This window comes from Pelecanus crispus, chromosome 2, assembly GCF_030463565.1.
Source record: "Pelecanus crispus isolate bPelCri1 chromosome 2, bPelCri1.pri, whole genome shotgun sequence".
Taxonomy (NCBI): Eukaryota; Metazoa; Chordata; class Aves; order Pelecaniformes; family Pelecanidae; genus Pelecanus; species Pelecanus crispus.
This window is the reverse complement of record NC_134644.1, coordinates 133,996,553-134,140,731: the sequence shown is the minus strand read 5'-3', so window position 1 is coordinate 134,140,731 and position 144,179 is coordinate 133,996,553. Positions and strand designations below refer to the sequence as shown.

General features: G+C 42.4%; 1 protein-coding gene across 2 annotated transcripts; it reads right to left on the bottom strand.

The window, feature by feature from the left end:
- Positions 1 to 43,712: 43,712 nt before the first annotated feature.
- CHD7 (chromodomain helicase DNA binding protein 7) lies at positions 43,713 to 134,426 on the bottom strand. Of its 2 annotated transcripts, XM_075706580.1 has the most exons (37): positions 132,744 to 134,426; positions 102,348 to 102,769; positions 93,442 to 93,580; positions 89,407 to 89,544; positions 88,290 to 88,355; positions 83,251 to 83,306; positions 81,689 to 81,803; positions 80,239 to 80,322; positions 79,163 to 79,300; positions 78,945 to 79,066; positions 78,219 to 78,462; positions 72,312 to 72,488; positions 70,669 to 70,812; positions 68,060 to 68,315; positions 63,225 to 63,435; positions 62,510 to 62,705; positions 62,116 to 62,283; positions 61,289 to 61,468; positions 60,896 to 61,006; positions 60,606 to 60,811; positions 59,454 to 59,653; positions 58,694 to 58,853; positions 55,532 to 55,621; positions 54,875 to 54,978; positions 53,372 to 53,501; positions 53,019 to 53,091; positions 52,748 to 52,802; positions 51,794 to 52,022; positions 51,419 to 51,627; positions 50,602 to 51,279; positions 50,027 to 50,187; positions 48,133 to 48,360; positions 47,445 to 47,888; positions 46,631 to 46,852; positions 46,064 to 46,204; positions 45,462 to 45,566; positions 43,713 to 44,666 (listed from the first exon to the last, which is right to left on the bottom strand). In XM_075706580.1, the coding sequence occupies exons 1-37, from the start codon at positions 134,424 to 134,426 to the stop codon at positions 43,713 to 43,715; spliced, it is 9,039 nt and encodes a 3,012-aa protein (XP_075562695.1). The 2 variants fall into 2 exon arrangements, with proteins under 2 accessions (XP_075562695.1, XP_075562697.1); XM_075706582.1 differs by lacking the exons at positions 46,631 to 46,852; positions 47,445 to 47,888; positions 48,133 to 48,360; ... (27 more) ...; positions 89,407 to 89,544; positions 93,442 to 93,580 and having other exon boundaries at positions 46,064 to 46,171; positions 102,719 to 102,769.
- Between the last annotated feature and the right edge of the window lie 9,753 nt (positions 134,427 to 144,179).

Sequence of the window (144,179 nt, the reverse complement as noted above, 5' to 3'; positions counted from 1 at the left end):
GGCGCAGCTTCCCCTCCGATGGCTTGAATACAGGCGCCGTAAGGAAGGCAGGGCATTAATTACGGCAGGAGCCGATGGAGAACCAGCAGGAAAAGAGTTAAGAGAGCCAGGGCTTGTTGCTATCCAGGAACCCGGGCTACCTCACCTCCCAGGATAACCATCAGCCAGCCCTTTCTCAAGCGCTTTTTTGGCAGGCTGCGTTGTCAGAAAACCACCTGTTACTTGGGAGAGATTCAAATGCATAATGAATTAAAAAAGCATATTGTGTGTTACTATCTAACCCCCAGACAGATGTGTTATTTAAGTGTGGTTCTGATCTGTGCTGTTAATTTTAAACAACATATGATCAAAGATCATGTCTGGCTTTGTGCTTTGCTTCCTTTCAGGTTCTGGCTTGTGTGTCCATGCCAGACAGTTGTGGTTTCTGTCATATGGCAGGAAAAGCTTATTTTACATGCTGCCTAAATTTGTATTTTATAGCACATTAAAACAGCCCATCAGAATTAAGTTATCGCATTGTTTATAATGGTAAGTGAATCGCAGCTGTGGAGAAAAGGGCACCACACGAAGGGATTTTTAAGCGCACCTACTCCCTACGCTAAGGACTTTCAGCCATTTTAAAGACAGCAGCAGGCTGAAGCGCAGACTGAAATATATAAACCACATCACCGCTCCTGTGGGAAGGCTGGAAAACTGTGGGAAATGGCAGTCCTGCCAACCAATCAGTCCAAAAGCACCAGCCGGGTCCTCGGCAGACAGGGAGACACGCTTAACAGATCATGAGATTTTTTTTGAAATAATACAGTTGGGGTTCTTTTTATTTGCTCCCTGGCCTGAGCCTTCAAGCTTTGCTGCCCAGCTAGAATAGCTAGACATCTGCCCTGACCGAATAGGTGAGTAAATAAACAGACCAAAAAAAAAGGAAGAGCAGCCCCTTGTGATCGCTCGGCTCTGGGAGGTGAGGCTTTAGCTCAGGCAATATGTATTTAAAGACGTCGGGTAAAGTTGCAGGAGCCCTGGCACACTCAGAATGGTAGAGGGGCAAATCTTCGCTTGATGTATGCCTAACCATGCTGCCTTCCAAAAAACCCACACAATTTAGGGCAGATGTAAAGCACGGCCAAAAAGTCACTCTCGCTGATTCAGTGTGCGGAATCCGTGTTTCACCCCTGTAGCATTTGAGGATACAGAGAGAATCTCAAGTTCAGACTTTCCAGCCAAATCTGTGAAGCCCATGTGGGAGTGGGATTCATCATAAGAGAACTGAAAGGGAGAGAACCGGCTGAACATTTGCAGCCACGGAGCCGGACTCAGCCCTCGTCTGCACCACGGCAAACGCAACGCCGCCGCCGTGGCGAGCGCAGGGGCGCGAGCAGAGCCGCCGCTGCCGGTCGCCCACCTCCGAGACGCGTCGGGGCTCCAGCCCTCCTTTCCCTAACAGCCTTCTGCCAGGCTGCGGGCAGCTGCCAGGCTTTGACCACCCTCCTGGGGACGTAATAATCCTCTGACTAAACAAATGAGTTACTCAGCCCATTTACAGGAATCAGTCATCTCTTCCGCCCAGGTGTGCGGGAGGGCTGCTCTGACTCAGGGCCAAGGGCGGTCTGCCCCTGCTGTACCCCGCCCAGTGATTTTGACCCAGGTCCCCTTCCCAGCCTTTTTTCAGCCACTGAGAAACCGTTCTCTGCTTGTTGCAGCGTGTCAGCTCTGCGCACTCCAGGCCCGGAGGAGGTTCGCCGGTCCCCTGACACCGATGTGCTCCCAACCCAGCACGGAGCAGAGCCATGAGCCAGGCTGGCCACCGGCTGCCACTGTCCCTGTGAGACACAGGCCAGCCCCGGATCACAGCCATCGCAGGAAGAAATAAAGGGAAAAGCCACAAACTCTCCCCCTCCGAGGCTGTACTGCGACACGCCACGGTGGCTCTCGCCCAGCCAGGCTCCAGCTGCAGTGCTGCCACTCTCCAGCCATTTGGCAGAGGTACCAGCCCTCCTCCCTACGGGGGGAAAAAGCAATGCCCTTAAAAACTCTCCGTGGAGGGGACCCAGACAGGAGATACCTGCGATATATCTGCGAAGGCTATCCCCACCTCGGGGAGCCGGGCTGAAATGCCGTGTGAAGGCTCGGAGGTGAAGCAGCGAGCACAGGTTAAAGGGATTGCACTGTGCTGCTTTAACATGAAATACGTCGTGCTCCGGGGCTGCTACTGTTAGAAGACCTGAAAACACCCTCACCCGCGTATGCAGTACTGAACAGGAGAGCATGAGGGGGAAGAGGGGATTGTCTGAGAGAAGAGACTAGAGCTGAGGAGAGGATTTTAAAGAGCACAAACTCATTTCATATGGCTGAGTGCTGGCAACACTAGGGGAAATTCAATGGATTATGTTGCACCAGAGGTCAGAATATAATTGTCCCTTCTGGCCTTTAAAACCTGTGAATGTATAGAGGAACCTTGAAATGACCAGATTCCTCAGGAATTTGATTCCTGGGGTTTATTTATTTATTTTCTTACCAGCTGCCAGACACAGCATGCTCCTAGACAAATAAGGAGGTGGTAGCTATGGTGGTGAGTATATCAGCAGGGCTAATCTCTTGCGGAGCTTCCTGGTAGAATTTCTATCTCCCTCAGAGGAGACAAGGTTAAGGGATATAAGACAGTTCAAAACATAAGAAACGCAGGGCTATTTTAGAAGCGAATAGATGCTAGGGAAAACAAGGGAGAACTAAGCAACTTAGTGCGCGAGTATTCTCCTAGTAGATTTTTTTTTAAACAGCACTTTCCCAACCCCCACATTAAATAGCTCTCTGTTGTCCTTGCAAAGGGCCAAAGAGCTAAAGATAGCTCCACTAATTGCTACTTCCCTTTGTCCCTTAGCTCTAGAGATTCCCATCTTCTATATTATTACTTCATCATTTTAATTGTGCAAGAAGCTTTTATGCATCACAGTATTAATTAGAATAAAATAATAATAATGCAAAATATAAAAAGAAACAGTTATTAGTATCTAGGTAGCATCGTTTTTAGAGCAGGTACTTTGCAAAAGAGTATTAGCCAACACTTCTGTCTGCACGTACTCGTGATGGGCGGCCTCATTCTGCAAAGCGGGGACCCATCCTGTGACCTGCACTCGCACCAAGGGGCTGTATCCGGCAAGCACGTCGCTGTCTCCTGAGACATGCACTAAAGAAAGTAGACAAAAGTAAGTAACAGGGGGCTGTTCCAGCCCTGAAACAGCCTAGAAAGAGAAAGGCTAGAAAGTTAAAGGTGACATACGGCCGCTGCCACCTTCTCTGCCCCCCTGAAGGTACAGGACGCAGCCTACTCTATAACTGATATCCAAATGGGGAAGCAACTTGGAAATATCTGACCCTCCAATACTAGGGACAGAGATTCAAGCAGACCAAATTACCAGTGTCACTCATTTGCACCTTTCAACTTAATGATACCTTACAGGGAAGGAAAATTCAAATTAAAAATTGAAGCCATTAATATATCTTTGAAAATGGTAAGGGAACAAGATTAAGACCAATAGAAGGCCCCTAACCTTGGCATACTTCTGACTTGTACCCTTTAAATCATTGTAATACCTTGTTCAAATTCAAATATAAATAAGATTTTTTAATGAGGGCGTTAGTGCTCCTGCCGCATCAAAAGCCATATTACATTTTACAATTCCTAGAGCTGAGAATACTCATTCCCAAAACAGAAGGCCTCCTCGCCAGATGATCGTAACACAGATGACAAAATAACATTACATTGAAAAATACATCTGTAGAAAGTGGAATACAAAGGCAGAAGAAGAACTTTTCTCCTACACATTTTGGTAGGGTTCAAGGAGCTCACAAGGTAAGTAGGATGCATTTTTCAGCTTTCTAGCAGAGATAACAGTATATTGCAGAATAACCACATCCTCCCCCTTCGGTTGCTTCTCCCTTCCCGGCAACTAGTTGCAACTCACATATATGTGACAAGCAATAGCCAAGGACGTGCAGCAGGAAGGAACTATTCCCAAACAACTAACCGCATCTTTAAATTTCTTTTTTCCCCCCTCCGTTCTGCCTGCCTGTCTCTGTGAATGCCTGTTTCCCTGGAAGGAAGGGGGAGACCCAAACAGACCCTGAAGCAATCCCAAATTTCCTTGGTAGGGGAAAAAAAAATCCCTATTCTCTAGAGATTCGGTGAATCACTTTCCACCACTCTGACATGTCAAATACTCCAGTGATTCACCAGTCATGGAGCTCTGATTCACCTGCAGTAAACAGGGCTGATTGCTTCCCAGAAGCACGGTGGTTTGCATCGCTCTTTAAAGGCTCCACTTCCACCTCGCAGCCCTGCGCTCCTCGCCTCTCTGCCACACACCGCTGCCGCTGCCCGCCTGCCACAGCAGCAGCCACGGCACCAACAAGGAGCAAAAAGCCCAGGCTACCCCGTTGCAGTCCGAGGGGCCGAGAGGGAAGGCAGTCTCGGGTAAATGAACAGCGAGAGAAGTTAGGGGGGCTTGTGAATCTTCCCTCATCCCTGTTTAAGCATGAAAAAGGGAAGGACAGAAAGGAAGGGACAGGAGGCTTTTAGTATTTATTTGTGACTCTCATTGGTTTCATCTCCCTGCCAGCGCAGGACGCGGCTTCTCCAAGAGGGAGCACCAGAAATAGAACTGACATTACATCTAATGAGCTTTTTGGTGGCATATTCATTAAGCTTGTAGAAAGGGTAAAGAAACGCAGGAAGCTTAGTTTTGGAAAGCCTCCAACTGGACCCCTTTGACTCATTAAAGGAGGGAGTAAAATGAACCGTGCCCCAGGGCAATCGTAAAAGGATAAGCAGGAAAGCAGGAAAGGGTCAATTCATTAAGGACTGGGGGACCCCGGCCGTCCCGACGGATGGGGCTGGGGCCATGGGATGGCCAGGGCGTGCTGGAGCCCAGCGGCAGGGATGCCCGCTCGCCCTTGGGGTGCTGGTGGAGCCATCAGTGCTTTGCTCCGGCCGAGCCCCAAAAGGCAGCAGGGACCTCCCCGGCTGCAGTGAGGGGATCTCGGAAGACCCTCGCTTTATCCCGGGAGGTGCTGCTTGCTCCCCACAATTGCCATGAGTTCCCCGTCCACCACTACCAGCGTTCCCATCTCGGTCTCCAGCTTGGACTGGCCTTCCTCCCTGCCGAGGGGAGGGGGAAGGGGGGAAAAGTCAGGCAGCCCCTCCTGAGCCATGCAGGGGCAGGGGGAGGGGAGGGGGAGGCAAACTCATTTGAGCAGCTTCGCGGGGGGCCCCAGATTTGCTCAAACCAGTCGCGCCAGCTGCAGCCCAGCCATGATGAGAAAGGAGGGGAGACGGTGTGGCAACGGCTTCCACGACCCCAGGGAGGAGGAGGAGAAGAAGAGGAGGAGGAGGAGGAGGAGGAGGAGGAGGAGGAGGATGCCCAGGCTGCTAAACTGACACCAGGCGAAAGTTGGCCACGTTTTCCCCCAGCCATGGAGGAATAGCGCAGGCAAGTCAGATGTGACCATGCTACAGGAGCCAGGAGAAAATAAAAACAAGTGACAGCTGACTCTTGAGGACTTTTGCAGGGGGTGGAGGGGGGGAGAGAGGGCGAGGTGGGAGGGAGAGACCTACAAATACTGGGGGAAGGGCAGAGCGCAGCCCAGGAGCCTTCTGCAGCGGCAGATGGAGAGGGAAGCTACCGCTGATTCCTGCAGAGTCAGGGAAGGAGAGAGACAGCATCGCACCGAGGTGATCACATGAATAGGGAATGAAGGCGCAGAACAAAGAAGGGCATTTGGGGAGAGGGAGTGGGAGCCCCCGGGTGGGACCCCCAGAGCCGGGGCATCCCAGCGCGGTACCCCGGGGTGCTGCGGCGGTGGGCAAGGCTGCATGGGAGCTGGGGCACAGCCAGCCGAGGCCGCTGGAGGACAGGGTCAGCACAAGCAGGAGGGACGGAGGTGACATTTGTGCAGTTACTAAGGGGTGAGGCTCAGTAAGACCCCACGGAAGAGGTAATTCCTCAGACCAGGACCTGAGCACGTGGTGGGAAGGAAAATCTAAATTCCCTTGCTCCAGGCTCGGGGGCTTGCTGTAACCTGCCGTGGGATGAAGCCACGGAGGCTGTGAATAGCGCTGCCTGCCTTTCCGCCTGTCCTGAGGTCCCCGACGTGCCGGCGATGATTGTTATGACAGTCATTCTCCCTGTGATTGGCACCTCCCGGTTAGATCAAGGTCACTGTTAGAACACATCTTTTCATTAAAATGGCCGAGAGCCTGTCAATGACCACAGGCCACGGCTAATTAAGGGAGGACCCAATGCCCCCGCGCGGGTGGGTATCGGGGCCAACACCGAGACACCCACCCCAAGGGGAGCTGGTGAAGCAATCCTGCCCCCAGCACCCTTGCGCACAGGGAGGACATAGCCGCTCCCGGCATGCCGGGCCACCCACCACCCTCGCTGCTGTCACACCAGAGCAACAGCGTCACCTCCTCTCACACAGCTCATGGGAGAAGCACAATAGCATCCCGGGCACCTGGGGACAGCCCTTGTATCCAGCCACCTCCTGGGCCCTCGAAACGGGAGGGACAGATGACAAGAGGCTCCTCACAACATGGTCAGGTGCACATTGGAGGGACGAGGACCCGTAAGCGGGCTTTAGATTTGCAGAACATCTTTTTACAAAAATGTCTAAATACAACATTAGTTGCAGTAACTAGCTCCTGGGACAGTATGGGGTTCGCATTGTGCAGGACTTAGCAAACATGCCGAGGTCTTCTTAGGAAAGGACACCATGGGAATGGGTCCACACTACGTATATAAATTAGCAGCTTAAACCCCGACACAGGTGTGATGCTATTACACTGACCAAAGAATTTTTTGGTGTCAAACACTGAGGTGAAGTCACGCACTGCCAGGGACCCCTATAAATACTAGTGTCTCCTCTTTTACACCTTTTGGATAACATCTGCCCATGGTCTTGGTTTGGCTAAATAGTATATGAATAAAAGTCAGTTTCTTCCTCAAATTAAAACAGAAATAAGTCTTTCTTGAAAATAAAGGAAGACGGTGTTATTCTAAAGGCTACTCGTGTCTTTCAGTCCTGTGTTACAGCACTGTTGCCCAAATCCTTTCCTAAGGCTTTCTTATCTAATTTCCTACCATTGGATGACAGAGCATGAGTTCCTCGTCATATGAAATGGGCCTCTGGGCTGCCTCCAGACCACCACAAATGCCATCCATTTACTTTTGCCATCCAGCTACAATCTCCTGGTCACACTACCTTGTGTTCTCATGTGGCCAAACTCTTCCCAGTTCAACACCATTTGCACCTTACGGAGAGGTTGTGCTAATGTCAAGAGTGCTACGCAAGCCTCCTGCAACATCATTCAGCTCGCTCGACGATGCGCTCTCCCCTGTTCTGGCAAAACATTTCCACTTTTTTCCAGCTCAGAATGAAAAGACATTTGGAAATCTTGACTTCTTTTGCAGTGTTCAGCTGTGTCTCCCTTGTTTTGTGTCCATGTAGGCCCGGCCCAGCTTTGCACCTAGAGATAAGAGAGAACCCGTTCCTGGCGTTTGGTAACACAAATGCAGGGGACATCACGCGTTTCTGTCCCAGTGAACATGGCAAAGAAATTTGACTCCCTAAAATGTCTTCTGATATACCAGACACCTTCAATGACTTCCCAGCAGAAGAGGAGAAGGAAGCTTGATCCCCCCACCCAATTTGTTCTCAGGCTAAACAAATGCTTTTCTGCCTCTGCATCAGTTTGTCCTAGTTACGGTGGTTTATAACTTACATATCAGGCCCTACACCTGAAAATAGTTGTGTAGAATATCCAGTGCAACTGGAGCCTGGCCTTAGCAGACATTGCTTGGCACAAGGCAATTAAATAATGAGAATAACGACGTTTAGTTTTGTCTGTGTTTGTGGGCAAACAGCAAAAGACATAGCAGGGACTTACTGTCTCACACACGAGACATGCTTTCCATAGCAACTTTTTTAAAGTGTGCTTTAAAGAATTTTTTTTTTCAGAATTGCTGTGAAAAGAGGTAAGCTATGTGTAATGTAGTCGGCATTTCACTCTGATCTGTAACCGACTAATCCAGGCCAGGACTTCGGGAAACCCATTACAGTGACACTAGGCACCCACTGTGAGAGTCAGTCTGGGAGCTAGACAGCTAGGAAAAACCACAGCTTTGGTCTGTGTCCAGCAGCCTAAATAAAAAGTTTCCTTTGCATGCTTTGCATTCATCACAAAAGACCACTAGCTATCTCTTTTATATAGTAAATATGCACCGTCACAGAAACGTATCACACTAAAGTCACACTGGTGAAAGCTTGAGCACAGGACATTAAAAATGAGGTATTGTAATTATGTTATCTCAGATGAATTCCTCCTTTTTATCACTTGCGGTGTTCACGCAAAAATGTCAATCCCAAGCATACGAAAAGCATGTGTTTCTTTCTCCCCACCCCAGTAAAACATCATACAGCTGGCTTTAAAAATAGTGATTTAAGTGTAAATAGATACGTTTCTGTATATAGGTGCATGTATGGAATTGTGATTGTTTCTTTATTTTATATTTTCCATTTGCACTTTGATGATGCTCAACATGCTTTTCACAAATGCGAGGGTGCTAAAACTGTGATTTTTCTGTTATTCACAGGACTCCAGAGGCTCGGGCTTAAGTAAAGTATCAAATATTATGAGATCACAATGAACTGTAAGAACTGCCAACACTATTAACATCTTACAAGCCAAATGATACACACCAGGCCAGAAAAAAAAGCAACCTGAAAACACAACTCACCTGCGATACCTCTGTGTTAATATTGCTAGGAATTTAGCAGCTGCACCTCCTGACTTCAGTATTAACAGTGCTTTTCTAATAGCTTCCTATGCACTCAGTCTTCGTGGTGCTGTTTAAAAAAGAGAGAGAGAGAAAGAGAGAAAATTGAGCACTGAAGTTCAGCATTCTCAGAGGGGAATACGGTGGGGAGTAGCGAGTTTCGAGCAGTGCTAATTCCCATGCTGCTAATTGGACAGAGGCCATTTCCTGCACGCTAAAGTCAAACAGGACAGGAGCATATGGGCTTTCAGAGAGAGAGTTGGGCCTTTGCAATGGAAAAGAAAACACACATTTAAAAAAAAGCACCCTAGAATCCCCGCAGAATATTGGTGATTGCAGAGAAATTACAGATGAATTACAAACTTAAAAGCTATATGCACAGATGCTGCTCCTATTGCTTCTGGGAGAACTGCACCTTTGAAAAGATGGTGCTTGTTCCCTGGGGATATGCCATTTTCAGTGCCCAATATTCTCTCTTGGCCCTACCGTTAAAATAGGATAGGATTTTATTTGTTTTCTTTATTAATTTTTAATTATTTTTTACTTTATCTGCGATTCATATAGGTTTCGATGGCAGGATGAGATCCTTCTTTGGCAAGCTTTTCTGAGAGCAGCCGGTGTAAGGAGGGTTGCATGCTCCGTAATGTCACAGAGGGGACACACCTGCCCTACAAGGCTGAAAGTCTTAGCGGTCCGTATCAGCCAGCCACAGAGTGTCTTCTTCAGCTGCTTCATATTCAACCAAGCAAAACATTTATTGTCAAAGGGAACCATATCAGGACAAGTTTCAGACACCACCTGCTCTTCTTTAAACATGTTAACTTCAAGCACAAAAGACTCACATGCCTTGCAAAATAAATTTGGGACAGGCATAGGGAGGTCATGCTTCAGGGATGTGACCAAGCAGGGATTCTAGGGGTGAGAAGGATGCTCTTGGAGGAGATGCTGATGACCCAACTTCCCTGTATCTTCCTGTGAAGAAACTGGTGTAGGGCAGGGTCAAAACCAGGGCACTGACAGAGCACCGTTCTGATCCAACGTGGCAAGGATGATGATGGTCCAAAAGAGTCAATTTTCTTCTATTAGCTGCTAATCAAAGGTGTCTCTTTTACTTTGTTTGACAGTTTGTTCTCCCTAGAGCAATCTCTCCTACACAACGCCCTGCCAAAAACGGATACGCGGAAGGTGCTGCGCAGGGACCGAACGTGGAAAATTTCCGCTGCCAGAGCGGGTGGTTCATAAGGTCAACAGGGGCACAATGGCTCTCGCGACGGAGCCGGTCACGACGGGCAACACAAGCAGCAGCATCCTCCTTAGAGGAGCGGACCTTCTGCATCCAGCTTCTGCCCACAGACCCCAGCAGCCGGCCGACCGCCTGGCTTTGCCGCTGCTCGGGCTCCCTCGGTGGCCGTCACACCTGCTCTGCCCACCCTCGGAAAGCTGCCAGAGGAGAAAGCAGACAAAGGAAGAGCAGCACAGCTGGAGCCGCTGGAAGCTGCACGCTACCCGGGATTGTTTTTGCGCTCGCCCAACGCCCCTCTTCCGTAGGAAGCGCTTTTTCCTGTCGCCCTGTGAGTTCGGCTCTTCAAGCTCTCTTGTGTTTCTCGCTTGCCATCATTTTTAAGGCATTACTGCAGAATTCCTTTGGGTTTTTTAGTATTATTATCGCTGTTTCTGGCTGGTTTAGCCGCCGCAGACCGTACATCTTCATTGCTGGCTATGCCCACGAAACGCAAACACATGGCCTGCCTTGGTGCCCCCACTTGTTTGAATGTCCCAGGACAGATGAGCCCTCCCAGGGCACATGGACACCAGAGCAGCAGAGAAGGGGTTAATACAGGGTTTAATACCAAGAGGCCACACAGCAAAGCCCAAGTTAGGGCCAGCTGCACCCCTCCCCCTGGCCTCCATCCTGCTGCAGGAGCCCTGGCAGTGCTGCATCACTCAAGTGCTGCTTTCCCCACTGAGCTCCTGCCCCACTTGTGTGATGTAAAGCAATCCTTTTGTTTCCTCTTTAAGACATTAGCCTCAGGGGCCATTACAGGGAAGAAAGGTAGCTGGGGCTCTTTTATCTGAAGGAATCCATTAGGAGGGGGGGGTCCTTTCCTTCCTCCCTGCCCAGGGAGCAGCTCCTGCCTTTGCAGTGCTCCAGGGACATCTGGCTGCTCCATGGCCACCTCCTCCCTGCCTCAGGGACATCTTCTCCCTGCTCCAGGGCCACCTCCTCCCTCCTCCAGAGACATCTCCTCCCTGCTCCACGGCCATCTCCTCCCTGCTCCACGGCCACCTCCTCACTGCTTCAGGGCCACCACCTCACTGCTCCATGGCTGCCTCCTGGCTGCTCATGGCCATTTCCTCACCCCACTCAAAAAATGGGGCAAATGCAGCGTCACCACACAGAAACCATGAGTCTTCAGCCCCCCAAGTGAAGTGAAAAGGAGGACATGCGTTTTTAAATCCACCTCAGTGTAAGACACTAGCTTTCTTTTTGCTGACATTTTGGGTGAGTGAGGGATGTTTAGTGCTCTGGCATGTCTTGGTGGCTACAGAAAGCAGAAACTCATTCTTTTTTTGTTTATTCTTGCACTGAAAGCAGCAGTTCCTGTGCATTTGCAAGACTCCAGGGCCTGAGGCTTTAAATAATAACCCCAGATATTATAAGACTCTTAATAAACTTGAAACCACTGAAATAATAATAAAGAAATGAAAAAATGATGACAGCGATACTAATGGGGCGGGGGGGGGGGAGCGAGGAGGGGGCTCTTTTTGAGCATACCCTTTGCACTTTCCTAAATCATGAATCACAGAACAAACGTTTGCTCCGTACAGTGCATGCCACCAAGACCAACAAGGACCTATCTTAGGCTAATATAAATTGCCCAAGTTCCAGTAAGCCATTAACAGCAGATATGAGCCTGCCCTGCTTACGCTCCAACCTCACCGGAGACCAAGCAGCCGTGGTCAGCCCAGAGCCAAACCAAGCAAGCCAGCCCAACTCAAGGGCAGGGTGTATTTACCCAGGCTTGGTGTTAACTGCTAACACCATTATGTGGCTTTACCGCAGATAGGAGCTGGCTTGCACATCAGTGATTCAGAAGACAAGCAGGGTGAGGACACCAAAATAATCCTAGCTAAATACAGCGTTCAGCACAAAAGATGCAGATCAGGGTAGAAAAGGTGCCAGCATGCCTTGTTCCTGTTTGTCATGAGGGATACGATGCTTTTGAAAGCCCTACTCAGCACCTGCTGGCATCGGTGCATGGGGAAGCACCTCTGAAAGCCTCCCCCACAGATACAGCCATGATGGGCACCACTGAGCAGCCTAAAATAGAAGTAATAAATGACAGCAGCTGCCGGGGCCACGGTGGGAGCGTGCGTGTGAGAGGAAATACATGTAAGCACACAGGCAGGGCTGGTGCAAGGGGGAGCATTACCATGTCTCCTTGTCAAAACCATCAGGGAGAGAGAGTGGGGGATGGCCTTTCCCAGCCCTGCCCTGCCCTGCCTTGCCTCACCTTGCCTCACCTTGCCTCACCTTGCCTCACCTTGCCTGGTATGGTGACTCCAGGGCTGACGGGGGGCACGGATGGTGAAGGAAGGAAGGAGGAGTGGGCTCCCCTCTCCCATGCAATTGCTCTATGAAACGTGGGGTCTTGAGGAAAGGTGCAGGGGACACACAATCACCCCTCTCTTCAAAATGCAGTGGTCATGCGCACCCTAAAGCCACGTGCTCAAACACCAAAATATTTCAAGTTCACACGATCTGGCAGGAGGAGGGAAAAAATAAATGGAGGAGGACTGCTGCCGGGGAGCATGCACGGGAAGGCCAGCATCCCCGCCACCTGCTCTGCCGGGTCTCCCTCTGCTCTCTCATAAACCTCCTCCCCACTCGCCATATGTCACGCACACCCTCCCCGAACCCAGCGACACAATTACGCCAGGCCTCGGCGCGGCCAGGGGACAACATCACTTTCCCGGCAGTCCTGTGCCGTCGTGGGTGCCTGAGGAGCTAACTGACCCCCAGCTACTTCAGTCACAGCCGACAGAGAACAGGAGCGGGGACGAGTCCGGCTGCTAGAGGCAGGGATGGACGGACGGACAGACAGACAGACGGACACACAAAGGTAGCAGGAATGGCACTGGTATGAAAATATTTAAATGTGTATGATACTGCAGCAGCTCCCCCCTTTGCTGTGATGATTCTACTTCAGCATAGACTAGTGCCATAAAAATGGGTGAAGTAGTTTGGTGCCACTGGTAGGATGGCACGCAAGCACCAGCCTAAGTAGTCCCTCAGGTAGGGCTCAGGCACCAAGATCCACACCTAGGGTCTGGTGTCCCACAGAATAAACGCATCAGCAAAGTGTCTACACCACTCTGGGCAAATTTACACCAGGAGAGGATCCTACAGTGGGTATACACTTTGTATTAGGGTCTTGGGATGAGGGAGAAGGTGCAGGAAGGGGGAGATGGGCTGCTCGCGCACACCCTACCTGCAGCAACAGCCTCACGGGAAGCAAGCGTGCAAAACCACGGGACAGACCCTGAGTGTGTCCGGTGATGCCTGCAAAGATGTGTTAAAAGCAGCTTGGTTTCCAAGCCCTGGCATACTCCTGAGGATTTGCTGCAAGGAAGGAAAGCAACCAGCAAGCCCGTAGCTGCCCATTAGCAAGACCTCAGGGCTACACGCTTCTCACAGCTGTGCCGCCTGCCCCTCAGCATTTCGGGGGACCATGGCTGAGCTTGACACCACCTTCGCAGTGCCATTAAGTGGGGGTCTGACGGCACGGCATGGACGCGCCAGCTGGCTCCCGGGGAGCTACATCTGGTGTTGGGTGTAGCATAGGTGTCTTGCTTATCCCAGGCTGATGTTCCCAGCAGAGCTGGGGAGCAAGCAGGGGTTTATCGCCTCCAGTCAGCGAGGACAGCTGCTCAGGCCCGCCCAGGGCAGCTCTGCACAGCATCGTCCTCGGCCACGTAGGTATGTGCTCCTTGATCCGTGCAAGTCAGGCTGATAAGAGCCGGGGAGAACTGCAAGGGATTACATTTTGCATCCAGTTGATACAAATAAAACAGGCCATCTTTAGGTGTACTGCAAACAAGGCTCATCTTTCTCTACCTGGAGAGTTACCGCAAACACTGAGAAACTGTCCTAACAAAGAGCTCCTACGAGACGGTGGAGGGACATGATGGAAACCCCACCGTTTGAGAAGTGATTGACTGGACAAAACATTGAAAATATGACGGCTCTGAAGCTGCCAGAAAAATACATCAGAGCTGATTTCATCTATGACAAGTGTATTATGTACTTATGGATGGATCTATACAAAACCCCACATCTGACCCAGGGTCACAGGCATAAAACAGTGGGAGTCACTGTAAACACACTTATAATTATTTGGGAATTTCTTCCTTTTCTTCCATTCATTAAAGAAAATTTTTTTGTTTCTCCTTCCACTTCTTTACTCACAAAGAACTTGAACCACAGCCTATCAAGGTTTGCAGGACTTTGCTGGATCAAGGTTTGTACCACTTACTGGCAGGAACCAGCTCTGCCAAGATGTGGAGAAAATACAACCCTTATCCTTCTTCTATACCTCATTGGTGTGCAAACAATAAACACCACTAACAGTGATGTTTCTGACAGTCCTTGTAGCCCCACGGGCAGGACTTAGGCTGGGTGCCTGTTACACATTGCCGTCCCGGTCCTGTTGCTTCATGTTATGAACCCTTGGTCTTGGGAAGCTGCACCAGGCATTTTTGCTGAGCACTACTCTGTGCAGGGGTGATACAACTTGAAGAGGATGCTGTGCAAAGAGCTAGAGGAATTTTTTGACTGCTCCCTGTCCCAGTTAAAAGCAGTTCCTGGGATAGGGGCCAGCCATGCTGGGAAAAAGGACTCACGCAGCCCAGTTAGCCTCGCTGGTGGACTGGCACACATTTGTGACTAGAAAATAACTAATGCTCAGAATTTGTTTAACCCAGTGTGTTTTAACCTGCTTGGGTGTCAGTTCTAGGTTGTGGCCATGGATCCTCTCAACCCTCATGAGAACATCACTCTCTTTCTGCAGGAAAAGTGGTGCCCTCGGGAGCAAGTGCCTTGGGCTGAGGGGACCTGCGAGGGGCAGGTGGGCTCCCCCCAGCCCTCCCTTGGCCCATTGACCCTCGCGCTCACCGAGGCCGGAGGGTTGTTGCTCAGCCCAATCTCTGGGCACCGCGGCGGCTGGGGCTGGACCACCTTCACCCAGACTTCATGTCATTCATTTCCTCTCCGCTGGGAAATGGCTCTCTGAGGCCCCGGACATCTGCTGCTGCTTACCCAGGCTGCGATGCTGCTATCAGAGCTGGCACCGGTTCAAGAAGGGACTACAATATTTTATTGTGCCACTGCTGTTTTGCTGAACCCTGCCCCAGAGGCGAGGAGGATGGGCGAATAGGGAAGAGGTAGGTGGACCTGGTCCTCCACATCTCTGTGGTGCGGGGGGCTCCCACCCCAGCGGGTGTTGCAGCCGGAGCGCTGGTCTCCAGCAAGAAGGGCACTTTGCTTACCCTTGACAAGTGGCTGCATGAGGAGAACACATCACTATGGAGGGGGAGAGGAAGTTTTCCTTGGTTTGGCTGGGGAGGGCTGGAGGCAGGAGTGGGAAGAAACCCTCCCAACAGGTGGGAAGGTAGGCAGGGGAGGGAGAAGATAGGAAAACCAGGAAAGTTCAAGCAGGAAGGCAACATCAGCAGGCAAGCAACGTAAAGGAGGGCACCTGTTGAAAGAGCTCCAGGAAAGTTCCCAGTTATTCAGGGAGTCATAGAATCATAGAATCATAGAATCATTTAGGTTGGAAAAGACCTTTAAGATCATCCAGTCCAACCATTAACCTACACTACCAAGTCTACTCTAAGCCAATCAAGGGTAGACTAGACTAAACCATGTCCCCAAGTGCCACATCTACCCATTTTTTGAACACTTCCAGGGATGGTGACTCCACCACCTCTCTGGGCAGCCTGTTCCAATGCTTGACCACCCTTTCCGTAAAGAAATTTTTCCTAATTTCCAACCTAAACCTCCCCTGGCGCAGCTTAAGCCCAAGAATGTGTTGAGTCAAAGTGTATTACGAAATAAATCTGGTGGGCAGAGAGGGAGTTGCCGGCATCTATCTTGCCCTCAGAAATACTTTGGATAGTGTCTCACAGCAATTGCCCTGAAATGCCAAGAAACTCACTGCAAATTGCCGTATGAGCCCCAGGACAGGAGTACCCTCAGCCAGGAGTGATTTATCAACGTGCGGACAGTGAATGGTCCTAACAGGAGCCACAGACTCTCTCTAATTCAAGGGGGGAGATTTTTCCCAACAGGGGACGGGCCCCCCCCCAAGCCACCCCACAGCAGGCCACTGCAGCCAGGTTGGTCTGCAGCCTCCCATCCCTCACTTGCTCTCCTTCGGGACCAAGTCCTCAGCTTTTGTGGGTGTTTCTTCAGCCCTGACAAGATAAAACCCATGATGTACATGAGACGGGGCTGTGAAACCAATTGCTGGGAGCAAAGCAGCTGCATCCATGAGAAGCAGGAAGGCTGGGGCTGTAACAGCTCATCCCACAAACGCCACAGCAAACACCACACCAAAGGATCGGGGTCTCCATTAGACGGTTTCCCAAGGATTTACAGCTCAGCCATAAAACTGTGCGCTGGGCTGAAAGTCAGCAGCGTGAGAGCAAAGTTGTGGTGTTATTGTTCATCTGCAGATTTGCCTTAGATGTTTCTCAGCCCTCACCCTGCTAAAGAAGAGTACGCGTGCTCTCAGCGGGGCTGATTATGTTTGAGCACTGCACAGCCAAAAAATCCATGCATGCGAGGAGAGGTGGAGAAGGATCTGGTATAGGATCAGTGTTACCGAGCCTTTATGTGCTCCCAGGATTGCTCCGCGCTGAAAGAAAGCAATAAATAACAGTGACTGATGGCGGTAGCAGCGTGCCCTGCTGCAGAGGGCTCTGTGGGAGGAGGCCAGCAGGATTCGCAGGGAGCAGGCTTCTGTGGGCAGGACGGCGGTTTGGGGTGCCTGGGTGGTGCCCACCTCCACGCTCTGCAGGCAGGCACTACCGCCTGCCACGACGGCAAATTAATGCCTCCCTTCCCCTCCTTCCCTGTTTCCCACCCGCCCCTCGCACCACCTCGGTGGCCGCCGGGGTGGGGGCCCGGGGGGCACAGGGGTGGTGCGGGGACGCAGGTGCCCATCACCTGCTGCCAGTGCCAGCTGGGGGAGAGGAGGATGGGGCGAGCAGCCTCATCCCCCTCATCCCCTTCCCCTGCCTGCCTGTGGGAGGGCTGGAGGCAAGCATTTCTAAAAACCACAGCCATCTGTAAGGCGAATCAGGTGGAGTCCTTGAAATTGCTTGAAATCTTGGGTTTTTTTTAAAAAAAAAAAAATAAAAGGAAAGTGAGCTGCGCAGCGGTCCAGGTGGGAAGCAGCAGGAGGGCAGCCGCGGGGTCAGTAAACGGCAGTGGCAGGAGATGGACCGACCTGCCGAGGCCGTGCGGTGGACAGCACCGCAGCATTTCGTACCCTCTGCCACCCCCCTGCAGCTGCAGGGCCCCCACCTCCCCGAAAGCTGCCTCACTTCAGCCGATGCCCGTCCGAAGGCACCGGCACGGGGGCAAGCAGGGCTTCCTGTCACTGTGAGCCGTGGCAGGTTTTGAAACGAAAACCTTGCCGCTGCTCCCCTGGCCCCCCACTTCTCCCTTTCCAACTTCAGGCTCCTTTTTCTTTCGGATGCAAACCCGTGCTGAAATCGAGTTAAGGGAGGCCTGGGCTTGTCCTTTTAAACAGATGAAGTGGGGGGTATTGCGGGGCAGAGGTTGCTATAATTGGATCACTTACTGTGTGACTAATCACAGCCGCCGGTAACCACAGTGACTGCGGTTTTAACCTTACTTGGCCATTTGCAAACCACCCGGCTGACCCAGCCATCTGCAGCAGGGCAGGCGGCTGCGGTGCGGGGCTGGCGGCGTGCAGCCCTGCACCCCTCACCGACCAGCCCACGGCTGGGGTGGGGGGTGATGGGACCTCGGAGCGGGTCCTTTCCCTGCCTCTGTGCGGGTGGCCTGCCAAACGGGTGTGGGGAGGTTGGGAGCGTGGCCACAGAGCAGGCAGGACCAGTGGCTTGTGGCAGGGACGGGCTTCAGCCAAAAATCCGGCTCCAGATCCAAAATTGGGGGAGGTTGGGAGCATGGCCACAGAGCAAGCAGGACCAGTGGCTTGTGGCAGGGACGGGCTTCAGCCAAAAATCCGGCTCCAGATCCAAAATTGGGGGGTTCTGCAGATGCGTGGTTCAGGCTTGGCCCACTGGACAAACCCACGTAGCTCTGCATCTCCGTGTCTGGATGTGACTGAGGGCACCCACGCTCGCTGCCGAGGTGGCATCCGACCGCCTGCATCTTGCCCTGGTGCATCTATTTCTGGCAAGGGAGCGGTGGCTAGATTATGGACGATAGAGCACATTAAGTTTTGATTCCTATTTATTTGAGTAAGAACGATCCTTAAAAGCCATTATTAACCTCCTTACCTTTAATCAGCCAATTGCTGGGAGTCCTGGTAGCCCTGCTTTTACCGGGTGACCCGGTGAACCTGAATGTGGTTCAGGGGCAGCAGCGCGTGGGCTGCCGTTGCCGCTCATCAGGAAGCTGAGATACGGCGCGGTGTGTGTCAGAGCGTTCTCCTTTCTCTGTGATAAATTCAGGGCAGCGAGCTGAGGCTGGGGAACCCCCACCTGCCCCATGCAAACACGGCTGCCCCGGGAGAGACGGGCGGCCGCTGCCGCTCTCGCTCATTTTGAGCCCGGCGTTCAATTTCTCGAAACGAGGACAGAAGGAAGCAACAAATGGGAAGGAAACGGGCCTGCTTGTGAAATCCAAAACCGGATCGGTAAGAAAAACATCATAAATTATGGATCCCCTGGAGCCGCCGGCAGCCTGTCATTGTGCATGATCTGTCTCCATTGTACTTTTCAGTGTGGGTGAAACTGTTGTAAACTAACACAGGGCAAGCTTTTTCTGCCGAGGATCACCGCCCGCTGCTGGAAGAGCCCTCTGCCTTCCAGCACAAACAGCCCATTGCGAACCAAATGTTTCGTGTAACCGATAGCGGCCCCAGCGGATAGGCAAGCCCTTGAAGAGGGTGAAGGGGAATGAGGGTTTCAGCTGATCCTGCTCGCTGGAGCTTAGCACCGGTGGACGCGCCAGCTGCAAGGACGGGGACGGGCAGCCTTGGCCAGCACAAGGGTGCCCATTGTTCCCCAGTACGCTGCTGGAAAAGACAACCGGATTAGGGTAGCTGAGCGGCAGCGCTGCGGCGCGGGACACCCGCGCTGGGGAGCCGAGGGGGCTGCTCCCGGCCCTCAGCCCCCCGGTCCCAGGGGCTGTGCTGGGGGCGGCCGGCGAGCACCCACGGCGTGTGGGAGGGGGATTTTTCGGCCCCCCGGCTGCACCAGCCTGCCTCGGATGCCAGATGCAGGCGGGCAGGGGGAGGAGGGGAGCGGGAGCAGGAGCAGAGAACGAACTCAAGGTCAAACGGTGAGGGGAGGGGGAGGAAGAGGAGGTGGCGGGGAGGGGAGGAAGGGTGTCCCCCACGCAGGCGGAGAATCGCTCTTTATCCACCCTCCTTCCCCGCTTCCCACACGCCAACCACAGAGGCAGCCTCTCATCGGGATATTTATGAACACAAGCACAAATGGGAGGCTGAGGGGAGGCAAAAAAGAAAAAAAAAAAAACCCCACCACCAACCACCCAACCCTATTTTGCTCATTCTCTTTCTTCAAGAGCAGATGTGCTGTGGCCTGCAAACCGAGAAGGACACTCCCTTGCTGTTAGCTAATTTAGGCTGACATGCTAGGTTTTTGCGGTTCGAAAGGAGAAGTTTAGTAATCAGCCGCTAACATTAACCAAAACACCTCTCGCACAACCGCCCGCACCGGGCTCGGGCGTCCTTCGACGTTACAGGCAAGAAGAATAAAAATTGTTTTTTTTCTTTTGCAGGGTCAAAAAAAAAGGCCAAAGGCTCAGCAAGAGCGAGGAGCCAGATAGTGCCGTGGTGCCTGGCTGCGGCAGCCCCGGCAAGCCCCCGGCCGCAGGAGCCAAGCGAGCAGCCTGCTTTCACCGGAGCCCAAAAAGTAAATGAACAGCAGCGGCGGCGAGGAAAAAGCTGTCACATCGCCCGGGTGCTCGCCAAACGCACGCTGCCCCCGTGGATTTGAAGAAATAAGTCTTTCTAGCAGGTTTATATCATTTTAAGGGGTCTTGTTTCTCCTTTTAAACCATTCTCCTGCTTATTTTCTCTGTTTCTGGCCACGGTTCAGCAGCTCATCAGAAGGTGGGCTAGTCCCTCATTGCAGATTCAAACGCGCTTCTGTGCCAAATTGACCTGCTGTTATCCCCCCTTTCAGCTACTGTAACCAACACCGCACAAACAATGAATTATGAGATTAGAGTTACAGAAAAATGGCCTCATTCTGCAGATGTTGTGTCTGGAACTGGCTGCTGCTCGGCCTCGTGTTTGTTGTGTCATCTTCCTTGCTCCCCCTCCTCCTCATCCTCACAGCCCCACCTTCGCCGGGCGGCGATGGGTGCCAGGGACCCTGTTATGCGAAGGGTTAATTAGCAGCTTCCAACCCTGCGCGCCCCCCCCCCAGAAAAAAAGGGAAGGAAAAAGAGGGGAAATGGGTGAGAGAGGAAAAACAGCATTGATAAAAGAATGGCCATTGTATAGACAGAAAAGCAAATCATTGATCCGGAATAAAAAAAGCCATAGCAGAATTATTTTAAAATACATTGGAGTTTCATGTGGGAGCTGCGCGGCGGAGACAGCGCGATGCTGCAGAGGCCAGAGAGGGCACGCAGTTTCTTTGTTGTGTGTGCGCTGGGAGAGGCAGCGGGGGGGGGGGGGGGTTGCGTGTGTGTGTGAGTGTGCACACACGTGTGAGTGTGTGCACACACGTGTGCTGGAGCCAGCACGGCGCCGTCAGCTGCTCGGTGCCACAGCAGCTGGTACCTGTGGACTGAAAACCCCTGCGTGCACCGTGGCAGCATCAGGATGCAGCACTGCAGCCTCTAAAATACATTTGCTAACTGAAGAGCATCAGGGTGTTGCGTTTTTTTTTTTTCCACAGTGGATCCAAATTTTCAGGTTAAAAAAAATGGTGCTTTAAAGCAGTTTTGGGGGACGAGAAAATGTAATAAAATCAAACCAACCCCTGAAACTCTTGATGCTGCTGAGAGTTTTGCTGTTGACTTCAGCTGGGTAAGGAATTTGCCCAGGAAGCCGGTGACTGATGTAGATCGAGCCTGGCGGATACACCTCATCATTCTTCTCCTTCCCGCTATGCACGGTTTACACAGCTCAATAATTACATCTTATGTGCAATTTTTAATGCACATTAGAGAGCAATGAATGGAAATAAAGGCTTTCTGCATGCTGAAGGGCCAAGGCTGTGCTCTTGGTTAGTGGTGGGACAGGTTTTTTTTCAAGGGAATAATTAATTTGGAAAAACAATGCAACTGTAGGTCAGTTGAAACTATTTGCCAAGTTCATCATGTTTTTGGTGAACAGTTCTGACAATTATACTCCAGTGTTTCATTTGGGGTTTTCAAATGAAAGCATCTACAATTTTCAAAATGAAAATACTCAATTTGTATTTTAAAATGATGTTTCACTTTGGAAATTATTTATGTGTAAGGACTTTAAAAGGTAAACCAAAATGAAATGGTCTTCTTTGGAGTGAATTAATCTTTAATTATTTCTCATGTTGCTAAGCATTTTTTTCCAGTTCACTGAAACCTTTTTGTTGTTGTTGTTGTTGAATTTATGTAAGAGGAAGAGCTGGGTGTCCCTGGCCTGCCTGGCTCTCTCCCCCGGCACGGAAGGAGGTGTAATTGCTGGGGAAGGTAATTGCCCACGCGGTGACAATAACTCTCTGTTCATCGGGATGTGGCCAGGGATCCCTGTGAAACCACAGGTCAGGTGCCCTGGAAGTGGGATGAGTGCAGTGCTGGCCAGGAGAGGGAGGAGGGCCACCAAACCTCTGCTCGCTACCCAGCCTGGGAGTCCCAGCCCCCATGGGAGCCCGCCTCTGCCTCTCCAGGAAGAGCCTGGAGGTCATCTGGTACCAGAAAGCCGGGAGTTTCTGCATCCAAGAGCAGATGGCTCCTTGCCCCGAAGTGGGGCAGTCCCATGCCCTCCAAGGAAGACGCAAGTGTCTCTCTGAATTGCCTCCGGTTGCTTCCATCCTCTCGCTGCCCCCCCTGGGCACCCGCGCCGGTGCGCTGCGGTGCTGCCGTGTGCCTTTTTAGTAACTGGGACTGCCGTGACACTCCAGAGAACGAGAAAGCACAAGGCAGGAACAGGAAGGCGGCTGTGAGAAGAAACCCCACGGAGATGCTGCATCTGCTCCATCTTTTTCTTTTTTGCTAGTATTTTAATCTCTCAGCTAAAATGAACAGCAAGTTGCAGAATTTGGCTTGATCTTTTGTGTTTTCTGCAAATTTTCAACCTACCATCACATTCTATTGTGCTTCAGGCAATGTGTACTTTTTCTACGCTTTGCTTGACACCAGGCTGTGCCGGCAGGAGCAATAGGTAGGCTCCAACACACTAAAAATACTTAGCGTTCCTCGAGGAGAAACACACTTTTCTGAGATGCTGCAGTCCTGTTAGACACCAGGTTCAAGCTCCTTTTCTCCCTGTGTCTCTGGTCTCAACTCCTCAACAGCATCAGTTCCCTTTCCACCCTATGCTTTTCCCCATTGTTTTACTTCCATTTTTTTAAGGCAATCTCATATTGACATTCTTATCCCAGTGCCATGCCGGTAAGGCAGGTTATAAACATCAGTTTCCCTATCAGCAAATTCAACTAATAATATGACAAAGCAATGCTTGGCAAACACCAGTTAATAAGACCAAACAGTGACACAAAAGGACCTAAGACTCCAGCAGCCTGCGCTCCTTACCCTCTCTCCTTTGGCTGTATTCACAGCAAGTGTCTTCTCCCGTGCTATTGAGGGGTGTTGCAGCCTCCAGTCCACTTGCCCTGGACATTTCTATGGAGTTTACGCTTATGTATTTTGGTGGAGTTCATCATGCTCGGAGATACTCCATGGGAAGAAGATGGGGGAAAAAAAATTAGAAAGGTGCTCAGGAGCCGAATATGCACATAGCCGTATGCTAGCTACTCCCCAGCCTATTAATCCAGTCTTACCATGCCTATACAGAAAGAATTACTTCAGTTTCCTTAAAATTTGGATTGTTCCACAGAGATCTGTGAGGTTGTGCTATGGCTGAACAAAATCTGTTTGGTTTTGTTTGAAATATTCTGGTCAAATGGTTGCATTTGGTTAAATCCCTCCAGAAGAATCAAAAAGGAGATTGGCTTTGTGGTTGCATTTCTGCCTTTTCCCCCCACCCCTTCAAACAACAAGAAGTCACTCATGAGGAAAGCTTGAAAGCTTGAGCAAGGAAACCTAGAATTAATTTGAGAAAGTTACGGGGAACAAGAAAAAGCTCTAGTAATGGAAATTGCATTAACTTGAGTGCTCAAATCTGCTATTATTGCAGTCCCAGTGTTAAGAAGCCACCATTTGATGCTACGATGCTCTCATCAGTGGGTATTGACCCACTGATGGGTTGGGGGGGTCACTCCTAGCAAGGGGACAGTTGTGGTAGTGCGTGTTTTGGCTGGACGGTGCCAGGTCTGCCATGCCATCACCTCAACCCCATCGGCTTCACACTGTAGCCATCTCAGGAGGGTGTATGTTTTCCTTCATGCTGGTGATACATGAGCATCTAGGTACCTGACAGCATCCATTGCTTGATTTTAAACTCTTTTTTTTTTTTTTTTTTATCTGCATTTGAGTCACAGCTTTAACCTTTGCAGCAGCCTCTTTTTTAACCCTTTTCAGAATCACCCCATGGCTCACGCATGACATCTCTGCTATTTGGTTTTCTTTCTCACTGTTGCTACCCATATGCATTTTAATCTCTCACTGCTCATATTGTCCTTATATAGATGCCGCATCAAACTCCTCCCCATCAACTACAGCAGTGAACACCTGTTCTCACATCATTAACTTTATGTGCTTAAATTCTTCACGAATATCACTCCCGGCCTATAGCACTGCTGCGTGTTGAACCCTGATGGATAATCTATGAAATCTGCAAAATAGCTTCAAGGATGTAATACGGAGGATTCTCCACCCCACCCAGATTTACTTGCTGGTTCCCAACTGTCCCATCTGAATTGTAATATATATGCTTGTCTGTTCGGGAATAGGTTTATTAAGGATCTGGGGTTAAAAAAAGCCCAGTTTACCCATCCATTATTCTTCCAGCTCAACTGGTGGTAAATCAACAGCCTTAATGAAGTGTTGCATTTTCCAAATGAACAAAAACCACTTCAGGACTCCTGGAGGACAGCACAAGTATCTTTCTACAGCTCTGTACAGCCAGCACCAACTTCACCCCCTTCAACCCTTCCAATTTTTTTTTTTTTTTTACTCGGATGGCAATTTGCACAGGAGCACCCTGATGCACAGCCTGGTGCTTGCTGTCCCTCATCCAACATATCTGCTTCCCGTCAGTAGCAGTATCGCAGCGGATCCCGGGGCCAGCCCCCATCCCTCCCTCTTCTTTTCTGAGCCATCCCCAGGAGGTGCCGCGTGGGCTCTCCCCACATGACGGGGAGCAGCTGCACTCCTGCTCTGCCCCCCCTCGCTCCCCCCGTGTTGCAGCTGCAGCCCGTCCTGGCTACAAAGGACGAGGAGCTAACTTTTTGTGGCATATGCTGTTACAGTCGGCTTTGCTGCATCTTTTGTCTGGATTTGTTGTCTTCGAAATAGCTGAAGCCCCTTTGCTTTCTCAGCATTCACTGAGCCTGAGCATTCAGCCGACCGATGCATTAGTATTTTGTCTTCGTAAGCACTCATGGCCGCTATGAATGTGGTCAAGAGTCAGGCCTGGGACATCACGGCACCCTCTTCCCTTCTCTCACAGCGTGGACAAACTGATGCTTCGTGCTCAGAGAGCTGCCCTTGGCCAGCTGCCTACTTGCCTGTGGGGGCATCCCATCCCAATCCATCCCATCCCATCCCATCCCATCCCATCCCCAGGTCATCACTTGGGTCTCGCACCTTTGCCTTTGCCGCACCAGGGTCCCTGTTCAGCCCTACAGAACCAGACGACAATTAGTGACCTGAGACCCTTCCCTTCCCAGCGTGTCCCTAAGGTTTGCCTTCGTGGTGTCGCAAAGGTGCCCAGATTAGCAACAGCAAACCCTGCTCCTCTCCTTCTCCTGTCTGTGCTGCTCCCTGAAAGGTTTAGGAAGACTTATTCAGGAATTATTTAAGAATGACAGACACACCTTCTTCACAGCCCGGTGTGCAAGGAGGTTTCCCTATGACATTTACCTTTAGAAACAGGGGTTATGATGGCAGCCCTCTGGTGCATTCAGCAACGTTTGTGCTTATGGTGGGTTTGGGCATTTGGGTGTCACGGCACTCACAAGGTGCCTTGAAAGTGGCACGCCGCCCGGGCTGGGCACATGGGGGGTTTTGGAAAGCTTCCACAGCCATAAAACTCACTGTGACTTCTGGTGACAGTATCTGAAAATATGATCCCAAACCTTTCTATGCTCTCAAGTATTTTTTAGAGCACATAGAAAAATATTCTCTTTTTCTAAACTTACGCAGTATTCAAAATGCAACTATCGCTTTTCTCAAATCTCTCTCTAAAACCCAAGCGGGTGGGAGGGCTTCCTTACATCCACAGGCAAACGTGGCTCATGTGTAGGAAAAGAGAGACTTTACAAAATAACACCGAAACACCTCATGTGGTGTTGTCACATATGAGAATACAAACACAGCTTTCGTGCAAAACTATTTTATGCCAGGGAGTCTGGAAGTAGCTGGTGTAGAGAAATGAGTTTCAGAGGCAGTTAAGTATGTGCATATTAGGTGAGAAGTCTTATGCTCAGGAGAGCCTTACAGTGCTGCGTTGCACACGTTAGCAGCTGCAGAAATCATGAATGTGCATTTACAAACAGGAATTGGAGGAAATGATGTTCTTTTCTTCCGCGTGTGTAGAGAAAAATGAAACATTTTCCACACAAACTTTCCACGCTGCTGCTTTTATTCTGCATACTCTGTGCATGATACCGGTCTTATTAACCTATGCCTCCTGCACTCACCCATCAAGTACAATAAAATGGCTCCTCTGATGTCCTTGGTCTGCAGGGAGTTTCCAGAAATGGCATCTGTGCTGACATTGAAATAATCTGCAGTCCAAGGCAAGTATGCAAGTTATTGACGAGGCTGCCTGGCAGCAGCGGCCGGCTCTGTGAACTGCTCCATTCTTGTTTACTTAAAAGCCTTTTCCTTCCTCTCTTTATTTGAGAACACAGTATGCCATGCCATGATGCTATCTAATAGCGATCCCACACACCCAAGGGCCGGACGGGGACCGCGGCCCAATATTCGCAGTGGCACGGAGTCGACGGTGCTCTCCGCTCTGCCAGCCGAAGCTATGGGCTTTCGCCGCCTCTGAAAATCAGGTTTCTGCTCCTGGTCTCCTGGCATCGGTCCCACGGCAGGGTCACAGCAAGAGCAGATTATACCCAACGCATGACAGGAGTCAATTCCTACTGACTCCAGGTAGCCGCTGCTGCCACCGTTTCAATCAGTGTGCTGGTAATTAAAAATTGGTCAAGCTCCAGCCACTTCCACCTGATACGTTGGGCGAAAGCGTCTGGATGAGAGGGACAGAGGGGTCCCGAGGCACAGCCGGCTGCTCGCAGACCCTGCATCACCCATGCAGGGAGCCGGAGCCCCGTGGAAGTTGTGCACAGCTCAAACCTACTGGAGCCTGGCTCTTCCAGCAGCCTGCAGGGTGGGAATGAACCCAAAAAATATGTACGTGGGGCTCCGCGCCACAGCGGGACGCAGCGCTGAGCAGAGCGGAGTGGGACACGGGCGGGCTATGGGCAAGGCAGCAGCAAAAAGTCTTGGGGATGATTTCAGCTGTCCTTAGGTTGATATGGCCCCTGGGAAGGACAGCTCTATCTTTTAGTAACTCCCTGTACTTTTCAGTACAACAATAAATACATATTTATACAAAAACATCACCATGAGACACCTTTTTCTGCTAGCACTTGTAGCCTGCTACAGCTAAGAAATACCGAGTATCGCATTTAAGCCCCGCAATCGTCATTAGCAAACCCTAGTACCTGGCCTCTCGACACACTGCTGGCTGCTCCCCAGTTACCCCTTACAGAAAGGGCTCCAAAACCAGGACAGGGAGCAACTGTTGCCCAGATCTCCTACAGCCACTTCCAGGCTGTCAAAAACCACGGCTCAACACAACATACTGAGATAAACCTGGCGCTCTGGCTTTGAGCCTTTGATCTTCAGCCGGTTTGTGAGGAGAGAAAGAAGAAAAAGGTTAATCGCGAACAGCTGATGTAGAAGTTGCTGGTCTGATTGATAGAAAAATGGCAGATTCCCCTGTAACCACCTACCTCCCGGAGCAGGAGCCTTCACCAGCAAGCAACTGCCTCCCTGTTGCAGGAGCTGGCTGCACCACAGGTATTTCCAGAGAGAAGAGCAGATTAAAGTGGTTTTCCATCTAACCTGGGCACAGACTCCTTGGGGATACCAAGGAAGGGGCCACAGAATGCACTCGCAGTTCTAGTGGGTGTTTGTATTTCCAGAGAGAAGAGCAGATTAAAGTGGTTTTCCATCTAACCTGGGCACGGACTCCTTGGGGATACCAAGGAAGGGGCCACAGAATGCACTCGCAGCTCTAGCGGGTTTTTGTATTTCCAGAGAGAAGAGCAGATTAAAGTGGTTTTCCATCTAACCTGGGCACGGACTCCTTGGGGATACCAAGGAAGGGGCCACAGAATGCACTCGCAGCTCTAGCGGGTGTTTGTAATACACACTGCATGGTTTTTCCAGCTAAGCCACAGTTTGAGTTTCTACCCTGAGGGCTACACCGTAAGAAGTTAAATGGAATGCTGAAAAGCTTATCAATAGAGAATATATGCTCGTCCCTGCCTTGCTCTCACCCCCTTTCCGTGCGGGCACATGTATCTCGGAGCATACACAGCAGCCTGGCCCTCGCCTGTTGTTTCCACCTGCTCTCGGCACAGCTTGGCTCAGCCAGCCCGGCCGAACCTGTCCCGTGTGGCCGCCCAGCGCTGTCTGCTTCAGCTTGAAACCTGTCACCAGCGCAAACTGTTCACACCGGTGCCACCACCTCTTCTCCATCACATCTTTCTGGAAAAAGGGTGGCCATTGGGGCTCTACAATGGGGGTAGAGGGCTCTACCCTCTCTTCCCTGCAAGGAAAGGGAAGGTCCCCCCCAGCCCCGACATTGTCCCTGGCTGCGGGCACGTGCTCCTCCGCTGCCCCCCAAAACCCCAGGGCTCGTCGCACAGGACTTTTGCTAAGGAGGTTTTGGTACCGCCACCCCATTTCCAGCCAAACTGGCAGATGTTTGAAAGGTGATTATATCCTTACAGTTCCTTGTGAAAAACAGAAAAGGGGGGATAATGGCTGCGATCGGCGCCGCAGGAGTAAAAGGGGGACTGTAGGCAGCTCTTGCTGGGTCCCTCTGGCAGCACCAGGGGCTGAGGATATTGCGGAAGAGCGGGGGCAAAGCTGGGCTCTGCTCAGTCTGCCGCTCACTAAAAATCCTGCTAGGAGGAGAAGAGGTGGACTTAGCACCAGGCTCAGGCCTTTCCCAGCTCCATCTCTGTTTGCCACCGAGATAGGCAGCACCGGGTGAAACAAAGAGGGAGCAAGAGCAGCTGCGGGAAGCTTTTCCAGAGAATAAATATTTCTATTATTTCCCAGCCTGACTGGAAGCATTCATGGGCTGTGAGAAGATGGTTACTCCCTCAACTGCTTTACTTATCTCAGCAGCTCTAGGTGGTGGTTGTAGCAAATGGTACGCTTGCAAGATAACAGAGGCTTTAAAGGGCTGCTGTCTCGCAGAGAAAGGGAGATGCTGACTCAGCTGCTGGAAAAAATCAAGCAAAACATGGAAAAGGCACAAAAGTTTGTTCACAGCCTGAAGAGGAGAAAATAAGGGAGGGATTCTGAGAATAGGAAGACGCTGAATTCAGGGTGCATCCGCTGGCGAGGCGAGGGGGGAGGCCAGGCAGGCCAACAATAGAGCAAAACAAAACAACACAAAGGCAGGAAATGCAGAAGTTCAGGTTCACACAGAAGTTCAGGTTCACACAGCACGGCCAGGGCAGCTGCCCCACGTAGGGCGCAGGTACGGGACCCCGCACGGCCACGGCACCCGCGACACGGCTGCACCCACCAGGGATTTTCACAGCAATGCCCCCCCCTTCCCCCCCCAGCCCCCGAGCTCTCTGGTGGGTGTTTTTTCTTTAAATAAGCATGTAACACCTAGTAATGGGGCTGTGGAGCTGAGCTGATGGTGTGAATGGCACAGCATACAAAGTATCTACACAAAGATGGTTTTATAGTAGGCTGGAGAAGCGGAGTGTTTTTTTCAAAGCCAAAAATGATTAAAAATCAAAGTAGCGGATGTCCCCATGACTTCTGCTTGCTGAGGGTTTGTTAACTCACTAGACAAGTTTTACAGTCCAGCTACTAGCTTTGACGAGATAACCAGACCACTGTAAAATGTGAAATCTGTATTACCATGCATCCTCAGTGCTGATACTTCTGTAACCATTTAGGCAGGTAATATTAAGCACCAAAGCAAGAGCATATCAGCAGTTAATTTGCAGTCACTACTAATTGTGTGTGGGGTTTTTTGCTATAATGTTCATAGCGAAGAGTATTTGCAGAGGGCTTTTAATACTTGTTAACCACAGGGTGTTCACAGGTTTATTTCCATTGCAGAAACCAGTGTCACTAGATGCTGAGCAAGATGGCAGAGCAACAGCTGTGGGCACAAAGGACAAAACCACATGAAACACGGTTAGCGGGCGTATTTAGACGCAGATAAAATGGTTCATGTAGACTTCGAAACAAAACATAGATGGGAACTGAATTCATCCGCATGACTTGACGACTGCCCTTGGTCCTTGGCTGTGGTGGCGGTGGTTCCCCAGGCCGTGGGTTCGTGAAGCCTCTCCAGTCGGCAGAGGGGGAAGGACATGGGACGCCCTCAGCCTGCCAGGAACCACGCTTGCAGAGCGGCATCGCCCTTGCTGCCGCCGAGGTGGGGCACAGCTCTTGGAGGCCGAGTGAGGAAGGGCTGGTTTCCAACGCGGGGCTTCTCCCTGTCCTTTCGGAGATGCCATTCACGGTGTTTTGGGGGTTGCACTCAGCCCACAGCTGAGCCCCCGCCCGGCTTCGCTGCTGCCAGAACAGCTGAGCTCATTAGCATGTAAAGGAAATGAAACTGCAGCTCCCCGGGCTGCTTTGGGTGCGAACCAGGAGACCATGAAGCCATGCAGAAGACAGAGATCCCCACGCGTCTCGGACCCTCGCAGAGAAGCAGAAGGCTCCAACAATTTTTGATGGGGCAGCCACCGTTTGCCAACGAGACCTTGGCAAGAGGGAGATGCCTTGCTCCCGTTTGGCTTCTGTGCTGCCCCTGGAGGAGGGAGGGCAGAGCCTGCGGAGGAGACCCTCCCTCACCGCAGCCAAGCAGCAGCGTGCAAACTCTTCTGGGCAGCCAGGGGGTCTTATCTAGTGCCTGCAAATCTCCACGTAAATTTATAGCACTATATAAAAGTTTAAAAAGAAGAAAGAGACTGCTGCTCTGTAAGGAAAGGAAGTGGCGGGGAACGGAGTAGGAACAGGCTTAATTTGTGCAGTAGCCTGGAAAGAGTCCATAGGGAGTTTAAAAAGCAATTGTATTTTGGATCCTGAAATTAAGCAGCGAGCCGCTTGCTGTTTGGCTGAGGGTGAGGTGGTCAAATGTCATGGCACATGAGGGAAAACAGCAGCTTTCCGTCCCCTGTGGGAGCCCTGGAGCGAGGGGTTTACATGGGGAGGGAGGGTTACCCCACCAGAGGAATACAAAAAACAAACCAAACCAAACAAACAAAAAAAACCCACACCCCCCCCCAAAAAAACCAGGACAGGAAAGCATGGACGGAAATTTCAGCAGAAGGCCCAAGACTGCCGCAGCAGCAACAGACAGAGGCTCTAGTGTGGCTGGAGAAAGGAAGAGGATGCACGGGGGGAGGGGGCGGGGAAAGGAGGGCTGGGGATTATAAACCACTGTCAGCTTAATTTCATTTCCCAGGAAAATAAAAAAACTATTTGTAGGCACACAGATGGGAACAAGGAGATGAGATTCAGCCAAGACGGGTTTGTCAAGAACATATTGCATCAAATCAAATTAATTTCCTTGTGTGGTAAAGTAATAGGCTTCGTGGATATACTTGAGGTTAGGAAGGCTTTTGACAGAGTCTTCCAAACATCCTCCTAAGTAAATTGGGGAAGCACGGTCTAGCTCAAACTCCTGCAACACAACTGAAAATCAAATTGGAAACTGTACAAAAGGATTTAGCTTATGGTTAAAAGCAGATTCTGTGAGGCCTTCCAGGACCTGATGCAAACAGTATTTAGTAGGGAACAGATCATGCCTTCATGGAGAGCCTTGAAATATTTTGAATGGCAACATTCACGCTTAAAAAGGTCTTGATTTGAAATGACAAAGTGGAGAAACGCTCATACAGTCCAATGAGAAGCAGCACAGTACTACAGTTATGCAGAAATAACACATGGAGGGACAACCACCCAGGGGATCACCAAAAGGACCTCTGGGGGAACAGAGGATCACAAGCTGAGCATGAACCAACATTGTACCATGACAAAAGAGGGAAGCTGGGTACGGGGGGGTGTGAAGGGGAAGAGCTGAAGCCCTGGGTGAAGCAAGCTGGCCACATGGACTGTCCCAGCCCAAACAGGGTGGCCAGTGCCAGGACCTGCTTTAGGACGGACCAAAGGGAGCGGTCTGGAAGGTCCAACCTGCAGGGAAAGACTGGGCAAACCATCGGTCAGTCTGAAGACAAAAAGACTGAGGGGGATCACGTAACTGATCTCCAACGTAGAAAACGCTGCAGCAAAGGAAGAGGGATCCTTTGGTTCTCCATGTTCACAGAGAACAGGAGTAACAGGAACAGGCAAAAACTACATCAAGGGGAGTAAGCTAAAATGCAAGGGAAGCACGGCATTGTTTGTGGGATGTCCGTCTCTCAAGGTCTTCAAGAACAGGTTAAGCAAATATGACCAGAAGAGCCTGAAGGGTGGCTAGCCCTCTTTTAGGGCAATGGATTTGTTAGACCTCCAAAGGCCCCTGCCAGGCCAATGAGAGGCAAATATACATTGACATAGTAGTGAAATAAAATGCTTGAGCACTAGCCCTATCCGTAATAACTCAGGGTATACAGTCTAATAACTTAATAGGACAATTTAGGTTATTTGGTTTAGGACCTGGAGGACCTAAGACCAGAATCCAGAGTTGGGATGAGTTTTGGTACTAACTTCAATACGACCAAATTTTCACCCCGTTTTTCCAGCTCCCTCCACCATCAACCACAACTCTCAATAATAATGTTTATATCACCCGTTTTTATTGGCTATTTCTCCACTGCCCGATCAGTCACTCTGTGAAATGCCTAAGACAGCCTGGCCTTTTAAAATCATACACAAACATGTAAGGGCTCCAGCGGCTTTTCCCATACCCGTAGGCACCACTGCCTGCACCCAGGTCAACATGTCCTATTATCTTCATGTTTTGCTTTGCTGACATTTATGAATTCCACTGCTCAGTTAAAGAAAATTTTATTGGGCTAAGAAAGCAGGATATGGTGATGTTCATTACTGGTATAACTTCTCCTTTCATTCATCATAGCCATAATTAATTTTCTAGTATGGGTATAGGCTGAGATTTAAAGCCATTCTCGTGAAATGAATTAGCCCTTTTCTCATCTTATTTGGAGTTCCCTATTGTGAATATACTCCAAGTGTAATAGAGAGGCAATTTATGAGAAAGAAATCTCATCTGTGTCCTATTCCTTGCCCTCTCTCTGGTGATTTTATTATGCCAGGGTGCCTCTTCCCATTTGTTTAGAGGGCAGGCTGCATTCGTTATTATAAGTTCAACAAGTTGTTTAGCATACATCAATGCACAGCGGGACGTGGAGACAGGCCTTGAATGCATGACATCCAACAGTCAAAGCATTCAGCTGGGGTCTGTGGGTGAGGGATGTTGCTGCACGCAGCATCTCAACACCAAGGAAATGCTTCACTAGGGCTCATGGTGGTCCAAGACTCAAATCCCACTAAGCCACAGATCGTTCCAGGGGGAGAAGCTGGACATAACAACTTGTGTGCACAAAGCCTGACCTGATGCAGGACTGATACCCCAGCATCAGCACACCTCCCATCACTCCCAGTCTGGCGGGCAACGCGGCTGAAAACGCAAAGAAGGGATGGATCAACCGTTTTCATCCAAAGAGGAGCCTGCTATTGCTGAATCTGCTGAGATTTAAAGCCATCCTTCTGAAACGAATTAGCCCCTTTCCTCATCTTATTTGGAGTTCCCCGTTGTGAATATAATCACAGCAGTGTGTAGAGAAAGCTGCTGACTTCTGGGAACGAGCATTCAGCTTCGAGGGAGCTCAAGAAAGCTGAACGGAAGAAGCAAAGGATTTTGCAAAGCAATGCAATGCGATGACAATCCTCCAAGGCCCTGCTCAGGGACTCTGGTGTTTGCAAGCAGCTAAAGCTCCCCAGGCCTTAGTAGAAAAGTTTGCACCTTTTGGTTGTGTCAGAAAACTTCAGTGCTGAAAACTTCCCTGTTGAGGTGGAGGCAAAGGTTCTAGGCTCTAGGCTTGTTGGTTTGTTTGCAGGCGGTTCCCTAGTTAAGCCATGGGGTAACTATTCAGAAACTTAAAAAAGGCCCGTGGTATCAACTGTTGACTCTAAGCCTTTCTCTTCTGTTGTTTAAAGTAAACATCTTGCACAGAAGAACAGCCCCTGGCAATCATGCAGTTATAATGGTCCTCTTGCAGGAGGACATGTGGATGTAGCTGGAACCAGGGAGGCAACAACCATGGTGACCAGCGATGCCCCAACCAGCGGCTGGGACGGCTGCATGGGCTGATGTACCATGACTGCCATCTCCACTGCTGCTTCGAGGCTGCTACGCCAACAGACTATAATGGCTTATCTTAATGGGTTGGACTGCAAAGTACGGCAGCTCACAAAGCACGGAGTGCAACTGCATTTGCAGTTTAAACCATCCTGCTCTCTGTCGTGGGAAAATCTCCATCCACCTTAGCACTGAAATTTTATTATTAATTGACCACTTAGGCAGTCTGCATGCAGATTTCAGACAAGAGGAAGAGGGTGTTTTCCTGGTTTAATTTCAACTGAGTTGAAAACAAAAATTAGCACCGGTAACTTTTCACAGATTTTACCTTTGGAAAGCGGTTGCATTTGATTTTCCAGAAAGCTGTGATGTAGCTAATTAAAACCACACATATCATCCTAACATCATATCCTCACTACTGAACTTCTAACCTGACATAAATACATTGCATACTGTAACCTGTTTCTCCTGATTATTAACCTTGAACATGGCAACCTATAAATCATCAGTGAAACAGCTGGTGCTCAGCATTGCCCCAAAGGTGTATGATTACGATCATTTTATATATATCTTGGTATGCAGACATGAAAAATTCATTGAAGAGCTTGGTATTGTAAGACTTATTGTAATGAATTTTCTTAAAAACATAGATCATGCTTAAAATAGGTGTCTGCTTATTATAAGGTAGCCATTTATATCTTCCTGAATTACTTGTGCATAGCTTGGCTGATTTCTTAGAGTCAAATGTGATTCCTAAACAAATTCTGAGTGGTCAGTTTGCCTATACTTCAGGGTGAGATTTTCATTTTTAGCTTTATGCCTTTATTTCTATGGGGGCCAGGACTCAAACATGCAAAAATATCAAAAGGATTACAGATTTTTCCCAGTTGGAGATTCCTCTGCAATACTTGGTGTTACCTCCATCACTACCGGGATTTCAGTAGCTGCCGTCAGCATTTTAGCTGTGGGGATGGTAGCTGTAGATTCACATGAGGTTCAGTGCCAGCAAACACAAGAATTGCGCAACTGTAAACCAGGAATAAGCAAAGAGAATAAACATACCATAAAACAGGACATAAAACCAGAACTTGAAAATGAGCTTGTAAAAAACACTAAATATGCTGGCCAGGACCTCAAGGAACACAAAGAGTTAGTCCAGAGGGAGTAGGTCACCTGGGGACATTTTGGTCTTCAGGACAGTGTCCTCACCTTTTCCATCCTCCCAACAGCCAAGTACATATATACAGCCCGTGCCAGCTAAAAACGTGCTCTGTGATTTAAAGCTACCCAGCACTGATCTAGTGAGCACGGCGAAGCCTGTGCCACGTTCCCATCCTACACACATTTTGCAGAGAGGCTCTAACTGCTCATGTCCAAGGTTGAGTGGTTGTTGGCAGGTGAAGGAAATCATGAGGGAAAGGCCCTGCATTTTGCTACCGATTCATACCAGCAATTTATCATCTTGCAGACGAAACCATTCTTTTCTGATATGAGAGGCTTTTGTCACCTCTGGCTCCCCTCCCTCCCCAGGCTCCTCTGTCAGAAACCCTGCCTAGGATGGGATATGGGGAGAGCCTTCTTGTGCCAGCCCTGTCCATGCATTTTCCCCAGGATAACAGTTGGTGAGGGGAGCTCTCCCTGCCCTCGCTGTAGTCCCCATTAACAAGGCACACCAATACAAGGAGGACTCCTCCAAGGACTCCTTTACTGCAACAACATACCCCTTCAGTCTTCACCTTGCGCTGGAAGGGCATCGCTACCACCTTGAACCAGGAAGGGAAATCACAGTATTCCCACAGAAATCTCCACGTTCCTCCCAGAACTCCTGGTTCTGATTTTCCCCCTGACAATTTTTGTTTGCTGCAAGCAGCAGACACACAGCCATTTGCGTGCAACCCTATTGCACCTTGGTCATCAGGGAGATCAGTGCAGATTTGATTTGCTTTTGCCTGCTCACAGCATATTCTCCCTTACCTATCAGAAAGAGTGAAGACAAACATAAAACCCAGCTCCACAATTGCTTGCAGATTATTTCTGTAGTGCAAACAGTAAAGGCTCTGCAAGAAAACCTGGTATCACTGCACGCAAACGTTGCTTGGGTCACCACAGGCATGAGGCCTAAAACAAGATCTAAAAAGCTACCTCTCCATGAGGAATAAATGAAGCACGCGGCAGAGAAGTGTAATTTGTTCCAATTTAGTTAAGATCCTCTTGGCACGCCAGCTTGCAACTGCTTTAGGAAGACTTCATTAAATAGTGTGCAAGAAAGCCCGCTCATCCTTTAGCTTGCGTACAATGAAATCTACTGATGAAAACGGTTCTGCAAACCCTATTCCAAATCCAGGTTGAAAACGTCCACCTCTGAAATGGCTGTAGTCAAATGCTACACATATTCAAGTGCTGTTACTGCATAGCGTGATCCCTGCTAGCCATCAGCAGAGAAGCCGATCCAAATTCATTAGAGGCTGTTACATACAAAGGGTGCCAAGAAGAGCTGACAAACATGAGGTATTTAGCAGCACGTACTGAAAACACACTGAAAGATCTTTTGGAGCTTGCCTCTCATGGCTTCTAGAAAATTGCTTTTTTCCTTTGGATTAAATATAAATATACAGTAGGTAAGAAATGATGGCAGCTCTTCATGTGGCAAAGGAAACTAATAGGGCAATGAAAAAGCTTGCTCAAGTGAAACACTTGGTGTTTAAAGCCAGCAGATGCCTTTTTCTTTTCCCGAATGCTCCTTTTTAGTGCAGTTGTACAGCGCCAATGACAGAAGGTGCTCCTTAGTAGGAACTGGTACTTGGAAAGCTGGACTCGCGGCCTTTTTAAAACTACCAATTTCTGCTAAAAGACCAGCGGACACTGGAAACATCAGCAATTCTTGCTATCTGACAGAAAGCAGACGAGGCTGGAAAAAACCAGGAATATTATCTTCTGTCTGCCCATCCCCGATGTATCCACAAGCTCCCTTACTGAGGCAGCTGTAAACAAAGCCAAGGAAGAAATCAGAGGAGGGCTTTTCACTCCCGCACGACTAGGGAGAAAGAGAGGCTGTTAGCTTGGAGTATACTTACTTCAGCAATCTACCATCTTAATTTCACATTTGCCTCATCAGCAGAGCAAGGTATACAGCAGAAGCCTTTAGAGGAGAACATGAAGCTGTAATGACGCAAATCTTGCTACTTAGAACCAGTGTCTGAACATGCAACTTTGGTAACTGCGTTAGTCAGGTGAACTGGCTTCGCCATCAGACCCAGGTATGGCCAAAGGAGTATTAAAGAAACGGGAACGACAACCAACTCTCCTCCTGAAGAAGTCTGTCTGCTGATTTATGTTCGCATTTTTATGATGTACTACGCAGCCAAAACAGCAAGCGGTCCCAAGGTCGAGTGGTAGCAAGTTGCACGGCAGAAGCAGTAGCCCTAGTCCTGCCCTGGAAGCGGGACTCAACGGGACAAGAAGAAGCGAGACCCAAAGCTTGGCGTGCAGTTTTGTGCGGAAGCAGGAGACGGCAGAGGGAAGCTGACAGATTTGTGGGGTAGCAGGTTTGCCGTCGTACAGTGGCAGCAATTGATTGAGGGGGGCTGCATTACGACAGCCCGAGATGTAATGAGGATTGTCACGCTCAAGGATGAGCTGAAGTCTCTCACCCAGGCAGTCCTAATCAGGGCGGTTTGAGTAGCGCATGATTGTTGCTAACGCTAGCCTCACAACATCTCTGTGAGGAAGGCAAGTGGCATTCTCCATTCTGAAGATTGGAAACCGCAATTAAAGCGACCGCCTCGGGGAAGCAGACAGAATTAGAAATTGAATCTGGAGTCCTGGTCGGCCGATTCGCCCACGGGCTCACCCTTCAAACTTGTGAGTAGGCAACTTAAAACAGTCGACGGGCACCTTTTACCTGCAGCCCCAGAGACACGCTCCCCCAGACTCCAGCGATCGCTCCAGCCTCATCAAACGGGCACAAAAGAGCAAACGCTGCTTGCAAAACAAAGCGCATACCCCACTGGTCACTGGAGTGCTACAAGCTGGAATCAATGCGATGATTGTGACAGCTGAGAACAAATTCAGCTATGTTTGACAACTTCCAGAAAATATTGGCAGAGGACAGGGAGTCTGCACTGCCCAGCAGCACCTTTGTGAATTGATTAGCCATATAGCAGATGGCAAGCCTGCTGCAGACTGAGACAGCAGAAGATGGCCAGTCTGGTTGAGAAGAACTTGAAGACGACTGGGAAGAAAAAACATGTCCTTACAGTGACAGTCCAAAATGATATTTTGGCAATGTCAGCTGCATGGCAGATGAGGAACGGGACTGATTTTTAACATTTTCTTCAACTATTTATTACGAGCACCTGTCCAGCTCCTAAAACAAAATTATATAGCTCAGTTTAAACCTCTCGCTTTCACCTCTCTCCTTCACAGAAATCCTTAAAGAAAATATCAAAAACCATTTCTTCTTTTTAAATATTCTTTTAAACAGAAGTCATTCAGGAATCAACTGATACATTTGAGAGAACTTACATGCCTTCTCTGAAAGCGGGTATGCCTTGAAAGTTTGATTTTAGGAAAACATATTCTGGACAAAGAGCAAAGGCTTTGCTTCCCTCTTCCTGCCACACATTTTTGGGAGGGGTTTGGCACATGTTTGGGGAAAATTCATATTTTTAATGGTTTTAGGAAATGCCTTAGGCTATTCAGAGTCTGCACAGCTGCTCATCAGTAGCCAGCCATGGCTGAAGGAGCAGAAACTATGGATCGGAGAAATATGCCATCTTTGTCTGGTGCAGAACAATGCCGCTGCAGTGAAATACAATGGCCGTCTCTTATTTTCCACTAGCCCTTAGAAAAAAAAAAAAAAAAAAAAAAAAGAGGAGGAGGGAAAAGAAAAAAAAAAAAAAAGGGAAGGATCATGGAGTTTCCTTGCAGGGCCTCTGAGCAGAGGGAGCGAACATTAGCTCTGCGCTCACAGATATGCAAATCCTTCCCCCGGCCCAACAATAGCAGAAGCCCTGTGGGAGGAGACCGATAGCGGCTGCTGCTCCCAAGTCCTACGCCTGCAAAGCCCACAGGTTCCCCGGACTTGCCAAAAACTGGAAGGTCAAAGAATCATCCAAGAAGAGCTGCAAGAGCTCTGGTATCGGAGCTGACCGCTCATCGCCTGCGGAGCACACCACTATTAGGTGTTTTAAAGCTTACAGTTTGCCTGCCATTCGGTTTACAGATGCAACTGCCCGCAAGATAGATGAATCCATGGTTCAATGTCTCTGTGTTGCCCCTTACGTTAATAAGGCTCACGTATAAAAAGTTGGAACTAAAAGAAGAAAGGAGCTTCTGCAGTAAGACCCCAATTAACAATGCTTGCATCTACCATACTCCGAGCAAACTTTCTAAATGGGTGGGTTGGGTTTTTGTTTTTAACATAGACTACAATTACCACGATTTGATCAAGTCTCTGACTTGCAGCTATCGCTGGTATCTAAATTTTTGAAGCTAAGACTGAGGGAGTGCAACTTACGGATTGGAAACTACCAGCACTGAGCTACTGCAACACAAATAGCTCAAACTATTAAGATTTGATGGTTTTACCAGTGCTGACAGCAATCTATAAAAGCTGGAAAACCAAAACCATTCAGTGACATGGATTTATCCCCCTTTAGGAAATATATTTTTGCACTGTAGTTCATGTTATCCTAAATCTTTGATATTAACCACCAAACCTATTACCTAAAGCTGCATGCAGACTGAGGTGGCACATTCACCTTACATTTGGAAGGAGGTTTTCGATTGCTTCCAAAACTCCCATCAAACTTTGATCGCAGCAACTGTCAATCCTTAAAATGTCACTTCCTTCACGTTATTTTCCTCAGAACAGCTGACTCAAGCCAGTGATTTGAATGGATGCCTGAAACATCATCCCTCTTTGTAAGAAGCCAACTTCAGGTCTTCCCAAGGCACAGTCTGACTTGAAGCCACAGAGGGGTTACGAACAGGTTATTTATACAGCACGTGCAGCAGAACCTGTAGCCAGCGTGCTCTCCCATTGAGCAGAGGAGTCAGGAAACATTGACGGGCTGGCAGCTCTTGGGTGCCCAGGGAAGAGTTTGGAGGCAGCAGGACCGAGAGCCCCCCGACATTAAGGATTCAGAGGTAGCTGAAATGCGCGATGCAGAGCAACTGGAGTCCTAAACGTCCTAAGCAGTTTTGTATGCAACACGATATTCAATGGGAAGCTTAATACTAGAAATACAATCAATCACACCCCCCCCAAGCACTTATTTTGCTGCACTAAATGGCAAAGGTCCTCAACCGAAGAAGCGTGTGTTATTCCAATAAGCAGTACACTTTGACATTTGACATCGATACGAAACAAGAGACTGAAGCTGACAGAAGATACTTGGGACTAGTTTAGGGGTTTGTCTGCTACTTCAGTGACGGTTTTTTAAACACTCGCACTCAAACCAGTTCTTCTTTACAGTCCAGGTTTGCAAAATAAGTCTGTAAGACTTCTTTTGCAAGTTCTTAAAAACATATGTCTTTAATAGCCTGAGCAGATTTGCTGCTGTTTTCTTGTTTCCCTTGGCAGGACTGCACAGAGAAAAGGCTGTTGGCATGCAGACCGCTGCTGTACTTTGACACAGATACTTTCTTCTCAAAAGCAAAAACAACAGCAAAAAAAAAGCCACTTGTACTCCTTGATACCCCCATTCACATTTCTGCAACCATTAGGAGGTCCAGCAAAAACTGGTTGGTGGCAAAAGAAAGCTTCTCATTGAGACAGACAAAAAGGGTGCTCCAGATGTGAATCAAGTGCAGAATAGTATCTGATCTAAGCATCTTACTCACGTAAGCTTTTATTCATTTAGACACACTTTAAAACTCCGTAAGAATCTTGGCAATAATTAACATGTAAAAACTCTGTGTCAAATCAAAGAAAAACCTTCATATTTTCATGTAGTACATTTCTTGGACATTAGATGGCAATCCCCCCACTTCATTTTTCATACCAGGGGCCCATATCCCTTCCAAAAATCAAATGTCACCTTCTTTTCAACAGGTGAGCAGTCTGCTTGGCCTGAAGGAAGCAAGGTTGCTTGGAAAGCCCATTCAGAGTATGGAGGCTCTCTCATTACCAGTATTCGTTCTGTTGCAACAGTTCTCCAGTTTCAGTTTTTCTTTGATTAGGAAAGGCAGATGAGTAATACTGTTACGGAAGAACGCTTACAATATAGAGGCGAGAGTCACTTATTTGTCCCTTGGACACCCTACGCCATGACTTGGATGTTTCCATCCCAAAAACCTATAGGCAGGAATAGGCAGTTACCAGAATTGCCCCCCCATTTTGACAGAGGAAGGAGCAAAAGGGGGGTTAGTGTGGCATTTAACAATATAATTTCTAGTCTTGACAATTAAAAAGGGCCCTCCCAAGGGATATCATTAGTCTGCGTAAATCTTTGCTGGAATTATAAAACTGAATTTAAAAAAAAAAAAAAAAAGGCTATATGGTACCAGTATGTAGGATACACACAACGGGAAACACCTGCCAACTTTTACAGTGGGAATTCTATAGGTCAAAGAAGAAATAAGACACAAGGCATTTAAACAACTTAAATAACAGCTCAAACGAGTTCAACAGAGTATGTAACGCATGCGATCAAGTTAATGTACCTTGCCTTTCAGCTTCTCACTTCTACGTGTGATGTTTTAGAAAGAGGCAGGAATAACACACCTCGTCAACTGTTCAGTGATGTACATGGCGGGGGGAATCCCTCCTGACCTTCATTAACTCCGTATGATCTATTTAAGTGGCACTACAAGACATCCTGACATCTATTCATTTCAACAGTGCGTGCCTGTGATTCATTCACACAAAACTCACTTCCTAAGCCTTCATTTCTCATCTACTTTCATCGTTCATGAAACGTTCTTTTCAGGCCAAGTTCACCCCTTTTCATACGTCCCCCTCAGGACTGAATTTTGGTCTTGCAATACTTGTCCATTTGAGCTCTCATGCAAATTCACAGTGGACATAAGAGCAAGATTTGCAGCTCTCCAGCATTCCAAAAGCACAGATAGTATTAGTCCTAAGACGGGGGTCCACCCACAGCTAGCTACTCAAATAGCTAATTTTTCATGTACTCCACTGAAAATCTAACCTTTTATCCTCACTCTCGAGATGGTTGTATATGTACGTGTCAAGGTGACAACACTGTGAAAACAGAAGTTCTCAAATGGTACATTATCTCGAATATCAAAAGGTCACAAAAGGGTACAAATCGGGAGCTCTCCAGAAGAGAGACTGGTTTTTATGAAAAGTGGGTCACTTTTAGTTTCATGTAGGTTGTTTGACACAGTGGTTTCTGGCATCACAAGCTCTGGTCTACAGGATACCACAGAGCCTTTGTATCCCTTGCTGTCACCACAGCATTGTGTTTTTCTACCCATTAACCAAGGATAAATGACCTAGATATTGTGCCTATTAAAGCCTCATTTTTCTTTTGCCCTTTTGTTCTTTAGTGTACCACATTATCACATGCTGAACACATTTTAAAGTATTCTCAGTCTCTCATGCCCCTTTGAAGGAGTAAAGTAGGGTTTTTAGTGTGCATTTCTGTAGAGTTACTTAGAGTGAAAAATATGAAGGTAATTCAAGGTTTCTCTTCCTGCCTAGTCTCTTGAAGACAATCACTTCAGCATTTACAGCCACTAATCTATAAAGAATATAGCAGAAAAATGCTATAAAAAAGCCACAATGCAAATACAGAAAGTGAACACCAGTTGTGATGTCCCTAAACACTACATTCTATAATTACATCTCTGCATATCATGGGTCACTTTTATTAAAAGCATCATTACTACAGTTGGCAGCAATTTACATCTTATCTTACATGATAGCAGTTTCCAAAGAAAAAAAATAAAAAGACATCACAACAAAGAAAAACAATACATTTACAAAGTCATGTCTGTAAACTTCAAGGCTAGTTTAGAGTTGAGGTAATGCTGTTTAGCTTTGTGGCTAAAGTAACAAAGTCCTTTAATTTAAAAAAGGTACCTGATTTTTTTCTTTTTGTTTATACCAGTGCATTACAAGATCACGAGACGATTAAACTGTAGCTTTATCCTGTAAGAACCTTCTCCGCGGGTTAATTTCCAAAAGGTACTCTTCACATTCAACAGCTGCCTTATTATTGCTGTGTCTCAAGACAGAGACATTCACACTATCATGAAGATTGTCAGAGAGAGAGTGTGTGTGTGGGTGTGTGCGCGCATGTGAGCGGGTGAACTCCCATACAGTCAAAATGAAGCGCGAGTACGATATGTATGGTAAATTTCATCTTGACCTTCACAGCAAAAAAAAATAAAAATAAAAAAATTAAATATATAACTTCATCCTTCCTTTAAGCAGCACTTCCTTCTATTAGTGCCACTTGATTACAAATTGCTGCTTAATTCATAATACCAATGGTACCAAAAGAAAAAAAAAAGCAGAGCATTATGTCAATTTCCTTAAAAAGACATGATCACCTCTCAAATTTCATCTCTCCTAGGGATAATAAATAATGCACTGCACAATACTTAATGACCAAGATACCTTTTGACACATCTGTATAACATGACTTGAACTTTTTTTTTTTTTTTGCTACACTATGTTACAGAACAGCTTATAAAAACTAAGTATGGACATTAACTGTGAGTGTAAACAGTAGGACTACCACTTGTCAAAAGTTTAAAACACTTTAACTGTAACTGGTACTGGTTATTCATCATTTTCATTGTTTTCTATTTCTTCCCCCCCATCAAGTGAGTCTAATTCTTCACCCTGTGCTATTTCATCTTCTAAAACGGAGGAATCTGCAGTTTTATCAAGGCTTTCCTCTGCATCACTGCCTTCGAGATTTTCTTCATCTTTAAAGGCAGTTCCTTCAGTTTTGTCAGTAGCCTTCTCTTCATTGGAGCCCACTGTGTTCTGAAGTCCTGCTAGTGCTGGGAAACCAGGCAGAGTCAATCCTCCCAGTCCTGGAGGTAGAAACATAGATGGATAGAAGAGGCCAGGAGCCATGGTAGACAGCAGGAAAGGATTGAAGGCCAGAGGGTTTGTGGGCAATCCAGTGTTGGTGGTGGTGGTAGTGGTGGCAGTGGCGGTAGTCGCCGCAGTAGCAGCACTGACAGATCCATTCGCAGAGTCAGTAGCAGAAACAGTGTCTGTGCTTTTCTCAGAGTCTTTGTTCTCCTCTTCATTCTCATTTTTCTTCTCTTCAGCTTTTGAAGCGCCATCCTCAGTCTCTCCTTGACCGGAAGCAGTAGTGGCATTTCCAGTAGTAGCCGTTATCGGGTTATTCAACAATCCGCTTAGTCCAAACATATTGGGCAATCCTGCCATCCCTGGCAACATCAGAGGCAACATGGCAGCCGGGTTTTTAGCATCCCCCCCGGCAGCAGCAGCTGTTGCTAGCCCTGGCGGAAAGCCCATGAGGCCCGCGAGCTGCAGAGACTGCAGGTTCTGTAGGTTCTGGAGGCTTGTGAGGTCCATTCCAGCAAACAGACTGTTCATTAGTAGTGGGTTGATTCCCGAAGTTGATGCTACAGCAGCAGCTGCTGCAGCTGCTTTGGCAATTTCACTTTTTGGCCTTCTTCCTCTTCTGCTTGCTCCTTCCTCCCTCACAACAGGTCCAGTGAGAAGACGGTCAAACATGGACTCTGGAACAAAACCCTGAAAAGGGGATGCGAAAAAACAAGCTTTATTCTCGATTAGCTTTTACAGCTTTCAGCAGTTAACTGATGACGACGGAAGAAACAGAAGGGATTTCACCATACTCCAAAAGTGGTTTGTTTTTCAACCCTGGCAAATCATGATTAGCTAGCTACTAAAGTGAATGGCAGTAGAACATGTAAGAAAAACTGAAGAAAGCAGCGTCACAGATTTTTTTACATTCAAACACAACAGTAAAACAACACATGCTGAAACTCTATAGCTTCATTAAAAAACCCCACCCTGATATACTGCAGTTATGAGTTTATACCTTGGTACTTCATACTGAACTTCAGTAAAGTAATATTTTATTAAAATTAGTATTTGCAGAATTGTACCCTTTATTTTCAAACAACTGTTATAAAATAAAAGGCAGAAAACCTAATCCTTTGATGCTGCCTGTTACCAAGATGATAAATCCTATTTCTGTTATGAATATGACAAATATTTTCATAATCGTTCCTAATGTATGAATACTTGTGTTTATTAAGGATCGTTGCTTATAAGAAAAAAATAATGCAAAATAAATGCTGAAGGCTGCCTTACTGTAGCTGATTTTTCAAGTGTACTTCAATCCCATGCAGCAGCCTCCTATCACCATCCCCTCTGAGCTGGGTAACTAACTCCCCCCCAGACACTACAATCTCCTCAGCTCAAAACCAGCTATGAGATAAAGACTTAATAATCAATTTACACAGCCTTCAACTTTTCTGTGCTATAATCTACAGCGAAGCATGGAATGGGAGTTTCACTTACAGACTGTTTAACAATGTCAGTCCAATCTGGAGCAACAGCGAATTCAGGATTTTCTTCCAGCCATCTTGGCAAGTCCTTCATTGGAGGGGCCATAGCTCCACCCATCTAACACAAAAGGCAAGGTTAATACTTTAAAAAAAAACCAAAACGCCAACCCCCAAACCAAGCAACTATTTATACGGACATTTTCTATCTGTGCACTGTCATCTCTGAAGGATGGCAGTAAAGACTTTCAGTTCAGACTGTGGAAAACTACATGGAAACCAGCTGATGATACTAGAATTGAGAAGATCATGTTTTTAAAAAATACAGTAAAAATGCTGCAGCTTAGGCAGGGCTAGTAATGAAATTTGTATCTGATATAAGGACAAAATGTGCATATAGTTTCAAAAAGTAAGCGTTATTTACTCAAGTGATTAATATGAACATATCAGAAGAGCAAAGAAGAAATTAAAGGAACTGGGTGGTACATTCGAGTAAGAGTAACTGCCAGTGCCAAATTATTAAACTTTTTAAAAAAAAAAAAAAAGCCTAGAGTATAAAACCTGCTTTCCACATGCAAAGACGTTATTAAAGACCTCCACTGAACTAACAATTTTTACCTTCTTTCCATTTCGTTTATTTACAACAGGTACCCTTTCTTCTCCTGTCAAGGTGTTTATATCCAGTTTATTAGGGTTTCGACATCTGTGTCGTTTTTGTTTCGGCTTCTGAAATGGGGAAAACAGCACATCTGCACTCTTCTGGAAAGAAGAGAAATGTATTGCTTTTTAGTTTTTGCATTTTCTTGACAAAAATCACCAATCATGGAACCCCTTCGCACAACAATTTTGAGAAGGGGTCAATTACTTTACCCTCAGATTATCTCAGAAAAATCTTTTTTCTTATCAGATGAAGAAATTCTGCAGAACTTGACACCAACGTTGTTTTAACACATTTATACAAATATTAAGAAAGGAAAAGCAACCCATACACGCTGGTGCCACACACTTGGGTGTTAATATATAGCCACACCATATTCAGTGTAGCTAAAGAGAAAACCTCTACTGAAAACTAACAGTTACAAAACCCAATGACTACACACAATGTGAGGAAATTCATTTTGACATCTGTAAAACTAACTTCTGTGTTAATATAATACAACAACGCTTTTACAATCACATACTTACTGGTACATAACTTGGCATATCTACAGTGTAAGTAGGATGCAATTTAAGCCATTCAACTAAATCCTTGTTTTTAGGAGCATCCTCTCCCACCAGCCTGGTCCCATCCTCTAGACTGATTACAGGGATGCGAGTGTCTGGGTCCAGTTGACCAGGAGATGGAATGTTCCTTGCTGGTAGGGCTTCCATATCTTCTTCAAAAGCTTTGGTCACTTCTGCATCCTCCTGGAAACATTAACATCTGCATTAATTCTCACTTCAAGGGAACAGTTACCTGGGAGAAATAATTTCAGGGACTGAAGCTAAATGCTCAAGGAGATTTTGCATACGCAAGAGTTAACGGGGTTTAAATATTCATACTATGTAAAGCAATACTGTTACATTAGGGAATTTTGTAAATTTAGCATCCTTGAACATTAAAGAACATATAGCTAAAGACGGAGCAGTTTTTGGGTGTTTCCAGTTAATGGCCCCCAAGACCTTCCCTTTTCTACACAGCAAGAAAGACATACTTAAGCCTCAAAATGTACGTTGTTATAAATATATTGCATTTTGTAAAAAAGTCTTTTTGCCTTTTTGAAAGTACAAGCTACTTAAAACTCAGCCACAATCTGCTAGAGTAAAAACTTGATATGAACGATATGAACACCATTTTGTTTGGTTCAAAAAGAAGTAACAGCTCTAAACACAAAGGAAAAGCTGGTCGGGTAAAAACTGTACATTACTGTTAGGGAGAGTGTAACAACACTTTAAACTCACATTCAGAAAGTACTAGACACAGAAGAACAAATATGAGACAAAAAGGTTGCTGTCTTACTACAGTCAACGATGTCCGTTTGTTGCTCATAAATAACAGATCAAGCCCTTCTACATTTTTCCTCCTTCCTCTCCTCCTCTTCATGGGCGGTTCTCCATCTATTAAAGAGCCATTTAGTAGATGCCTTGTGGGTGTGCGTGAAAGACCTGCTTGCAGCAGCTCCATTTGAGTTTTAAAGGCATCAGACACGGGTGTGGAGACATTAGGCAAGATAAACTTTGAAGTAACAGATGAAAAATTTGAGGTAGAACTTGTTGCCTCTCGTGAGGCCTTTGATAAATCTACAACCTTTTCTTGTCCATTTTCTGAGACCACCTGAGACTCACGTAACTGGGCAACCATTTCCATAAGATTTCTCCTCTTGGCAGCTCTCTCAGCCTCAATTTCAATCTTTCTTCGTCTCCTCCTCCTCTGACGTGGAACCGATAAATTGAGTGCATCCTCCTAATGAAAAATGAGCATTTCCAAACATTAGCAAAACTCCGTTTGCTATGCTGAATTTAAAACATAAGTCCAAACATATAACTGGGAAAACAAAGCCTTCGTTTTATTCAAAGAAACACTTTTTTATTTTTCCTATTTGATTTAAAGAAATTCAATTTTTGTGGGTTTTTTTTTTTCTATTTTGCAAAAGAAGCACACACAAGATAAAATGTTTTATGTAAGGAAGAGAAAGATGCAGCCTTGCCTTTGATAACTGAGGAGAAGCAGTGATATCTTCACTGCCACTGACGCTGGCTTGACCAACCATGGAGAGCTCTGCAAAGCTCCTTTTTTGTAGAGGGCTGTCCACCGCTGTTGGAGTATACCCAGGTATGAGCCCCTGGAAATCAAACATCTGGCGCCTATTTACTGGCCACTTCCCTTTCAGCACTGCTTCACAGATGTTGTCTAATCGGTTGATCATTACTCGGTCCTGCATAAAGGAAAAGTACGTAAATGAACCTTCAGTGTGAAAGTCGCCTTTTAATCTCAAATGAGGGTAACGACACAGTCTAGCTTCCAAAGCTTAAGAAATACGTTCAAAAACAACTATTCTTGCAGGTCAGGATAAACTGATTGCCTTACAAGAAGCTAATACACAGACAGTTTTGTAGAATAAAACATCGCTAGAATTTAAAAGCTGCATTTATACTGGGGGGAAGGAGGAAGACAAACCAAGTTTTCTGTATGACAACGTACTAACTGACGATTTTAACAGAAACTCACTGTTGTTTTACACTGCAAAACTTCAATAGTTAGCAAAATCAACAGTTAGGAAGGGCAAATCAGAACATCTGCAATCAGTATCTTAAAGCTGCAGTTCTCGAGATCCAAGAGGCTGGATCTGCAATTCTGTCCTAGGAAGTGGATCCTCATTAGCGTCACTATTAATAAAGTTCAACATTATGAAATGGGCACCAACCTAGGGACATCTAATGAATGTCAATTTTCATTCCACGCCCATTATCACTTCAAATTTCACTGAAGCGTGTACACTAAAAATCTCCAATTATGTTTATTAGTCTACTTATACTGAACCTACACAGATGAAGGATGTTTTGTTTTACTTTTACTCCATGACTGGAATAAGATTTTAGTCCATGTTTCTAAAATACATGTTGAAAGCAAAGAAGATGAGCATAATTTGATTTTTTTTCATTTTCAGTATTCAAGCACATTTTATGCTAGCCTGCCTGAAGTAGTAGGAACTTCAGAACTATGAGAAATACTGCTGGTTAGGGAATAGGAGCATCAGTTAGCTTCCTGAACAGCAAAACAGTACAAAAGCCACTAGCAAATCTCAGCAGCTGCAACAGACTGCTTGCTTTCCCCAGGAATAAGCCTATTAAGAGCAAGGTCCCCCCTGCCCTGCCCCCCCATCCCAAACCAGATGGCCCTGTTATGGTGATTAGTAAGCTTCAGACTATTACTACTTTATTTCTCTCTCTACCCTTACTGCAAAGGAGAGTACTAAATTATGTATGGATTTATTACGAGGTTATGGTTTGTATTTTTAAAAACATTTTATATTAGATAATTTTCTGCCTTGTTACCAAAATAAGATATAGCTTCATCCTATCTAAAACTGCTGCTTATGTTTGCAGGATATCTTAATACAATTACATCTGTCAACATTACATAATGGCTTAGATCATGTAGGTCACCAGAACTCTTCTCTACAATCTCCTCACCCCAAAATGAAAAGGTGATCTTACAGAATCTCTGCTCTTAACACTGCAGATTGCTCTGCAGATGAAATCCATAATTCAAAATCCTAAGTTTGCTTCCATCAATAGAGGTGTGAGAGGTGTGATTCTGCTGACATACAGTTGTGGAGCCTGTAAGAACTCATGTCTGTCAGTAGCTTGTTGTTTTACTAAATGACACTATTTACAGTAAAGCAATTCCTTTCATTTCCTGTGCTAATTTGCATGAAATTGAAGAATAAAATCCTATTCCACAAATCATTCATAAAAAAAAAAAAGTCCCTTGCCCACCAGAAGTGCAGAATTGTACAAAGCTCGCTGTTATTTTGCAAACACATTTCCCATATTTTATCTGTATTGAAAAAGACACATGCCATTCTACCCCTAACCAACCTTAGGCCAGAAAGAGAAGGCAAATGTTCTCTCATGAAGCAGCTGAACCACAGAGGGATCCCCATCTTCCATGTAGAATCCATCGCGTGTTTCATCCCTTGCGGTACTCATAGAGGCATTGCTTTCTTCATCAAAATTCTTACCCTGAGAAACTGCTCCTGCTGAATAATAACCATGACCAGGCATTAACTACAGAAGTTCCCAACCACCCAATGTCAACCCAACTAGATAGGTTAAGACAACCAGGCTTGATGAAACATTTCTAACTCAGGCTTTTGTTCAGTAATTACTACAGCAGAACCTTAGCCTTCTGCATTTGGCACAGAGACTGTACTCACTGGCTCAGCAGGCTATCTTGGAAACCACCCCTTGTGGGGGAATACCCTGCTGATGCTGGATGGTTTTTATGAAAGCTTATCTAGCCACCTGATACACGGAAGGGCAGAGGAACTGCTACATGTAGCCTATCCTGAGCTCCATAATGGCTCTGTGTGTGCCACTTACCAGCTGGCACAAGTTACAACAGCTGTGGGCCTCATGCTAAGCACACAGAATTGATCTGACCAATGCGTTACCTTCAGGTTGGGAGGATTCTTCCGATTTATCATCATCATCCAGTTTCTCCTCTTCATCTTCTTCTGAACCTTTCTCAGAAATAGATTTTGGGTCTACATCTGTACTCATTTCTATGTCTTTCAATTCACATTTAACAGAGCCAGGCTCAGCCTCAGCATCACAGTCTGGTTTAGTGTCCTTATCTGCAATATCTGTCTCCTCTTTGATATCAGACTTTTCTTTGGCTGCTGGATTTTCAGACCCTTCAACTTTAGACTCCGTTTGTTCTGTAGTCTTTTCTTCTTGTACTGGTGTGGATGGGACAATAGGTGGTGTTTGACTGCAGCCAGCACCCAGAGGGTTTACAGAAGAGACAGTATTTGCATTACCTGTCCCTCTGTTTTGAGCGAAGTTTTTGTGAGCCTCAAGAAAAGAGAGTTCAGGATCATTCAGAATGTGATAGTCTGTCCTACTGACTCCATGTTTAGCAGCACCAACCAGTAAGTCTTTGTCATGTTTACCACACTCCCACCACTCTGGCAGGTCCAAGCTTGGTTGGCAAAGTTTTAGCCTCTCTCCCAACTGTGGGTGATGGAGAACCTGTTCACGGATTTTCCGCAACAGTTCTATGCGATATAAAGTTCTAGAAGCACGCTCTTCTGTGATCGGCTCAATCATAGTGGAAAGATCAGGCGGTTCTGCAATGACATCAATTTGCATTGTTTAACATCGATTAAATGTACACCATTTCAAAATCATTACACCTGGGCACAAGGTTTCAATAGTCCTACTGTCTCATAACAGTCATGTTGATTCCTACAGTCAGTTAAAACTTACCATCATCCGGTTTGACTGGCATTCGGCACACTCGTCTACACATATTCACAAAGCCATTAAAATACTTTTCCAAGCTTTCGTCGGACTTTTTATCAAGCCTGGCAAATGCTCTGAACTGATTCCAGTCAAACTGATGTTTTACAGGATCAAAAATAATTCCAAAAGTAGACACCACGCGATAAAAATCAGCTTCTTCTCTTCTTGTCCATCTAGTCAAGGAAGAAGCAAGAGAAGTGAGGCCAGTGAATAAATCAGGGTCCAGACATAGTTTGGATGCCCCAAAACCCCCTTAGTTTATTCTTTCAAAACAGAAGGGCAGTACTGGTGACACACATGCCCAAATGAGATTTGCAGAAAGACATCTAAGAAACTCACTTTTGTCGTTTTTCAGTTATTATAGCTTCCCTTTCTGCTTCTAGTGCCCTCACTTCTTCCCGAGGCCGACGTCTCCTGCGGTCAGTCTTCATTAGTGCCTCTTGCCTCATTTGTTGCCTTTTATAGCTGCGCTGATAGGCGGTAATGAGGCGACGCAGACGAGTAGTCAGGGTTGAAGTGTTGGGCCAGTAGAGTTGGCCTAACTCAGCATTGCTTTCACTGTGCTTGTCTAGAGAATAGAGAAGTATTTGTGCACTGCAAAACCACTGCTAGACATCTCAAAGTTTCTATGGCTAGAACTGGATTCCTGTTTTATCTGATAAGAACATATGCCTCATTAATATTGGTGCATAGCAAATTAGAAACAGGGTAACTACATTGGTAGGAAATAAAAAGAATCAAACCATCCAATTCTAAGAACTCAGAAATGTTTGTGAAGCATTCAGTGATAACCATCAAGCAGTATTATTCAATGTTATGAATGCAAACATATTATGAATGCTGTAAGTATTTAAATTAATGCAATGCATCTTTAAATATATTACTAAGGAGATCATGCTACCTCTGAGAAAACACCTATGCTTATGATTTCCCACTTTATTATTCTCACTTAAAGTTGGTAATTTTCCTCCATACTGAGGAAACAACGTTATCTATAACTTCCAAGATTATCTCGTCAAAAACATCAATGGCTGCATTATGAAACATTTGGTCTTTATCATCACAACTTCTACTATGTAATTAGAAACCCAGAAAGCCATAATGTGGATTAATCAAAGATAGTAAATAATTGTTTTGAAAGATGTGAAGCATGAAGAGAATTGGCAGTAAAAAAAAAGTTTACTGCGGTGTTTTCCCAAAATGCAACCTATCCCCTCATGTAGTAATACAAACAGTCCACCTTTCACTAAATGGTCCGGTTTTGCTTTTTAAATTTCTTTGCTATAGTCTTACTTGGGTGTATTTCTAGGGACTCCTCTTTGTCTTCTGGAGGTGAGTTTGCAAATTCCTTGGGGAGAAGACAGAAGTTATTTTAGTGTTCAGTTTTGACCATATGTTATCATTTCAGGAGAAAATATGTCATTTCTCAAACACAGCAGCAAACAATCTTTGTAAGGTGTGTTCATCTGGTAGCTCTCAAACATAAGAACTGCACATTACGATAAACATGGAGAATCAGTTATAATGATATATATTTGTAATTACAGAAAGTTGAAGTTCTTACATCAATTTCATCCTTGAAAGGAGTTCTGGTTGGCTTATATTCTGGATCTTCATCCTCTCTGTCAAATTCACCACTGTAAAATATTTAAAAGAAATATTTTCAAGAAATATATTGTTTTTGAGCGGGGGCTGATTTTCTGGACAAAAGCAAAAAAGCTACAAAAGCCATCAATATGGTGTACCAAGTTACACATTTGTATTTCATACTCAACTGTGTAAACAATTCTATGTACTTTTTACATCATATGATCACTTCAGATCCTCAGGCGAGATATAAGCAAAATATGACATATGAACTCATGCCAACATATATAATGCTGGTAAAGTTTATTAATTTTTTCATGTCCTCCTTACCCATCACCGCCATCTGCTAACATGTCTGTCCCTCTCTGTTCAGCAGCTATGGCCTTCGCATCAGGCATGCCAACCCGTTCCAGAAAGCACAGTGCTGGATCAGCTCTCATAGAATTGTACTTCTCATAACCTGCATGCAGAGCGGGAGACAAATTTTTTTAAAAGCCATGACCAGCTGTGAATAGAACAGGTTTAGGCAGTAGAACTATAATTTTCTGGATTTTTTTTTTTTTTTTTAATTAAATAAAACAAAGGAGCTGTCGCCATGCTGGAAACAACCATTTCATTCATGTAACGAAATTTTTCATATTGGTAAATTCCATCAGCACAGAAACATTTTCACATCAATAACGTTAACAAATAGTAGATACTGAAGAAAACATTCAATTTAATGTCTTTATAAGGTAAAGTAAAAATCTTTCACAAGTGAAAAACTTTTAAGTTTCCGATATGATTTTCACAGTGGTTCTCCACATTCAACACTCCCCACCGGAAACATGCAGATGTGAATGGAAACACACATACAATGCACATTTTCTATAGCTCCAGTCCTACTGGAACCCTCAATGTAGGCTGCAAAAATGCTGTATACATGGGTTATACGTAAGGCCAACGAACCTGTCTTATTAGGTTTAGGATGATGCATGTCAGTAAGATGACACTGTTCCCTCTATGGTTTTCAAACTGCTGTTTGCTTTTTTACTGCCCAAGTTGACTAGATGGAAAATGGCAGATCCCAACAGTGCACTGCAGGAAAATGATTTTTAGACTAGACTTGCCTCAGCTGAGCCCACAAAACAGAGCTGCTGTACATAGGCAGAACAGCACAATTCAATTAGGATTTGTACTACAACACACTGCTCCTAACTGCTGTAGAGCCTCAAGCCAAACTGTAATCATGAAAGGTTTTATAAGCCATCATTCTCCCCTTTAGTCAGGCTGGGCTGCTGAGAATACCTCTGCGACCTCCAGAGAATTGGGATTATAATCAGGAATCGCTCACTGTATATATCATGCCAGCTCTGCATCCCCAGCCTTTCAAAGTTAACAAGGCTGCATCCCACTCAAGGGAGCCGGGAGTTCTCAACACTGACATTTGTGAAATATTGCTTGGAACAAAGCCCAGGAGGCACTTGTACAGATTAATAGCAGAGGTTAAGCCCACCGTCCACTTTGACACTGGTTGGCAGAGTTAGCAAGTGAAGCAGTGCTGGAAGCAAAGTTTATGGAGATCTATCTTACTATTTAGCTATTATTTAAACAAATATGGTTTTGTTTTATTTACAGCCAAGAAAGTAATGTTTTCTTCTCAAATGTTCTGCAAACATTTAAAAACAGCATCTGATATTTACAGCTCATATTAGGTTTTTAATGCAGGCAAGAAAAAAAGGGAGATACAAGCCAACAGTTCTTTGGAACAATACTTGTTAATATTATGACTGAACAGTCCTACACACAGAAAGCTTTACAACTGAGTTTTGTTCAGAGTGAGACATCACTTACCATGTTTGAATACTCCAATTAAAAGGGATTTATCCGCCTCCTTATCCCACCAGTCTGCAGGAACTTCGGCATGGAATGGCTCAGGTATCCATATATCTACTTCACTGTAAAGACAGCATTATTTACATTCTCAAAGGCATTACCAGACAAAGATGTTAAAAAAAAAAAAAAAGTGGTTCACACTATTTTGTAAATATGAATTTTGAGGGGGAAAAAACCCCTGAAACCTAAGACAGAAATTGAAATACCTGGAAAAAATAATTAGGATGGTTAAAAAAACCCAAACCAAAGCAAAAAAAAACCCCCAAACTCCACCTCACAACAAAAAAACCCAACATAAGGCTATTTTGGGAGTGGAATGACAATGGTTATCCAAATATGATTCATTTAAGGTCTCAGTATATTTTTTAAAATTTTTAAAATTGAGATAGAATAATCCTTCAATATTAGCAGAACTGAAAATCTGCTTCTGTCATCTCCCACATTGTGCCCTCCCCCAGGAAAATTACACACAGCGCTTGATAAAATAATAAGGCTGCTTGAGAACAGACATTTAAAAGAAATTGTGACAACCTTTAAACACTGCATTATTATAGTACATGTACTTTATAAAAGCCAGCGTCATAAAGCAAAAAATAAACCTGCACTTGCACTAACCTTGAGTCAGCACCCTCTAAGATCTTGTCTGCTTGGTCCCCTATAACTTCTTGTCGTAGATAGTAGAGCATGCGGACACGCAGCAGGACCCTGGAGAGGAAGGCAGAGGGGGGAAAAAGTTCTTAACTTCAGGACTGTTTGCCAACAGTGGCTTTTGGCAGCTGCTGCTGTTCATCCATCATCCTGCCAAGGCTGATTAGCCATGCTGTATGGTAGGCTTGAAGCGTGACAGATGGTGGCACATAATCACCTCTGTGTGGTGCTTTCTGCTGGCTTCCAACAGGCCTGCCTGGCAACCGCTTACACTGCACAGAGAGGGACCCAGCTCAGCCCGGCCCCGGCGCATTTCATTTAGTTCTACCTAGTGCAGCTTGTGAAGTTTAGACACGTACTCTACCACTGCCTCTGAAGTATTGAAGCAAGTTTGTAAACAACTGAGCAGATGGCTTTCAGTAACTGTTCTGCTTCATTATCTCATAAAATTTCCTCAGCTGCTGCCTTAATACCATTTTTGGAAGCACATCAGAAGTTGTAGGAATAAACGAGATATAAAATCTGGTTTTACTACCTTACAATAAACCCTCAATATGGAATGTCAGGTTTTTCAGATTATACAACTTTCTGCTTCCGAGAACGGGGGGAAGAAAATAATCCCCCATTTCCCTTGGGAGATATTAACTATTTTTACTCTCTATAGTTCAAACTGCTATTTAATTTCACCTGTGCACAACCTAACTGCTACAAGGAAGTGAAAAATCTTTATTGCCCATGTTTATTTTTCCCCATCTCTGCAATACTACAGTCATTTTTGGAAGTGCTGTCAGGTGTTGTGGTCACACTTGAAGCTGGCAGGAGAGAGAATGGCAGACTGTGGCTTTTCAAGGAGAGTAGAAAAGAGGTCATCTCTGTAGAAAAAGCACCTACCTGAAAATAGTCCTGCTCTCCTATGTTTACCCAATTCAGGGCACCCCCTGCTGCCTTGTTCATGAAGTAAAATCAGTACCAGCTAAGATGGAGATTACTCAGTCTGCCCTCTCACTGTACCCAAATCCATCACGGCAACTGTTGAATTGCTGCTGCTCCTGGAACAGCAAGGGTGACCAGGGAGGCAGTAATCTGATCACCCACTTGCATGAAAAATTTAGACCACCACCAGTTTTGAGAGCTCCTCATTAGAGATCTGATGCAACCGGAGCAATACCCAGTCTTAACATGTGTTATTCAAGCAAACCTCGGAAGATCAGGGATTTGAATGAAGGTCATGTCTACAATTCAAAACATGTCAGACATGCTTCTTTTTGTATGCATGATAACTGGGACCAGTAAGGTGTCCCTGCTCCCTGTGTGGCTATGTAAATAAGCTGTTGAGGGTCTCTATCATCTTAGTATTAAGCAATAACAGCTGTTACATCAAGCCAGAGAAGAGGAGCAGGGAAAAAAAAAAAACCCAGCATCAACCAAAAACCAGAGGCTCTTTGCACCTTTCAGGAGTCCTATGCATTAAAACAGTACACGTTACATAAGGACAGGACACCAGTTCTCACAAAGCCAATTGCTACTGCTACCTTTTGAAGGAAATGACTCAGATTATTAATTGGCTTCCACCTCTGTTTGATTTTACCTGGGCTAAACAGGTTGCTTCTAAAATTCACTTAGTCCTGGTGGATCTGGGAAGTGAAGGAAAAGTGAAGGAAAACATTCTCACACATTTATCAGTCTTCCCATTCCTTGTAATTGGTCTACTGTATTATGACAGAAACAGTATTTTAAAAATGAATTTAAGTCTGATACGCAAACTGATATAACTAGTAATGAGGACATGTTACCTGGGAGATTAAAATAATCTTACAGGAAAGAATTTAATTACTTTAAGAGCAAGTGAAATGTAACAACAGATCTGAGTAACAGTTCAGAAAAAATCAGAAAGCTGTTTATTTGGATGTGCACTTGCTAACGTAATTCTTTAAGTATCTGTTTTCATCAGCTGAGAATTAAGCATGGTTAGCATCTGGAAATGAGCTAATAAACCCATTAAATGCCTTTCCTCCTTCACACCACACCCCCTATTGACAGGCCACAGGTACTTTGCAAATCAATAATTTCTTTCCAATAAACAGTATTAGTAAGACACAATATATATTAAAAACACAAAAGTAATGATGACCTTTCAGTAACACTGCATTACATCTGTATGGTGTATATACAATGAAGAGTATAAATTTTAAAACAAAACAAACCCCCACAAACCCAAAAAGCAAACCACCTCCCTCCCAACCACAAAACAAGATATTTTTGGGACAAGGCTTAGGTTCAGTGTGTATAATGGAGAATACAGTAAGCAAAACTGAGATGGAGAACCAGGACACTATCAAAGGAAGCAGACACAAAAATAACTAAGACATTACAAAACAAAAGCTAAAAGAATGTAAGAGAGGCACTTAAGAGACATTCATGCAACAATAAAACAACATAGCATCCAAATCAAAATACAATGATCTTTATCCCTAAAGGCTTTCAAGTTTAGTAACATGTTTAGAATTTCAAAAATCAAATCAGGGCACCGATTCAGGTAAGAGAGCTTGGTGAGAAACTTTATCTCAAACAAAGGAGAAAAGAAGAAATATTCTGTACAATGTGGAGAGCAAGACAGGAAGGGAGAGAAAGAATGAAGAGAAGACATACACCCACACAGGTGAACTACTGCATGAAAGTATGCAAATCAAGAACTGGATATCTAAGTTTAACATCTAAGGAACAGAACTTTAAGGACATCAGCCTGAGAGACCCCACAAGAAGGGTAAGAAACAAACAGCTTTTGTTTAAAGATAGCCAACTGTCAAGAGAAATAGACTTAGTGTAGGGATATAGTCTTTCCTTTATATGGTAAAAAGAATAACCTCATCTGATTCCATTCTTATTTAGTAAGTAGAAAACAATTTTCTTCAGAACTGTGTTTTAAGCGCTGATCAGTCGTAAAGAGCTTAGAGAAGTAGCCAGATATCTGTTAAGATGATTATCCCCAAATTAAAAAGTAATAATGGCCTTTACATCCTATTAAATGGCCCTCTGTTCTATTAAAAATATCCAAAAGAAGTTGTGGACTTTTCAAAAGCATGTAGTAAAAAAAAAAAAAATCTAAATGAAATATTTATTAATACTTACTTATTACAGTGATGTTTGAGATGTTTCCTATAGCTGTCTTCTTGAAATAATACATCTGGATTACAGGTTGTGAGCCAATCGGCATCTTGCAGCATTGGCTGTGAACTCTGGGCCTTTACTTTCTTGCCTTTCCTCCCTCTGGGAACTGGTGCAGACAGACCTACATAAAACCCCAATATTTCTTATACAATCTGAATAGAAAAGTTCTCACCTCAAACTCCATTACAAACATATATTTAAAGCTAAGTATCACTGCTATATTAATTCCTTTGTGAGCAACACAACCACCAAAAACTGAACAGCAACATTATTTACTACAGAAAATTGCAAATAACAAAATCAACCAAAACTTTCATGCAGATTTAGGTGTGAAGATTTCAAAAATTCAGAGCGCTAGCCAGAAAATGGTGTTATATAAATATTTCTTCTAAAAACTCTCATGAATCTGAATGGCCATAAGGAAACAAGCTTTCTGATTTATGGCAATTTGAAACATAAACTCCAGCAGTAGGTGCCACTTAAAAATTATGCTAGAATATTCGTTCAAAACTGGTTTAAGGGAAAGAGCACTGCATCCTACAAAGTGTCTGAGGGAGACTTTCCCTTTAAGTATGGACCAAGTCAAAGCCCACCTTACTCATAAAATCTGACAAGGTCCTACGACATGTCAGAATGGCTATAGTTTAAACTAAATACATAGCATGACTGAAGCAATTCTTTCCTATTTACTAGCATCATTATTTGATTGTGGTAGACATACCGGAATGATTAACCAAAGCTCGAGTTTGCCCATCTGCAGTTGGAGTGATCAGATCCCAGATGAAACTTTTGATATTTTCATCCCCTTTGTAATGATTAAGACAATATACCAGGATAGTCCGGCAGATGGTTTCCACATCTTGTTCTGTTAGCTGACGTTTATAGCGCCCATGTGAGAGGATGTCAGTCCACCGACCCCAGCTATAAGAAAAATATGTTCAATACAACAGCCAGGGCACTGGTATTTTAATTTGTGACTTTCAGTTTAACTCCAGGTACCAAGCAAGTTGGGACCTCCTGTGTTAGAACTAATGCATTTTGCATTTGCAGGTTACGCCAGGGAATCCAACCTCCAGCACTAAAGAATGTTTACTTTACAGAACAGGCAATAAGTTCACTGCTCGTAAAGCTGCACTTGTACTACACTCAAAACAATAAAGTACATATGTTTAACTCTAATGGTCCCAGTAAGCTACGAATAGGAAATGCAACCAATTCCTACAATCATGGCATTTGGGAAATCATTCTTATTTTCATCCTGAAACCCATTATTAGCAATTGCTGTACGCAACTTCCTAAAACGAAGATGGTCATTCTGAAACCCACTGTGTCAGCAGTCAAATATAGCTACTTGCCAAATACAGCTCTTTGCAAAGATAAAACTAAAATTGGTAAATCCAATGGGGAAAAACATGGAGTATCAAATAGGTAGTACCGAAATACCAGAATTTACATTGAAAACATCTAGACTGGCTATTGATTTCACAACCACATTGTTCTTCACAAATACACTTTGTTGTTCTCCACAGCACTTAGAAAAGAGAGATTAAACCTTGATAACTCAGGAATTCTTTACATTATGAGGAACGAGAAACAAATATTCCGTCATCACAAAACTACGTATCTTACCACTAAACTCATAGCCATCTGAGAGACATTCAGATGATTCAAGCTAAATAACACATATGTAAGCCACTTACATATACAGCAACTTAAAATCTCACTGGCATGTATCCAGCGTAATGAGGTAAAGGTTATACAGTAAGGGATTATGTGAACATGTCCAAGAGAAGGATGAGTTATTTACTATATATCATTTCTATATTTTCAGTTCTTTAGTCACAATCAGTATGTTTAATCTGTATATCCTTACCCATAAACCAACAAGTTCTTCTCCACCCTGAAACATTCACTTCTTGCATAACCCTGTGATTTGTCCTGAGGCCTACGGGGCTTTGTGCTAGGCTTTTCTTCAGAATCACTTTCCAGGTCTGAAAATTCCATTAGTTCATCCTCTTTGACTGCACTGTAGAGTCTGGTTTGCTTTCTTACTCTTGGTGTATCAATAACTAAGTTATTCTAAAATGAAAGTGAAAACGTAGAAATTCAGAAGGGGGGAAACCTTCAATTTAATTGTACTAGGAACTATCATAAAGCTCTTACCCTTCCATTTAAAGCATCAATATCCAGCTCAGCTTTCTTCGCCCATTTCTGCCAAAAATTAGGGTCATCCAAGGAAATGTCTGTCCTGTTCCCAGATGCAACAAAACTAGCCTAGTAAACGTGAAAACACATGCATTGGTTTCTTAACTGCATGCTACAAAGAATATCTGTTTTCACTGGTAAATACAATACTTAGGACTTATAAAGTGGTAGTTTCAAGAAAGAAAAAGTTAAGCCTGTAAACTATCATGACTGGAAATACAGATATCCCCACATTTGTGAGGAAAATATCCGAGACAAGTACATTGAAAAGCTAAATTGACACAGAAGGCAATTTAATACTGCTTCCATCTATCCTGGTCATATTTGGACACTCTGAATGTCAATGCACACCTTTGCGAACGTTGAACCTTTTCCTTCAGATTCAATAGTAATTGTGTGTGTTCGCCTTAACAGAATCTGATCGATATCCTCTTCACAAAACTTAGACCCTTCATCTTCCTCATCCATCAGAGCACCATACGCCCCCTTTCGAAGAAGATCTTCTATTTCTTTCTTAGAAAGCTGTTGCACCTGTAACATGTAAGAGAGGGTTTTTGACATCAGCCAATGTGTACATCTGACAGCATAATCAGACTGATTGTCCTTTTATTTAGCATTTTAAGAACTGAAACTCTAAGATAACGTGGTGTCAGTCAATTAAACATTCATGCTAGAGTCACCTTTAAAAGAAGAATGCGAACAACAAAATTCTTAGGGTGAAGTTACACGAGTGGTTTAAATGATTTAATAATTCATTGTCACTGAATCCCTTTACTTTAGCTCTGATGACTGCTAAGCTCCTCCTGGGAGCAGATTTAACTTACTAACCTGACAAAAAGCTAAAGTAAAAAAAGTCCAAAGCGAAAAGACTACAGCAGAAAAAGCTGACTAGAACAACTCCAAGAAGTGCCAGGATCAACATAATATAAAGGGTGGAATGATGAGAATGGATGGGGATTGAGGGAACATGACTCCACCTGCCCCCTTTTGGCAATAAGTGAGCCATTAGATAGGCTGAGCCAGTTCACATAGCCTTGCCCTTAATTAACCCTACTTTAAAATACATGCCATACTCCATCTGAAAACCACCGTTCTCCAGCTAAAATGCAAACAAGCATGAAAAGTGTTACACATTCATAGCATTTGTTGATCATGCACCGTAATATATTAATTCTCACCCCATTTGTAGCGTTTTCTCTTCCGCTCATAGATTGTAGCACAGCCTTATCAAGGCCAAGCTTCAAGCTAGCTTTGTCAAACATTTCCCTTTCATAAGAATTCCTTGTTATCAACCTGTAAATTTTCACTGATTTGCTCTGTCCTATTCTGTGACATCGTGCTTGAGCCTGATGAAACAAAGACAGATACTCAGTTACAGGTGACAAAAGGAAGAAAAAGATTTAAAATAATCAATACAGAGAACTTACTTTAAAAGTTATTGCTTTCACTATAAATAATAATCCTTACGCTTTCAAGAGAGGGACAACCGATAATTTCTCTTGTAGGTGAAGAAAATTTCACAGCAAAAAGGCAAAGAAAAACTTTCAATAAAATAATCTCTTGTAGTATTACCTGAAGGTCATTTTGGGGGTTCCAGTCTGAATCAAAAATAATGCAGGTATCAGCAGCAGTAAGATTAATGCCCAAACCTCCTGCCCTTGTACACAGCAGGAAAACAAACCTATCAGAATCAGGTCTTGAAAACCTGTCAATAGCTGCCTGACGCAAGTTGCCTCTTACTCGGCCATCAATTCGTTCATATGGGTACCTGAAATAAAGATGCATTATAAGGAGAACTTTACTGCAATGGCATTGTTTCTTTGTAAGAATATGCAATTAGAAAAAAGGAAAATATGCTATTGTAGGGTCAGAAGAACTGCAACAAACTGAGTGGCTGTTCCTGTATCCACTAACTTCATCAGTAGAAGACATACTACTTTGTCTCCTGCTTTGCGTCTTTTGGTAAAGAACAGATTTTCACTCCAAGGAATGAAATAAATGTTCAGGCTTAAGTTAAAACACCCTAGTGCTACCAAAACAATTAACTGAGTAGTAAACTAAGGGGTTTAAAGCTCTCCATGTAAGGTCATTTTGTATTCACCCAAAAGAAAAATCTCAGTACTTGCAACTTACAGGTATGCTTTTCCCCTTAGCCAGATCACTACAGAAAATACTGTAAAGTGTTTGAATTTCATCCCTTTTCAATATGGATTACTCACAGGTTAAATACTGTGGCCACTGAGGAAAGCACAGTTTATTTAGAATTGTATTATATTGTTGCTCTCACCGTCTTTGAATGAGGTAGTCTTCCAGTATGTCCAAGCAGCGCACCATCTGGGAAAAGATAAGCACCCTGTGGCCACCAGCCTTCAGTTTTGGCAGCAGCTTGTCAATCAGTACTAGCTTGCCAGCAGCCTGGATCATTGCCTGGAGCTGAAAATCTGGAGAGTCGGCATTGTGTGTTTCTTTAAACTCTTCCAAAATTTTCTCTTCAGCACCTGCAAAGATTGGACAGCAATACATGAACACTGCAAAGGGTTTTATTAATAAACAATGAGCTCGCCTTCAATACCCTATAGAAACTGCAGGAATGTTTTAAGCATTATGTGAATAAACATTTATAAAAAATATTAAGCTTAAATTTAAAGCAAACATATACACAAATACAGCATAAATAAAAACGTAACTCTGAGCATTCATTCTTCCCCCCGTCTTTTAAACAGGAGTAAACCCGTCCCTAAATAAATTCATACAACTATTTGACGTACAATTTAATGAAAAATTAAGAAAAAAGATTAAGTAGTAAACCATATTCTAACTGATCAAATGGATTTTCTGTCCTTTTTTAATTGCAACGTGAAAGAAAAAATACCTCTTTTCTACAGGAAAATACAAGAATTCAAATCACATTTGATGTCTGTGCCACCAAAACCAGGCTTAAACATGCACATGACCTGGACCTGCTCCTTCCATTATTAATTGCAGAATCAAAATCCAAACAATGAAAAAACTAATTTCAGGGGGGGGGAGGGAGCAGGGAGATAAGCAGCTGTGAAATTATTATTTTACCTTCTATTTAGCTTTCTTTTCTCACTGAATGTGGGGGGTTTTGTTCAGTTTGATGAAACTATCCAATGTATATATTCTTTCCAGAATTAGTCAAAAGTTCTTTCTTGCCACTCTCTTTGCCTATGAACGATATGCACAGTGGCAAATATTTCCTTGTACTGCTCATTACCCAAAGACTACAGACCAAGTTCAAGTTTTCTTTTCAACCTCTCCTGTGCTTTTATTCCATTTTTTTCATGTGACTTCTACCGGCAGTGAACTATTCCAAGTATTATCAGATTACTACTCTTGGCTGTGTAAAAGGTTAGGAAACTTCATTCTAAGCTTATTTCACATCCAAACAAACCCCTTTTTGGAGCTGTCTTTTTCAGGCCCCTCCCCCTTGTTTTTTTTTTTTAACCAAGTAGTTTATAAACTATTTCTGGTTTCTATAATATTCAGCTTCAGTACTGCTTTTCAATAACAGAAGAAAAGGTGGGAGGGTTGGGGGAGGGGGGAAGAACAGCTTACTGCCAGGCTTCTGCTGAGCATCTCTCTCATATCCCAGTTCTAAGTAGATGCCTGTAAACAAACATGCAAATGCACCCTCCCTGTGTGATCGCTGGTTTGGTGCCTATTGTAATGTGGCGTCTTAACTAGATACCACCCTAAGCAGGCTGACAGCTTTGTATTACTCAATACACTTGCACAACTAGCTTTTACAGAACTTAATGGACGCAAGATGTGACCACACTTGAAGGTAGTTTGACATCCCTAGTTTTCCTTATCTGGATTCCCTACTCCAAGCATTACTAATCCTAACGGTTTGCACACATAAGAAAAATAAACCCAAGTGAAAATAGTACATTCAGACACTCCTTCAAGTTCCCTTCAATCGTATCACTTCCCGTCTTGTAAAACAGGCAGAATTTTGGATAGTAAATCATAGATGTCAGATTCTGTACTGAGCTTAGGCAATTTCAGGATACAGTAGGCTGTCAAGTAGTTCAGATACAGTAACTTCAGTGATCTTTCTTGATTACATAATTTCTTATTCAACTGTGCTATCCAAATTTAAGTTTTACTACTATGAAGTAAACCAATATGCAAACATAGCATCTGCAAAAGCAAACCACCTAAGCCAAGCACTCCAGAACAAACCCACAAACAGTTCTAATGAATGGTGAATTTTCAGCATCAGGTTGGTCTCAGCAAGACCCACTTCTGTAAGAGACCATGACCTCCAAAAATCTGTTCTCTCAATAACCCTATCCTAGGTAAACCCTGTAAAAGACCATCCTTTTTAATTTCTGCTTCAATTCCAATTAAGCAATGTACACTTAACAGTAGCCTGTTACCCAAAAGTTACTTAATGTAACAGGTCTCTAACACTAGTTCCTATCCTAGCTGATTTTTAGCAGGGGATGAAAGGAAGGTATCTGAATGTGTACTTGGTCCATCAGGGAAACCCCCACTTCCACTCCGAATTAGGAGAGTTTCCAGGGCTCAAGAGGGCATAAGGAACAGACTAAGAAACCTTTCCAATGTTCAGCACTGTAGGATGTGTAAGTATAGAGGCACTCCCCACCACTGGCTCTTGGAGGCAGAGAAAGAGGAATGATGTACCAATACTTGAGAATGGTTGCTATGGAGAAAACAAGAAGTCCAGCTCTAAGAAAAATGACAGACAATGCTTTGCCCAAGTTGGTTGGAGAATACACAAAATGCAGTAACTCCCTCTACAAGACTACTCAAAGACAGTCTCAGCAGACCACCATTCTCCCCTCCACAGAACAGATCTACCAATCAAGAAACAAACAAAAAACCCGCTCCACATTCAACTCCTACCATACTACTTCCATCACAGAATCTTCTATGGCTCTTAACTGAAGATTATCTAGAAGACTTGCTTGCAACTTTTATGCAAAACAAAACATACAGTGTTCTACTTGGATATTCAAATACACATGCACTACTGTTTGCTCACAAAACCTGTAAACTTGGAAGAAAATGAGAAGGATTCAGACACACCTTTATAAAAGCAGTTAAGTCTTGAGAACTTGCTACTGCAATGAATCAGGAGAACACTATGCAACATTATGTACTAGCACTGCAAGACCTCTTGGTAGAACTAAATAAAACTTGAGCCAATGCTCTAAGTATGAAGATGTTAATTATCGATCAACAAAATAAAACCTCAGGCTCAGACAACTGCAGGATGTAAGAGTACTTTCTGTCCCAGAACTACAAAGGATGCATTTGTTTAACTCCATCTCCACACTAATAACAGTCAGGATTTATTTATTCTTCCCTCAAATCTGAAGGCTTGACCCACCTGCCATGTTGCTGCATGACACCAAGCAAGTCCAAATGTTCGTAAGTCACAAAAATGTTATAAAGGCAAAAGTGTTCAAGAGACAAACCCACCTCCCTTTATTAGGGTTAAGATACAGTCATCGAAAAATAATTGAAATTTTCTATATAGCCACCTAGACCTCAGGAGTCTCTAACAGACACTAAATGATACAAGACTTGGCGGGGGCAGGGAGGGAGGAAATCACTGCTGCAGGCAACACTGCAAGCACTACTCATTAACTCTATTTGACAAAATAAAGTAGCAGCAAAATATTCAATTTATTTCTTTTAGAAAACATGAAATAAGGAACAATAATAGCAAGGTTAAAACTAGCTGAAAACGAAGAAATGTAAATATCATCAAGTTCAGAAGCTCATAACCTGAACATCCTAAACTATTTTCTGGTCAACTCATTTATATAATGGGTTAACCTAAAACAAAGAACCAACAAACAAGAAAACCCTACACCAGAACCACAAAGCTACTTTACTGTATGCTCATCTGAGTTTAGAAACTGAGCAGCCCACCAGCACAGCTGGATTGAAGTACTTTTGGAGTAACCCTATATCATGTCTTTGGAATAATTACTTGCACATGAAATATAATTAGATGTCATTTTGTGAATCAGTTTAAGCATTTTTCCCCCCCCACTGAAACAAAAAATGTCAAGAAAAAAAACGTAAGCACTGCAATATGGAAGTCATACAATAAAAAAACCTGAAATCGCATATGGCTCTTGAACAAAACAGTCTTTCATCATGAAGCTTATAACCAGCATTAAACCAACCATAGCATAAATCATACACAGCAAGAAAGAGGAGCTGGGGAACAAGAAACTAGTAGAATGCAACCCTGTTGGAGACTTGCGTTACATCCTCAAAGGGAAGATTTGATTTGACCAACACATACAAGTTGAGCATACTTCAGACAGCTATAGCAAGCTGATTCATCATATGGTTGGTCACTGGAACAGGGTCCCCAGGTAAGTGGTCGCAGCATCACGACTGTCAGAGTTCAAGGAGTGTCTAAATGACGCTTTTAGTCATATGATTTAGTTTTAGGTAGTCCTAAAGGAGGAGGAGCAGGGAGTTGGACTCGATGATCCTTATGGGTTCCTTCCAACTTGAGATATTCTATGATTCTATAGTACTTGTCATAGATAATCCTGACCTAAAACCAACAGCATCACACTGAAAAACAGTACTTGTCAAAGTCTAAGATGACATTCATACAAATCTTTTTCTGACTAGTGAAATTAGGAAAATGAACTGACAACACATGGCCATAAAAGCAGGCCCAATCATCGTTTATTACTGCACAACTTTTATTGATAAATTTTAAGTTACTATCTCATAATGTTCTATGGCAAGAAAATAAGTAGCAGCTAACTATAACTCTGAAGAAGAAATTGCCATATTTATGCCAGCATCCAACAACCTGCCTAACTGAAGTCTTGTTTGCCAGAAATAACAGAAAGGAAAACGTGGTAATACCAACACTAACGCTGTCAGGGCTAGGAAGCCTTGGAAAAAAGCAGCACAGATGTCTTCGAAAGCAATGCTGTCCTGGCTAGCAGATATCCATACCTAACAGAACCTAAAAAGTTATCTCACTTTTCTACTTAAAATAAATGAGTAAAAGACACACTGGAATAGAATTTCTAACACTGAAGTTCCTCACAACCATTTTTCGAATGAGGATTAAAATAGGAGGCCTACCATTAATAAGGTACGGATGATTGCAGCATTTTCTTAGTTCCATCATAGTGTTTAGAAGATTAGGTACATTTGCCTGACCTCCACCCTTGGAAAGAAATGTGAAATTCTTTTCAAGAATAGCACGGTAGTATTTCTTCTGAATATTTGTCAGCTCAACTTCAATGATGGTTTCCTCTTTGGGGGCCAGGTTCTTTTCTACATCCTCCTTGAGACGTCTCAGCATCATCGGCTTCAAAATAGCTTGGAGTTTTTGCACCTAGGAAACGTATGTTTAATAAGTGACTGAATTAAAACTGCAAGGCTTCAAGTATTTATTTTTCAATTTCCTTAATTCTAAAATCCTTGTTTCCCACCTCAGATGCCAAGTAGAGAGCATTTGTGAAACAGTCTTTCCTCAACGACCTAGAAACTGAGTTCTCCTTGTTAACTCAGTGACATATACACTCCTAAAGTCAGTTTTTAGTGTGCAACCCTTCTGTTTAATGATCGTTATTAAACGGACCTCACTTAGAACTATCATTCTAGACAAAGGCAGTACTGCACATCAGTCATGCAGAGCTAACTCTAAGTAAGCACAGCTATATAGGCAAATCTGACTGTAAGATCAAGTTTTGCAGTTCTAACCCCTAAACACAGTGTTTAATGCTATTTTTCCCTTTATATATCTGCTTCTAATTCTTTTCTTATTTCCCTAGTTTTGACATCCACTGAAGTAGAAAATTATTTAGGCCTGGTCTCAAAATTAAAACATTTTATTTCTGTAAATTTTTAACACACTTATAATTTTTAGTGTCTCCAGGTTTTGCAGCATATACTTTAAGGCACATCCTAAATGGAGGAGGGGGGAAGAAATGTCCATTTTCCTCAAAAAAATTAGCCAAGTTTTGTCAAGTTTTTGTGAAGTCCTTTACATAAAAAGCTCAAACACATGCCATATAGGAAAAGACTGGCATTTAGGTTGTTTTAGGTTGTCTCTCACAGTGCAAATGACCTCAGTGTTGAAGAGCTGATAATTCACCCTGAAATTGGTCATCATCTCCTGATGCAGAGCTGCACAGCCAAAACATGAACAAAAGACACTTTCTCCTGAATTCACATCATTCCCTTAGCAATAAAGCAACTTCAGGAGAAAAAAGATAAATTGGGATGGAGAGATGAACAATTAAAAAAATACATGGAATAGGATTGCAAGGAATGGAGGAGAAAACCCAAGTCATTAACACATAATCTCTCCCATCACTTGAAAGATAAATCAAATTCCAAAACATCTAATGGTGTGTCAGCAGAGAAGGCACTTCTTCCAAAACTTGTTGGCCCAAGCAATCCAGGCTCCAATTCTGCTCATGGCTGATGGCATTATTTTAGTAGTATTTCCATGTACGGCTTCAAAAATTTCCAGTTCTGCTCTGCTGACATTTTGAGCTGGCCAGACAAAAGCTATGTTGAGAGTTAGGATATATTAACTCCAGCTCAAACACTGTATTAACAGGACTACATGGCTTCTGGATCCGAGCTGGCTCACTTCCAATCAGGTCAGAGTCCATTCTGACTGGCATGCAACTGCCTGCACAATCTGTGGAAACATATCCTATCATTCCCTCAGGACACGCAGTGACTTTTCCAGGAGGTAGGGGGCTGGGGGGCAGAGCTGTTTTGTAATTTAGACTATTACCTATGAAAGAGTTGCTTTCAAAGAAAACTAACAAATTCAAGCAGTCCAAAGTTAGAAATACCAGAAATTGAATTTTTAGACAAAACCAACATGAAGTTGCACACAAAAATGCATGCAATCGTGAAGTTAGGTTATCACAGGGTGCAAAGGGCCAAATTAAGGTGCCTAAATTAAGATGCCATGCTTCAGTTAACTCCACTCCTAATGTTAAGGTGGTTTGACTGTTACTTATTGACTTTTTAAAAACATTTTCATACATACAAGAAGAAATCTAAGTTTTATATAGGGATCATCAGAAACTTTTACATTTTAGATCTAAAACATGCTGCATTAAGGGTCTTTCATTTTGCATTGGTTTATGCACTTCTTTTATTGGACAGCTTGAGAAGTCTGTTTCTGAGTCATTAAAAAAAATCTCCCACCATTTGGTTACCTCTTGCTAAACTAGGTTTCAAATACGTTCCTGTTTGCACAGAAGTCACTGATAAAACTCCCAGATGTTAACTCCACAGAAGTTACAGAGAACAGTCCCCTCACTCTGATACTGATGCTTAAAGAAGAATGTCAACTGTCAAGTTAATTCTCTTGGCACGAACAAGCAATTCCACAAGTATTTTCATCCAGCAACTGTTATAAGACACCCCGCTCCCATTTTTAAACATCACATTTTAACAAGCGGAAACTTTCTCTGCTTCTGCATGACCAATGGACACACACAAAAAAAAAAGCCACCAGTGATAAGGCAAAATGACTTTTGGTCAAAAGCAAAAAACTTCACAAAATCAAAACAAACAAAAAAAACAGAGATAAAACTACTGTGGTCTTCCAAAAAGTAAATAGGTATTACTTGTAAAAACAAGTAATGAAGTTCAGATATAATAAAACGGATAAATTCACAATATCTAAGTAGAAAAGTGAGCGTGCAGGAGAAGTTTACCTGTTCTTCAGTTTTCAGATCACCAAACTCTTGCATGAATGTGGTTTCCGATGGGAAGCGACCTGGTTCTAAGAAGTGAAGCAAGCTGAATAGCTCTTCTACTGTATTTTGCAAAGGGGTTCCAGTAAGCAGCACTTTGTGTTCCTGAAAGGTTAAGAAATAGTTGCCTAGGAATCCATCTGAACTAATTTTCAACAAGAGAAATACACAAGATTCTCTCTTTGTGCCCCCCCCCCCGTATCTCTCATCTTTGCTTCCTCTCCCCTCCCCCAGCTACTTACATATAGCTCTTTTCATGACATTCCTAACCAGTATTCTGGCCTTCCTTCAGTGATAGCCCAGAAAAATACTTCATTACTTAAGCACCTTCAAAAGTCCTCCAGATACAAGAAGAGATTTTACTGATCCACAACGTCCCAGCCCTTTCACAAATACAATGAACTTTAAATGGCAAAATAACAGCTGAACTTATCCCATCACTTCCAGTATAAATCCATCAATTTACCACACCTCCAGTAGATCTCAGTGCATGAATCTCTTCAGGGCAGGTCTAAGTTTGTAACATAGGAAACCTGAAGCAGACTCCTACTTTCCATTTACACACAACAGAGCATAAGACTGGCAGAGACAAGAGGAAAAGTTGCATACTGCTTTAGAGGAGGAGCCCAGAGCGGTTAAGCAACTAGCCCAAGGTCAAACATGAATTTAGTAGTAGAACAAGAACTGAAGTGAGAAGTCCTACATCTCCACCTATACCTATAGCCACGCCTATAAGATCAGCTTTCCTCTAATAGCAACCAGAACAAGGAAAATAAATTGTATTCAGCATTTCTACAAACTTTCATTCGTTAAGCCTCAAGACTCCTTCAGGAAAAGTCTTGTTTAACAAACAGAGGAAAAGAAACTAAAAGTGACCTTTAGGTCACCAGTGCTTGTGTAAGCTAACGTTTATGCCTCTCTATTCTTATCAGAAATAAGAGGCTTTGAGTTCCAGGTGCTAACTTAGCATGACCGCATTCTTCTCACATTTTTAAAGAATCTTCTGCCACACCACTCCTCCCACCCCCACCCCCAAATTAATTCTTTTGCCTTTTAAATGGTAAATATGATTTTTCTGTGTGCTTAATACATGTATTTTGTGCACACAACATAATACATCTTTATGTAAGCATCAGAAACCAACTCACTTTTCCCTTCCTTAAGCTGAAAGAACATCCTTATGGCCACACATTAACATTAGAGCTAACATCAACGCAGAGCAGTTGAACTCTCATACCTGTATTTAGCCACCTGACCACATTATACCTTTAAATTAATGTCTATGTGAAGAAGTTACTATGGAGTAAGTCACATGAAAAAGAGAGAAAGGACAGAACAGATTTATCTTGATTCTCTTAACAGAATCCACGTAATTCTAAGTCTAAATCAATGAAGAGACTTATAAAACATCAGCGCTCCAAAACTGAAGGTATGCATATGCTTCCAGGTATTTTAAAGACCTTCTCAGCTGCATTGCCTCATTCTTCTTAGCACTTTATGATTTTACTTGACAAGAACACCTTGTATTTTACTTTTTGATGAAAACATAGATCAGGAGTAATAAAAATACAGAAGATGCAAATGTAAGAGATGTACACACTGACCAGGTCCATCATCTTGAGTCCTTCCAAAAGCTTACAGTTCCTGTTTTTCAGCCTGTGGGCCTCATCGATGACCACGCAACGCCATGGAATGTTACGTAGCTCCGGGCAGTCAGTCAAGATCATTTCAAATGTTGTGATAATGGCATGGAACTTGTAGGACCCCTTTATCACACGACCCTAAAAAGAACAGCAAAAGTTGAAGTAAACTCCCTGGCAAAGAAAGGAAGCACATTTTCATTCTTTAAAAATACAGAACAGTACAATGGGCAAGATATTTTAAGTAAATGAAGTCACTATTGCTGCCTCAATGAGGGAGTACAAATGTGCTAAGTTTACTACTGCCTTCATGCTAGCTATGTTTTTAGTCCTGTAAAAAGGCCCACCAAATCACTCCATATTCATTACAAAGATGTTATACAAGTATTTCAGTCATAATTCATATGGATTATACTAATGCCTTGAAGCATTAATGTATTGCTGCCATATTCAGATAAGGTTTTCAGACTTTGTCAAGAGAATTTTCTTTTTTCTTTTAAATCAAAGGTATGTGATGGTCCTCCCAAACAATCCAGATAAGCCAGAAGTACATTAAGGCTTCATTTTTATGACTACTAGCATATTTTGCTCCTAATAAACGTAATTTTTTCCTGGTAGATATGAGTATCCAAAACACCTACAATTCTAGTAAACAGCTTTGAAAAGAAGTAAATCTCTGAACTCTTAAATAGAATACATATATCTGCATACATTTCCTTGGTATTTTTGTAAATTTGTGTTAATGGCAGTTCAACAGGATGATTTACTTGATGTCGGGCACCATATTCACTATTTATTTGGTTAGTTGAGGGTCTTATTTTCAGGGCTGATACTAAGACACTCTTTCAAAACAACCCCTGAATAAACTTTACTCAAGATCATGAAATGAACATCTTTCTGACATCATGCTATATTTCTTCCTAATGTTGTTCAAAGAAAAATATAACTTGGTTATCTCCAGTGACACTGGGTCTGTGCAAAAACACACTGTCTCTAAGGATGGGTCTCACACAAGTTCAAAACCATTCTACATTTTCAAAGCAGGACTATATGGTGGGTTGTATATTGAATAAATTTCAAAAGAAATTTATATTTAAAAAAAAAAAAAGATATTTTACAGTAAGGTGACCACTTCTTCCTTCAAACATGTGCAAGTCTGAATCCTTTTATAAGTGACCTGCATATAATCCTCTCCAAACTGTGGGGATCGGAACTGGCTACTCACTCAATAAAATGACTGGAAACCTGACATCCTGAACCCAGCATTAAATCTGCCTACGCACATCACGAGTATTTCAGGGGAAGTAATCACCTGCTCAACAGTGCTTTCTCATGGCATAGTCCAGAAACATGTATCTTCTTAGGGAGAAAAAGAGTCGTTACCTAACAAACAGCAGATGAAGATACACTAAGTGGGCAACTTTGAAAGCCAGCAAACTGAAATGCTGTAACCTTTTCATAAGCCAGATATAACTGTGAAAATACGAGAATGCAGCCCAGGAGATTCTTTCCAAGTAGCGGAAAACACTTCCATGAGCAACCTCACGACTGTATGGCAGGCAGTGCTCTTCAAAAATGATGACTACATAAAGCAGCACATCCAGGTGAAGCAAAAATTATCAGGGACCCTTGATAACATATTTAGAGCTGTCTAAATCTCACATTAAAATATACATAGTGATCTTGCCACAAGAGTTCACATTATTTGAAAGACAATCAAATTCTGTACTGAAGAACACAGGGGTAAATCAAGCAGGAAGTTCCAAGAGCTCTCCAAGAGCTTTAGAAGGTGAATGATGGTGTTCTTCAACAGTTTCAGGCCTCCAACACTGGGGGAAGTATGGGAAAGAATCCTAAGTAATCATATTAATGTCACTTTTGAGAAATTTGAATGTAGAAACTATGAGGAAAGTGACCTATAGCACTGTCAAGGTGAACTCTTAGGCAACTAGGAATCAATTTATCCTGTTTCAGTGTGGCATCCAAATGAAGTTCTCTGATGTTGGAACCACAGGAATTTCATATCCATTTACTCAGAGAAGTTCTTCCAGTTGAGGAAATCAATCTTCCTCATAGGTGGCAGTTTCCTGTTTTGTTTGGGAAATTCTTCTGGAAGTAACTCAAATAACAGAGGCAGCCACAAGGTACAACAATTAGATATGAACATAAAAGTTGCGTTATGTTTTGGGGCATTACCTCTTAGCAAATACAAACTGAGAAGATCAACTGGATGTGTATAAGAAGTGGACTTCTAAAAAGATGCACATTATACCAGTGGGAGCCATGAAAGATTGTTATGGTCTTTTCCCACCAACCTCAGGCTCCACTTTGAGGAACAAGAGAACAGATGCAAGAAATGTGCATGTTAACCAATTATAGTCAGAAGGCATCTGGAAAACTAAGTCGCAGCCACTTTGTAAAATGCAATTCAACATCATCTTCAGTGAAAGACAGAGTCCCTATTGGTGAAAAACTGCTGCATACTAACCATTCTTTGCAGAAAACTGAGGTAACCCTATGCTGATGACATGTTCGTAGCTCAGTAGCTTCTCAGCAAGAAAGAAAACCATGCAGGCAAGAAAATACTCTCTTAAGCCAACACCCACTGAGCTCAAAAGGAATGAACCAGGTAAGCCAGAAAAAGTCCTGAACACCAACAGCATTATTTTGAATTAAAATCAACGAAGGACAAGGTATTCCGTTTCTACACAAGCCAGGTGGTTTCTCTTTTTAGTCCTCATCACACCACGAAGTAAGTTTCCTTCACAAACAAGTCAACTCTTTTGCAGGGCTCTGTCATTAATTTCATTTGGCACATAGAGTTTTCCTGATATTACAACAGAACTCTTTCTCAGAGGTAGAATGGTACACAAAAGCAACGTTTGATACTCCAACCAGGGAAAGCCCCGAAAAGGGCCCTTCAGTTACATTGCTCAAGAACACCAGAACAGGCTTTGCTATGTGACCTTCACAAGAATAAGGTAGGAAGGGATTTCAGGGGAACATCTCTGGTAGCACGGTGTCCTTAGCGTCCAAGTCACACCACTGCAAAAACATACTTTGTTATAGACTACTCTCTAGCTTTTCACAACAACTTGACTCTGGTTACTGGTGTTGACTGGGGGTGGGGGGGGGGGGAAATCATAGTACTGCACATGGGGTAGGTGCTTCTTGTGCATGCTGTCTCTTATTATTGCCCTTCAAAGCCACCCAGACTTTCTGAATGTTCCAACTGTCATTTTGAGAAACAGCTCAGCTTGAGAGGCCTCTTTTCATGTTAAGACCTAAAAAGCCGAAGATGCCGATGTCTGGGTTGATGTGTTTGGCAAGGGGACCAGAAACGATACTGCCAAAACCTGCCTTCTTTCTCTCCCTTCTCGTCCCCCATCACACGCCCACTGATGGTACTTTAGACGATGCCAGACTGAACACTACGTGGGGATTCTTTCTGTTCAGAACATGAAGATATTTCTTCCTGTAATTCAGTTTCTACCATGCGTTTCACAGCTGACACAGTCTTACAAAGAATGGAACACAGAAGGTGATTTCATGACACATCTAAGCTAGCTGCCACCAAAAGGATGAGTTCACTCCATTTCTCCTTTATCCCCAACCACGGCAATTGTCTGATTCTCCTCTTAAGCCAGTTCAGGGAGCAAAGCTAGCAGAAAATTATTCACTTTTCTGTGCCATGAGTGCTTTGTCATTACTCACTATGGTCATTGCAAGAGGCGAGTTAAGAATATGGCGACAGGGGGAATAAAACTTTCTGCAGCATCTTGCTTTAGATCCTTTTAGTTGCCTTTAGATCAATGAAACGATATTGCCAAAATAACACCAGGAATCTGCACAGTAAGTGGGATTTTTCTGATGATGTTCCTTCAGGTTTCATGCTACATAACTGCTGCATACTAAGGGGAAGAACACGCTGAGAACCAGCACTGCTTAAATAACAAACAAACGTGATTTTCAGCACAGGAAACACTTCAGTAGACACACTACTTGCATAAACCCAAATTTTAAAATTTGTACAAAATATCCATCTCTGATAAGAAATAATTTTAAAACCAGAAAAAGTATAAATCAGTTCCAGTTTATTTGTGTATTATACATCTAAGTAAGAAGCTAAATGTAATTATTATCATAAGCGCTATAAGCCATTAGACCTCAGTGTAGCAACTGTTATTCAAATCAATCTTTAACAGCAGCGTACATGATTTTCATTTGAATTTTGATAATTTGCTGAGAAAATGGTTATTTTCAACTGTAACTTCTAACCACTATAAATTAGCATGTGTTTTTCTACTGTATATTTAAGTACACAACTCTATTTCTGTTTGCCGTAATGGCACATCAAGTTGCGCCACAGTCATCACCTTCAAAACTGTTTTTACTCAGTTTTTTCTCTGTAAAAACATATTTTCTATCTCGCAACCACCCTCATAACTTTGCTCTAAGGACTCCGTTTTTTCAACACTCTTTTTGAGGACGGGAAGTGAGAACTAGGCAGAACTGGACTACCCACCACATCACTGACAGAAAGAAGAGTGCTGTAACTTTTTACTCTTTAATACAGATTTCTTTCCTCCTACACACTTGCACTACAGTAGCCCTTTTAACCACAGTCTCACAGTATGAACTCATGTTTAACTGGTCGTGTGTCACAACACGAAAGGATCTGCATTTGTCTTACAGCCTTCCCAGAACCAAGCTCTCCCCACTGTAAGAATCATCTCCATTCCTTGTCCACAGACAGCCCTGTATTTAGCTATTCTGAGTATTGTTAGCTTGGATCCAATTTATTAAGTAATACAGCTTACTCTGTATCCATGAACTGTCTTAATTATTTACCACTCTCCCCATCTTTGTGCCATTTGAAAACTTCCTCAGTAATGATTTTGTGTTTTCTTTCAGGTCATTGATAAAGTGTTATATAGCTCGTGGACACGAACCAATCCCTGAAGAACTATGCTGGAAATGCAAATCATTTCTCATTTACAATTACAACAAGAAATATCAGTTAGCCAGTTTTAAATCCACTTAATGTGTGCCATATTGATTTTATATCATTCTAGTTTATTAATCAAAATATCCAGTGGCATAAAATCAAATGCATTACAGAAAATCTAAATATATGAATTCACCACTATCACTTCTTTAAGCTCAGCTGGAAACAGTACTCCACAATATATCGAATCAGGTTGAACTTCCACTCTTTTTCTTGTAAGTGAGGATGACTATGTTGTTTTGCAATAACATTCAACATACACACATTATTCTCCCCCAATCCTGTTTGTTTACTTTGGGCAAAACCATGCATTTAGGTGTAGAGATCTGTTGCTCTTTATAGCTTCAGTTTTCCAAATAATTTTCTGTTTCTACCCCCAATCTTTTCTGTACCTGCTTGCTTTCTCTTGTAAGAACTATTATCTGACAGCAGTAACAGACTGAAAATATACCTGACTTAGAAAATTTGATAAAGAAGCATCGACAAGTTTAATTTATGCAAGCTGGTCTTTTCCTGGAATGGCAGGCAAAGACTGATTTTTAAACTTAGTTCCAATTAAAGCAGTTTCTCCATTAAGATTCTTAAGAGTCTTTTTTGCTCTCCTCAGGAACACAAAATAATGAAAGCCCTGCATAAAACAATGAAACCCTGAACAAGAGTTGTACCATCTCAGTAACTCTTGGTCTCCCTCTATTTCCAGCTGATCTCTTGTTAAAAAGCACTCTCTTTATTAATACATATGCCTTTGTTATTAGCTAAAACCTACTATACCAGTACTAAAAACCTAACCAATGCTTAGTTTAATAAACAACAGTAAAGCATATACAAAAAAGAGAAAAAGAAAAATCACGATGAGCTCTTACCTGTGGATCTTTGAAATACATTTCATACAACTGAATGGTCCGCCGGCTTGCTTGACTCCCATGATAAACCACCACGTTCAACTCTGTCCAGGTGCGGAACTCCCTTTCCCAGTTGGGAATTGTGGACAACGGTGCAATAACCAAGAAAGGACCATGGATTCCTTTCAAATATATCTCATAGAGAAACGTAATGGACTGGATAGTCTTTCCCAACCCCATTTCATCTGCTAAAATGCAGTTTCGTCTGAAAACAGTAATAAAAACAGTCTGTATGATTTATTCCTAACTTAAAACACTGAAAATGAGTAAGGAGCTAAACTGAATAAACCAGAAATTTCTAGAATGGCAAGTTTACACTGAAGGGACATCATAATCTTTTTGCATTTTAAATAAACGTTATGATTTGTGATGCAATAAGCATGAATATGTTCATTTTATGTACCTCTCAAGTTCACATAGGGGAGGAAGGGGCAGCAGGGGTGTGCCTGAACACATATACAGGCAAAAATCATTTGCCACAAGAATCTATCTGAAATACTCAGGGTTCATGTAACATTATGTTATCCACCCAAAATTAGTTTGTGTATGAGTCCTGCAGCAAAAAATTAGACGTGTAAATAACTCTAAAACCTCGCTTTATAAGATTACTTTAAAAAGTTATTGTTTCAAACAAGCTATAAAAGCTTTTCCAAAGCAGGATTCAGCAGTAAGCAATATTTTACGTACGTGTTGTACCAATTGAAAAGAAGCCAGTTTACTCCCTCCAACTGGTATTCCCTGAGTTTGTTATTGTTTTTATACTCCCTGGAACTCTCCGATTTCTTCCAGTCATCGGCAGGAGGTCGCTCCTGTTTCAAATACAGCAAATCCCATTAGTGGTTTCTGAAAGACCACATTACTTTACTATTTTAAAATTAAGTCCTCTATATGGAGCCAATTCTTACCACACGCTCTATTTCTGGCTCCCTAGACATCAGTTTCTCAAATTCTTCGATCTTAGCTTGGTCGATGTCTTGCTTGAGCTCCCAAGTGCTGTCTTCATAAGGAAGCGAACACCATTTCACCAGATAATGCATTACAGGCTTTGTTAAGACAAAAATAAGATTACATCACAACTTAGAAAGAATAGAAGTGTAACCATTTTTACAGGAGATCTGCAGGCTAGACACAGTTCAAAAAGCTTTATCAGACCTGGATATCTGAATCAGGCAAAAGGATAAGCGAACAGCAGGCTGACACCTTGACAACCTAACGAAGTAAGATTAGAAGGCGGGGAATGCAGGCTTACCACCAAAACAAGCACAACACTACATCTGTAATCACTAAGGTTAGACTAGAATTTAGAAGTAAAACAATATTCTCTTCCCAACTGTTACAATTTCTATGCTTTACCACATATTTAAACAGTCAACTCTTTTTTCTTATCAGTGTCATCTGAGACTTCCCAGCAGGCAACCCAACCACCACCATTCACTGATAGAGCAATATGGAAACACTGACAGTGAAGCTTTCTATTCTCCCAGGACCAAAAAGGAGTCTCCTGGAAGATAAAGTGATCTTGTTCTGCAGAACAAGTCATTAAAAAGTAAGAAACAGTGAATTCAGGACCTCTTCCACAACAGATAGTCTATAAACAATGTCTAAATTATTATGATATTTAGCCAAGATTCTTGCAATTTTCATTTAAATTCTCTATTACCTGCATGGACATCATATTTCTACAGTATTAAGTACCACCTTAGATCTACATATCAGAGGGTTTTTTGGTTGTTGGGGTTTTTTTTTGTTGTTTTGTATTTTTTAAAATATAGGTAACTTGTAAGAAGTTTGGAAGTCTCACTTAAACCCCTTTATTTCAAGTAAACTGCTATATTAGCCAATGTTTGCTCAAATGCATTCCTATTTTTTACACACATATACCCTGGCAGCTTCTGAAGTGTTTAACGTATTCACATTTCTAAACAGTAAATTCTAAACACAATGTCTATATGACTACAGATGCACTAAAAGTTTTGTTTACCTCTCCATTATCATCTGTGCTACGTGAAAAATCCATGATTCGATCAACTTCCACATAATCTGGATTAAAAAGTTCATCGTCAATCTGTTCAAGGAGAGAGGCAAAAATATAAAAGACATCTCTATTAGCCCTTCCTGAGAGGAAAAATTATTACATATTTCACCAGGCAATAATATTTTGGGTCACGGTGACATAGAATTTATATTTGGCAAACTTCAACATGTTAATTGAAATGCTACAATTCAGCAAGATCATTCCCCGTGAGGGAATCAGACTCCTCAGACTTTGTTAACTGGGCCTCTTAATTACTGTGTGAAACCTTTTACTGTGAGAGAATGTTTAAGAATATTTTAAATGAAGTGTGAAATTACAATTCACTAATGAGCAATCGAAAAGGCTTATGGCATGCAATGCATTTAGCATTCTTGAAAACTACAGCTTGCAATAAAGAAATTAGAGCCTTGTACACTAAGTGCCTTTGGATTATTTTAACTACAGGAATTGTCTAACTGCTTTATAAGCAAGATTCAAAGATTATTATTTCAAAAACAGAAAACACACTGCATGCCTACAGTTTCTCCAAAAAAAATCACAATTTGTTATGTTCTTTATTATCCCTTCAACAACTTACAGGATTCTCTTGCGTACTAAAGCATTATGTTTCATTTCATACTTTTAAGATCCCCTCCAACAGAAAAGGCAGACAAAAGGACTAGAGACTATGTAGATTTTGATAGCTTTTTCTAAAATAAGAACAAATTCCAAGTATTTGCAATAACTTGTGACCCACTTGGAAACATATTAAAAAAAAAATTAAAAAAGAAGCAATTCCAAGCATCTTTGCTTAGAACAGATACAACTTTTCAATTTGCAATAGGTTTTGTCCAGCTTGAACTATATAGTAAAAACATATAGAAATAAATAAATACAGCAGCACACAAACTGTTTTTTTTCCTCAAAAGACAGCATTTTACTGAGAAAGGTAAGCTTTCAGAGACACAGTTCAGCAGATATGGTTTTTCATTGACAGGACCCCTGCCACACTACTGCTTATGGCTCTAAGTGAAATTAAATTGATGATAAAAAGCTTAGAATCCCTAGTGAGCAGCAGTCCATAACACAGAAAAATGTGATGCGTTTTTCTGGCATAATCAGCTCCTGAGAAGAGAGACCTGGTACTGATTCAAGTAAGAGTCATGCTTACAATGCAAACGACTAACCACTCACTCTAAGGAAAAAAAAAAATAGCAAAAAGTTTACATTCAGGATAGATCACTTGAGTTTCATAAACTTGCAAGACTTGGATCAAGAGTGGTTATACTTTATACCAGAATAAATGCTACTGATACACTACATAGTTGTTCAAAATCATCTGCTTGTATACAGAACAAGACTTCTTAAGAATATTCCTTAAATACCTAAAAGAAAGAAAGAAACAAACAAATTGTACCTCTGAAAGGAATTTGTTCTGGCCCTGTTTTGCTTTAAACCGCTTAATCTTCTGCTGAATTCTCTTGTCTTTGTCCAGCTCTTCCACAGATGCCCACTGACAATGAAGGTAAGAACTAGAAGACGAAACAGAAAATCTTACTCAAAACTATGCTTCCATTGCATACTCCTATGTATCCCACTAGTATAACGAGATCTTTCTAGCACATTGCAGTGCCACACTTGGAAAACTGGACACTACCTTCTTCATCATACAGGTTATTAACAAATCATCTTTACTGGAAGTAATTATACTTACTAATGGAGAAACTTGTCAGTAAATAAAAACAGCTCCCACTCAAAATTTAAATACATACCCCATACATGTAGTGCTTGGCACAAAGCTAAGATGATGTTTATTGGGCATACTTAAAACATAATTACTATACAAGACTTTTATCATAAATGTCACAATTTAACATCATAATCTAGCAAACAGTAGGTGTTTTAGAAGTTAATAAAAATACGCAAACATTTTAAATACTAACACGCTATACACTGGTTTTTGTCAGAACAGCATTGTAATTAAAAGTGGCATGAGTCAATTGAAGTTTTAACACTGATAGAAAGAAAATAAAAACCCTTGTAAATGCAGTTCCATGGTAATAATTCATCTTTAAGAAAACACAAAGTAATGCACAGCATCTCTGCCAAAATGACTAGTCTCACTTTGTCAATTTAGATTCTGTCAGAAGTTATATTGCTAAGAAGTCCAAGACATATAGTTAATACAAAAATTACATGCCAATGTAATGAAACTAAACAAAGCATAATTAAGCTATTAAACATCATGCAACAATCAATATAGTGCAAAAGGTACAAAGATGGCAGCATATTTGAAGTGAAGTCAGCTATCTGCAGTTAACCGCAAGAAACTGACTTTAAGCAAATTTCTGTGTCTCAGATGGAAAATTTGCTAAAATTAAACAAGATACACTATTTTTCTAAAAGAAAAATGAGTTTATCCAGCTGTAAAGTATCTTATTTTAGATACTGGTTGCATTGCAGTTTCAGAGCCCAGAAGTGAAACAACATGCTGCTCTCACCACTATTACATCCCTCTTACGGAGGGGCAGCTATCTGCCGGAATACTGGAAGCCATCTTGTTTGTTATCTTAAGACATTCTGTTGAACACAAATCTTGTTTTTGAAACAACAGTAAGGGTTACTTTTGGGTAGTTTGCAGGCATGTTACTCTACGGTTGCAGTTAGATCTACACAGCTACACAGGTATGTGCTCATGAATCTGCATGCATAATGAGCCCTAGATTAAAGTTTTTAATAGCAGAGCAATTTTACCTATGGATTTAATTTTGGAGAGAATGCAAATTAAAACAACACTATCAAACCCAGTACCACCAATGCAAGATATTTCCCTGTTCATTAACCACTGTTTTGGATTAAACATTAGAAATGTTTTAAGCTGGATAGTAACAGTCATATCATTTACAAAACCAGTTTTTAAAAAGTATTTGGAAGTTATGTGGATTTAAAGATAGTAAGCAAACCTATAACTTCACTTACAAGTTTTTGTACTTTACGTAGAATTCCTCTACTTCTACCTCCTCTCCATTCTCCATCTATAAGAAAAGAATTGTTGAAATGTGAATTAAACCACTAAACAGCCCAATTTAGTTAATGATTAAAACCAACCGAAACACAGAATACGGTCCCCACACAGAGAGACAAGTGGAGGTGTAGGAAAGCGTTTGTAGGGGGAGGACATGGGTGAGGAGTTTCCTCCAGCAGCTTACCCAAGTACGTACTGCACTGCTTACTACAACTTCCAAGACATGAATCATTTGAACTCCTCCCTAACCACATGCAGCTTCATTCACAACCTCACCCCAAATCTGGCTTTCTGCCAAACCCACAGTGTTAAGTAGAAGCCAAGTGTACCATTTTCTCAGGCAGCAGCCAATTAGCAACTGCACTCCTGAATGCCATATGTATTATTTTTGGCTGGCTCATGGCAACTTTACATTGTGGGTTTTGTAATGTTTTAAAAAAGAGTTTTAAAGGGGGTTTATTCCTCCATATAGTTAATAACTCCAAACAAGAAGCCATATAAAACTAAACCTTATACCTCTGCTAGAATTTTAGTGCATCAGTGTTCATGGCTTTAGTTTTACTCAATGGTGCAATTAAATTCACTCAGGCAAGATGTCTCACATACAGAGCAGCCAAATTAAATTCACACCCAAAAACTACATTTAAAGCAAGGTTAAAGTTGTGATATAAACCAGCAAAACCAAGGGCATTCAGTGCTAAGGGTTGAGACTACCCTTAACTCATCCCTAGTGCCAAAGTATTGCATAACATATGGCATGTAATACTTTGTTGAATTACTCCTGAACCCAGCCATAGGACAAACTAAGGACAGTGCACCAGAGGCACACGTTTAGAATTCAGTTTATGTCACAACATTAACGGGTTGTGTTTACTAATGAACATTGGAACAATTTTAAATAAAGAGGATTTTCTGTTTTACATACTTCATCAGGGACAAAAACATCTGTAATAAATACTGCATGTAGCACTAGACAGACAAAACTGTTGACCCCTGTGTAAGTCAACATCTTCTATCTTTTATATATAGAGAGAGATTAAAAAAAAGAGAGAGAGAGAGAGAAAATATATAAACGAGAGACTATTCTGAAGCTAGAGGATGAATTGCCATCTTCCAAATTCTCTCTCAAAAGAAAAGTTGCTGGCTAGACATTTCTTCCATAGCAGCACAACTGAAAAACAACAGCAGCAGCTGCATTAAACTCCATTCTATCACAGTAAAGAAAAAGTTAACGCATTCCTAACCCCTGATTTACATAGTATTCCTTCTCTTCCAGGCTAGCAAAGGATTTTATCATTTTAGCATTTATATCACTCCAGTACAGTCTGCTTGTGTTCCTTTCTAGAGAGAGAAGCAACACTAGCTTCTACCTAGTTCTTCCTGAAGAAATGAAAGAAGATAAGGTATTCCTGGTGCTACTTCCTGATCTTCTTGAATCCTCTGTTGAAGAAGATAAACTATCCCTTAACCTTAAACACAGGGAAGAAGCTTCTCTGTCATTTACAAGGATACTGTCAAAGGACAGAATTTGAAGACAATCAAGAATTTTTTTTTTTTAAACAAAAAATTTAAGACAGTATTTCTCAAGAAGGTATTTGTGTTTAGAGGTCAAAATTGTATTTTAAAAAAAGTATTAAAAAAATGGAGATCCCATTATCTGAATCCATTCATTACCCTGAGGCAAAACTGGTCTTGAAGAAGTCATCCCTAATTTTAAGACATTAACAGTTTTTATTTTCTGAAATGTATTATGGCCAAGTCTCTTTGATTAGTTTTACATTAGAATCCTTTGAGATACATCAATCTTACAATGACAACATGGTTAAACACCTTTATATAAAGGTTTCATATTGGCCAACTTAAGTCCCCTTAACAGCATTTCAGTCAAGTATATTTTCTGTCAACTGCCAACTTAATAATCTACAATGTAAATCCTGATAAAACCTGTAACTCTCATGAGTACAACATACTTTTTTATTGCCTAATAGGTAATAACTGGTCTATGTTATTATATGTTCTATGAGTGTGCATTGAAGATTCACCTAAATAAAAAGTATTTCAGAGTAAAAATCTTTTTTAAAATCTTACTCTGGCATTCACACTTATGGCCAAAAAAAAAAAAAAAAAAAAAAAAATCCAATAAAGTTACAATCACCAGCACTCAAGTAGGGTTTAACAACACATCAGTTTAGAATATATGAGACAGAAGCCTATGTCTTTGACATCACTGTCCAACCCCCACTACATGTACATTTACATTAACCAGGTAAAAAAGGTAAGATAGAGCATTTATGCAAAATTCTCCCAAAACTGATTACACCGACATCCTAAAATAGCACATGGCAGACTTGGGCAATGCAGGACACTTCAAATTATCATTGCCCAGGTGCAACCATAATTGACAATCTGATCCACAGTCTCTGCAGATAATTGAAGAAATAAATGATCCCTTCCTTCAAGCAAATACGTAAGAGCACACAATCTTGCACTGCCGTTGCCACAGAAGCGATAACAGTGATACCTGCTAATGCAAAAGTTATTTGAGCAAGACACTTGGGCGTAGAGACAAGAGCTTAAAAAAAACCAAAACAAAACCAAAAAAACCCACCAGAGAAATATGAACTGCTAGAAAAACAGCAGACAGAACATATCAGTAACAGATGCAAAGCAACACATGAAAAACAATCACCTCAATACACAGCACTAGATTGTAAACTAATCAGTTTGTGGAAGAAATGTTGGCATTTGTACACAGTTCAGTTAGATCTAATTCTCACCGTGCACTGGTAGGAAAAAAGAGAAATTCAGATGTGTAACATGCAGGTACACTGTTCTACAAACTCCACATCTTTCCATAATACGTGCTATTTGTGCTGAAGAGCATATTTAGTTCTAGCCATTACTTTTCAAAGTTAAGGAGCGGAAATTTAAAGGGGACTAAAACTGGCCAAGAAAATAATTAGGAAAATGAAAAACTTCCACATGCAAACTGAAGACGTCAGTACTGTGATGGTTTGGAAAGAGAGTGATGCATGTACTTAACACTTTCTGCAAAAGGAAAGAGTATTCAACAGAATTCAAAATTCCATGTTAAGAACAAGAGAGAAAAACATTGTCTTTTATACTTCAAACATGAACTGAAGTAATTTCTACCTTTTATTCTGCACATTTCAAAAATGGTTGCAAGCACAGTGCTGCATCGTATCTGGTAACTCCAAAACTAGACTAAGGCTATTTTTGAGAAAAGCACCGTAATTTTATGATAAGAATACTGCTCCAAAAGCACATTATCTAATGTCCTTTACTTGAACACAACATCTTTGTTACAACCTAATCCACTGAAAGGTTTCCTAGTGAAGCCCTTCCTCATGTTTATTTTATGCACTGGTCCTGATCGCAGCAATTTTACTTTGATTAGTAATCTAACAACCAGGGTTTTGATGACGTTAGTAGGAGTGTAAAAGACCTTTAATAAAAGCACAGTTGGATACTTCAGATGTTAAATATTAACATCCTGAAATCCATTTTTTGTGGATTTTGGAGAGGAGGGATGGGGAGAAGAGCAAGGAAAGAAGAGACACCCCTCAAACCTGCAAATACAATCCATAAAAAACATTAAAGAAAGAGCTCAAAATAGAGCTTGCCTCCAGCAGAGCTTGCAATCAAAGACATGTAGGCAGCAGACCAACCACTTCCCACAAACTGCAGCAAAATACACACTCCCCATGAGTAATCACACCTTTGTTTGCAGGGGAGAGGAAGAAGAGAAGAATAATTGGTGAAAAACAGCTTCCAATGCAAAGACATTTATGAAAAGACCACATTCTCCTCTCCTGCCTAGTAGACCATCAGGACAACTAATTACTGAGTTTATATTACATGAAGTCTATCTGAAAAATAAGCCTATGGTTTGAAATACAAAATACAGCTCTGGACTTCAAAAAAAAGCCCTAGAGGTTTTGTGCTGTGAAAGCCACAGAAACAGGTCAAATTCAATCACAGCCAGTCATGACATTGCATGAATTTCGGTTTACAAAGCTGTTAATGATGTTATGATGGTAGTAATAAAATTAAAACACAAAAAAACACCCCTCAAAACACCACAACATTGGGGGGGGGTGGGGGGGGTGTGGAATCCATGAATAAAGGCAACTTTCACTCCTCCAATTCGAACGGTAATACTTTAAGAAATATTTCTGGTTAACTAAGGTCAACATGAGTACCATATCTATCTTCATCAGACAGTTTTCTGCCTAACTGCAGTAAAAGTCAGAGAATTAACTACACAAAAGAGTCTATGAAAGAGAATAATGCCCTTTTTGGAACAAGTTCTTTTGTATTTCCTACTCAGAGTTTAATAGTTTGGAAGTGCAAAGGCCAATCAAGGTGTGAAGCAGATTCGAAGAATCTGTAAGCAAAATAAAGAATGTAACAAACGACCATGGTAGAATTAAGAGGGCCACACTTAACTAAAAAGAGTGTTTCTTTCACCATCTTAGCATAGTGACAAGGAAGATATTAACCACCTGCATATGTAACATTCCTGATCGCATGTGAAGTTGTTTTAGCTGCTAAGCACAACCACTATCAAAAGATGCAAAAATTATGGGCAAGGATTTTTCTTTACTAGGACGGGCAGAAACTTAGGATGCAGGAGAGTTCTCTCACTCCGCAAACTCCCATGAAACATCACTCTGAAGCAAAGAACACCACACACATCACCCAGGTATGTATATTTGCAGAAATCAAAATTCTCATCTGAAGAAATGCAAGAAAAGAGTGGAAGACCGAACAAGTAAACTGTTTTGTGTATGTCTATCCAAAAGCATGTTAAATACCATCTAAAGACACTTTCAGGGAACCTCCTCTATTCAGTATAACAGTTTTTCAATTTGGAATATGCAAGGTATTTTAAGAACTTAATAGAGACTTCAGCAGAACTATGCACAGCCTGTTTAAAAATATGGGGGGAAGGGGTTTTGTTTTGTTTTACCTTTTTCTTGACTGAACGGCTACTCATGATTTTCTCCACAACAGGACCTTCAGCATCAGCAGATTCCTACATCATAATACAAGAGTTATGGGAGTGCATCTTTGTTACTTAAAAGACTTCATTAGAAAAACCTGAAATAATTTTTGCAACAGGAGTTCAATACACAGGAAGACTTTTTCCCCCAGCAGCATGAGAACTGAGAGGATTCAAACGGATTTAATACCTTAATAAAGGATTGAAGGATACTTGTTTAAGCCCGTTTTTAAGAGCTAATGCAACTCTAGTTGCCTCACTAAGGCTGACATGCACAGATACAACCCCATGGACAGTTCACCTCTCCTAAAATAACACACGCTTTCAGCACCATACAGCCTAAATATTAGAAGATGTTCAAAAATTCTAGCTGGCCGTGTATAGCTATCGTCTGCAATTCTCTACCAGACTATTACACTAATTCACTATTATAACTGCAGGCAAACCTACCAAATTCTCTTTCTGATAAGACACAATTAACAATGGAGATCCCATACAATATTTCACAGGGCTTAACAAATTGCCAAATCAAATACCAAAGAACATGTATATAAGCTCCAATTGGTCATCAGTTAGTTAAGTGAAGTAGTTCTTTGAAAAAGCACTACAAAACAATGAGATTGTTACAACAGTCATTCCTATATTATTACCCCTCATCTTATTCAAACTATTTTATCCATCATTTACATTGCACAGAGAATAAAGTGTACCCTGCTGGGTACTACAAGGCAGTAATTTCATAAAGGGGTTCTTATGGTGCCTAGCAGCAGGGGACAAGCTTGAGTGGTTTATTAAAGTCACAGAAGCCAGACCACTGAATTCACAGAAGTAAATTCAAGACTCCCAGCAGTCCAGTTTAGGTTTCCTTTAGGTAGAGACCATTAATTTCAAAGAACTGTGTCAAACTGCGTATCATCAGCTTGTAAACAAAGTCATGAATTAATATATTCTTTAAGAAGGTAAAAAGCTAATGCCTTCTGGCACACTGTGCCAAGCATGGATGAATACCATTCAGGAAAAGGGCCCAGATCTGAACTGTGAATGCTGCACTTACAGCCATCTTTCCAGTCCGTTCATATCTGACCTGTTGCTCTGACTGAGAAGTATTTGAAGGAGAGTCTCTTCCAGCAGCATCAGCATCATCAGCCTCCTCATCTGAAATCTTGAACTCCAGGTCTTCTGTATAACGCTTCCTCTTCACCTGCCTGCTGGAGCGTCGCTTCTGAATAGAAAGCATTGATATTTTTCATGAGAAACAAAACTGCTAAGATTGCAGAGTAACTGAGAAAACTTCTTCATATTTCTCAAATACACTAGTGTGTGGGAAACACTATTATTTTTACAGCACCCTGATAGAAGCAGTGGAATCAAGATCCTACTATTCTAAATTCCTGCCTGTTAGCTGCTTTTAACTTCTGTTAAAAAAAAAAAACAAACCCACAAATACAAAACCCCACTTCATGCTTGTTCTGAGTTGGAAAGTGGTGGTTTGGGTTTTGTTTTTTTTTTTTTAGCACTACTAAAACCACACTGGGAAATTAAAAAGCATATCTCAGAAAGCAATTAAAACAGAAGAAGTTGCACCTCAATTCATGTCTACGACAAACTTTGACAGATGGCCGATGCAGGAACCAACCACCACCTTTCTGCCGCATGGCCCATAGCGTTGCTAGGCAGTGACAACACACTTTCTTGCTCTCCCCATCCGCCCTGTTGTACCCAGATTATCTCGTAGGGGAAATACAATGAAATACGATTTCCTCACTCCACTGACCCAGCGCTGTTCAGAAAGACATCCTGCAGTACAACATGGGAAAAGACCCCAAACTAAAAGAGGAAAATGAAAAACTTGAACCACCCCAAATTGAAAACATGGTTTCTGTGTCTCCATACCCCCATCTCCAGGATAAGAGAAAGCTTCAGAAAAACTGCAGAAAACAATCTGCAAAATACAGAAGCATGCATTTGACAGAATTTGCAACCTGACACTCAGTGCCAGACACTGTTTTCTGCAACAGTAAAATTCAAATTCCCAGATAGTCTGCATCAGGTTATATATTTTGAAAAGCTGAGAGCATATGCTGTCAAAGGAAACTGTCAACTGAGCATCAAATATCTCAATGGACTGATGTATACATATTAAAAAAAAAAATGTTGAATATCAACTGTTAAAACAATCTTTATGAATTTATATACCCTGGTAAAAAAATCTTTCTGAATTGATATACTACTTATTTTTACATCTTTCTCAGCTTAACACACATCTTCACCGGTACATGCAAATACTTACATAGCTTGTTTAACAGATCTATGCACCCAGGTCTCTCAATGTACACAGACAAAGTCAAATATTTACTTTTAGATAGTTAATCATACTTTTTAAAGCACAAATATCTGATGTACTTCACACAATCAGAAATTCTTTCTTTAACTGAAAATGAAATTTTTGAGAAAAGGTTAAATTTACATCACCCTTTTAAACAACGGTGAAGTGGCTTCTACCTTTAACATAGTAACTGACGGGGCGTTCCCATAAAAGTTTAACAATATTTTTATATTTGAAAATAGATACTCACTTGGCAAATTGCCACCCTCATTTCCATAATCACTGATGGGAAAATATCAATTTTCTTTTGGCTCAACAGGTAAGTCTTACCATTATTTTTGATGCCAAAAATCTCTTCTTCTATTTCCCTAATTGAAAGGATGCCTAAAACGTTATGGTAATCCCCTATTTGATTTTTATTGACTTGGTTAGCTTCCTGTTTCTTCTAACATCCACACGAGGCTTTTCAATAGCGATGAACTGTTGTCAGAAACTCTGCATATGTTTACCTGCATCAGATTATCTTTTACTCATTAACTGATCTATAGGTAGAAAGGTGAGTAACAGGCTTGATAATGGAATGTAAAAAACGTATATGGTAACACACAAAAGTATTTTTCCTCTCTAACGATAACAGTGCATCACTTTGTGTGTTACTACATACTATCGTTACAGAAGACTCAGTATTTAACACTAAGAATGCAACGTTAGACAACTGCGTAATACCAGTCTCAGTTGGGAAACGTGTAACAAGTTTATGAATTCTAGCTGTCCTAGCATATACGGTTGTAACCCTTCCCTAAGTTTACGCAAAGAAGCGTGGGTGCAGTATAACATGCACAGTGCAAGAAAGTATTAAGAAAACAAAAATTACCTGAAATACTATTACATTTAATTAAAAAGTGACACAAATACCCTAAAGCTTGTTATTTACAAAAAGAAAAAATATTTCCAATGTGAAGTTTATCACCCAGTTGAGTTTCACAAAAAGAAAGCTTTGTCCCACTAAACTGAAAACAAGCAAAACATCCATATATATTGAACTGTAGACAGTATATAATCATCTGCCAGTTAACCGAAAAAAAAAAAAATCAGCTCCAAAAGCTCCTTCTACATCTTTCGTCAGCGCCATTAATCAGGCTCAGAGTTTGTGGCACAGGACAGTAAACTTATTCTTCAAACATTTTAACATTTGCATGGCGTATCTCAACTTTTCTAATTCAGAATACATGGTTTGCACTAATCAGAAATAACACTCTGCTGCTGCTTTGGTTTTAACTAGAATATACTAGGTTGCTCAGATTTCATTATACTCTACATCCTTCTGGAAAACAGTAAGAGCGAAGGCATAAACCATGTTTGTGTCAGGACACCACTGTCTGCCAACCTCTTCACCAGGCTGCTTTGACCATTCTCAAGCGATCACCAGTCTCAACATCTCTCGTAACCAGAAGCAACACATCCACAACCTGATGTGCAACAGACAAATGCAATGGATTTCAGCAATACTGGCATGACTGTTTAGGAGAGTCCTGGTTTTGGCTGGGATAGAGTTAATTTTCTTCCTAGTAGCTGGCATAGTGCTGCAGTTTGGATTTAGGATGAGAATAATGCTGATCACACACTGATGTTTTAGTTGTTGCTAAGTAGTGCTTGCACCAGTCAAGGACTTTTCAGCTTCCCATGCTCTGCCAGGTGCACAAGAAACTGGGAGGGGGCACAGCCAGGATCGTTGATCTGAACTGCCCAAAGGGCTATTCCATACCATATGACGTCAGGCTCTGTATAGAAACTGGGGGGAGTTGGCCGGGGGGCAGCAACTGCTGCTCAGGAACTGGCTGGGCATCGGTCAGCGGGTGGTGAGCAACTGCACTGTGCATCACTTGCTTTGTATATTCTTTTATTGTTATTATTATTATTATTATTTTCTCTTTCTCTGCTATCCTATTAAACCACCTTTATCTCAACCCATGGGTTTTACTTTTTTTTCCCCTGATTCACTCCCCCATCCCACTGGGGGGCGGGGGGAGGGTAGGTGAGCAAGCGGCTGTGTGGTGCTTAGTTGCCGACTGGGGTTAAACCACGACAAGGCGTCTCATACCTTCCCCATCACAATTTGCCTCTTATGCCCACTCTGACCACTGCCAGCAGAAGCAAGCCAGGAGCTGACCACTTCTTAACACGGCTAATGACAGAGCACACAGAAGTTGTCATATATGCTTTTTCCATTTCCAGATTTTCTTTACAGGAAATAAAGTTTGGACAGAAAGTGATAGGTGCGCAGCGGTCGAGGGAAATTATCAATGTTAGCCGATGACTGGCAGTCCTACAAAAAGGCCCCTCATCCATTAAAGCAGTTACAAGTCCCTGACGTGCACATTTCTGACATCCTGCTTTGTCATGTCTTATTCTTGATTTCAGAAGATTTGCAAAGCCAATGTAAGAAGAAACATGAGGCTTATAAACAAGACCTCATAATGGTATGTTAAGTCTACAAAGCAGAAAATTCAGCACCATAATTGCAACAGTGATGGAAGAAAACACGTGAAAACTCAGCAGCACTGAACACGTAGCTGCAGGTAACAAGACTGTAAAGCAAAATTATGATGAGAAATACTTGTTTCAGTAAAATATTCACTATGGCGATTTCCGGTTCTCACCTTCTTGGTTTATCATTCTAAACAACACAGAAAATACCCAAATACCCCCATCTCAGTAACAAAGACCGTGCGAATTACTGTTTCGTGCATCTCAATTGTCAAAGGCTACATTTAACTGGAAAGATAGCATTACCTGAACACCTGGGTCATCTTCATCTTCAGGATGAGGTGATGGTGGCGGAGTTTTTTCCAAATCTGAGTTTTCAGAACCTTCCTTTCCCTTGTTAACCTTTTTCTTTGCAGCACTACTTTCTGAATCTGTTTTCTTGTTACTGAAACAGAGGTATTTTTAATCAGTATTTGTACAAAAATGTAAGGAAAAACTGCTTGAAATAGTTTATCTGCAAGACGTTTATTTTCAGTGACTTCATTATTTTCAACTGCCTTCCTTATTTAAGTATTTAAACATAACTGTAAGATCAGTGATGCATGGGCCATCGCTATACATTTCCCATTCTTTAACAATGGACACCTTTCTTCTTTCCTTCAAGATCTTAGACAGCAACACGGAATATGTCTTCAACAAGAAACTAAAAATGAGACTGGGAAGGAAGAGCTGCTCTCTTCAAAACCTGCACTTTCTGAGAGCAGTGTTTGGGCAACCTGACACGTGTGAAGAGAAACAGCATTACACGTGCACTTGTCTTGATATTAACTGTGTGGACCAGGTGAGCAGAACCAGACAAAGTGTTACCAAAACAAAGGACCGAATGACAAAATTCTTTGTTTTCTTCTACCATCCCTGCTATTTCCAAGCAGAAAAGCAGCTTTCGTGTCAGCTCCAAGGGCACCTGTGCAGCCTCAGTGCACGCAACCGCAGCTTGCATGGGTGGAAAAAACCCACCCACCTGGTATCTCAGCATCTACATGATGCTAGAAAGCTATATCCACTGATGGTAGAGAAAGGTTTTGGGGACTGTTTCTCCCCCTCCTCCCCCTGAAAACGTTTGCCACCTGAGAGGTGGGGTCCCACCTCTCCAGCCGCACTTAGAGGCCTGGAAACAGGTAAAGACGCACATATCAAAATTCAGCTTTAAATAACATCGTCACCAAATCCTGCACCGAGACGACCTTCGGCATTGTAGGGGTGAAATTTTTAAATGGCAGCAAAGAAGAATCAATGGTAAAAGTTAGTAATTTCAAGCACACTTCGCCTTTGAGTCTCGCATGGGTTTTCGCTAGTCTTTTTTCCCCCCTCTGTGGTCAACCCCTCCGCGGTCAACCCCTCCGGCCCCGTTACTGATTTGACAGGCCGGTGGTGGAAGCTGCCGAGACATTTAAGAGCAGAGCAGAGTTACACGCTGGTACGCGACAAGCGGCGAGCACAGGTTGCCAAACGGTACGCCAGGCGCCGTTACACGGCCTCCGCACCCTCAAAAAGTTTAATTTCGTACCCGGGACGCTGCCTGGGGTTCGTTTTGCCTTCGTAATCCCCAGCCTGGTTAACTTTTCAAACAAACATCAGCTTTGAGCTTGTTCACGTTGATCAGCACGTTGGCCCACTCGAAGGCGTTATTTCGGAGCCGTAATTCCCAAACAGGGTTAACACGCCGCTTCGGGGACTTGGGCCAACTCCGCTGCTTCACGGCCCCGCGTTCAAACTGGCGTCGACTTATTTAAAAGTAAAACGTAGGAGCGGGGAGAGCGGGAGTTTTGGGAACGAATTTGCACTGCGGTGAAACTGCAGTGCGCGACACAGCTTTCGTCTCAGGGGGAAAAAAAAAAGAAAACAAACAAACAAAAACCACCTCAAACTGTGAATTAAAAAAAAAAAAAAAGAAAATAAACAAAACACCTCAATCTGTGAATTAAAAAGAAAAGAAGAAAACCCTCAAACTGTGAATTAAAAAAAATAAAATAAAAAAACCCTCAAACTGTGAATTAAAAAGAAAATAAAAAACCCCTCAAACTGTGAATTAAAATAAAATAAAATAAAAAACCCTCAAACTGTGAATTAAAAAAAATTAAAATAAAAAACCCCTCGAACTGTGAATTAAAAAAGAAAATAAAAACCCCTCAAACTGTGAATTAAAATAAAATAAAATAAACCCTCAAACTGTGAATTAAAAAAAAAAAGAAAATAAAAAACACCTCAACTGTTAGAATTTTTAAAAAACCAAAAATCACCTCAAACTGTGAGAATTAAAAAAAAAACCAAACCCAAAACCAAACCACTTCAAACTGTGAGAATTTAAAAAAAAAAAAAAAAAAAAAAAGGGGGGGGGGGCGTGCGGGGGGGCCGTTGACACGGCGGGAAGCGCGCGGCCGTGGCCGAGCCCCTGAGCGCGGCGGCGGCGAAGGGGCGCGCGCGTCCCGCCCCGCGCGCCGGCCGGCCGGCCGCCCTCCCCGCGTTTGTTTCCGCTCTGGCTGCCACCAATGGCACAAAGCCGCAGCTGAAGCGGGGCCCCTCTGCCTTTCATCCGCGCGCCGAGAGCGCTCGCGTCGCCCCGGCAACCCGCGGCCACGTGACCAGCACCTGCTCCGCTGGCTGGCGGCCACCGACTGCAGCCATCTGCTTCCCTCAATCAGCGCCCGGCCGCTGCCGGCACCTGCGCCGCCGCGTCCTCTGCACACACACACACACACCCCCCCCCCAAACACCCCCCCCCCGCCTTTTATCAAATCACCGCGAAACCGCTTCCAAAAAAGAAAAAAAAAAAAAAACCCAAACCCCAAAACACTTTACATATTCCTCTCGAACGGGTTTAAATCAAAGGTGAGCCTGTCAGGGGAGCTGGACGGGCGCCAGGTGAAGCGCGCTGACAGGCCGGCGCTTTTCACCCCTGACACCCCCCCCCCCCCCCCCCCCCCAAATAAATCAGAGCAAGGCGCGCAATCAAGTTTAGTCGTCGTTACCGTGCCCCGGGTGCCCCGCCGCCTATGAATAACAGGCTTAAAGTCGGGAAGAATAGCGTGGCCTAGGTTTGATAAAACACCAGTTTGCTGAAAGGCCGGGAAGCGCTAACGAGGGCCTGCCTGCCCCGGGCAGACCGAGGGCCGCTGCGCTCCCCGGCGCTCGCCGCCCAGCGCGGCCCAGACAAAGGCCCCACCAGCAGCTCCAGCGCTGGCGGCAGGTCCGCCCCGACAAAGGTCTCTTTCTGGCCTCCGTCAGAGCCGTCCCCGCTCGCAGCAGCGGGGACTCCGAGCTAAGAATATTTCACGACCTATGTATGTACCCCCCGAGCCGTGCCGTGGCGGACTGAGTCACTCTCGGTAACGCAGAGGAAGCAATTCGGGCACAGTTTCAAATCTCCCCCCTTGCCAGGACACTTAAAAACAGAGACATGGAAGAGCCACCACCAACTTGGGGAGAACAAAGCCCACGCGCAGCTCCACTGGGAATTTTACGTTCTAAATTCAGCAGAATTGCTCTTCATAAGTGCACAGCTACAGTTTCTTTCAAGAACAGAAAGTGAAGAACAAACCACAGAAGAACAGCACCGTCCCCTCGAGCGAGGCGAGGCTTTGCTTCCCAGTGCATCACGCACCCAGGAGCTTCACCTGGCCAGCGGGAGCATCGGCTTCCTCGAACTGTCAGCAACTGCTGTTCCCCTCCATCTTCCCACAGAGCCAGTGTGAGTTGATCCTGACAATCAAACGTACCCACTTTTGACTCAGCCTTGACTCACCTTCCCGCAGATCAGACTTGTGCCATTCAGGAATGGTGTTAGCCTGGGCCAGAACTACCTTTCCACATGTAAGTACAGGCAGGTAAAAACCTGTTCTTAGACACTTTGCCACTACCATTAGGGTCTCTGTGTCAACGCTTAAACTCTGGATGCACATCTGATAGTACTTTCCAAATTTGGCAACAAGGAAGGCAAACTGTAATACACACATTTAGACAACTGCCTCTCATGTTTGTTTTTACACATGCGTGAATACAAAATTTAGCCAAGTCCCACTAGAGGCAAGATAGTGTCCAGCCCCAAAACAAGAACTAGAAATCTGGGAGAAACTGAAGTAGTATTTGCCACACACAAAACACTGAAGTGTTTTAACACTGTTCGTTAAAACTAGTCCTTCTATTCAAGTGATACAAACACAGACATTTCAGATTAGATGTCTTACAATCTAGCTGTCCAATACCACTTTCTGGTTTCATCCTCTTATCCCCCAGGACTGCACAGCAGACTGACCAAAGGGGATCAGTAAGAAGACAATCCACAGAACATCAGATGAGCGAACAACGTGAAGGAAAACGGGGGCTGAAGAGGAAAACAGTAAGTAGGATAACGGAAAAGCAAGCCTGAATTACAATTTGACAACAAGTATCCAAACTTTGACAAAGTGTTTTGTGTCAGTTAGTCAAGCAGCCACCTACAGAGCTAGGTCAAACTCCAGGAACTTACCAGGGCCAAACCATCTGACTCAAAAATACCCCAAAAAGCATGGCGTGCTTTGCAGGATTAAGAGGGGAAGTAATTAGCCCGTATGTTTACATTGTTCAACTACCTCATCTGATCAGGGTAACTGACAGATCTGTTTATTAGTGTAATTTATGATGGCTATCAGGGTTTGGATGATGCTTTTTTCTGTAATTTAAACATTTAAAATAAAGTCAGACAGACTACTGATCCCTATTTTACCATTTGGGAACACTGTCCTGTGACAAATTCATGATTGGAGCCTGGCTTTAAAAAAAAAACAAAACCATTTCACATCCACTGTGCAGCATCAAAACCATAAAAAAAAAAATCCCTCCCTCTCAAAGCATTAGAGCTGTCAGACTTTCCGTACGGCCTTACCCGAGGAAAACAATTATTTTTTAAAGCTAAAGTGTAAACAAAACCTTTTTTTTTTTTTTAATCACTTCTTAGATGTCACGAAAGTAGGAAAAACAATAGGACAACAAGGTTTTTTCCAGCCTGAAAACTCAGCCAAATTACTAAAAAAAAATAGGCTTTGGTAACAGTGAAGCCCACAAGGCCTGCCTGCAGCAAAGGCAAAGGTAAATATCTGGCAGCTGGGCTGGTTCGAAAGGGAGATGAGGACAGGTGTGAACAGGAACAGCCTCGGTGGACGCACACATGGAAATCTCGCACGGTTTCCTGTTCTCTCCCACAGGCACCCCCTTCCTGCCTCGCTCAGGATGATCCGAGCTTGGGAGTGGAAACTACCACCACCGCCTCGGGACGGCTCTTCCTGTCCTCCAGCTCCCCAGGGTGCTGCGTCCTGCTGCCCGCAACGCTCCCCCGCGCAGCAGCCTCTTCCCGCTTCCACGGCCAGGAGCCATCCCCTTTCCGATGCAACAAACAGCGAATCTGTGCGCCAAAAAAGTCCGTCTCTAAAACACGGAATTATGCTCACGCTCAGCGCTCCCCTTGCGAGCAGCAAGCCACTCGCCCTACCCTGCATCCCAGGCTGCTGCTGGACGTGTGGGAAGGACCAAGAGTTTCCCCTGCCACAGGGAGGAGAGGAAGCAGATAAGAGCAGCCCTGCAAAGCACAGCACGCTGCTCCGAGGAGACGGGAGGAGGGACGAGCTCCTGCAAAGAGCTGCCATTTGGCCCTCACAAATAGTTACTGCTCCCACCGTAATCAGTGGCCACTCTCTAGGGTTTCATAGGAAGCAGTGGGAGAGATATCAGCTGTGCTGCAGCGTGATCTTCTCAAACAGGTGGCCCTCATCTCCTCCAGGGACAAGCGCAGGAGGAACAGACATCTGAGCCATGACTTTGCAATTCAGTAGGACTACTTGCCTTTCCCTGTCCAGCTACTTTTGGAAAAATCTGCCTGCTTTGCATGTGCCTGAAGCTGGCTCCATAACATTAAGAGCCCACATAATACTCACCACCCACACAATTTAAGGAAAACCCTTCCTTTGTGATCCTAAGCATACCTACGTTTTGCTTTCAAACCAGACCAGTTTGGTCCACAACAGATTTGTTTTGCAAATGTTTTTTTCCAGCCACCACTGTATTTTGTCTTTCTGTATTGGCAGGATTGGGCTAATAACCATTACGAGTGTCACAGTACAATATTAAAGTGTGATTTTTCTTTCAAAATTACCAAGTATGCAGTATAACATACTAGCAGCCCATTTGGGCGTTTTCTTTCTGTTTAAGATGCCATGGGACATGCGATTCAAACAAGCATGAAATTAATCATCACCTTCCATTCTCAAATCTGACTGTTGTCCCTCACGTGAAGGTGCATTTCAGTGAGCCAGGCTGCTCATTTTGTCACAACTTACACCAAACATAGAAGAGATGTGAAGGATGAAGTTTCCGGGGTTTTGTTGGTTTTTTTGTTTAATAAAAGGATTATACTGCTAGTCAAAATTGGAACTGAAATAACAGGGTTAAATTATGAGCTATATTAAATTACAAAATGGTTAAGATACTGAAAAAACAGATTTTTTTTAATCTATATGTATACTCTTAATACAGCCTGTGTCAAAATTAACTATCAAGGACTAGTTATGCTCTATCCAAAAACCTGTTGCTCTTCAGTAAATATTTCCTATGTGTGACTTTATTTACCTGAATTTTACATGAATGCAAAACTCTTCTATTAAAACTGATCAGCTTATTCAGGAATGAAAACCGTTAGCTTTGCACAGCATTTAGAAATCTAAAAATCACACTACTCCTTTCAATGCTTACAAGCAAAATACTAAGCAATATAAGCAGTAGTAGTAAACACATGCCAGATACTAACTTTATCAAAATATTTTACTTCACATAATCATTCATAATCTATATTAACTTGCATTAATCTCACTCATCTCAGCTACTGTAATACTTCCTTTCCAGAGTTAGTGCTGCTAAAATACTGTGGTTCAGATGATTAAACATTGGGACTGTCGATTTATTTAAAAACCTGATTCAATGGTCTGTCACTGGACAGGTTCCCCAGTCTGTGATATTGCCAAAGAAAGCAAACTTCTTTCACCGATTTAAAATTCTTTGGCAGCACAGCATCCCAACACAGTCTCAAGAGTTCTTCAAAGAAGTTTGATACTGAAGCTGACAAGACCACAAAACGAGAACAACCTTGTTTTCAAGGGAGCGTTTGGGAACAGAGACACAAGCCCATTATGGGAAAAGCAGGACTTTCTCCACACCCCTGAGTAAGCATAAGGAACAGCAAATGCTCTTAATGCGGCTCCCGACACGTTTCTCTCACAGGTAAAACAGGGCTTAGTACTTAATAGAGTACTCTGAGTTGTCTAGCCACCCAGGCACAAAAGTGGGAAAGAAGATAAAGACTCTCCTACAAATACAACTAAGGAAGCAGTGATTGGTTCCTTCAAAGGAAACACTGCTCCTTTAACCTGCACGGCATGTCCCAAGATTTAGAGAAGACGCGCAAAGAGAGATTGGGTTTGAGTGGACAGGAGAGACCAGCTCTGAGGTCTGATGTCCAGCACAGCCACAGGAACCCATGCATGTTTTTGAGGCAGACTCCTTCTAACCATTGCTTATTAAACAAAGCTTCATTGTAGTCAAGACCTTGTAAAACCGCACTAATTGAGAAGTCCTGCAGTAAAAGTTTTTTTACTTCTTGGGGGCAAAAATTGCAGGGAGATGCTCAATACCATGCCATTTGGCCTGGTCAGCCTTTAAACCTACGAGTACAGGGAAATGGAACAAGAAGGTTATTTTGGGTGATATAGTATTTTGGTTTCCAAAATACATACTGGGATTTATATAACTTAAGGGTTTTCCTAAGCTGTGAATTGCTACGTATGTAAACCCCATCCTTAGGACAGCCTGGAACAAAGCCAAAATTAACTCCTGCAATAGGGATAGGCTCATCAACTGTAATTTACTGAACAGTTAATATAACCTGTTCAGGACAACATTTGATTTTACAAGCCACTGTCTATAACTTCTTCAGGAAACATCGTCTCTGCTAATACAGAAACTTCTCTTTCTTGCTGAAGGAGCAAGGAACATCTTACTGTCCATGCCTCATTTAGCCATATAGCTGTATCAAACCTAACCAACGGTCAGTCTTGTAGAATATATACAAAGCTGATACATTAACTACAATTTTTAAACCCTAATACAAATGGATTTTGCAAACTGATTTGGATTAACCAAGTCTGGCTGTGCTTCCATCTGGAAGTTATATTTCATAACGCTAGCCACATCTTGAAAAACAGATTCAGATGTTTGGAACAAATTCAGAACAGTTGTAAGAAATTCTAGGTACAAATGAAAAAAAAATTGAGCTTTAATGTCTTTTTTCTTCTCAGTTTTCTTTCAAGTAGGCATTTGTAATCATGGTGTTTAGGGAGTTGAGGGGTAACGAAAGAATCTGTGTTATTATCTATGACGTATTTACTCATGTGTAACGGCAGTTTGTTCTTTCTCATACCACTCTGCAGCATTTTAAGCCTATCCTGATAAAGGGACACAATGCTGAGTGAAAACAGTTAAGAAACAGGTTGAAGCATCTGGTCTATCCACAAAGATTTTCTGCTAGGAAAATTGTCTTTACATGAAACAGCAAAATTAATATAATCCCTACAGTGAGGATACATCAATACCCATATCAAAACGCCTTTTTGACAGCAGAGCTTATAGCCCATGGGTTATGTCAGTATAAAATAGCATCTGTGAGAGTTGTACAACTTGTTAACGACGCCAAGTACCTACCTAACTTCTTTATTTAGAGAAAAATGTCATCAAACCTTTTTACTCTAAGCCTTCATCTCTGGATTTGGTCAAGCCTACATTAATGTTGAAGCAATTTAATTTCATAATGCACAAACCACACATGAGGACAGATGAGCATTAGAAGAGAAAGAGTTAGTTCTGAAATCTAACATACCCAGAAATTGTTATGCCTTGAAAAGAAAATTTAACCTTTTGCCTTTCCAGCTTGTTTAAAGTAACTGTGAAGCCATAAACAGGAAAGCCAAACAAGAGAAATGTGCCCAAGTTCCTCAAAAACATGATGTTGTAGATGGTAGAAGGCAGATGACAAAACAAGATTTCCTCTCCACCCACGCCATTTAGCACAGATGCTCTAGAAATCCCACAAACACTGTTTTTCTCTGATTGCATATAGAAGTTTCCTGACTTACCTAGCCTTTTTGCTGGTCTTGGGTTTTGGCGTGGTATTTTTTGCTTTCTTTTCCTTTGGCTCTTTAGGGGTCTTAGGGACTTTGGGGGTCTTGGGTTCCTTCTTTTCCTTGGGTTCTTTAGGATCCTTCGGTTCTTTTTTTGCCTTGGGCTTTTTCTTTTTCTTCTTCTCTTCTTGGGAGCAATCCACTGAGTTTCTGCTTAGATTCTGGCTGTCAAGTCCCCCAGGAAAGTCTTCCTTACCAAAACTTTTACTGGGACCTTCTGCAGCAATGTGATTGTTTTTCTTTTTCTTCTTCTTTTGCTGTGGCTGCGGCTCAATTGATGGCAGATAATCGTCGCTTTTCACTAGCTGGGTATTCGGTCCACTAACCTGAGTCATATCCGGCACTGGTTTCTCTAAAAAGGGTTCTGACGGAGAATGCTGAGAGAGACAAAGAGAAATAAAATTGTAGATTTGCAACTTTGCTTTCTAAAACTTTGCTCTTTTGGAGCAAGAAGTTACAGAGGGAGAAAATACTAAGCAGAAGATTAACCTAGTAGCATATCTGAAACATTATACAGCAAAACAGTAAAACCCAAAGCTTTCTGCAGTTTAAACAGTAGCAAAATGACCAGAAAATCTTGATATACCAAGGGTAAAATTATTCAAAAGCTTGTATATAAAGTGGAAGTATAGAACAGATTTAGTCTTCAAAATTCAGATGCAAAAGGAAAGCAATTGTTATTTCAGATATTTCAAAATAGTTGTTAGTAGAATGAATAACTTGTTACAAATTATTCAGTTGCACTGGCATTTTGTCCTCCAGGAAAAAGACTGTTAAAGTTTGTTTCTAGACATGCAAAGGAAAATAAAGTATATTCACAGGCTGCATTTATAAAAAAATTAATCAAGGCAATTTGCATTGGTTCAGCTGTGACAGGAGGTATTTTTATCAGCACGTGAAGGATTAAGCCACTTAAAATGTAATATAATGTTACATTTTATGTCACAGATCCACAGCTCCCTACTTGTAATTGAAACAGATTTGTTCCTGCTACAGATTGGACAGAGAACTACCTGAAGTGTTCGTGAATCTGCAAAACCATTCTGTTTCAAAGTCTGTATAGTGTATCAGGTTTGCACCAGACTTACACAGTATATGAAAACCTATGTATATTTACAGAAATATCAAGCGCCTGGACAAAATGTATCGGATATATTTGCAACTCTTTTCCTCTTAATGGTTCTGTTCTACACAAAGATCCATGAGTCTGCAGTGAAAAAATATCTGAGCTCTACCATGACTTCGCAGCATATCAAAGCTCTAATCTGCTTCTCCTCACTGGAGCCCGTGGTTACAAACGCAGGACAACAGTGCTTTTCAGAAAGAAAAGTAATAGCATGACACCGTACTGATGCCCTTCCTGCAACAGCATATATGGTCAGACCATTTTCCCACCCTCTTTCACTCTGTTTCTCCTCCTTTTCCCTAAAAATTAAGTCAGGATGATTCTAGGTGGAAGAGTTCCTCGTTAGCCGCGGTCACAAAGTCTAGCCATTTGAGATGTTTGATCCATTGAACTGGGGAGAAGAAAGGTCTATAGCAAAACAGAATTTCACTTCCAGGAATAGCAGTGCCTGTATAACTGTCTGTAATGTTACTCACATTTCCTTTTCTCCACTTTTTATTCAAACTGCACTTACTTAGGAGTGGCAAGCATGCAAACGAATGACTACAAACCCAGTCCCTGAGCATAAGGAGGACTGACGGACATACACAGACATATACTTTAGCCACCTGGATCTAAAAAAACAATGCACTCTAAGATTTAGGAAATAAAATTCTTAATATCATTACATGAGAAAGTGAATGCATGTGTATTTTTCCAAATATATTAATATAGTTTTCTGAATGTAAGCAGACTGAATCAGTGCAGTCCTAACTATTTTCAGCAGTTCTTCACAGTAGCAAGAAGCCACTGTGCCCTGAATACACTCACATACTCAGAAGCTACCCAAGCAGCAGAAGGAGCAAGGCTGTCAAGAAGGTAAGACAACTCTTCATTGCTGCTTGGGAGAGGTTTGAACAGTACAAGCTAGACACTACAGTTCTTTATGGAAGAGACTCCAGGACAAGAGGGAAGGCCTGAGTGCTGGACTGAAGATCTGGGTCTACTTAACCAGGAACTTCCAGGATGACTTCTGCATGTTTCTGTCCTTCACCTGCTTATTAAGATACTTTTCAGTGCAACAGGGTCTTAGTTGTAGCGGAAACTCAGCTCTAATGCAAACCTGATGTACCCATTGCGTTAGCACCACATCAATCAGCCCCACCTCAACGCAATCTCATGTTAGGCATCCTGAAGTATGAACCAACACCTCTTCTAGAAATCTGTAGTCACCATAATATTTACATATCTTCATGCTGGAAAGTTCACAAAGACTGGATATCTGTATAGGAAACGCTGATGCCAGGAAGTCAGTGGTGCCAATGGGTTCTGCAGTCCAATTATACATTACATAAAATAGGGATATTTTAAATCTTCTAACTGGTTTTCAATTTCGTTGACTGAATTGAATGTCTCCTCAGATTTGTTCTGTGACATAGAACAAAACTTTCTCTATACCTCAGACCGTTATGTACTTGTACTGTCCAACACTTATTTTTAGGTAGGAAAAGACAGGAATATTACACAGATCACCTGTTAAGTACTTCTTATCTATAGGTTTTCAGAGCAGTATTCTTAAGCTACACTTTCCCAAGGTAGTCAATGTATTTCTGTATTAGCTGCCATTTCATATCGCGTGCATCCTATGTTTTTCACAGACCTCACGTGCAAGTCTTCACTGAGCTGTCCACTGCAATACTCAGTCCTCTTTTTAAATACTGTTCACTTGCTGTGTCTAACATGCAAGAAATCTAAGGTTTTCTTTCCATCATTTGTAAAATTTGTATTGAGCAAGTACCTTGTGTTTGGCACTACAGTATTTGTTTGCCATATTAGGAGAGACTTTTACAACTATCTAAAAGCTTATAAATAAGGCACAACTTTCTAGAACAAATCAGAATTGGTAGTTTAATTTATTTTTCTTCCTCTTAAGCATGTGAAACAGCCAAGCCAACAAATACTAAAAACCACAAGAAATCCAGTATGCCACATAAATTTAGTTCTATAAAATTTTCGAGGTTGCACCTTCATCAGTGACATGACCGTGTCACTGACATTGATATGAAGCTTTATACGTGCTTGAGTATTCTCATTATCGTTTTAATCTAATTCAAAAAATTAATCCTTGTCTCCTTTCTAAGACTTGTGGGTTCTTGGGTTTTTTTGTTTGCTTGTTGTTTTAGAAGTCTGAACACCACCTTTCAGCACAGTCATAAGCAAATCTGAATGTAAGGCAGACAGCTTTCCAAGTCTCCACAGCAGCAATGTCAGCCCTTCATGATTTGACATTTATAATTTTAATGTAAGGTCTGGCCAGAAGGTAAAGCACTGAGAATGGCAGCAATTGTTTCCACACTGTAATACTCAGTAACTCATTCTGGAAGATGGCATCCTATGAAAATTCAGATTCTTAGTACCTCAAAAAGCTTATCCACAAGAGTCATTCTCAGGCTCTAAACCAACTTAAGCTATACATTAGATTTAAACACTATGCGTGAAACAGATATTTAAAAAAACAAAACAAAAAAAAAAACCAAAACCCCAACAAAAAACCCCAAACTTACTGCCTTTTATTTACAGTACCAAGTTATGTGCATTACCAAGTGTACAAATTAAAATATTATGGTTTTGTTTCATATCATTCATAATGCCCAAAAGAGTAAGCTACAAAAAGCCAAGTCTCCCCTAATTAGGCTTTGTTTATATTTCCTATTACTTGAAAATACATTACATTACTTTTGCAACATGCCACTCCCTTAGCAGTTTGGCACATTCTGTAATTCACTTACATGTGACCTTTTAAATTGTAGCACTCTTTCAAAGAAATGGGTGTGATTAACTTTATTTTTCTAGGAAGCCTGTGCCTACACTTTTGCAATATGCTAAAATGGTTTATCCCTAACTGACAACCCCACATTGCTCCCTAGTGTGAAGCTGTGTAGGAGCAGCACAAATCTGGTGAGAAGAAGAGAGCGGAAGCAGCTTGTAAGATGCATTTTCTTACCCCAAACCAGTGGTCTGCTCTTTCTTAAGGAGAAAAGGAAGAAGAACAGGCTTTCACTAGTAAATATTAGTTTAAGCCTACCACAGGGAATTATTTCAAATAGTTCTACTTCTTTAAGTCTACAAAGGATTAACTCTAGTTACAGGGTCACAATTTCTAATGAAAGAACCCCATTTTCCATTTACAGAATTTAAAAAAAAAAAATGTATATTACAAGTTTTTACCAAAAGACTGAAAAATTGATCTGCATACTTCAGAGAAATCACTTCTCCTGATGCTTTTAGTAATAACAAAGCCATAATTTAGTATGTTGGTACAGAATTTAATCTTCCACAGGAAGGAAACCAGTGAAGATTAAACACAAATAGGTATTAATCCTATTTGATATTGAAGCAGAATTATTTTTGGTATTATTTGAAATAAGGTGAAAAAGGTGCTCAAAAATATTGGTGTGTTTACTAGACCCACATCTCTTTAAATCTTTTAGAGAAAAGCTGTTTTTGTAAACATTTAACAAAGAACAGATGGCCTGTTTTAATCATGCAAAAAAACCTGGAGCTCACATTAATACTCCTACCACTGACTACTGGGGCTGGTCACCTCCCCAACCAGCAGCATGGTACACTCTCCAGTAATACCATTTCATTTTACAATGGACATTTTCTCATCAATTCCCACTGCTTGACAGTTAATCAATGCTATTAACATGCAATATCACAATGCAAGACACTTCTAAAGATCGCAGCTTATTAGAGCAAAACAGAGATTCTTCAGGAGCTCTGAGGAGTTAAAATAATTTGCAGCTCAACAGGTTACCCAAGATGGTAATATGCTTTTGCATTATCAGTAAAAGCCAACAATATCTGAGCAAATAACAACTGAAAACACTATTTGAGAAATTGTTTCTGGAGTGCAAAAAAATCTCACTTTTCTGGACTTCAAACTTATTTTTAAACTTCCAAACACGTATCACCAAGATTTGAAAAATTAAAACTGAAGCTGCCTGCGTTTCACAGCTGCTTACACGTTTAGAGCTAAGCTCATTCTCCGCAGCCCAAAGCACAGATAGATGTCTCGAACCAGGCCTGTTACGTAAAGTAGCAAGATGGACAGGATGTAGGATTAATCCAGTGAGGGTTAGTGGCAGGGAGGGAGGTTAAGGAGAACAATCTTTCTGTGGATTGAACCACAATCAACTGTACTTAAGCACTGAAAGTAGCTGAGTGTCAGTTCCCTAGCAGAGCAGCAACTTGAGCCAATATTGAGCTTTAAGAAGTATGAAGCAAGAGCAGCGAAGTATGCGGCATGACTCGGCTAACTTTGTGAAATTTAAACATCAGCACCAACCAAAAAAAAAAAAAAAAGAAAAAAAAAAAGCTCCTTTTTACTAGGACTACTTTCATTTCCCTCATGGGTATTTCCAGACTCCCTTGTCTTTTCCGTATTATGAAAAAGATCTACTGTAACTACATTTTATTTAAATTTTCTTGAACTTTGGTTTATTAACTAAGTTGTGTAACAGTAGAGCAAGTGCTCAGTCAGTTCCCACTGGCTCCAAAACACAAACCTCTCCAATATGGTATCTATACAGTGGATAATTTCACGTTTGATAAATCATTACTGAATATTCTCATTTGCAGCAACTGCAGTCCTGTTATATTATCACCTTCACTTTGGAAAAGTTAAAACAGCAACCTGCAACCAAAGAAAGTTCTTTTACAACAGAAGACGGACTACAGCATCACTTCTGGAAGCAACTCTACCTAGTGCCACAGAGATCACTCGTTTTGAATTTGTATACTTCCTGATAGCATGGTCCCCAAGGTGTCAAAAGCCATCACATGTAGAAATTGCTCCACGATTCTTCCTTTCAAAGGTTAATGAAAAGGATTAATCATCCCTCTGGATTATTCAGAACACACTATTTATCTTGACTATCCTCCAAACAAATAATTTGCAAAAGTTTCTGCGTCATGTCTCCATATGTAGCTTTGTCTCTGCAATTCTCAACTTGTCTCGACAACGCTTTCAGCATTAGGCCTATCTTGGTGCTCCCTCGATCTGAAGCACACTTCAGCTTTTCTACACCAACGTAAATACTTTTCAGACATTATCCGCCGGCAAAGCTCACCTATCAGTAAAATCTCCAGAGTAAACAGGAATCAACACCACCTCCGAAACTGCCACCAAATACCAGTACCTGCATTCAACAACAGTACAGCTGTAGTTTTTTCCTATAGTAGCTAAAGTCCAGAAACATCCTCAAGACTACACTCACACCCATAATTCTTTCCAAAATCTGTTTTACCAATCAGTTTCTCTTCCTTTATTGTGAATTATGATCCCTTCCCTTTTCTGTGGAACTACTGCCTTGAATTGAAGATACATATGTCTTTTTTACTTTACTATATGAAAATCCGTAGTATTACCTTACAATGTTTCTAAACAGCATCATATTACCCAAAATAATTGGTATCTCAGTACTTAATGCCTCTGAAAACATTGTAGTTCCGAAGTGCCAACTTGCATTTATAAACCAACAAGTCTTGTCACTGATCTCTTCTGCAATAAAGGGAAAAAGGCATCACACCAGATGAGAGTGAAAGAAGGCTATTTTGCAAAGAAACTCTACAGGAATCTTGTAGTTTACTAAATCTCTTGTTATACTTCCACAAAACACACACGAAAATGTATGGAATACAAAAGTTCAATTAATACCTTCTTAGCAAGACATAACTTGACAATTAAAGATTACTTCGTATGCAAAAAAAATCATTTTTTAGTGAAGTGCTGCTGCAATACCATTTTATTTCTTAAGCAAGTCTTCCTGCTCTGTTACTACTAATGGAGACTATTTTTGAAAAACAGGTGCAACAAATGAAAAGTTAAAACTTGCTGATCCTAAGTTTTCAGAAAAACTCTGAATCAAAACAACTTGTTTTGATGCCAGCAGCATCCTAACAGTGGAGTGGAAGTGATTAAAACCTATCTTAATGCCCTCAGCCACCACTGCAAAAGTAGACTCATTGCTGATTTGGGGGAGCTGAAAATATCACCCAATTACTGTGTGTGGAGGAATAAAAACATGCTATACAAAATGCAGAGTTCCTTAATTGAGTCTCAGCACAGCTACAGTATCAGAATTATTTTTTATTTCTGGTCATCTACTCTGTGGAGTAAAACAGATTACAAAAGATGAATGACACTAATGTGGCTACCCAAAAAGCAAACATCCCATTATATTTTGTAGCAATGATATATAGCAACACTGTTTTGCACTCACGTAAAATGAGAGATATTACTAAACCTGTGGAATATCAGCCAGTGCAATGAGCGCTGATGGTTTGTTCACAGCTCAAAAACAAGTAACTTATCCCGTAAGAGAGCTCTTCTGGTTGCTGACCACCGATTGGAATCGACATCAGTGTTGATCAGACAATATCAGACAACTGCCACCCCTACGATAATGAAGCGTGTATGGTCCAGATAAGCTTTCCATGTAAGAAACTGCAGTAGTTACCACACTGATTATATGTAACTGCTAATGCGATGGTCCGCAAGACAAACATTTTATTAATACTTTTTTTGCTACAGATTACTTCGTAATATACACTGGCTTAGACAGCAGTTTGCTCCTTATGCAAGCAGGGCAGGTCCTAAATATTACACAGCAGTAGCTAGCACAAGCCTGACTCTCCACCCTCCGTCACCACCATGCAGACTGGTCAAAGACTCACAATTTTACTAACAAGTTTTTACTAACTCTAGCTGTAGAGACACATAGAAAGGGTGGGACAGTGAGGTACTGAATTCTACTGGCAAAAGCTGTATTCCTCATGTTGACAGCTTGTGTTCTACCTCAAGCCTGCCTTCCCTGCACAGCCATGGTCGAAGGAAACTGCACTTCTGTGTACGCTCTGTTATCAAGCAGTAGACATGCCAGAAGCATGCCAGCATGAGTTTTACCACAGAAGTTTTACAGAGTTTATGCTATGCAGTCTATACCACAGGTGGGAAAACGACAGGCAGACCAGCAAGAGTCCTACTGTAAAACAGCCCATAAGCATCTTTTTCTTAACACCTGACTTCTGCCAAGTAGCACCTGTATTTAAAAATGTGGATATTTTCTTTGTGAAGTTGTGTCTGTGAAGTTACACCCAAGCACAGCTACCAAGATACCTAGTGCTTACTAGAGAATTCCTTGGATTAGAGAATATTCAGGTTTACCACCAGTCTTTTCCAACCCCTATAAAACAAGGCGGTGGCTACACATCTCCAGGCAAGATAGGGAAGTCATGCAATAAAGTGAGAACATGTCAGGATGAAACTGTTTCCAGAGGACCTAGTACAATATTTCCAACTTCTCTGAAAGGGGGAATAAGGGAGGAAACACCTTCACACATTCAATCAAAACAGTAATATTGAAACTGATATTATTAAATACATAAACCTTATAAAGAGTAACCTAACATTTTAGCATATGTAACAGGCTGACTTTTTGCTCTTCGGCTTGCCTCCACACTCCCCACAGCCCTTCAGCTCCACTGTAAAAGCGAAGCAGTTCCTCCGAAATAATAAAATGCAAACAACCCCCCTCTCTTGGGCACATTTCACAGCCATACTTTGAAATCCAAGATCCTGAGGGAAGAGTGGAAGCGTACTGCCCTGCACACGCAGCCCCCTCCCTCCACCAGCAGAATTCCCTCCACTCGGTTACTCAGCGTCAAGCAGGTAGAGATCCATCTCCGAAGGGTAACCTGTTCCTACATCACACTGCACTGCCATCACCACACGTTAGGACGCTCCGGCACCAACTGTGATTTCCATTTAACACCCTGTCCCCTACCCAGAAAAAGAACACCCAACAAAACAGTCCTGACTGACTTGGTGTATTAAGCGCTTACAGCCTGACCGTAGTAATTAAAGCGACAAATGTCCCCTAAAATTTTGTTTTTCTACAGAAGACTTAAAAGTCACTCAGAGAACCATTTTAAGAGGAACCTTAATTAGCTCATATCTACTTCTGTCTCTACCATTATCAAATCTAAATCACAGTAACACAGAGCAAACAGCATCAGGTTTATGACTAAGGAGAAAATCAAAGACCAGCATACTTGGTGCAAACGCTGCTGCTTCTGACCACAGACAATCAAAAAACTTCTGCTTGTGCTTTCACTGCTGCAAGCAGCAGCAACAGCAGAAGCATTACACACCACAACAGCAAAAGCATTTCTGTTCTCGTACTTTTTTCCCCCACCCCTTGTAACCCCCAAGAGTTAACAGAAAAACTTATTTAACAGGCTATATATGTAAATATATAAGGTGTGAGGTAATAAGATATTTACCTATCTTACTTGTTTACATAACATTTTATGGGTTTTTAACAGTAAGTTGTATATATAAATTCAGAAGTGACACCTCTTTTTTGATTTGCAAAATCTCTAATATGTTTATCTGATCTCAGATAAAGTACACTTTATCTTCTTATACTTTACATCAAATAAAGTGCACTTTAAGGAATGCAGAAAAACAACAGAGAGAAAAGCAGCATGTTTGGTTTTGGTTTGGTTTGGGGAGGGGGTGTTTTTTGCGTTGTCTTTTTTTTTTATTTTAACTAGAAGAAGCTGAAGACTAGCAGGCCAGGAAATTTTTTATTTCTTCTGCCTGCTCTGCAGCACCCAAGGATCAAGTAAATACAAGCTTCAGAAATACCATCTGTTTGATGGACATCCTGTGAGCCCTAGTCTGTTGCTTGTAAGGACAGTATGAAATGCTTCACAACTTTAACAATGAATCAAAAGGACCGAACTGCAATAAAGACTCTAAGGAAATCTGCAAGCCCTCATGAAAAAAGAGCAAGTTTTCCCCAAAGGTATAAATATATATCACATTCTTAACAGCTCAAGAAAAGGGCAATGGCCTTAGACGTTTAGAATTTCAACAGATGCCACAAAGGACTCGAACCCCTAAGTTTTTACTCCTGTACCTAGAAAGAAAGTCCCACGATACTTCCACACCACTCTCCCATAAGTGTTTTTATTAAATAATAAAACATTCTGAATTCTTCCACAGTTTACAGCAGGATTTTTTTTTTTTATTTCACCAGGGTATCTTGCAGATAGAGCATACCAGCATAAAAAAAAAGAAGAGCTTAAAGCATTAGAAAAAACACTACCAGCACAGATACTACACTTTGGTTTCAGTTTGGAACTGACAAACTTTTAGTTCATCGATATTTTATGTGGATGACTTGCAGCAGACCCCACTAGACAAATAATATAATACTCTTTTTCTTACCTTGCCATCTCCCCCCTCTGCAAGGTGAAGTTGCACTGTATCCACAATCAAAAGATGAAATCTTTTTGATTTGTTACTTGGGCTAGTGCATTTTTTAAAGCTACAACTAGTAGTCAGGTCTTTTCTGCCACAAATTTTTAAAAACACACAAAATTCTCAAATCCCATATACTTCTAACACTGTAAAATACAAAAGGCACCACCAAGACAATGAAAGTTAAAGCAAGTCTAAGCCAACTTTTTTTTATTATTTTTATGACTTTTAATCTTTAAATTTGCTGACTTATTCTGATTAAAATGGTCTCATTTCAGAACCTCCTGAAGAAAGCCATATTTGGTAAGTGTTTTCCGATAGCATAAGATGATACCCACAGTAGCTCCACCATCCTGTCTCTACTGTTTATGTCTACTTCAAATCTCAAAGCGTTTTACTTGTTGCTGCTTCAATCTCACAACCCAGGTGAGCATGCTTAGTACTAGGAGACTCACAATTTCAAATGACCTAAAAGTTAGCATTTTGTTTTGACATTCTAAATGCCATTTCCTTAGTTACAAATAAGTTCCACATCAGAATAGAAAAAGAAATTCCAAAACCCGCCACTTTTATTTATATTAGCTGTCCCTAATTAAGTTGAAGTGACTTGTCTAAGCTATTTTTATCCAATGTTAAGTTGTTCTTGTCCAGCAGAAAATCAAAAGCTTTCTCCAGGCATTGACCAAATGAGTCACCCAGCAAGTGAAATAGTAAACACGCACTGTTGTCTTGGGAAAAAAGTATTTAAAGTTCACTGTAACCCTAAGAAAAACTATTATAAACATATTTTTCTTTTTTAAATGGCAGTCTAAATTATTATGTCAAATACTTGAAAACAAAGAATAAATGTCGTTAGTGTCACTTATGAAACAAATTCTACTTCCTAGTACTTAACTTTTTACATTAATGTCTCTAACATGCAGGCTGACTCCTCCCTAGTTACCTCCAGAATTGCTGCCTCATTCAGCATACAGGATGGATGAGAGTCCTAGGCTAAATCACATCTGAATGACCAAGATATTATCCTGAAGAGAAGACTCATGCTACCTTGAAACCTTGAGTACAGAAAAGGGAAAGACTGCAAGGAGACTGTCTGTGATGAAAGCAGTGAGAGTCAGGCAATGTAATTTACTGTCATTTTTTGCACCACCCTCAACTCACTGTAGTACTTTTCTATTTTTTTCCAGAAAGGGTTTTTGGTTTGGTGGGTTTTTTTGGGGGTGGTTTGGTTTTTTTTTTTTTTTTCTTTTAAATTACATACTCATTTCTTTCTAACATGGATCTCCAGCAAAGGACTTGCCACGGACCCTGGTTCTTGAGAAGTGCCCAACCATGACTGCAAGAAAGTACCTACTTGGATAACTACTGGCTTCAGCATTAGGGCAATACAGCCCAGCATAACGCACACTAAGAAACCCAAAATCCCATGTCTATCGCTCTGGCCCCAGGCAACTCCCTGTCCCTCTGTCTTCGTTTCCTTGTACGTAAAATGGAGAACGCACATTGCAGGAGAATTTAGAAAATGAATGAATTAGTGGTTGTTGAGGTTTTTCTGTGTTATGATTTAAATTACTATTAAAAAAGCTCATTTATCTATGAATTCTTCACCAAGATATCAAGAGAGACAGCATCTGTAGGAAGAGTCAGTCTGTTTCAAGAGATTCAGTGATATTCAAGATTGGGTTTACTGGATAATATACAGTAAATAAATTATCAGGCCATACCTCAAATAATAAAAACAAACTAATTAAACAGCTAGTTATATCACAGAAGATCTTCCACGGATAGAAGAAAGGGAACAGAGAAAACATGGTTGCATACACAGATTACATCCTATTTCAGAGGCACAAGGAATGTGTAGCAACAGTCCTACTTCAGCTCTTTCTTAACTTCCAGCTTTGCAGCTTGCTATCATTCTGTAAACACAGTCACTTAAAATACATGTATTAAATTAGACAGTTTAACATTTTCTATAAATTTGTTGTTTCTTGATACTTACTTTCAACAGACAAAGTATATACAAACATAACAACCAAAGACTTCTTGCCAACTGTACATACAAACAAAGCAGACTCCACAGTCAGTAATGAACAATTATAGTTTTCTGGATGTCCTCATCGCACCCCTCTTTCAGAGACATTGATGCTTACTGCAATATAAATACTTATAAGCTCTAAGGTGACACATATTAAGCATGTGAGAAGACAACAAAATAAGAGTTAAAAGGTACTTTTTTTTTCTTACATATATATTTACAAATATCTACATATGTAATTTAACATATAAACATTTACATATAAACATTTAACTTCCACAGCATTCTTGAATTTCCTCTACTGATATCTGACCCCCTTCCCAAACCAATACCCCACCCCACCCCCCCACAACAGAAAAAATAACCAGCTAAATCATGCTGGTTCTTCCCTGGTTACATACTCAAGAATTAATGTTTTCCATGCTGTCACATAGAAGATACCCAGTTCTGAGGTTAAATAAGTTCTATGTAGATAAAAAAAAACCATGATGGATGGAGAGGCAGGTTTTTCTTTTCCCTCTCCCATCTCTAAATAGAAAAGGAAAGTAACCTGAAAACATAACAACTTGTGAGATGGCTTTCTTGCATTTTGTTTTAGATACACTCCTAAATAGTTAAGGAAAAGCAGTAATTCTAGAAAAGTCCCTGATTAACCAGCCTTTAAACACCTACAGTTGATCAACTCATGGAAATCAGAGGACAAAAGGTACGATATATCTTCAGCAGTGATGCATTTTATGCCAACGATACTATTTTATGAGAGAAAAACTACTAAAGATTTAATGGTGCCAATTAAAGAAGCCAAGAGTTTGCATGGCTCAATGGGTGAGTCACAAACCTTTTGCCTATAATAGGTTCCATTATAGCCCAGAGCTCAAGCTGTGGGAAGAGGATTGCAGATGAGTAAGAGGAATTAGTGTTTTTAAATGTTATTGCAAAGGAAGGTGTCCTTTAAGCATTACACAGCTGTGACTAGCAGCAGTAGAGCAGCTTGCGCTTACTCAGAATCCGAGTTTTAAATGAGATGCTGGGAAATTTGTGGACACCTCACAACTTCAAAACGCTATCAAAGAAATTAGGTCCATCAGTGTAAAGTCCTCACAAATTTAACTAGCATTTCATACACATTTCCAAACTTGAAATACTTTGGTACTTGCAATTTTTGTGCTATGTTATTATTATGCATCATTATTATCATTTTTGGTATTCATTTATGTTTATACAAACTAACCTTAAGACTGTGTAGCTGAAAACTAAAGTAGTTTGTACTTAACCATAGGATGTCTATAAACAACTGGTGCAATGTACAATGAGGAAAAGAAAATTAAAATGGTAAAGTGCCTCTCAAGATGGCTCCCAGTAAGCCCAGGGAAGTATTTGTGCCATAGTACAATATCGTATGAAATTCTGATTGTGCACATCAACAACGAGACCTCAGACACAGGGACGGATTAACCTGAAGGAAAAGGCTAAAGGGAATTTAACTTACTTTAGATCGATTGCTATTTATGAAAACATTGGCAGATCCTAATACAGGAAATAAAAAGAATTAAGATGGGTAAAATTGTCACAAGAGCAAATCAGGTATCAAACCAGTCACTAATAAATTTAGGATAGAAAGTCAGATGCCTGTTCCAACATTTAGAGTAATCTGATTTGGGTCAGGATTTCAAAAAGGAGTACTGGGAGCAAAAGCCAAGTGCTCTTTAAATTGAAGTTTGATAAGGTTATGAGAAGTAGTTCATAAGATGGTACATGTGACAGCTGGATGCCCAACTCAACGGCCCTGGCAATCTTCACAAGTACTTTGCTCCTCATGACTGGTGACAGTAAAAATCAAGAGCAAAATCTTGCTTAGATTAAAAAAGTATTTTAACAAATGTAATTTGGAATATGACAAACACTGAACGTATTAGTTCAGGAATGAGCTAAATATGTGTAGAACAACCATTTATGTTTAATTTTCTAGGGGAAGGAAATCTCTATTAAGCAGACTAACAGGGCTGGTGAAACACGCTTCTGGTCGCAGAAGTTTTACCTTCAAACCTGAAAAAACGGGTTAATTACCCAAAAGGCTTTTGTAATTAAACTGACCAATATAGTCAGAAAGAAAACTTTAAGTATTACCTCTTTTGTAAGCCTTACTTTGCTGACATCCTCAAATCATCACAGCTATAAACACGACTACTCAGATACCCAAGGAAAACCTCTGTGATTTCAAATGTTTGCATTTATAACACCTTCCTTTGACTAGAAATTGTCTTCGTTCATACCATGATTGTCATACAAAATAAAACAGCACTGTTTAAAACATAAAGGGTTACTTTTTAAATAAAATTGCAGCAGTCTCAGAATCCTTTTGCAATAGCTTTTATATTCCCTGGTTTGGACAATTTTCCCAAAACAATGCAGAACTAACTTTTATTTTTAGGTACTCTAGATGAGAGAGATTTGAGAAAAGTAGTAGGAAGCAATCTATGAAATTACTGGTCATCAGTTGTTCATTTACACGGTTACACTATTTAAATATTAGTGATATATTTGTAAGGAGTGGCTTAGTGCAGGTGATGCTGGTATCCAATTGCTGTGCATGTGTTTCAACTGGAAACAGGAATACTGCAACTAGAAAGGCTCCTGAGAGAATTTCACTTCTTTCTAATGTTGTGTTGGAAAACTTGTTCTTCCTCAAGAGCTTCCTACACACAGCATCCCTAACACAAGATATCTGAATCAATGAGGATAAATGGAGTTAGAACAAATTCTTCACTCAAAACAAAAAATTGTTTTCCACAGAAATTATTACAGAGCTCCCACACCAGAAGTCCCCAACCTGCTTTGATGGCCCTCCAGACCAGTTAATTAATAATGTAAACCCCTTCTCCCATCCCCACCCATTGAGGCAATTAGGTGGTTTACAAGAGTGCTTTGTTTTGGGGTAAGGTTATACAAGCCGGTGTAGAGACACTCAGAAGAGACAGAGAGGAGCAAGGGTTTTTATCTTTTACACCCACTACTAAGTGTATCAGACTTAAGCAGTTAATCATAGAATCACAGAATCGTTTAGGTTGGAAAAGACCCTTAAGATCATCAAGTCCAACCGTTAACCTAACACTGCCAAGTCCACCACCAAACCACGTCCCTAAGCACCACATCTACACATCTTTTAAATACCTCCAGGGATGGGGACTCAACCTGGGCAGCCTGTTCCAAAGCTTGACAACAACCCTTTCCATTTTTTCTAACATCCAACCTAAACCTCCCCTGGCGCAGCTTGAGCCCATTCTTCTCATCCTATCGCTTGTTACTTGGAGAAAAGACCAACACCCACCTCACTACAACCTCCTTTCAGGTAGTTGTAGAAAGCGATAAGGTCTCCCCTCAGAGCCTCCTTTTCTGCAGGCTAAACAACCCCAGTTCCCTCAGCCGCTCCTCATAAGGCCTGTGCTCCAGACCCTTCACCAGCTCCGTTGCCTTTCTCTGGACACGCTCCAGCACCTCAATGTCTTTCTTGTATTGAGGGGCCCAAAACTGGACACAGTATTCCAGGTGCGGCCTCACCAGTGCCAAGTACAGGGGCACAATCACCTCCCTGCTCCTGCTGGCCACACTATTCCTGATACAAGCCAGGATGGTGTTGGTCTTCTTGGCCACCTGGGCACACTGCTGGCTCATGTTCAGCTGGCTGTCAACCAACACCCCCAGGTCCTTTTCGGCCAGGCAGCTTTCCAGCCACTCTTCCCCAAGCCTGTAGCGTTGCATGGGGTTGTTGTGACCCAAGTGCAGGACCCGGCACTTGGCCTTGTTGAACCTCATACAGCTGGCCTTGGCCCATCGGTCCAGCCTGTCCAGATCCCTCTGTAGAGCCTTCCTACCCTCCAGCAGACCAACGCTCCCACCCAGCTTGGTGTCATCTGCAAACTTACTAAGGATACACTCAATCCCCTCATCCAGATCATTGATAAAGATATTAAACAGAACTGGCCCCAGTACTGAGCCCGGAGGAACACTGCTTCTGACCAGCCACCAACTGGATTTAATTCCATTCACCACAACTCTTTGGGCCTGGCCATCCAGCCAGTTTTTTTACCCAGTGAAGAGTGCTCAAAGAGCAAGACAACCTGCAGATCATACTTCAACTACTTGCATTCCAGGTCTTCTTGTAAAATATATATGTTCCCTCCCCCCCCCCAATATTTTCTTTGCTTTACTTATAAATACAAGCATCTAGCTCTTCAGCATCTACAACTCACAGAATATGTTCCTGAGATAAAAGGAAAATATGCTGATTGGATTTTAATTCTGTGTTTGTGACTTGGAAGAAGTAAATTGGTGGTTTTCTAGGATTGAAGTAAGGTAGGTATTTTCACGTTCACTACTAATATTCCTTTTATGTATTAGTCCCCACAGTTCTGCACGAGATTTTTTGTTTATCCAATTAGACATAGTTAGTAAAAGCCCTTTAAATGCAGAAAGTTACTTTCTGAAGCTGCAGCGGTTGTATTTTGGATATACTAAAAGACAAAGCAGAACAGAAGACTACACCCAAAGGCTTTTTGCCTTTTTGAGGACAGACAAATGCACAGAAGTAGTCAACCTAGCATCTGACAAAGCACGCAGGAGTTGAGGAACAAGCCGTGTTAGTTTTTCTCAAGGGAGGGCTCCCGGCACAGCACCCCTCAGAGCACCGTGGCAGAAGCCTGCCCAGGGCGGTGGGGACGGAAGAGGAAGGAGGTTTGTGGCCGCCTGCGTAACCCCAGGCACATTACCCGCCTGCACATTTCCACCCTGTGAAATGGAAACAGTGATCGGGTTTGCCTGCCCCACCAGTGTATTCCCCTGACTCAAGTTACTCAGAGGTTCTCCGATGGAAGAATTTAACAGACATGGAGGGTACGTATCACAGGCTAAAGCCATCTTTTTCTAGCTGGCTTACTAATACTAACCTGTCAAACAACCAAGGTAACTGTGGTTTCATGCTGTCACAAGATATGCAGCTCCACAGAAAGGCTCAGTTATGTCCAGGTCCCTTCAAATCCAAAGGCAAACATTAACCTTTTCAGTATATGTTCTCTTCAGTCTTTCCATGTCCTTTCCAAAAAAGGTGGCACTGTACAATCCATTACTTCCAGGTGAGGTGAGGATACACTGTCTTGATCAGCCACACAGAACTCACTGTTGGGATTCCCCCCCTAAGAGATCATAGAACCATAGAATGGGTTGGGTCAGAAGGGACCTTTAGAGGTCATCCAGCCCAACCCTCCTGCAGTGAGCAGGGACAGCTTTAACTAGATCAGGCTGCTCAGAGCCCCAGCCAACCTGACCTTGAATGTTGCCAGGGATGGGGCCTCTACCACCTCTCTGGGCAACCTATTCTAGTGTGTCACCACCCTCATTGTAAAAAATTTCTTCCTTAAATCTAGCCTGAATCTACTGTCTTTCAGTTTAAAACCATTACCCCTTGTTCTATTGCAACAGGCCCCATCTTTCTTATAAGTCCCCTTTAAGTACTGAAAGGCTGCAATAAGATCTCCTCGCAGCCTTCTCTTCTCTAGGCTGAACAACCCCAACTCTCTCAGCCTGGCCTCGTAGGAGAGGTGCTCCAGCCCTCCGATCATTTTGGTGTCCCTCCTCTGGACCTGCTCCAGCAGGTCCATGTCCTCCTTGTGCTGAGGGCCCCAGAGCTGGACGCAGTACTCCAGGTGAGGTCTCACCAGAGCAGAGCAGAGGGGCAGAATCACCTCCCTCGACCTGCTGGCCACGCTGCTTTTGATGCAGCCCAGGATTCGGTTGGCTTTCTGGGCTGCAAGTGCCCATTGCCGGCTCATGTCCAGCTTTTCATCCACCAGTACCCCCAAGTCCTTCTCTGCAGGGCTGCTCTCAATCCCTTCATCCCCCACCCTGTACTGATATCAGGGGTTGCCCAGACCTGGGTGCAGGACCTTGCACTTGGCCTTGTTGAACCTCATGAGGTTCACATGGGCCCACTTCTCGAGCTCACCCAGGTCCCTCTGAATGGCATCCCTCAGATGCGTCAACTGCACCACTCAGCTTAGTATCATTTGCAAATTTACTGAGGGTGCACTTGATGTCACCATCTATGTCGTTGATGAAGATATTAAACAGTACTGGTCTCAATACACTTTGCTGGGACAGGGGATCTCTACGCTTCTGTTTACACTGAGGTGTAACTGCTGTCATTTCAGACACCAGCCTGAGCAGTTCCTGTCTGAAGTGAGATTTATGTTATAACACAGAACTCTTGTCAACTTTTTATTTTCCATTTTTTAATCTGTAAGCCTCTAGTAGTGGAGATGTAATTCTCTTTAAAAACTTCCCATGCGCATATTGTTGCTTAGCATATAAACCTGCGCTCCTTAATCACCTTTCCCAAGCCACTTAAAAGCAGTCCACAGGGGTCTTCAGAGGTATAGACCACAGGTTGAAACCACCGACTCAGAGAAATCTTAATGGATACACATAAGATACAAAACCAAAAGAGATCATCAGTAATCAACTTGATTTTTCTTTTGGGGTGGGAAGACTGCAGTTCTCAAAATGGCCTTTCCATTGCAATATTTTATTAGCTTCAGCATGACAAAGTGGGTTTGAAATCACAGACTTGTTAAAAAATCCTTTGATGTTATATATGCTGCCCAAGATCCATTTATGTCAAAGAACCCAAGATACTTCTCAAGCTCTAGTTCTTTAGTCACAGCAACAAATGAAAAAAAGCCTTTGAATATGTTATTTAATACGTATTTATGACATGAAAGGTAGGCCTTTCCCAGCTCCTCTAGTAATCGAGCTAAACTAACAATTTGAAAGCGTCATTAGAACTGGAGGGGGGGGGGGGGGGGGGGGGGAGAAAAAACCCAACCAAAACCCCCACGCTTCCTTTTCTGTGGACAAACACCTCATTTAGCAGTACCAACTGAGATAACTCTTAATTATGTCTAAATCACACGTTAGTTCTCCAACCAGTTTGATTAACATAGTTCCATGAAACATTAAATACTTTATATTTAGTGCAGATACCTTTAGTATCCGAGTTCCAGCTGTCCTTCACACAACTTATAGCAGCATGTAAAAATCCCTTAAATCAGACATGCCTACAGCAATATCAGGTCTAAATTATGTTTTATATTGTAATACCGTATTATCACCGGAGAGCTGTGTCTGAAGTGACCCTTTATAACTTACCCCTCACTGCCATTAACAGTTTCCGAGTTGCATTTCTAGGTATCGCTGTACAGCGCGGCAGGGAACTGTGGGAACTGCTCTGCCATCCCCTGCTCGCCACTGCTGCAGAGCACCCCTCAAGCACACCCGACACAAACACAGGCAATACAAACACAAAACAAACGGTTATCAAGCAACCTACGTCAGACAGAAAAGATTCCCTGAATCCCAGTCTAATGCCTTAGTTACACAATTACCTGGTTTTCAACAAGTTCTCCTGAAATATTTCAAAGGAAGCTAGCAGAGAGAAAGACTTAAGAACTAAGTAGTCTCCCACTATTGTAGGCATTTATCCCTATGTCCGCAACTGATGGTGCGTGCCCTGGTAAACATTTGCAATATCCTATTAGCAAACAGTGAGATATGAATAACAACTATAAAGTCCAAAGTTTTAGACTAGTTTTAATGACTATATATTTCATATACAGTTGTACAACTAAACTGCGAGGTCAAATTTTATGGGAAGGTATTGCTTTAAATTCAAACATGCACTGTATATTACAAGCTTCCCACTATATTTAGCAACAATTGGCTGGTACAGAAAGATTTCTTCCAAAAATAAAGCACTTCATATCATTCAGCACTCACATGTAAGGAAAATTACAGTATTATCACAGTTATCAGAGTCTTGCAGGGCCAAAAAAGATAGGAAGTACCAGAATGCAAGTGGATGGAGGGCCATCTGGAAAGAAAGGAGATGTAAAAGGAGTGTGGAAAACGCAGAGTTCACATTGACTACTAGATATTAGGAAGTTTGTTGTGAAGCTTGTTATGAGCCCTCTCTCTCTCTTTTCTTACAGGAACACTAAATCCAAAAATCTATAGAAGTACTAACTTCTCGGTCACTGTGGTCATTATGTTCTTTTGGTTGCGGGAGTTACAGAGACATAATAAAACACAATTTAATTAGCACAATTAAAGTTGACTAATGTTTTTCTGATTAAACTGATTAAGTTATCCAGCCTGTTTTAAGAAAGAACTCTATTGTAGGTAGGTATACATTCCTTTTGGGAACTCTTGTATTACATATGAAAATTTCCTCTCTGATTAAAATAACAAGAGTTTGTATTTAACAAAGTATAAAAAAGGTGAAAGATGAAACTTAAATAAGTATTTGGCACTCCCTACAACATGTTATATCAATATAGCAAAGACACATTTGGTGCTGTATACTGAAGAATAAGTCTTGCACTCTTGAGGACAAATACTTGCAGTTTTCCAAAATTAAAAGGTTGGTAATATTCCACAGAAATCTGCCAAGCTCCAGAAGTTAAGATTTCCTGACTTTTAATTTCTACAGCAGCAACCCATGCAATATGAGCCCGCTCCCAGAAGTTCTTAATTTTTGTGCTTGTTCAGTGTAATACATGAGGCTGCTGTCTCCTAAGCTTGGCTAACACAATAAAACCACTGAGGAGGAGTACAGGCAAGAGTTGCATCCAGACCGTCGGTATTGATTCAGGGATGAACAGGTGACGGACAGAAGCAAAGGAACAAAGATTCCTCTCAACCCAACAGTGGAAGATCAGAGAGATCTCCACTTGTTTTCTTCCACAACTTGTATAACTGCACTACTCTCAAGTTAACCTCTACAATTACCAAATTCCTACACAAGAAGTGGGATGTCCTGCTTTGAACTGTTAGACTGGTCATCTCCATCTTCTTGAGCTGCACTCTTAAGCAAGAGCAATATTGGAAGGAGTGACAGGGAGAGCAGGGAGATGGCACGTTTTAGAGTAACAGATCAATATTCTGAGTAAGAATTGGAATCGGGAGTTTTAGGAATTTAGGTTTTGAATAAATAACAATCTTTATGCCCATCATCTGTACGTTTCTCTTCATAAACAGGGGAAACACTATTGCCAACCCTGCCCAGTAACTGAGAAAATTCTAACTAAATAGGTGATATATCAAGGTCAGTAAAATCAGAAAGAATGCTGATTCCAGAGTTTATAAATCAAACCCACACTCGGATCACTAAGCCATCCTCTTAGTTCTGTTTCCTCATAAAGACAACTAAGAAACTAATCTTTTATTTCTAACTTTTCATGCTTTTAAACAATTCTCGATGTTGAAGAAAAGAATCCCATTCAGTCCTCAAGGAAAACAATTCACTGACAGATATTGGAGGCATCTTCCCTCATTTCAATGCACATGACGCACTTCTAATGAAATTGTGCCAAGCTCTCTTTGCTAGAAAGGAGATGTCCTTTCATCTCTTCAATAACAAAATAGCTGCAAATACTTCAGTTGGAAGAGGAAAAAAGTCCTTCTTTTCCAAAAAAGAAAACACACCTCTGAAATCAAATCACTCATTTATATTTGTGTGAAAAAGGAACAAAAGGTGAAAAAAAATCGGGAGAAGCTGGAATGTGACCTGTTTGCCACTAATTCAATAAAACAAGACAAAGCTTTGACTTCTAGTGGAAGTCTTAATTTAGCAAAAATTGAGGGAGGACTCAAGGGCTGGTTACTGAAGGCAAGTGCTACAGAAACTTGAGCTGCATAAGGGTGTAAAGGGCCTGAAAGCTCACTGCCAGAGGAAGAGGCAGTCCCCATCTTCCCTCACCAAGCATTCCTACTCCCACACCACCAGCTTGGGCGATCGTGTGGCCACGCAGTGAAGAGATGCCAGGAACGTGACCTGGCCAGATAAGGCAGTTCATCAAATGATCAGGTGTGCTCATGCAAGGAAGGAGCTACGGTTCTGTATCCCAGACCTCTGCCACCTTCATTTGCATGGATTATTTTTTTTAAGCAGATTAGCTACTGAGAGTTATTGACTTCACACAACTATGCTGGGAAGCTGTCAGTGGACCATCTGCCCACAGCATGGTGACACAAAGGTGCACCCTGAAGCAGCGTGCAGAGCAGCAACAGGCACCATTTGCCAAATGGCTGCCTCTGGCAAGGGCTCAAGAGGCAAGGTGACTCAAGCAGCTGGTACAGGAGAGGTGGGGTGACTCCCTGAACTTCTCTGTCCCCATTTTAAACACAGGCGTTGGCCATTTCCTCTCTGTTCCCACTGCTCAGCCCTGCTCCATCAGCTCAGCTCAGCCTTTCGCTGCCCCCTCCCTGATCACCGCTTCCTGCCCACGCTTCCTACTCTGCTCCCACCAGCTCCCGAGAACCTGCTTAAACATCTTTAGACCACACCTGCAAACTTGGGAATTTTTCAAAAGAAAGATCTGTATGAACAGATGCTTTAATCACCGTGAAAAATTGAAGGGTGTTAATCTCGCTCCTTAGCTACCAAACTTTACAACTGTTGACAAGAGAAGGTACCAAATATTTATAGATAACATCTCTGAAGAAAAACACCCAAGCAATTTGTTCCCAAAATCCAGACCACATTACCACCTGTATAATATCTCTCTCTCTCTCTCCACACAATTAAAAGAACATTGATACTTAGAAAGGAAAGCTCTCAAAGAGAATAAAGAAACAAATCGGAGGCGTACATACATCTGTTCAGATACGTTGGTCAGGTGAGACCATCCCTTTTTAAAAATACCATTCCAGTATTTAGCTTCATAATTGTTTGGTTATCAGTTCTTTCATTATAACTGGAATCTGAAAATTCAAAGTGAAAAGCACCATCTCACTGAACTGAGGGAGAAAACAACCTCTACAGACAGAAGTTAAAAATCAAACTTCAAAGTGATGATGTCCCATCACAGTGGGAACTTAGATATTTACTCTCCCCAGAGGAAAAAAAGAGAGGGCACTTACGCAAGTTTGTGACACTTGCATTCAAGATACAAGCAAAGGCAGATTAGTTTAAAACAAATGGATGCCTCAAATTCCACATGAAAAAGAGCAGGATGGAAGACCAGGAGAAAGATCCATAATAAAAAAAGCAGGAAATTACTATTTTGCTTGCAACTTGTTCCTTATTAAGAGTGCCACTGTATTTAAAGAAATAATAATTTTAAAAAAAGGTAAAAAAAAAATCAAGCATTTCTCCTTTCATTTGCCACAATTTTCCCCCCTTATAAGTTATGTAGGCTGATGATGATACAGACATGAGGGTTTGTATTACAGTATCAGCTTTCAGTCATGAAGAAAAGCTTCTCTGAAACAACAGATTAAATTTGTTCAAATAAATATAAAATAGGAGAATGTGTTCAGCCATGGGAAAATAAGATGACTGCCAAATCCCACTAGAAGTGACCATCAGCAGATAAGAATACTGTACTGCAGTACTGAATAGCAGCATAAATTTAAAAGTATTTCTAGTTAGGTGATTCCCTAGGTAATGCTAATGATTTCAAGAAAAAACACATTCAGGTCACCAACATATCATAGAAACTTTCAACATACTCATGCTGAAGAACAAGTCTGGTAACTCCTAAGCCTACAGTATCAGTATGCTGATGCAGACTTGTGTTTTTAATGCTAATGCTGCAAACTGGCTTTACCCAAAACTCCAGAGCAGATAATTTAATGGCACAAATTGTTTTCATCACAGTCAAATCATGGCACCTGAGGGAAGAAGTATTCCTCAAGTTGCTTGTAGCTCCTCAGCAGTAAAAAAGACCAAAAAATCCACAGCAAAACCACCTCAAAACTACAAGTCTTTGGCCCAAAGGACTACTCACTGCAGAATCACTGCAACTCTTTATTTACAAAAGTACATATAGCCTTCTCAAGGGTGATAACAAAATAAGCCTTTGGGTATGTTAATCTTAACTGTTAGACTGGAATATACCCGAGGAGTTTCAGAACATGAACTCTGGCTGGACAAAGTATTTACTATTATTATAGCCTTTGAGACACCTGCATGTGAACTAGCTCGTGGATGGATCGGGTTATCAGTGTAACAGGCTGTTCTACTCCACAGAGGTGAAACAGCTTCAATACTTTTAACCAAAGGTAGCTTTAATGGTCTACTTTTCTTTTATTTGGAAAATTATAGTTAATTACATTGCATACATTGCTCAAATACAGGGGTTCTTCAGAGCCTCAACAAAATACAGCAGAAGCCTGTAATTATCAGCCTTTACTTTTAGATGAATACTATGGATTTTCTTCTTAGCTTTTCCTTCATCATTCTCCACAACGTCTGATATGGCCTAGGTTTTTTACATATATTTTACATGAATACACACACACACATATATGCATATCTACATATAAAAATAATATACAATTGTAATCAATCAAGGTTCAGCATTAGTGGAGTTTTTTTAATTCCGTTTAGTCTAGCACCTTCAACACCCTTGCCAACATACACTAGTTTGCTGGTCTATGAACAGTTCGAACGGGAAACCAGAATTTCCAGGGGCAGGCTTGACATTTTGCTGAACACAAACAGCTAGCAGTCACATGAAATAGCCTCTGTATCAAAGCAAGAAGTACCCAATAAGAGTTTATAAGTTTTTTAAAAAATTGGTACTTATTGACAGGAAAATAGTCAAAAAGCTAAACACTCAAGGGATTAAAAAGCTAACAAGTTCTCTCTGGAGCTGTCAGACTTTGCGTATGAATATTAATTTATGGGAAAAATCCTAACCATCTGAAACGTTACCATTTCTTACTAAATAAAATTATAGGACACACATTGTAAGATAATTGGTTATGGGACGACAGTAAGGAGGTAAGAAAGAAGTCAGTCTCTTTTTACTATTCTTAGGCATTAGAACAATTAAATACCCAGGAGAAAGTCAACTACTTTTTAGCGTGCCAGCAGTAACTGACTTAACATGCACTCTCTGCTGGGTTAGGATATTGCGTCAAACCCCTCCAGCTGATAGCAGTTTTCATTAATATCCCTCTCCATTCAGGTATACCCAAGTTTAAATTAAACTGAGGCAGCAACGCGGGGTTTGAAAATGCAGGAAGGGCCTGTGACAGGGGTGACCCAGCTGGTGACTCAGCAGGACTTTCCCGGCCTCTTCCCCTGCAAGGGAGGGCAGGAAATTTCACAAGAATGTGTTCATACCAGACACAGCTCTGAATGATGATGTATAGCAAAGTCACACGCCAACAGATAGTCAGGCCAGCAGAATAAACCTGGCACTGAACTGGTAACACACACAAAATTAATTCCTTCTCCACAAGAAGCTGGACACCGCAACCCGGCATCCTTCAACGCTGGTGGTGTCCACCATTGAGCTCTACCATTTAGTCGAGCAGAGGCTATACCATAACTGTCATTTAAGTATTCCTATGTTTGACTATAAATAATATAGACCACATTTTGGAACATGAGTAATGAACAGGACTCAAAACTTCAGCCCACACAGTAGCTGTGTGTAAATAAGAAGTTCTGTGTAACAACACACCCAGAATACCCTATTCTTGGCAAAAAAACCCTATGTTTTCTCTATCACTAATAAAATTCTCTGAAAACAATGATATGTAAGAGCAACTGCATAGCATTAGACCCCCAGCGGCCTGACTAACCTGATATGTACTCTTCCACGGACTTTATCAGAGAGGGCAAGAACCGGACACGCACACAATAGATGCACCCCAACAGGAAACTCTCTGCCACTTATTTACAGCATATATCTGCTAAGCCAAATGCGGTGCCCTCATGTTTATCACATGATGATGTATTTTTCTGTACAACATCTCAGAGATCAGCGGTTCTTAATGTGCAGTTCTGAGCTCACCACCTGACAATTTGCTGAATACCTTAAAAGAATTCAAGGAGACAAAAACAGGTGACAAACAACCCTTGTTTCACATTCACCTTCTTCACACACCCACATTACTCACAATTTTAGAGACTTTCACCATCTCTCTCCTCCCCTTCCCCCCTAAATCATCCCCCTCTGTGCTTTTTCAAGTGCTACAGTATTTTCTGAGGTCTGAGGAAGGGACCCAAAGCAGCACAGCACTTGCCACATCGGCATACCATGCATACATGCAGCAGCATAATAACAATCTGTGTTTTGCTCTCTACTACTTCCATAACAATACCCACTGATTTATTTCTTTGACTGTCATAGCACGTTTTCAGATAGCCATCTAATACCAAGACCCTGTTCCTAAGGAGAGGTTTTTGCCTGCCATTTCACTGCCCAGGCACCATAGCATTACAGAATCATTTAGGTTGGAAAAGACCCTTAAGATCATCAAGTCCAACTGTAAACCTAACACTGCCAAGTCCACCACTACACCACATCCCTAAGTGCCCCATCTCCATGTCTTTTAAATACCTCCAGGGATGGGGACTCAACCACTTCCCTGGGCAGCCTGTTCCAATGGTTGACATCCCTTTCGGTGAAGAAATTTTTCGTAATATCCAATCTAAACTTCTCGTGGCCATGCCTTGACTCACACAGCTTACAGCCAAGCGGTTGACATTCCTGTTGTACTTCTAATTATTTAGTTTCATTATTGTTAGGCTCTTCACCATGTCTGCACTTGGCACTCAGCTTTGAGTGTGTTAACAGCAGCAGCAAACTTTGCCATCTGACTTTTCACTCTTTTCCAGATCATTTATGAGTATTTTGGAGATCAGAAGCTCACAAGCCCAACACAGATGACTCCACTGTGAAAACAAGCAAGCTACTCCTACTCTCTGCTTTGCACCTTGGCCAACTACCCGGCCGCAGCAGAACCCCCCACACACACCACGGCCACCAAAAGCAACTTTGGTGAAGAACGTTTCAAAAGAGGGCTTGAAAAACCAAGCACACTGAATGTCCCAACGCTACAGTGGTTCTTATGAAACTATCAAACTCCACTGAAGCCAGCAACTCACTGCTTACAAAGTCCTAATAACCATGTCCAGTTTTCAGCTATTAACCTAAACCAGCTGAATTGTCAATCACCAGCTCTATCTCCCAGCCAAAATAATTTGCAGTTTTGCACACAAAAAAGAAATAACAAGCCCTAGAATCGACACAGCAATTTCTTTCAACTTAAAAGCAAAAGAACTTCACTTTCCTTCCAACATATCTAAAAACAAAACAGTAATTTGGTTAACCACAAGTATTACAGCCTTCCCATGATAAGGCTAGCTTCAAATCACTGAAAAATAATTACTAAGATGGCTTCTGTTGATTTAAAAGTACATAGTGATTTCCATTTCACTGACTATATTCATTTTGTTGATTCATTTTATACAAATAAACACAAACCAGTCATTTAAATAACTCTTCTTCAGTGAACAGTTTTCTGCCAACTGACATGAAGGGAAAACCACGACACAGACAGGAGAGCTACGAATTCTGATTTCAGTCTTAAGAGCGGGGGTTTCACACATCTGCATTTTTCCCCAGGGGGTGGGGAGGAGCTGAGTTTTCATTGACTTGAACAGTATTTATTTCATCCAAACAGTTTTCAAGGGGGAAATGCCTGCCTGTCAAAAGAGTTTCATTACTACAGTCAGGTCTCAAACTAATTACTTAATGGGAAGGTATGTTAACAATAACTTTTACCAAATAAAAACTTAACAGATGCAGGCTAACAGAGAAGTTACTTGGCTAGCTACAACTGTTTGAATTACTGATTTTAATCAAATAACTTATCATGTGGTTTTCCTCTAATTATTTAGTTTCAGCACTTACCTTTGTTCAGGCTATTCATCTGCAGTTCAGAACTTTGTAATAGGTTGCACAGCTCATTTAAGGGTTGAACCGCCTGCGTTTTACCTCTTCACTGATTACAGGGAAATGAATGTCCCAAGAACATTTAACAAGCCTGTCCATTCTACAAGTAAACCTTCTCCTCCCAAACCACCTCTTGCTGCCAAAAGAAGGTTTACTGGATGGCCAGATGAAAACAAGGAATTAATGCCAGTGAAGAACACCACAACTTTAAAGCACAGTCAACCTCAAGTCTTCCCCCTTCCCACATCCCAACCATCACTAGCTGTGAAAGATTCTAGTTGTGCTGGTTTTTGTTCCTTTACTGTCTTAGAAGTCTTACGTTACCATTTCTACAATGTTCTTTCAATTTTTTTCTGCTAGATGTGTCAGCCCTCATCTTCAGGGTAAAAGCCACATCTTTTGCTTCTTTTTCTGATCCCCAATCTTTCTGTACTGATTTCTCCATGCTGTCATTACTCCCTTTCCAAATATCTGCTCATACTCTTGTTTTTTTTGGTATGGTGTTGAGTTCTCTCCTTTTTCATCCTGTTTACCCGCACAGTTGATAACACAAGGTGTATTGTTACTGCTTTCTCAAGAAGTAACACACAATTCCATGTACGTGCGAGAACTGTAATTTAGGTTCTCCAAACAAAGCCTGTGCGTGGAGGTGGGGGGAGAGGAACAGCCAACACAGGTATAAAATTTCACACCATTTTTGAGGTAAGCAGGGGAGAGAAAGACTGTCTTGAAGATATTTTTTGCCCCTTCAGAGGAGAGCTTCCTCCTCCCTCCCAGAAAGACTGTGTCCTTCCCCTTGCCCAGCTTAGTCCCTGATCTCCCTCCCAGGGCTTCCCCACCCTATGGCACCTCCAGCGCTCCCCCTTCCTCTCTTCCACAGGGAATGTGGAAGCCTCTCCCAGCTGCTGAGCTGCTCCATCTACCACTCCTTGTCAGCTGCCGCTCTGCAGCGCATACATCTGATTCCCAGACCCACCTCACGCTGTGCGGAGCGGCTAACAGAAGCAGCCGGCAGGCAGCAGTGGAGGGGACTGCTGAGCAGCTGCTTTCCGCACAGGCCTGGGACACTGGCTAGGACAGCTGTTTTTATGATTTATTAAGCTTATTGTAGTGTCGTATCGTTATGACTGCATTCCAATAATTGTCTCCAAATTTTTATGGGCAGGGCTACGTGGCATTAATGACTGACTGGTTTAAAAAAAAAATTAAACCTCTGATATCTTGACCACCTATGCATGCAGTACCAAAACCTCTTGAATGATGACTCATCGATCCAGAGGCAAGCAATGGCAAATGCGAAGATCCCAAAAGGCACTTTTTCAGCTCAAGCTTAACATACTAGCATGTAGTCAAACCTGCTAAGCTACAGAGGATCAAGACGTTTTACTGTTTTTAGCTTTTAATTGAAAAACGATGTGGAAGCAATACATTTTCATCGAAACCTGACAGATCAGAGACTCAGTAAAATAAAACTTCTATCTTATTAGAGATTTCATTTAAGCCTCAGAAGATTTGATTTCAGACTGTGATTCACATCTGCTGTCTTCTCCTTGCATAAACTGTTGCCCCACCACTTCTCAGTTGCATTACTTAGTGCTGAAGAAGTTCATGCTGGAAATCTTTTCACACATAAAAATTTCAGCTTTAACTTAAAACCACAAAACGTTCCCTTAGGACTTAAAGAAAACCCTCTGTTTGGCCAAAATAAACCCATTATTAACACACACTTCTTTGTCCAAGTTGCAAATACAAAAATTAATAGTTTTAATGACAACTCTCACACATGCTTTCCATTTTCCCCTCAAAGGAACCAACATGAAAAAAAGCAGGTATTCAGCTTGTCCTGTTGCTGTATCATATTTTGGTCTATCCATCATGCTATCCTGTAAAAATTACTGTAAGGACATTAGCAAGCTACCTGAACCTCATTTTACCTTCAGCTTCTGCGCACCAAGAAAGCCACATAACCAGTAACAAACAGGAGCAACTATTCTGAAACCATCGATCTTGTGTATCCTGGAACGCTTTTACAGTAATTTAAAACATTTTCTATGCATTGGAAGTAGCTTACCTGAAGGACAGGCACTTTTTGTGGTGTGTTTTGTGGTGACTGGTGAAGCTGTGCCCAAGGCTGATGATGAGGATGTGGGGGTGGTGAAGACTGATGATGTATCCCTGGATGAGGCTGCATGGGAGGACAGGTTGGCATTTGCTGTTGAAAAGACTGCTGTTGACTAGGAAGCTGCTGGCCAGATATTAGTCGCTCTTGTATTGCTTGTGGATCTGCAAGGCCAACACCTGGACAACCATTTGGTCTCATGTGCCCACCCATCTCCCGTGGTGTTGAAGACATACCCATAAACGGACGATTCTGTTGCATGTTTCGGGGGCCCATATTCCTTTGTCCAATTCCCATGGCACCAGGGGGCTGGTGTGACGGCTGAGGATGGGGTATATTTGGATAACTGCCAACTTCCATTGGTATTCCAGCACTACCAGGTCTAACCTGTGGAGGAGGTGTACCTGCTGGATTACTCATTGCTTTCATAGGTGACATGGGAGGTGGAGAGGCATAAGTTCCCTGAGGCTGTGAAGGGTGCATAGTTTGCGTGTTCATTTGGTTAAGTGAGCCACTAGGGTGGATGGGTTGCTGGTGCATTAGTCCTTGACCACTGTTTGATGGAAATCCGACAGCATTTGGGTATCTTGGTACAGATTGATTCATTGGAGTGTTATTTGTAAGGCCTAAATTCTGATTCATCCCTGTATTATTAACTAATCCCTGATTAAGGTTACTGTAAGGATATCGAGAATACTGCCCTGAGTTGTTTATAGTAGGTGAGGGTACCGTCTGGCTCCGAGAACTAAAATTAAGTGTTTGCGGCCTAACAGCACCCTGCTGGGGAGGATTAGGGGAGAATCTGGGACTGTGGGCTACTGATTCTCCATGGAGAGCAGTGGGGGGATGGTGGTGAAATTGCTGGACTGAGTGTCGCAAAGAAGGTGCCATACTGGGATTCTGCTGGGGCACATGAGACAAGTGGCCAGGTCCTGAGGTGGCAATGAAAGGGTTTCCCTGATTGAGGCCTTCTTGGCCTTGAGAAAACTGGTTCATCCTCTGCTGTTGCGGCTGACCGTGCTGCTGCATTGAAAAATCACCACGAGCCATGTAGTTTCCCATCTGCTGCATGTGCTGAGGATGGCCCTGCCCAGGGGGTCCGGAGGGTGCCTGTGGCGGCTGTGTGGGTTGCGGTTGCTGCTGCTGTTGCTGCTGGTATGGTGCTCTTATCTGGTCTGGCACTTGAACTGCCCGTGGTCCCCACATGGAGCCACTGTCTACGAAAGGTTGCCCGTGTCTTTCGTTCTGCATGCTGGGATAGACTCCCATCTGACCACCAGCACCACTGCCGTGAGGAACCTGAGGAACTGGAGGGTTGTGATACTGCGAATGAGGAGACGCTATACCATTCCCAGGGGCATTGCTTATCATCCTGTTCGGCTGATCCATCAGGTGCATTTTCTGCTGTTCGTATTGATTATAGTGATCAAAATGGGTCAACTTGGCCTGATTTTGATTTGCAGGGGGATGATGAAGAGACGACTGTAAAGAGGGAAATCCTTGATCCATGGGCATTTGCTGCCCCATAGGATTTACTGTATTTTCAGGATATCCACATTCTCCAAGACCTTCCAACCCTTCACTGAAAATATTCCCATCTTCTCCAAACAGACTCATCATTCCTGGATCTGCCATCTTTTTTCAGCACACAGCTCCTCGGAGCTACAACTAGAATGCTAGTCTGTGCTTCACCTCGGCGAGGTGTTTTGTCCTCAAAGCCTTTAATCCTCAACTAATCTCCTTCATGTCATTCCATATTTCCTTAATTCTTTTGGACCACGCAGTGTCAGGCAAAGTCTGGTTGCTGCTCCTAGAAAAAGTGGGGGAAGGGGGAGAAAGAGAGGAAGATATTGAAATAAATAATGTCAGGCAATATAAAGAAAACACACTCGACTGTTTTTTAGACAATGCTAGCTAGTTTCAGCCCCTGAAATACATCTTAAAAATCTATTTCACTTTAGGAAGGATTCATTAGCTTTATCAGAAGCTTTATTATGATAGAGAGTTAGGAAGCAAGCAAAACACTAGCCTGAACCTTAAATTAATCCATTCACTACACTTCCTAGTGCTTCTTTCTTGGGTGGAACAGAACAAAAGAACACAACATGCAGCAGCAGCAGCTGCCACAGCAGGTAGGCAGATGTATGAATATAGCCAAGCAGCCCATCTGCCGAACTAAAGCCCTGAAAACGCTCTAGTTACCAACAGCACGTCCTTAACCTTATTCCCTTGAGCTGCGTAATCAGATGAGCAAGCAGAAGCACCAAGTCCTCCGACAGACTAAAGTTGGTTATACAGACAACAGATTTTTCAAATGCACGCAGAGGTGACTCCCTAAAACACACTAGATGCCAAGACATAACATTTAGGAAGCCAAAAAACCCTGTATTTTTTTTTAAAGACACACAATTTATCTTCATTTAATGAAGTTGTATACTGAAAGACATGACGCTTCTTCCCATTTAAGCAAAACTATATGCTCAATTTGTGTAAGAAAATTAAATTCCAAAGCTTCATTCTATGATAGGGGAGATTTCTCAACCCATATCCTAATTTTTCTCATGATGATAACAGGGAACACTATCATTGGAGTTCATTATTCATCTTCAGGCAATCATGCTACTAACTGCAACTACAGCGCTTCAGAAGACCACACTGAAGTTTTGTTCTCTCCAGAATTACAATCTTGAAACCTCATTCAGGAGAATTAGTAATGACAAACTAATTTAAATAATAAAAAGCTCACCTAGCCAAGATACACACTTAGACTTGGGAAAAAAAGCAACAAGCAACCCACAGTAACAGAGCAGATTCAGAAAAGTTCCCGTTTAGGTTTTTCACATGGAAGACTGGCATGTTCTGAAATGTGTCCTCTCCCCACAAAAACTTGAAAGATTTTGTTTGCATCTGTTTATTATGCACAAAACTAGTCTAAGGCTATCTTTCCTTCTTAAGATCAGAATTTTAAATGCTATGTCTTATCTCTCAAAATAAACTTTAAGACAACAGTCAAGGAAGCCCATCCACATAGCAAATAAAAAGAACTATATTTGCATCTTTGTCATAATTTAGTAGTGACTGTACCTGCAGATACTAACTTGCCCTTAATCAGTAATCAATGAAAAGAAGATTTACAAGTTTGTACTTCCACATCTCGCGTTTTGTTGCAGAGGGGAGATGCTTCCAGTCACTTTGGAATGCAAAATGCCAGGCCAGACTATTTTAACTGAAGACAATTTGTCCCAGACTAGTTTTGGGGAGAAAATATCACCACGTTTATTACACTTCTTGTAGCCATTGTCAAGAGGACCTTCTATAGCATAAAGTAGAGGGCAAGAGGAAAAGCACAAGCATTTATCACTCCTCTTAAAATAGCATTTGAATGTCACCTTTAAAACCACACTCTTAAATCTCTTTAGTGCTCGGCTGCGATATTAACACTTCTATTTCTAAATCACTTAGGGGTAAATTCCCATGAGCCATCTTCACATCGCTAATATCTACTTCTTTTGATTTCATTTTCTTTATCAGGCAGAAGCCATCTGTAATATTTACCACCTCCATCAGTTTATTAAAGCACACCATAAGGAAGTTCCAACAACAAGGCGAGAATGAGCCTCCTTCACCAGAACAAGCTTTCGGTATTAAGACTGCTCCAGAGCAAACCACTCTGCCGCAGTGAAGATCCCTCTAGTGATTTAAGATTGCTCAAGGACTTCTGACACTGCTAACTCTGCTGATGCACGCTGCCATCAGGAGTTGGCAAAGCTGGACATCAGTGTGTACTGAGAGTCTCCATTTAATGGAACAGTCTCTTTGCCTGGAAATGCTACAAAGCATAGTGCACAAACACTGTTACCTCCCAACCACTGACGCAATCTGGGCAATGTCAACCTTGAGCCAAGTAGAGGATCTCACCCATCAGCTAACCTATTTACAGCCACAGAATTATGAACAGGTAAGAATTTTCACTCATTTTATTATATATATCACAGCTACTGAAAGAACCGTTTTTGAAGAGAAGCATGCTCCACTCTCCTGAAGCACTAACGAAACTTTGCAGTAAAAATAACTGAAATCTACATAGAAGAATTCTCTTTGCTATCTGCTACAGACAAGCTAACAAAGCATCTCCAGAAACAAGGCTACAAGCATCAAGCACACGTTTGAATCGCACTGCTTCCCTTACTGTTCATCAGCTGACAGGCTTCCAATAAAATTCAAGCAAGAGTCAGCCACCGTAGCAGTCAACATTGGCTAACAGTAGTTAGAACCTGCTACCACACCCAGAAAAACCAAGTTAGGAAAGGGTAAGGGTGTTGTTTAATTAAACACACTTTAATTCTGCCCAGCTGACTCCATCCCAATTTGCAGGTTTGGGCTAGGGACTGTCCCTTACAATGAAGGAGATGTGCTATGGAACCTAGCACTCGCCTGGCTTCCTGAGCACATGCTCTCCAAAAAGAAAAGTAACCACTAAGTTTATGTTGCAGTTTGTGTGCAAACAAATCCATCATCTAAATTAAGAATGAAAACACTGTTTCCCACTATTTATTATTTTAGCTCTGCATTTTTATCTGAAGTGTTAATTGATTTCGTGTTTGAGCTGTTGCTAAAGCTATTACATTTGAAACACAGCATGAGAATGTGTTTGAGAAGATGTCTTGAAACTGTAGTTTAAGTTTAGCCTTAAGTTTAATGACCGCAGCCCTTTACAGTCAGAAGCTGTGCTCTCACAAACCTTATTCTACTTTCCCAGATAAAAGTCACACCTCTGATGTGATATACGGCTAACAGCACATGTTGAAGAATGAAAGACAGTAGGAGTGTGCTGGTTTTGGCTGGGATAGAGTTAATTTTCTCATAGTAGCTAGTACGGGGCTATGTTTCGGATTTGTGCTGGAAACAGTGTTGATAACACAGGGATGTTTTAGTTACTGCTCAGCAGTGCTTACACAGAATCAAGGCCTTTTCTGCTTCCCGCACCACCCCAACAGTGAGTAGGCTGGGGGTGCACAAGAAGCTGGGAGGGCACACAGCTGGGACAGCTGACCAAAGGGATATTCCATACCATATGATGTCATGCTCAGCATATAAAGCTGGGGGGAAGAAGGAGAAAAGGGGGGGATTTTCAGAGTTACGGTGTTTTGTCTTTCCCAAGTAACCATTACGCATGACGGAGCCCTGCTTTCCTGGAGATGGCTGAACACCTGCCTACTGATGGGAAATAGTGAATGAATTCCTTGTTTTGCTTTGCTTGCATGCACAGCTTTTGCTTTGCCTATTACACTGTCTTTACCTCAACCCATGAGTTTTCTCACTTTTACTGTTCCAATTCTCTCCCCCATCCCACTGGGGAGGGAGTGAGCGAGTGGCTGTGTGGTGCTTAGTTGCCAGCTGGGGTTAAACCACGACAAGCAGCTAAAGCCAGATCAAAATGAATTAACCAACTTTTTGATAAGAGAACAGTCAATATCGGAATTACCTAGTAAGCTCTCAACCTCCTACGCTAACAGGATAGATGTCTTCTAGATAGTTAAGCAAGTCATTGAGAGTCACAGCCTTATTGTAAGTTGCAATCTTATCTTTGCTTCTTTCACTACAAGTAATGTAATTTCTCTGCTTAAATCCTCAGGGCTCATGCAAAAAATAAAAAAAACCAAAAACACCAACCCAACCACACACAAAGGTAGGACTTGCATCAAGCAATAATTCTAGCTAAGATGAATTCACTAAGCACCACTGTTCTCTTCCCCATAAAAGCAGACAACAGCAAGACTGACCATGTTAACCTCCATTCAAAGTAGATTAAGTAGTTTAAAAATATATATTCGTGCATCTTCTTCTCTACTATCCCATAAGTTAAAATCAACAGACATTCACAAAGCAACGACTATTTTCAAGGCCTTAGAAAGGCAGATTGCTGAATAAAAGTGTGAACGTATGAAGAGATAGTGAGCTTTTTTTTTAAATAATCTTAACCAAACTATACAGATTCTGCTACAAAATTCTATAGCTTTTCTGTTTCTGAACATGAAAGATTGCATCAACAAGACTGAACTCAAGGAGTCAATATGTTTCCTTAAGACTGCCTAGACAACCTATTTGTGTTCAAAGCAATGGTATGATCCCAACTACCAGGACACAGTCAATTGCTTAACAACCCTGTTGTCTCAACAGACAAAGCTTACATTTACTCCAGTCTGCAACATTCCAGTCCTAAACAACTAGACCTCAAATTTAAGTAGTACTTAACCATTGCTCAACTTAATATTTCAGAGTTACATGGAGTCAGTAGCCTTGGGCAGCTTCCCACTTTTATGAGTGGAACAAAACTGGCTGCTGCATACCTATAACCTGATCTAGGGCTGCAAAAACTAAAACCTGAACTTCATTAGCCTTGCTCCCAAAGCAGCAGATCCCAGCACTCAAGACCAGGAAGCAGCAAGGGCAGCACACAGACGCACGTGCCCTCCACAACGCCATCCTCACATTCTGCCGTTCAGAAGAACATTTTGTAAATCAACAGGTCCTTCGATTCAACTATCGATCTTTCTATACAAGAAATTTAGCAGCATTTCTTGGTGACCTTGCAGCAAATAAACAGAATAAACAGAATGTGTGAAGGCAGCTAATACTGACTGCTCGAAGCTTTGAAATGAGATGTGTCATGCAGAGTTGATATTTTTACAGCTATCAGTTGATATCTACGACAAAACTCTTAAGTGCTTGACAGACACAAACAAAACAGTTACTCATATAATGGAACTATGCACCTACAACGCAATACAGCAATCACTGCAAATATCGTCCTGTTTTGAAGAACTAGGCTAAAAAGACCTCTCATGTTAAAAAGCAAAGCCATGCCAAAGGTCATTTTGAGACTGGAGCCTCAAAATGTAGGATTAAACATTAGGGTACTAAATCTGCATTTAAACATTGCATATTTAAACTGCTTTTCAAAACAGCTAAGCTCCTGCTGGCTGTTAGGGGTAGTAATTTAAGCATTTGCCGCATGGAAGTAGATGACACAAATGACAGCAATTAAAGTCACATTCTTATTTTATGAACAAAATTGGAGGAAAACATTCACCAAAATCTTCATAAACACATGTAACACCCTGACAACATAAGGAAAGTCATGCCAAGACATCCAAATTGGGGAAGATGACTGATGAGACTTCTACCTTTCAGCTCATACTGAGCAAATAGCACTGCTGATGAAAGTGCCTAACCATGTCCGTGTGAAGCATGCCTGGTTTCCTGCGTCTTTAATGCTTAGTTCTCATTGCTGTCACAGACAACTCTTCATGCATGGTACATTCCTCCTCCATATAGACTAGCCAAAGTAGGAGAGCAGATCTGTAAAGTGATTGCAACATGATTTCTGACTGTAACTTCAAAAGAAACTTGGTTAGCTGAATGCCTAAAGACAGTTTTTTTTTCTTTATATAGAATGCTTTCCTAGTATACACTTCACACAGTACAGCTGTGTTAAAAATTAAGTCCGTATAGTTCATATCAGATCAAAGGATGCTGGGAATCTTGTTCCCCCCTCGCCCTGGGAAAGGGAGACGGACTTGCAAGGATGAAAAGAATAACCTCACACACTCCAGGAATATTCTGCCTTCAGTGGGAAGACTCAGGAAATACGGTATAAGCATTTGTGAAAAGTTTAATGCCACATCTATCTGACTAAAACTCTGTTAGTTCTTCACAGATACACACCCTTACAGAAATTTGCAGTGGCAAAGTTTAAAAAGTTGTTACGCTAAGAATTGGGGAGGGGAAGCGAAAACCTCAGGTGCCCTTTCTCAAAAGTCACAGTTTTTGCATATGTGCAGTCAGCTAAACGCCATGAATGCTATTCAGTAACATCGTCAACACTGGGCAAGAAATCCATGAAATTCTAAGTTTCCCATACAATATTTAAGTAGAAACCAGACTGCATTTTATTTCCTTAATGCATCGTGTACTTTGGCAAAGAACAGGCTTTTACAGAGGCAACTGAGGGCACAACAGCCTTCGAACATTTGGCAGCTTGTTGCTGTCAAGCAGCTGATGCAGGAATGACCAGCTAGAGTTCAGCCTGTGCCACACATTTGGAAACAATATCCTACGTCATTCAAGTTCACAGGAGCTCCGATACGAGACCACAACAGCATCACGTAGGAGTGCTCTGATGCAAACCCACCGAGCCTCATTGTTACATCATACGCTCCCGTTGCAAATGACTTCTGCATTCGCTGTACCAGCTGGGCTGCAAACTCTTTTCCTAACATGGGGCACTGTTAATTTTAAGTCAGCACCTATAACATTAAATAAGAAGCCTTAGCATGTCTTTTCTTTCCGGTCCAGAAGAAGAAAAAGGGGAAGGTTTATAGCCGTGTCTTAGAACTATGTACTTGGAGGTTTTTAATGAGGTAACCAGAGGAATAAAAATAAAAAAAAAAAAGTTTTTTACATTTAAGTATATTACAAACATGAGGTGGGAGGAGAGGGGACAAGCCTAAGCCAGAAACACTTCAGTTTTAGTGTTATGTAGCCTGGAATTTTAAGAGGCCTTTTTTGGTCATACGACCACCCTCTCTCCCAACAGAAGTTTAAAATACAGATGTGAGGAGGAGGTGGTTTATCTAAAAATAGTCCTAGATAAGCAAGAGAAACAATTGCCGTCCCAGAAATATTTCAGGAATACTTTCAAAAATATTTGATAGCGCTGTTATCTTGCAAACGACTCTATAAAGGGGAACGGCAACACGTTCAACGTAACCCTAACTGAGGTTTGAAGGCTACAGGCGCAGCCTCTATAATTTTTGGCCTCGGTGGGCCGGGAGCGTGTGGCAGCCACCATTGCGCGCTCCCGCCGGCCTCGCCCGGTGCCAGCTGCCGGCCTGATCCGCGGCTGTGCGACGGCCGGGCGAACAAAAAGCCCAGGCAGGGCCGAGGAGCGGGGGGTGGTGTCAGGGAGAAGACTTATATTGTTGCCATCAGTCACCAAGAAATCTCCCAGCAATTACATTCTCTTATAAAGCTGACACTAAACCGGCCCGGGGATTCAAGAGGTGGGGCCAGCGGCGACCCGCTGAGGCGCTGAAAAAACACCCCGCGCAACTGATTACTCTTGTTAAGGGCCATGCTTTTTGTGCACCTACTGCAGTTGTCACTGATTAACCAACTGATCTGGCAATTTCCTACATTCTTTTGCATTTAAAAAGGATCTGAGAGGCCGAGAGTCATCCCCTTTCATATTCCAGGAGGGGTGGGAGGCTGCGCCCCGTCCGGCTGGCTGTGGTGCGGAGGGGGCCCCGCTCCCGCAGGCCCCTCTCCGGGCTCCGCCACCCTCCTCCCCCAGCCCAGGCCTGCCAGGCCTGCAGCTGAAAATAATTTATCTGTTCGCTCCGCCGGGCTCCCGGCATATGCGATTGGGAGGGAAACGTATCCATCATGAATAAACTTGAGCACAAAGACAGGCTGAGTGTCACAGGATACAAAAGGGCAGAGGTCGCCGCAGCGAGCGGGAGGGTTTGCGCTGGGCCGGGCTGGGCGCGCATGGCCGCCGCCTCATGCAACCTCTGCGCAGCAGCGTCAGGCAGGAGCCCTTCCAGTTTGTCACGTCCCCCCAAGTAAACAAAGCCCCGCACGGTCCCAAGCAGAAAAAACGTTGTAAACAACAAAATAATCGGAGAGGTGATGAAGCTCAGAGTAAAACGGAGCCCTTTCTCTTCCTTTCACTGGAAGTCGCTCCCAGTGTTTACACCCGGAAAGCTGGTAATTGTAAAAATTCATGAGGTGGATATTCAAACGTTTCCCAGGGTTTCCGAACATGTGATTTTTCACTGAAATGTATTTTTTTAATCACGGGCAGGTTTTAAGACTTAATCATATCCCAAAAGGCTATTTCCAGCTATAGAATTATGAGCGCTTTAAAGTAGCCAGACCCTATGTTTTACTTTACCTGTTATAAGGCCAATACAATCATGTTTCATTCATAGTTTATGAAGTCTGAAAAACCACTTGATGAAATTACAGTCTACCGATACCACACATGGTATATTTGTCCACGCATATTCTATAATCATTTCAATTTATGACTTGTACTTAAGAGTCATTTTCCTGTACATGTGTTCTTCATAAATACTGGTAGATCACAGTCTGCGCTTGTACAGGAACCACATATCCACACTCATTTCTGTGAAGATAAATACACCTTATACAACTGAAGTGAAAAGCCAGAGTTTTCACAGAACTAAAGAGAACATATTTCAGGATTGTGGAACAAAATGGTAGTTCTCCCTTGCGCTCTTTACATGTGGCAAGATGAATCATCCTACATCTGACCTTAAGCCCTTACTCAACTTGCAGTATTCATGATAATTTTTGCCCAATACACTTAAGCATACTGTCTTGAACCTTTCAGCAAAGAAAAAAAAAAAGCGTACTACATTAGGAAAGGATTACAAGTTACCTTTTCAGAAAAAAAATAACATCGATGTTTTATCAAGTATTTTAAATTAAATCACAGATGATCTATTGGATTTCACAAAACTTTGTTAGAAAAAAGACCTGTAGTACCAGACTAATTATGTATTTTATCATATGCAATAGAAAATTTCAAAGAAGTGTTAAATTATTGAAATAACTTAAAGTGCACTGTAAAGAAAAAGGCTTGGGGAGGGAGGGTGTGGAGAAAGATAGTACACAATGCAGTAGATGGAGTAAATAGATGTCAGGAACCTTCATTTACTGCCTGGACCATTAAGTAGGTCCAGTAACATCCCACAGAATATGGGGGACAGCCAAGATACAGGACAGATACCAAAAAGTCCCTCCATAACTACTGGACTACTTATTTGAGGTTTTTGTTTGTTTAACAAAATTAAGATATGTATCTTCAACATACTACTGGTTTTTTGAAGAAGGATATGCCAAAAAAGGTGGTTTCTTCTTGGCCTGTGGAATGGAAGCAGGCTCTTGCATGTATGCACAAATGAAGTTTGAATATTTTTTTGTTTTGTTTTTAACATAATGCCTGGCTCACAGTGACCATCAGTGCTTATTCAGACCACAACATAAATGACTATACCAAGCCATTCTCTGCAATGGAGAATGCCAAAAGGAAAAGAGTTTGGAGCTCTCAACAGCTCCCGGTGTACAAGACTTAAGATATCCAAGAGTAAGCAAACTGCTGCATTCAAGTTCACTTAGACATGGAAAAACGGTGCCTACGCAGTATGAGCAATGGTGCCAAAAGTTATAAATCAGAATGGGGACTGTCAGGTGAGTGCAACCCTCATCAGGCCTTGTATGCAGCGTGGCTTTTCTTTTGCAGGCTAGAATGACTTTTCCTCTTTAAAAGCAGGGGAGATTCAAAAAGAAGAGAACCAA

What these genes read in the sequence shown, in the direction of transcription:
- CHD7 (XM_075706580.1), bottom strand. Translation starts at nt 134,426, where the DNA reads ATGGCAGATCCAGGAATGATGAGTCTGTTTGGAGAAGATGGGAATATT. An exon ending in GACTACCTCATTCAAAGACG is followed by an intron (nt 62,706 to 63,224) that starts GTGAGAGCAACA and finishes TCTTTATTTCAG; the next exon opens with GTACCCATATGAACGAATTG. An exon ending in TTAGCAGATGGCGGTGATGG is followed by an intron (nt 53,092 to 53,371) that starts GTAAGGAGGACA and finishes AATATTTTACAG; the next exon opens with TGGTGAATTTGACAGAGAGG.